At 39.7% G+C, this 121,896-nt stretch overlaps 6 protein-coding genes and 1 pseudogene across 13 annotated transcripts; 3 read left to right on the forward strand and 4 right to left on the reverse strand.

The window, feature by feature from the left end:
- The first annotated feature begins 8,390 nt into the window (after positions 1-8,390).
- Positions 8,391-13,677, forward strand: WNT8A (Wnt family member 8A). Of its 2 annotated transcripts, XM_043914012.1 has the most exons (7): positions 8,391-8,516; positions 8,613-8,646; positions 8,877-9,015; positions 10,244-10,369; positions 11,350-11,492; positions 12,694-13,222; positions 13,524-13,677. In XM_043914012.1, exons 1-7 carry the CDS (start codon positions 8,449-8,451, stop codon positions 13,532-13,534), a joined length of 1,050 nt encoding a protein of 349 aa, XP_043769947.1. In that variant the 5' UTR covers positions 8,391-8,448; the 3' UTR covers positions 13,535-13,677. The 2 variants fall into 2 exon arrangements, with proteins under 2 accessions (XP_043769947.1, XP_043769946.1); XM_043914011.1 differs by having other exon boundaries at positions 12,694-13,669.
- A 22,525-nt stretch (positions 13,678-36,202) lies between these two features.
- LOC122700793 lies at positions 36,203-36,733 on the forward strand (annotated as a pseudogene).
- Positions 36,734-37,600: 867 nt separating this feature from the next.
- NME5 (NME/NM23 family member 5) lies at positions 37,601-68,705 on the reverse strand. Its single transcript, XM_043912875.1, has 9 exons — positions 66,799-68,705; positions 66,607-66,700; positions 65,256-65,433; positions 64,378-64,713; positions 63,300-63,471; positions 56,832-57,037; positions 56,060-56,160; positions 49,389-49,507; positions 37,601-37,797 (listed from the first exon to the last, which is right to left on the reverse strand). The coding sequence occupies exons 5-9, from the start codon at positions 63,426-63,428 to the stop codon at positions 37,714-37,716; spliced, it is 639 nt and encodes a 212-aa protein (XP_043768810.1). The 5' UTR covers positions 63,429-63,471; positions 64,378-64,713; positions 65,256-65,433; positions 66,607-66,700; positions 66,799-68,705; the 3' UTR covers positions 37,601-37,713.
- Positions 65,247-71,809, reverse strand: LOC122700794 (bromodomain-containing protein 8-like). The gene is made up of 6 exons (XM_043913842.1): positions 71,168-71,809; positions 70,063-70,329; positions 69,281-69,438; positions 66,799-66,888; positions 66,632-66,700; positions 65,247-65,433 (listed from the first exon to the last, which is right to left on the reverse strand). Exons 1-6 carry the CDS (start codon positions 71,564-71,566, stop codon positions 65,247-65,249), a joined length of 1,170 nt encoding a protein of 389 aa, XP_043769777.1. The 5' UTR covers positions 71,567-71,809.
- A 2,239-nt stretch (positions 71,810-74,048) lies between these two features.
- On the reverse strand, positions 74,049-95,377 carry LOC122700176 (bromodomain-containing protein 8). Of its 6 annotated transcripts, XM_043912865.1 has the most exons (22): positions 95,022-95,375; positions 93,713-93,809; positions 88,841-88,910; positions 87,145-87,194; positions 86,785-86,907; positions 86,589-86,669; positions 86,084-86,148; positions 85,306-85,442; positions 84,549-84,767; positions 84,010-84,154; positions 82,961-83,170; positions 82,295-82,575; positions 81,513-81,965; positions 81,103-81,199; positions 80,851-80,897; positions 79,860-80,074; positions 79,592-79,684; positions 79,328-79,396; positions 78,756-78,933; positions 76,563-76,667; positions 76,042-76,086; positions 74,049-74,425 (listed from the first exon to the last, which is right to left on the reverse strand). In XM_043912865.1, exons 1-22 carry the CDS (start codon positions 95,038-95,040, stop codon positions 74,366-74,368), a joined length of 2,859 nt encoding a protein of 952 aa, XP_043768800.1. In that variant the 5' UTR covers positions 95,041-95,375; the 3' UTR covers positions 74,049-74,365. The 6 variants fall into 6 exon arrangements, with proteins under 6 accessions (XP_043768800.1, XP_043768802.1, XP_043768804.1 ...); XM_043912867.1 differs by lacking the exon at positions 88,841-88,910 and having other exon boundaries at positions 95,022-95,376; XM_043912869.1 differs by lacking the exon at positions 84,549-84,767 and having other exon boundaries at positions 95,022-95,376.
- A 97-nt stretch (positions 95,378-95,474) lies between these two features.
- KIF20A (kinesin family member 20A) lies at positions 95,475-104,480 on the forward strand. The gene is made up of 19 exons (XM_043912872.1): positions 95,475-95,612; positions 96,076-96,258; positions 97,590-97,679; positions 97,784-97,903; positions 99,231-99,369; positions 99,470-99,657; positions 99,743-99,872; positions 100,053-100,247; positions 100,358-100,469; positions 100,574-100,642; positions 100,859-101,002; positions 101,146-101,311; positions 101,424-101,588; positions 101,718-101,857; positions 102,000-102,102; positions 102,370-102,565; positions 102,795-102,886; positions 103,115-103,252; positions 103,880-104,480. The coding sequence occupies exons 2-19, from the start codon at positions 96,097-96,099 to the stop codon at positions 104,195-104,197; spliced, it is 2,667 nt and encodes an 888-aa protein (XP_043768807.1). The 5' UTR covers positions 95,475-95,612; positions 96,076-96,096; the 3' UTR covers positions 104,198-104,480.
- Positions 104,481-104,914: 434 nt separating this feature from the next.
- Positions 104,915-120,787, reverse strand: CDC23 (cell division cycle 23). Of its 2 annotated transcripts, XM_043912873.1 has the most exons (16): positions 120,592-120,787; positions 120,434-120,506; positions 118,391-118,528; positions 117,029-117,071; positions 116,428-116,533; positions 116,199-116,331; positions 114,246-114,423; positions 114,065-114,162; positions 113,843-113,924; positions 109,313-109,466; positions 108,939-109,058; positions 108,238-108,313; positions 107,756-107,817; positions 106,299-106,377; positions 106,102-106,221; positions 104,915-105,900 (listed from the first exon to the last, which is right to left on the reverse strand). In XM_043912873.1, the coding sequence occupies exons 1-16, from the start codon at positions 120,780-120,782 to the stop codon at positions 105,730-105,732; spliced, it is 1,824 nt and encodes a 607-aa protein (XP_043768808.1). In that variant the 5' UTR covers positions 120,783-120,787; the 3' UTR covers positions 104,915-105,729. The 2 variants fall into 2 exon arrangements, with proteins under 2 accessions (XP_043768808.1, XP_043768809.1); XM_043912874.1 differs by lacking the exon at positions 118,391-118,528.
- Positions 120,788-121,896: the final 1,109 nt, after the last annotated feature.

The raw sequence follows: 121,896 nt of genomic DNA on the forward strand, positions 1-121,896 counted from the left end.
ATTGAGGAATTACAGCACAATTCTATTTTAAAATTAGGTATGTCTTTATAAATATTTGTATATGCAGAGAAAAGAATCCATACTAAACTGTTGATAATGGTTACTCACAGAAAGTGGGACAGGGGAGACTCTCATTTTTTACATTACATATTTCCATTTTCTTTACCTTTTTGGTAACAAATATTAATCACTTATATATTGTTTAAAGTGTATTTGTTCATGTGTGTATATCAAGTGTTATACATGTATAAAAAATGTTACTTGGTTGACAACATTTTCAAATATACTTTATATCAACAAGCACAGTGAAAATTTCTTAAAGACCAATGTCATCTTAGAAGCAATATGCATATGTATATGCATCACACTGCCAACCATTGGGCTGGCTACCCATTAGGCAGGGGCTCAGTAAAGGCTGAATTTGAGGTCCTGAGTCCCTCATCAGAGCAGCAAGGCCATGTTATACCATTCATTGCCACCAGATGGCAGGTCTCTATCAGAAGTCCTTGTCTATGGCGTTAACTGATTACCCCTCCTGCTGCTGCTGCTGCTAAGTCGCTTCAGTCCTGTCCGACTCTGTGCGACCCCATAGACGGCAGCCCACCAGGCTCCCCCGTCCCTGGGATTCTCCAGGCAAGAACACTAGAGTGGGTTGCCATTTGCTTCTCCACTGCATGACAGTGAAAAGTGAAAGTGAAGTCGCTCAATCGTGTCCGACTCTTCGCGACACCATGGACTGCAGCCCACCAGGCTCCTCTGCCCATGGGATTTTCCAGGCGAGAGTACTGGAGTGGGGTGCCATTGCCTTCTCCGCTGATTATCCCTGCTCCCCCTCAAACCTTTCCAGAGTACTTTATCTCACTGTGTTAGTATGAATTGTTTAAGCTCCTCTCTCTCAGACCAAACTAAGAGCTCCCCCAGGATAAAAACAAGTAATGATAATTCATCTTAGACCATAACCGTGGAATACTAGCCAGAACTAAGTTGGCAGATATCTTTAGAATAAACAGATGGATGTATATTCTCTGAAAACTAATAAAATCCCCCAATCATCTCCATACTTTCTTCCCCAATAATCAATCAAGAAACTTTAACTGGGAATTTCTGTGTCTTATCCAATGTCCAGAGATGGGCATTTTGAACAGTGAGAGAATACAAGATATAATAAAGGAGTTTTAAGCCAACTGAAATCTCTCCTAGGATGAGCCCCTCCAATTTCAAAACTTTTCAGACTAATCACTGCAGATGGTGACTGCAGCCATGAAATTAAAAGAAAAAAGCAGAGACATTACTTTACCAACAAATGTCTGTCCAGTCAAAGCTATGGTTTTTCCAGGACTCATATATGGATGTGAAAGTTGGACTAAGCAGAAAGCTGAGTGCTGAAGAGCTGATGGTTTTGAACTGTGGTGTTGGAGAAGACTCTTGAGAGTCCCTTGGACTGCAAGGAGTTCCAACCAGTCCATCCTAAAGGAAATCAGTCCTGGGTGTTCATTGTAAGGACTGATGCTGAAGCTGAAACTCCAATACTTTGACCACGTGATGTGAAGAACCAACTCATTGGAAAAGACCCATATTCTAGAAAAGATTGAAGGTGGGAGGAGAAGGGGACGACAGAGGATGAGATGGTTGGATGGCATCACCAACTCCATGAGTTTGAGTAAGCTCTGGGAGTTGGTGACGGACAGGGAAGCCTGGCATGCTGCAGTCCATGGGGTCACAAAGAGTCAGACACAACTGAGCAACTGAACTGAACTGAGGCGATACAGCTTCTGCCATCTGGGCACCTCAGTTTGACAGGAGAATGTGCTACTATCCTTGAAGAGATTCCTATATGGTTGAGATTGACAATGCCAAGTCCTAAGGAGCTTCCCAAGTGATGAAAGAAATACACCTTCAGGCTAGAAACACCCAGTCACGGCTTGCAGATTTATCCTCTCTCACGTGTCCCAGCCCTCACAGGCCCATGTGTTCCAGCAACTGCTCCCATTTTCCACACAGGAAGGCCTGTTTTCTTCCCCACACCTGGAACCCGAGATCTCAAAGGGAAAATTGAAATATTCTCCTCTTTCTTCCCTGGGCATATTGTTGAGGAACTTTGCAAGTCATTGAGGCTAAACTGGGGGGTCAGGAGCTCAAAGGGAGGGTCAGGAGCGCAAGCAGCTGTGGCATTTGGACTGGGAGTCACCAGGGGGTGGGAAGAGGCGAGCTTCCAGGGAGAAGGGGAGGGGATCAGAGATTAAAAACTCCTGAGCTCTGCTCAGTGTCACTGCTCACAAGAATATGCATGGAGGCTCATTCTCTCCACCCCCCATCTCCGCCCCTTATCTAATTAGCAGAGGAGTGTTAAAAGTCAGAAATCCTATCTCTCTCTCTCTGGCATTCTCCAACCACCTCCGCCCTCTCACTCAACTCCCACACACACACCCCCCAACTTGCTCCACAGTCTAAACAGCCCCTCTAATCTCAGAGTCCTGGCAAAGGATCCTGGAAAAGAAATGAGGGGGAACTAGGGATTTGGGGAGTTTAGTGAGAAAGCACATTAAGAGGAAGTATTAACTTAGGATACATACTATAGTCACCAAAGGGTGAACAACCATCCTGGTTTACCCAAGATTGTTCTGGTTTAAACACTGAAAGTCCCACACCACTGCAAACACCTCAATCCTGGGCAAACCAGGATAGTACCCTCAAGGTCTCTTTGCCCCAATTCACTCTGTAACCCTGAGTAAATTCTCTCTCTTCCTCTGAGCCTCAGTTACATCCTTGTAAAAATGGGACCCTCTAGCTTGGACACTCTGTGGCTCTATAAATAGTCTCTAGATTTCCAGAAAGCTGGGCACAGCAAGGGTGACTCTGGCTTACTCCTCATTGATTACTGCCCCCAGTGCTCCCCTGAGACTCCTGGAATCTCAACATCCTGGAACACGAGGTGGAAGGGGCCTTCAGGATTATCCTGTCCTACTCATCCCTAGCTCTATGAATACCATTCCAGTGGAATACAGTGCATTTATTCATTGCATTCCACTTACCACTTGATGTTCTACAGTAGAGTTAGATATGGGCTTCCCTGGAGACTCAACGGTAATGAACTCACCAGTCAATGCAGAAGATGCAGTTTCAATCCCTGGTTGGGGAAGAGCTCCTGGAGAAGGAAATGCCAACCCACTCCAGTATTCTTGCCTGGGAAATACCATGGACAGAGGAACCTGGAGGGCCACAGTCCACGGGGTCACAAAGAGTCAGACACGACTTAGTGATTAAACAACAACACAGACCAGAATTTTGCAAACTGCTTGTTAAACACAGCTGTTAGAATACATGTAAATCCATGGCTGATTCATATCAATGTATGACAAAACCCACTGGAAAAAAAAAAAAAAAAAACACAGCTGTTATTAAAATTAAAGTATAAAAGTAAATAAATTAATTAAATTAAATTAAAGTATATAAACTTACAGTTAAGCTTATAAATAAATGGGCTTTCCTTGTGGCTCAGCTGGTAAAGAATCCGCCTGTAAGGAGGGAACCTGCGTTTGATCCCTGGGCTGGGAAGATCCCCTGGAGAAGGGAAAGGCTACTGACGTCAGCATTTTGGCTTGGAGAATTCTATGGACTGTACAGTCCATGGGGTGGCAAGGAGTCGGACACAACTGAGCAATTAATTTATTTATAAAATTATTTATATAATAATATATTTATAAATAAATAATATATATAATAAAACACATTAATTGTTTATAATTAATTTATAAATAAATTATATTAAAAGCAAAGGGGGAAAAGGGGAATTCACTGGTAGTCCGGTGATTAGGACTCAGTGCTCTCACTGCTGGGGCCCAAGGTTTGATCCCTGGTCAGGGAACTAAAATTCCATAAGTCACATTGCACAGCCAAAAAAACAAAAACAAAGATAAGTACTCAAAATTTAGCATCTCTATTATCTATACTGTTAAGGTTATTTACATCTATTATATCTATGGTAAAAATAACTGTATAATTATGTGCAGCTATCCATCTCTTTCCAAGTCCACATCGGCAGTTTGAAGTCAGCCATGGTAGGAGTGTGCACTCCATGCAAATCAGCAAACACTACCAATCACGGCTCCTGTCACATTGGAACTGGTTGCTGAATATCTACCAGCACACCACTAGTTCAGAGACACCACTATCCTGTTTGTTTGGTCATTGCTGTTCAGTCACTAAGTTGTGTCGGACTCTTTGAGATCCCATGGACTGCAGCACACCAGGCTTCCCTGTCCTTCACTATCTTCCGGACTTGGCTCAAACTCATGTCCATTGAGTCAGTGATGCCATCCAATCATCTCATCCTCTGTTGCCCCTTCTTCTCTTGCCCTCAATTTTCCCCAGCCTTAGGGTGTTTTCCAGTGAGTTGGCTCTTTGCATCAGTTGGCCAAAGTATTAGAGCTTCAGCATCAGTCCTTCCATTGAATATTCAGGGTTGATTTCCTCTAAGATTGACTGGTTTGATCTTCTTGCTGTCCAAGGGACTCTCGAGGGTCTTCTCCAGCACCTCAGATAAAAAGCATCAATTCTTTGGAACCTAGCCTTCTTTATGGTCAAACTCCCACATATGTACATGACTACTGGAAAAACCACAACTTTGACTATATGGACCTTTTTTGGCAAAGTGATGTTTCTGCTTTTTAATACGCTGTCTAGGCCTGTCAGAGCTTTCCTTCCAAGGAGCAAGTTTCTTTAAATCTCGTTGCTGCCATCACCATCCACAGTGATTTTGGAGCCCAAGAAAATAAAATCTGTCACTGTTTCCACTTTTTCAGTTCCTGATTTCCATTCCTAAGAGAGAAACCAAGAATTGAATCATCATTTAAAAGCTAACGAGGGTACTTCCCTGGTGGCTCAGTGGATAAGAATTGACCTGCCAATGCAAGGGATACAGGTTTGATCCCTGGTCCAGGAAGATTCCACATGCCACAGAGCAACTAAGCTCACGTGCCACAATTACTGAGCCCAAGAGCTACAACTGTGGAAGCTTGAATGCCTCGAGCCTGTGCTCTGCAACAAGAGAAGCCACTGCAATGAGAAGTCCACGTGCTGCAATGAAGAGTAGCCCCCACTCCCTGCAACTAGAAAAAAGCCCATGCAAAGCAACAAAGACCCAGTGCAGGCAATAACAAATAAATAAATAAAATATTAAAAAAGGAAAAAAAGAAAAACTAATGAGGGACTTCCCTGATGGTCCAGTGGTTAAGACTTTGCCTTTAAGTGCATGGGGTATGGGTTCAATCCCTGGTAGGGGAAGTAGAAGCAATGTTGTAACAAGTTCAATAAAGATTTTTTAAATGGTTCACATAAAAAAAAAAAGCCTAATGAGATAATAAAGCTGAGTTTAAGGAAATGGACTCACAGATTGGCTGTAAGTACTTGGCTGCAAGTAGACTTCAGTGTGGAGTGTCTATCTCTGGCTTTCTCTCCTTCCAGGAGAACCTCTACCACAGTGAATGACTATTGGTTAGTCTAGCACAGAGGTCTTATGTAGACAGGGTCCCAAAGGACTCTGAAGAAGGCATTGGTTGCCCTCTAGGTATCTATCTTACAGGGTTATCTAGCTGGCCAACCAAAGGATTTAAAGATATATGAGTACCATGTTGACAGAGAAGACAAGACTTTCCCAACTCTTTGTACAATCACCTCCAAGATTAATAAATCTCATAAATATTAAAACTAGGATAATAGCATGGAAGAGAGCTGGTAAAATCCTTAGAGGTCATGCAACATTCAACATCTTCCCAACTGCCTCATTTCACAGATGAAATAACTGAGTTCACGTGATAGTAAATGGCTTGCCCACATAACAAGCTAGTGGCCAATGTCCAAAGTTCCTAATACCTGAAGGAAAGACCTTTCTTTAACATCCTAAAGACCTAAACACCTTTCTTTAACATTCCTAACATTCCATTTAGGAATTCCACTTAGAGAAATTATATGATCTTCAGAAAATGTGAGCAGGGACAAGCACAAAGTTTACACACAAAAAGCTCACCACCACCTTCCTTCCTAGAAAATTAAAGAAGATCTTTACAGAGTACCAACCAAATGCCAAGTGCTATGAGAAGCACAGAAGAATAAGATCCAGTTACTCATACGCAGGAAGTGAATGTGGAATCACTCTTAAAACTCTTTCAAGGGGAATATGGGATTCCTCAGGTCTAATGTGACCCCTGTTCTGACCCCACAGACAGTGGCATGGAAATCAACCTCACTGTCTTAAGTGAGAGTTACACAATAGATTTTTTTTTTTTTTAAGTATCATTGACTTACAATAGTATATCAGTGTCAGGTATAAACATTAGTTTCTTGATTGGGAAAGGTAGAAAACAGAGAAGAGCCCACTGAGGCAAACTTGGTGAGCTTTTCCCAAGTGACCCAGTGTGGGACATCTCTTTCCCCAAGGAGAGAATCCTACAATCAAGCAAAGGAAGAGACCATGCTGGGTTAAGAGCCAGAACTTTAGTGCATTAAGAACATTTTGCATTTGAGATATTCACACTCATCCTCCTAGAGAAATGAAATAGAAAAAAAGACAGAATATAAGCCCATATTTCTTATTATTAGATTTCAACATATATAAAATCACCCTGTAAAATTGCTACAAAAATCTCTAAACATTCTCATTTCTACACTTATCTTATCACATAAAGATAACAGTTTGCAGACTGACACTAACCCCAGTCCATACTTTGAGTACACTGCACTAAAAAGGCCCTGGGACGTCTTGGCTCCTGGATCTCCTTTGGTGGGGGATCATTCTTTTTTCTGGTGGGTGATTTCTGACCTCCCTTTCTCATCCAAATCCAGTCCAGGGTGCTGTGAAGTGATTTGGATTATGGTCACAGAGTACTGAGCTAGGACAGTAACTTCCTGTTCGTACTTCTCTGCATCCCTTCAGCCTGCCTTCCCTCTGCCTCAGGAAAGAGTTTCACCAAGCAAGGAAGATCTCCATCCATTCATTGCAGTATCCAGCCCTACCTAATAATGCCTCAGGTTCTCCTAGGGGTCACAAGTTCTTTCATTTATTCATTTCTTCACTCATTTATTCATTCATCGAGGCATCTTCTTCAGTACTAAGAATACAAAGTGAACTTTAAAGACAGATTCCTGCCTAAGGCTGAGCTTCTGTCCTAGCAACAAAGTGTATCAGAAAGAAAGGCATCAAATATAGCCCTGGGTGGTCCAAAGGTTGATTCTTCATATACAGGCAGTTAACAAACGGGAAGACTCTTGTGTCCCTTGGACTGCAAAGAGAGCAAACCAGTCAATCCTAAAGGAAGTGAAATGAAAGTCGCTCAGTCGTGTCCGACTCTTTGTGAGCCCATGGACTATACAGTCCATGGCATTCTCCAGGCCAGAATACTGGAGTGGGTAGCTGTTCCCTTCTAAAGAAATCAACCCTGAATATCCATTGAAAGGACTGATGCTGAAGCTGAAGCTGCAATACTTTGACCACCAGAGGTGAAGAGGCAACTCATTAGAAAAGACCCTGATGCTGGGAAAGATTGAAGGCAGGAGGAGAAGGGGACAACAGAGGATGAGATGGTTGGATGGCATCACTGACTCAGTGGACGTGAGTTTGAGCAAGCTCCAGGAGATGGTGCAGGACAGGGAAGTCTGGTGAACTGCAGTCCATGGGGTCTTAAAGAGTCAGACACAACTGAGTGACTGAACAACAATAACAAACTGGAGTTCCAAAAAATACAAAATTGCAGACCTACTAGGAATGAAGGAAATCTACTTGAACTTATCCTGGTAGAATATAGTAGAAGGGACTGTTGCAGAGGTGTCTGCTCCAGTGTCCCACACCACTTTACAGTCACCAAGGGAGGAGGCAAGAATGGTGCACTTGTTTACTTGGGTAGAACGAGGAGAGAGCTCCAGATAGAGTTCTTCTATAATTGTTAACACCCTGAGGAGGAAGGCAGGGTAAGGAGTGGGGTCTCGTTAATGAGTGAGAACCCCATAACTCTGAGGGAGAGGTGACCTATCTTCAGAATTAGCAGAGTTAATTCGCAGAGACAAGAAAACTTGTCTTCTCTGGGCTATAAGATTCTGATTAATGAGCCCTCGAGCAGGAAGAGAAAGAAGTCCGACTTATAGAGGGTAGAAACCTCCTGAGCAGGGAAAGGTTTCAGCTCCTCTGTCAGCCTGGGAGGGAAGAAAGGTTGGCAGGGAGGGGCAGGGCGGGGTTTCCCTTGCAGGCTTTGGGCTGAATCCCTCCTCCCTGGTCCCTCATTGGGTTAGTGGCTCCTGCAGCCCTGCCAGTGAGGGACAAATGAGAAGAGCTGTTGATTTTTCACCCCTTGGCCATTCAGCATCTCCCTACATAAATACTGAGAAAGGCCTGCCCTCTCCTCACTTCTCTGGACTTGGCCCTGGGCTAGACTTGGTCTTCTGGGGGTGGGAAGGGCCATGGGGGACCTACTTATGCTCAGAGTGGCTGTGGGCATATGCTATGTAACCTTCAGTGCCTCCGCTTGGTAAGTCCTTCCCTCCCACTGTTCACTCCTCACCAAGGAAGCTTCCACTATCTCATCCCCATTCACCAACTGCCTCACTTTTTCTCTTTTTGGTAGGTCAGTGAACAATTTCCTGATAACAGGGCCCAAGGTAGGATGGTCTCCTGCTCCTGTTTTTATCCATTCATGTTCCTAAGGGAACTCTTCTAGGGAAAGAAAAGACGGGAGGGGAGACAGTGTCAGAAGTCAGCCACGCAGAGGAACCTATGACCAATCATTCCCTAATGGAGAGCTAACCCATTTGATTCCTGTCTGTACCTTCTGACCCAGACGACCTGATGAGAGCCAGGGCTGAAGCTCGCACCCTTTTCCCTTTGCCAGGCCTATCTGACCTATACCACCAGTGTGGCCCTGGGCGCCCAGAGTGGCATCGAGGAGTGCAAATTCCAATTTGCTTGGGAACGCTGGAACTGCCCTGAAAATGCTCTCCAGCTCTCCACTCACAACAGGCTAAGAAGTGGTAAGTTTGTGCAACCTGTACAAGGGGGTATATGTCCGTGAAGTTGGGTGTGCAGCATGTATGTATGTGTAGCATGTATGTGTGCAGTGAAATGAAAAAGTTATCATATACAGGCAGTGATCTGCCACTTCCTTATTGTGGGTTATTTCCCCTTCTCTGAACCTCAGTGTTATCCCTGGGGTCAATAAGGTCAGCTGTTTAGTCCACCGGAGTGTTGTAGGGGTTAAATGAGGTGAATCAAAGGTATCTATATACAAGGGTAATTACTCTATTTTTCAATTCATGTTGTATTTGTGTTTGTACACACTTACATTTGCATGAAATAAAAATGAGGAAAGGAGTCAGTGTTCGTAGCCCCGAGGGAATTTCAACTGTCATAAAATCCCAACAACAGAGAAGCCGAGAGATCACACTGAGCTATGCCTCATGTGGAGTGTGTGTGTGTGTGTGGTGTGTGTGTGTGTGCTGTGTGTGTGTGTGTGGTGTGTGTGTGTGGAGTGTGTGTGTGTGTGTGTGGTGTGTGTGTGTGTGTGGAGTGTGTGTGTGTGTGTGCATGATGTACCTGTGCAGCTGTTTATAACTATGCATAGTAGTTTGCAAGAAAGTATTTATGTAGAAATGATTAATGAAGAGTTTCCTGAGGAAAGTTGAGGGGAATGGGGTAAAGAAAATGAGGGGGAAAGTATTTTCCTGTGGGGTATATAACAAACAGGGTGAGAAACAACATGGGACAATATTTATAAGGACTTAGTAAGATACAAGCTCAGTAAGCAGTAGGTATTATCATTATAATTATTACATGGCTCCAGGTCCATCTCAGAAAGAAGAAAAATGCCCTTCTCTCTTTCATAAGCCAGCCTCATAGCCCTGAATCCTTACTGCCTGAGGACCAGAAGCAATGGCTAATGAGCAGAGGCCTAGGCTGGATTATCAGGGGAGCTGGGTCCTGGTCCCAGTGCCATAACTGGTGAGGAGAGTGGCCTCGGTTTCATCACTTTCTCTCTGGGTTTTACTTTCCCCATCTGTAGCATGGGGATGCTCATTCCTGCCTGTGTGAAGCAAGGATGCTGGGAAAGCATGTACTGCTCTCTCAAGCAGAATAACATCCTCTTAATAAACCCAAAGAGGGAGGAGGATAGGAGAGAGAAATGAAATGGTATTGCTTTTTGAAAGCCCCTGCTTTGGGTCATCAGGGTCCTAGTTTTCAGTTCCCTCTTTCTTTTCAAAGCTACCAGGGAGACTTCTTTCATTCACGCTATCAGCTCTGCTGGAGTCATGTACACCATCACAAAGAACTGTAGCATGGGTGACTTTGAAAACTGTGGCTGTGATGAGTCAAAAAACGGTAAAACAGGTGAGTTGTGCCCTCTGATGGGTGTGGGGAAAGGTAAGGGGTTTAGAGTTGAGCATAAGCTAAAGTCTTCCAGACAAAGCCTGAGAGACACAGCTTCTTCAAACCCCTAAACCCCAGCAGAAATCTCCTTGGTGGGTGCTCCTAGATCAAGACTCTAAGATGATTAGAGGATAAGCAAGTAGCACCAAGCTCTAAAATCAACAAGGCATCTAGGAAGGAGGAGACCAAAGAAAGTTTAAAGCTAACCCTCCTATTTCAGGCTTAGAATGGCTTGTCCATAATCCACAGCTATCAAATTATTTGCTGACAGCCTAAGAGACTTATAGGCCTTCCCTGATGGCTCAGACAGTAAAGAGTCTGTGTGCAATGTGGAAGACCTGGGTTTGATCCCTGGGTTGGGAAGATCCCCTAAAGAAAGAAATGGAAACCCACTCCAGGATTCTTGCCTGGAAGATCCTTATTCAGATTTGTCACTAATGAGGAAGGAGATAGCTCTAATAAGACTACTGTACAATAATGGTACAGAATTCTAGAATGAACATCAATGAACCTTTGAGATCATCTGGGCCAGCCCTAGCATCCTAATTTTACTTTGGGTATGGAGTTGAATTGTCTAGAGCTGGGGAGTACATGAAGGGTGGGCAGTTGACTTTAGAAATAAGACTGCCTCCTACCCCCATTCCCACCCTAAATACCTCCATTTCCCTGTCTCACTTTTCTTTTTTTTTTTTTTTACCATACTGTGCAGCTTGTGGGATCTTAATTCCCCAACCAGGGATTGAACCCAGGCCATGGCAGTGATAGCATGGAGTCCTAATCACTGGACTGCCAGGGAATTCCCTCCCTGTCTCACTTAGCTATAGCTTTACACACTTCTACAACTCTTGGGGATGGTTTGGCTATGTCAGCTAAAATGACCATGACTCTTCTAGGACTCAGCAGGAAGCTATAAAAAGAACTTACTCTTTCCTTATGTGCAGGAGGCCATGGCTGGATCTGGGGAGGTTGTAGTGACAATGTTGAATTTGGGGAAAGAATCTCCAAACTCTTTGTGGACAGCCTGGAGAAGGGGAAGGATGCCAGAGCCCTGATGAATCTTCATAACAACAGAGCAGGCAGGCTGGTATGTATAAGAGTTGACCAGTGAGCCAACAGGCTGAGCATTTACAACAGTCTCACATCTGTACAGACCTTCACAACTTATCAAGAGCTGTCTCAAACATGTTTCATCCCACACCACCCAGCAGGACTAGGATAGCTACCCCTATTTTTTGGATGACAAAACCAGTTAAGGCAGAGCTATCACTTGGCCAAGGCAATACAACCAATTAGCATCAGAACCAGGCAATGAAACAGACCTTCCAGTCTAGTCCTTTTATCACTAAACCTTATATGCTAACTCCTTCTACAGGCAGGTTTCTGAGAACATAAAACAATACAGATGCAAGGCCTTGCTTCCATGACTTAAAATTTTAACCATTTCAACTGCATGTTCTAGGAAATTAACAAGGGTTTATTATACAACTCATGTCCTAATGTCTTTCTGGGTCTGGAGAGGTTGGGACTGATCTAAGCTTCTCTGGAAGGTCAGCTGTCCCCCAAGACTTCTGGGGTACGTAGCAATCCTTGGAGTGTTCTGAACTCAAATCTGGATTCTAGTTGTATTTGGAGCTAAAAGCATAGAAATTTTGCTTTGAACCTGTACCTAGATGTCCTGGCTGCCCAGTGTAGAGAAGAGGTTTTCAAAGCAACAATAATGGGGATAAAGCAACCTTGGGGATAGGGCTTCAGACCCCAGGTTTCCTTCCCTCTGGAAGAGAGCCCAAAAGACAAATCCAAACACCCATAAACACTCTAGCCCCCAGCTGCAACACTTAGTAACAGTGCCAATTATCATATTTTTCATTTTTAGTTTACAGAGTACTTTCTTCTTCATCTTCTTTTTAACAAAGTGCTTTCTTGATCATTCTTAATCTTATGGGCAGAAAGAGAAACAAGCTCACAAGCGATATAGTTGGGCCTTAAGCCTAGGTTTCCTGTCTCCAGTCACCTTCTCAACACTTGCCTGGCTTTTTCCATAAGAATCATGCAGAAAAGCATTAAAATCACCAGTACCAAAGCCTTTAAACCCCTGAACTTCCTAATTGAGAAGATCTGAGGTAGGGCCCAGGAATAAATATTTTTCACAGGCCTCCCTTATAATTCTGATGTACTCTAAAGTTAAGAAACACAACTCTAAAATGTTCCATTAATTGCTAGCCTTTGATCTTCTCTACTCGGAGCCAATCTCCTTTTGTCCTCCCTCTCTCTTTCTTTCTCTGAAGGCAGTGAGAGCCACCATGAAGAGAACTTGCAAATGTCACGGCATCTCGGGCAGCTGTAGCATCCAGACATGCTGGCTACAGCTAGCTAACTTCAGGGAGCTGGGCAACTACCTAAAGGCCAAGTACGAACGGGCACTGAAAATTGAGATGGATAAACGGCAGCTAAGGGCTGGGAACAGTGCTGAGGGCCACTGGGTACCCACCGAGGCCTTCCTTCCTAGAGCAGAAGCTGAGCTGATCTTTTTAGAGGAATCGCCTGATTACTGTACCCGCAATTCCAGCTTGGGCATCTATGGCACAGAAGGTCGGGAGTGTCTGCAGAACAGCTGCAACACATCCAGATGGGAGCAATGCAGCTGTGGGCGCTTGTGCACAGAATGCGGCCTGCAGGTGGAAGAGAGAAGAACTGAGGCTATCAGCAGCTGTAACTGCAAATTCCAGTGGTGCTGCACGGTCAAGTGTGACCAGTGTAGGCATGTAGTGAGCAAATACTACTGCACGCGATCCCCAGGCAGTGCTTGGTCCCGGGGCAAGGGCAGTGCCTGACAGCACCTCACAGGAACTTACTGCTCAGTTGTATGACAGTGGAGGGGACACAGCTTCTCTCTTGGAGAGAAGAGGTAAGGAAAACAATTGGGAAACCACAGGGTTGATCTGTAGTCCTCTTGATATCTGCTGTACATGGGGAAGTGGAGGCCCAAGATGATACAGCATGTTCTTGACAGAGCTGAAATGGGAATCTGTGCCTCCTAACTTGGGTAGACCCCATTTCATCTTTTCTGCAAGTTACTTCCTGGTCTTTCTGTCTATAATACTATAGCTTGCTAAAGGGGAAGTTTGATTTGGGGTCTATATCCAGAAAGACCTTCAAAATACTTGCCCCTGGAGTTTCAGACCACATCCAGCCCAGCTGTATGGCTAAGAATCAGAGGGGATGGAAGCCAAAAATGGAAGTGTTCTGTCCAGACTCCTGAAGGAGTAACCGTCCCCTACTCTGGCTAGCTCCAGAAAGATCAGCTATAAGTTCATAGAGATAAGTGAGGCAGAGACTACACACCTGCCTATAGGGACGTATTTTTGGTGTTGGGTTTTTTAACTCAATGCACATTTTTGAAAAGTTCTCCCTACGCATTCCTGGGGAAACCAGTATCTCATATAACCTGACAACTTTTCTAACTCAGAAACCATTTCTGGAGCCATGGAGAAGGAATTGGCACAGTAAGTGGACAGGTGACTACAACTTATCCAGTCAAAGCCTCCCAAGAGGGATTTTTTCCCAAAAGAGCTGTAGAACAACTCTCTTTTGTTATTTTCCCAAATTGGGAACTCAACTTCATTTTGCAATAAATGCTTCTAGTATACACTTTTGAGACTTTTTGTTTCTCTCCTTGGAAGCCTTAGGATCAGAAAGGGAATTAGAGACTCCACTTCTATATCCCAGTGACGTACAAGTCTCAAAGAGAAACTGGAAATACCAACCCCTTGATATTAGTGTTAGATATCAGATAATAAAGTTCAGACTCAAGCACTGGCCTATAGGAAAATAATCCAGATTTCTTGATTTAGAAGGTATTATTTTAACGCAACCTAAGCAACTTGAGGAACAAGCAAGCCCTTTGAACTTGAACCATATTCAAAGTGTGTTTGCTCTCTCAACTTAGGCTTCCTGGGGTGTCTGTACACGGAGGAGCTGGGCTCCAAGGCAAGAGACTGGGAAAGTTGTGGATTCTCCCTTCCTCATTTGCACTTCTACGTGTTCCACTGGTAATCTGTGGGGGGAGGGTAGTTCCCATAAAGAGAGCCCTAGGGGCTCAGCCACTGGTCTCCTAAATCTGAGGATCTCAGCCTTTAGAGTCTCCCCTCTCTACAAAGGCCAAACACCCCACAGAGAAGAGATATTCAGCTATGTTAAATAAATAAGTAAAATGATTGATCACCAAGAGTAGGGAAACATTCCTAATGTTTTAAATTTAAAAAAATAATTTAAATGTTCAACATCAGGGCAAACTAATTAAGTCATGGCTGCACAATGGAATATTAGCCATTAAAATAATATTCTGGAAAAATATTTGGTAACATGAAAAACGTGCATGATACAATTAAGTGAATAAAGTTACAAAACAGCATGTTCAGGATGAATTCAATTTTGTTTTAAAAAGAGAAAAATATTAGCTATCATGTAATACCAAAATAGAGTGGTTAGTTTTCCTTTTTGTGTTTTTCTGTATTTTTATATTTGTCCACAATAAACAAATTTTTTGTCTTCAAAAAGAATTAATAGTACGTTAATTTTTAATGCCAACAGGGAATAACCAATCCATCACTTTTGTTTAAGTGAAAAAGAAGGTAAAATATTTATTAAGGGAAGTTGGCATCTCAAGAAAAACCATAAGCAGGTGCTTGGCAAGTCTACCCTTATCTCTGTTTTGTTGTTGTTGAGTTGCTAAGTCATGTCTGACTCTTTGTGACTCCATGGACTGCAGCACACCAGTCTTCCCCTGTCCTTTACTGTCTCCCGGAGTTTGCTCAAATTCATGTCCACTGAGTTGATGATGCTATCCATCCATCTCATCCTCTGTCATCCCCTTCTCCTCCTGCCCTCAATCATTTGTGCACTTAAAACTACCAACTATCACAGACGCCAGACACCAGAAACAAGGAGAAATCCATAAAAATGTAGCCTATGTCAAGGAAATGGAAGATTTCCTCTACCTCTCTTCAAGGAAGGTAAAACACACACACACACACACACACACACTACAGTTAGCAACAAAGAAATGTGTGTGTGTGTGTGTGAGAGAGAGAGAGAGAGAGAGGGAGGTGGTAGTAGAAGGGGGAATGTAAAAGATACCATCTAAGCACAAAAATTGTGGTGAAGTAATAGGCAACCAAAAGAAAAGATTATTTTCCTGGGGCTCAGAGGCAAAAAAGTTACCTGACTTTGAGGTTAAACCCTCAATAAATATAGATGCCAAATTACTCATCATGAAACCTGAGTTGTGAAACTGCTAAGGAATTGAACAAACTAGACTTTTCTCTTTATCCATAACTGAATCTCCATCCAAAGACCCCAGGTATCAGATGCTTTGACATTTTCCCCAGGACCTTGCTGACATTTCCAAATGATCTTAGGGGAGATTTTCAGAAATAAAACCATTCCTGATGCCTGGTGAAGTGAAAGTCAGTCATGTCCGACTCTTTGCAACCCCATGGATCATACAGTCCATGGAATTCTCCAGGCCAGAATACTGCAGTGGGTAGCCTTTCTTTTCTCCAGGGGATCTTCCCAACCCAGGGATCAAACCGAGGTCTCCTACACTGCAGGTGGATTCTTTACCAGCTGAACCACAAGGGAAGCCCAAGAATACTGAAGTGGGTAGCTTATCCCTTCTCCAGCAGATCTTCCCAACCCAACTATCAATCATGGAGAATATGCCTCATGTTTTCTAGGGGTTTATATCTGAGATTTTCACTAAGGAAACAGAATTCCATGAAGAGTTTGCCTACTTCCCCAAAAGCTCATAGTCCTAATCCTTCCAAGCTTCTTCCAATCTCATTCATTTTACCCTCATGGCAATCAACCAGTCTTCCCACATGGACCCTGAGCCACAAACTAAAGGAATTTGGATTTCTCTGCATCCATCACCCTCCTGTCAGGGAGTCATTCCTAGGCATTACAGTGGCATTCATATTCAATAGTTACAACCCTGTACTCCTTCTCTTTTGGCTCATCCTTAACAAGCTGGCTATCATTAAGGTGACAGAACAGTAAAAACTCATGTTTGATAGGTTCAGGGCCCAAGACAGGCAGGTTGCCGTCACAATCTGATAGTGAATCTTGAGAAACTGCTGAAAAAGGAATCAACTTGATGAGGGAAACCTGTCCATGAGCCAAGTCCCATATTTCAGTAAATCCGGGCACTGCTCCACATTGCCTGGAGAATAGAAGCTTCTGTTTTCTCAGTCTAGGCTTGCCAGGCCCTTACAAAGCTCTTTCTCCTCCTCCTCCCTCTTCACCTCCTCTTCTTTCTCCCTCTTCTCCCCATCTGTACCATGAGCAGAATTCATGACTCCTAAGAACTTGCGCAAACTCTGGGAGAGAGCGAAGGGCAGAGAAGCCTGACATGCTGCAGTCCACAGGGCAGCAAAGAGTCAGAGATGATTTAGCGACTGAACAACAAGAAGAAAACCCTAAGACCTATTCCCAGAGTTTCGCATGGTCTCCTGCCAATCTTCTTAGGGCTTGCTGGTGTGTGATCCTAAGGGTGGAAAGGAAATAACTGGGCATCTCCTAAGTGTCAGATGCTTAATATGTATCTCTAATCCTCAGAACAATCCAGTTAAAGAGTTACAAGTATTCCCCTTACTACTGCGGAAACTGGCTCAGAGAAGTTAAGCAACCAACCTTAAATTAAATACAAGGAGATAGATTTGAATTCAGACTTACTACCATATAAATTTATGTTCTTCCTTTACACCATTTACACTCTGGGACCCCAGGGATCTCTGGCGACATTCTTAACTGTCATGACAGCTTTGTAGAAGGACTCTATTTATATGCAGTAAAAGGTGTCCTTTTCCTCCCTCTTCTACAAGTAGGAGAGTCACATTTCTCAGCCCTTCTCCAGAGAGAAGAAACCTAACTTTTGACTTGCAAAGGCCTTCCTTGGAATGATAAAGCAGATAGCCTGGCTCCCGCTGACTAGGGAGGGCAGAATCCTGGTTCTCCAGGGGGTACTCAAAGAAAAAGGCTAACCATTGTGGTCTACAGTAGAGGTCAAAGTTTCAAAGGAAAGTCAAAAGAGGGGTGTTTATTTTAGAGGCTAGAGGAAAAAAACACAGGATCCAGAGAAAGACAAATTTCTAGCCCCAGATCACAAACTACTCATATCACTGATCTCAAAATAGTAATCAAGGGCCTAGATAAAGATGTTTGGTGGGTGGGAGGGGGATGAAAACAAAGATCAGAGCAAAGACTTCTAGAAGAAGTTAAAGACCTTTGTGTGAGACTAGTGCTCTACATCCTTCTAATTCTACTGCATTCCCTACCACAGGAAGAAGGGCCTCCCAGGTGACACAGTGGTAAAGAACCTGCCTGCCAATGTGGAGATGCAAGAAACACACGTTCTATCCTTGGGTCAGGAAGATTCCCTGGAGAAGGAAATGGGCCTGCTCCAGTATTCTTGCCTGCAAAATCCCATGGACAGAGAAGCCTGGCAGGCTGCAGTCTATGGGGTCACAAAGAGTCGATACAACTGAGTGAGCACACACACCCCACAGGAGGAAGGTTAGGTTTGGGGGAGGAAAGCTCCCCCTGCCCCCCAACCCCCTGTATCACCAAGTGAGATAGCTAAACATTAGATTCCAAGGCCCTGAACATTCTCCATGGCTGGTGCTCTGCCCACCCTGCCAGGCTGTCCTTTTTATCAGGAAATGAATGTATGATGACCAATGAAAGCATTGAGGAAACTAGGCCAAGGCTCTGGGAAGCCTCAGACTGCATTTGGTCAGGGATGGAGGAGGTAGGCAGAGGGTAAGTGAGGTGGAATATGGTAGGGGATGGGTGGGATGTGGGTAAGGGAAAGGTTCTCAGATTCCCCTCAGATTCTCAGGTACCAGAGTACACCTATGACAGGTTTAGGGGATGGTGAGATGGTCCCTTGCCATTTCTTGGCAATCTATAAGAGATCACTTGATTCAGCTACCTGCTTCTTAGCAAGAGAGCTCCCAGTCAAAGGCCTGGTGAAGAGGAGCACATCTTACACCCTGTTTTGAAAGACCATCAGGGAGAGAGGGAGAAGCTAATACTTCCTTACTAGGATAAAGTGCCTACCAGGACAGTTGCTGCATACCTAATCTGAATCAGCACTGCTGTGTTTTAAGTCTACCAAATCTTCTAGGACCCTCCATCATGGATTCGGGCCTTCAAACATTCCTTTTATCCAACCTGAATAACCCTAATTACTTCAGTTTTTCACTAGTTCTCTCTTACACTATTCTTTCCTTAACCTTATTCAAATGCATCAGCTTTGGGTTTTGGTGAGGAGTTAGGTAGGGTGTAAGCCAGATAGATACACTTCTTAAACCCCAACTGCCTTCACCTCTTGCCCTCAAGTATCTGAAGAATCTACCTATTCTTGGCTGTCACAGAATTTTGAATGTCTCATCAGGCCCCACTTGCGTTTCTCCATGGCTCAAGTTCATTTATAACCCCTCCACTTCAGCCAGAACCTCAGTCAACAGGATCGTCCTGTCCTAGGGGCCTGCAGGCAGTGCAGGGACAAGAACATGAAACTGACAGTCAAGACACACTTCCCTCTCTGTTCTTACCTGTGAAGTGTCTAGCTACTTTAAAATCCCAGTTTTATTTCTGTGCTGATGATTCCAAAATCTCCACTTCTGTGCAAGCTCCAGGCACCACAGCTCTAATATTCCACTGGCCATTTCTATTCGAGTGACAGAAATGATTCCTCTACTTCCATCAGTAACCTGACGACACTTTGAGTGACTAAGGCTTACTAATGCGTCATCCTCGACTTCTCCCTCTGCTCAACTTTTCATATTGCACCTGAATTTTGTGCTAACTCAATAACAGATATTTTGCTCCTCAACTCTCTACCTAACACAATGCTACCATACTTTCTTACTAAGACACTGCCTTCATCATAACCTGACTTAAAAAGAAAACCACCAATGTCCTAGAGCAGAGGTCTCCAACCTCTGGACTAAAGCCTGATGATCTGAGGTGGAGCTGATGTAATAATAACAAAGTACACAACAAATGTGATGTACTTGAATCACCCTGAAACCATCCACCCCACCCACAATCCATGGGAAAACTCTTCCACAAAACCAGTCCTTGTTGCCAGAAAGGTTGGGGACCACTATCCTAGTGAACACAGTCCTAATTCTCTGGCTTGACATCTCAAGTCTCCTAAATTTGACACAATCTTATTATAAATATTGAAAAAATGTTTTCCAGGAACATAATCTCATAAAAATCCAAAAAATTTAGAAATACACAGACCAAAAAGTGAATAATATTAATACCTTGACTCCCTTCTCCCACCAGCCTACCACCCTTCCCAGAGGTAACAACATCTATTTTGCTTTTTCAATTTTATCCCTTGTTTCCTCAGTTCCAGCTAGACCAGGTTATGACAATTCTTGTATACACCATTTCCATGCAACTTCCATATTTCATTTAAAACCATTTTCCTCCTTTCATTTAAAACCTTTCATTTAAAACCTTCCTTAAGGTCTATCTGCTCTTTGAAATTGCCCTTGCATTTGATACAAACTAAATTTTACCGCCTATGATATCTAGACATTATGTATTTTTCTATGCCTCAATGATAGAGCTGTGAAGTCTCCTCTTTGGAAATAGGGCCTTGTTACCCCTCTTGGTGCCTCTGCCAGCCTCTCATTACACTCTGCCTTTGGTAGGTGATTTGTACAGGACATGGAATTTCAGAGATCAAAGAGACCTTACCAGTCATCTCCTGTAAACCTCTCACTTCACAGAAGGGGAAAGAAATTTACCCAAGGTCATTTGCCTAGTTAAATGTCAAGCTGAGGATAGACCTCAGGTCTTCTAATTTCAAATGTAATCAATTTCTAGGTCCTCTGCTCTTAGAGTTGGGGTTAGTGGTCCAAACTACTCTCAGGACCAATCAGCTGGGCAGTAACTTTAGACAGGTTAACTGATGGGGGAGGGCTTGCATATAGTATGTGTGTGCTCAGTCACTCAGTCATGTATGACACTTGGTAGTTTCATGGAATAGCCTGCCAGGCTCCTCTGTCCATTATCCAGGCAAGAATACTGGAGTGTGTTGCCCCTACTCCAGAGGATCTTCCCGACCCAGGGGTTGAAACCGTTTCTCTTGTATTTCCTGCTTTGGCAGGCAGATTATCATTAGTGCCACCTAGGAAGCCCCTGTATATGGTATGTGATATTTAAAAAGAAAATTTTAAGTCTAAAGAGAATGAAAGAGAACATTTGAGGTTCTCAAACATACCATTATCACTTGAGCCAAGGAAAAGGAAAAGGTCAGCCTATTCTCCCAGCTACATTAACCTTCATGGCACGTACCCCTTCTCCCCTCCCTCATATTCACCTTAAATTGGCTTCACCTAAAAAAAAAATGTTGAAGGGCACAAAATCAGAGTTACCTTGAATGCTGACTTCTCTAGAAATCCAGTACTCTTTCTATTGTTTCATAGTTTATACCTGCTATTCCAAGTATAATTGTAATTGTGCCTCCTTTCATTCCAGAAAGTGTGCTGTTTGATGGCAATCACATAGTCCTCCTATTTATAACTCACTTCATGCATTCAATAAACATTTCTTGATCACATACGCTGCTATAAACACAGCATTAATGCGAGGGATGAAGAAGTCCATGACACTGACAAAGTCTCTGCCTTCATGGAACTAGCATTTTCATGGATGACACATACAATGAATAAGTTAAAAAAAAAAATAGGCTAGTACAGATTGAGATAAGTGTCATGATGGAAATTGTAGGGCTCTTACAATAAGGCAGCAACATCTTAAGAAAAATTGGTCAGAGCTCTGTGAAGTTGACATTTAAACTTAAGCCCAAAGGAATTAGTTGTAAGAGCTTCAAGAAAACATATTTCAGAGAGAAGCATTAACAAGTAACAAGGCCCAAAGCAGAAAAGAGCTTGGGAAATTCCAAGAACCGATAAAAAGTTTGATATGACTGGAGAATGCTTTGCATGTGGTGACATGAGATGAACTTAGAGAAGTAAGCAGGGTCCAGATCATTCAAGACCCAGCTGGTCACAGTAAAATGTTTGAATTTTGTTCCAAAGAAATTGAAAGCCATTGAAAGATTTTAAGTTAGGGAGTGATAGGCTCCTATTTACCTTGTAAGAAAACTCATGCTGGCTACTGTATGGAAAATGAACCAGAGACGGTCAAGGGTGGAAGCCTGAAGACAAGGAGGCAGTTGTATTAAGCCAGGCAAGAGCTGATAGTGAAGTAGACTAAGGTAGGGATAAAGTGAACAGAGGCAAAAGGAAACATGGACAGTACAGATAAAAGAGGTAGCACCAATAAAAGTTGCTGATGGGTGAGAGAAGCAGCATCTAGGATGACCTTCAGTTTCCTAGCTTTAGTAACTGAGTGGCAGGTGATGCTGTTTACAGATAAAGGCAAAATGAGGACCAGGTTAGGGATAATGGGAAGATGCAGATGAAGAGTCCATTTCAAACACATTAACTTTAAATTTTTCCTGAGACATTCAAGTGGAAATATTAAGCAGGCAATTGGCTATTAAGTCTGGGGGAAATGGCTAAATAAACTAGAGAAGAACCCTGAGAAGGAGATGCAAATTCTGGAATCACCAATACTGAAGCCACGGGGGTAAATGAGATTTCCTAAAAGGAGTAGGAAGTGAAGGGAAGAGGGCACAGGTCCAAGTCCAAAGAAACACCACACCTCTCCCATTGTTGTCTACATGTGCCCAATGAGTAACCTGAGCAACTGAACCTCTTTTTGATTTTAGGAATAGATAGGTACAGATTTGCTGGCAGGTAGGGAAATAGATGAGCTAATCTTTGTGGGGAGCCGCCATCAATCTGTTCATTCAGTGAATGTCTTCTATGGACTGTGCTAGGTGCCTGTCTAGGAGGTAAACAAGAAGGGACACAGTTCTTCCTGATCAAAAAGGAAAGCATACCTGTGCCCATAATAATATGGTGTGATAAACAGTCAAATAAAAGTGCATACTTTTATTTGGGGCAGTAGGAACATAGAGATGAAAGCAAGCCATCTCTGCCTGGCCCAGAACTGAAGCGAGCTCATCCAAGTAGTGAGAGGAACTGAACATTAAAAAGGTACTCTGAAGCCAGATAGACTTCCTCCCACCCTGGTTGTTGGCTTGTTTCTGTTTTGCCTTAAAACAAATCTTGTACTTCTTAGAATCAAGATAAAATCGTGACAGGTTGGTAGGGTTAAGAAAGGAAGTTTGGGTTGTCTGTCCTTTGACAACAGAGAGCAGTCCTTTCCAATGAGCCTTAATCAGGTGTGTTGTTGGGGGCAGGGGTTAGAGGAAAAAGTGGAGGGAGAGAGTGGTTTATGGCTGTTCACAGGAAAAAAAAAAAAAAGCAATAAAATACTTTACCCTGAGCTGCATAAGGGTCATAATCGGTATGATAAGCTATCACTTAACATGAGGAGGAAATTGAAGTTTCATTTCCTTGCTTTTGTGGCACCCCTTGAATTGGGCTGATGACACCATTCAGTCAGTCAGCGTGAGGCCTGCCTTACCAATTTTGTTTTGCAAAACAAAGCCAGTCACGGTCAAACTCAGTTGGTCAATTCCATAGATTAAGATGAGAGACCCCAGGAAAGCAAGACAGCTGGATTAGCTCTGGCTGGGAAACCACGGGTTAATCCTAGGCCAGCTTGGCAGGGAGCTCCATATGATCTTCCAGGCCCCTGGCACCCTCCCACCTCTTGCCCCTCAAGAGCTTCCCACATTCACCAGTGTCCTGGGGTTGACTCTCAACAATCTCCAGAGTTTGAAGGACAGGCCTGAGCTGAGGGTATGGATGCATTTCCCCCTTGTGTCATACGCTGACTGTCATCTTCTCATCCTGATTTCTCATACCCAGACTGGGTGGCATGGTGTGACAGGGAAAAAAAAAACAAACAAAAAAACAGGCAGGAATCTATAGGAGCACAAACTGGGAAGAATGAAATTTTCTTTAAAAATTAACAATAATACAAAATTTCTCTCAAATTCTGGGCTCCAATAGGTATACCTACTCACTCCACAACCTAAAGAAAACAGCAAGGATGAAATTTTTGTTTAAGTTCTAATGAACAGCCAGACATTTCTGTTGTTTCTAGGGCAAAGACGTTAGAAAGAACTGTTGATTCTCTTAGAGATGATTCCCATTCTGACTCCTCTCCATGTCCAGAATTTGCTGAAAAATTGAGGCCACTTCGGAATACATCACACCAGGAGACTTTCAAAGTTCCTGTTTAGCTGAAATAATTCCATTTTCTCTTTTTCTGAATTCTGATATTTCTGGTGAAAAATCAATTCTGCCAGTAACACATAAGGACTATCAAAAAGCCAAGAAAATCTGCACTTGTAATGAAATTGCCTGAATAATAATGGGGTCTGTGTACAAAAAGAGATTAAGGTAATGTTTAATTTTAGTTGCATGAAGGTTGTCTTACATTTTTCCAAAAGGATTTATTCCTGCAATTTTCTATGACAATCAACACAATTTAATTTTGAGGTAACCAAGAGAGGTAATTCAGTATTGTGAGAAAAGTGATGCTGATTTTGCCACAGATTTTACTGTAAAGCTATGCCACTTTCTCTGTTTCAAAATCTCTACTATAAAAAAGAAGGGAATTTTATTAGATTGCATTAGATATTCACAAATTTTTTATTTTTCAAATTCTAAAATTTTATTTCTAGCCTCTAAATTTCTCTATTCTGACAGTTCTGGCCTTCATAAGATGTACCATACCAACTGCCATACAGAATAAACTAGAATCCCTTCTGGTTTCTAGAAATAGCCCGTAAAATAGCAACAGTCAGATGTTCTTCATGAACATAGAGTCTTATGATTAGATTTTACTAAGTTGAATTCTATGCAGAAGGAATCTTCTTTGTACATTATATTTTACAAGGATTTACTATTAAATTACTACCACCAATAAGACAGCAGGTGGAGGTTTTAACTGCTTATGACGATAATATTTTCAAGTGGTTCTTCTCCAGAGGCTCTTGGTATAATGAATAGCACTCTGGGTATGAGCCAGGAACCTGGATCACCAGCCATTAGCTTCATGTGTGGCCTTGGGCAGGTCTCTTAGCTACTCTGAGCTTTCTTTGCTTCGATTATAAATAAAGGGATTGGATCAGGAAGTTGAAAATTAATTAGCAAAGGTTTTTGTTTTAAGCAGATAAGCAAGAGCATGCAGTGGTTAAGTGTAAATAAAGGTACTAGTGCCTTAAGTATTACAGAGAATGAAAAGGAATTTGGAAGCACTTTCTGAGTGAAGAAGGAAGAGAACATATGACTGTTGGCCACAAAAAGCAATAGCATAAATGGAGTACAACCCCAAGTTCCACTTCATATATTTATACACAATAAATCCATTAAATGAATGAACTTTTGTACACACACTTGGTTCACCCTGTGAGAAAAATAAGAAGTTTCCCATGTCTATGAGAAAGCACCATTAAGTAATAAAAAGGCTTTAGAGGCAAATATAATTAAGTTCAAAACCCTGGCTCTAATAATTCCCAGATATGGCCTATACATCAAATCACTTTAACCTCAAGATTGATGTAAAAATTGAATAGGATAATATAAGTGAAAGTGCTTAGCACAGTGCTTGGCAAATAATAGGTAACAATAGATAGTAATCCTTCCATTAATGATGGGAACATAGTCCATACATAAGTTAAAAAAAAAAAAAAGACAAGGTAAAAAATAATAGCTAACTTTGACTGAGTGCTTACTCAGTGTCATGAAGCATTGTTAGGTAATTTTACATATATTATCACATTTAATCCTTAAAACAATCCTGGTAAGGTAGGTACTGCATGCAGGAGAACCAGATTTGATCCCTGGATCAGGAAGATCCTCTGGAGAAGGGAATGAACCCACTCCAGTATTCTTGCCTGGAGAATCCCATGGACAGAGGAGCCTGGCAGGCTACAGTCCATGTGATCTCAGAGTCATACACGACTGAGCAACTAACATTTTCACTTTCAATGTTGGTATTATCATTAGCCCCAGAAGAGAGATGAGGAAGCAGACTCAGAGAGGTTAAACAATTTTTCCCACAATCACAGAGCTAGGAAGTCATGATGGAGTTATGATATAAAACTGCCTTGCTGTTTATAAAGAACAAATGCTAAACCATTTCACCATTATGTCCAGCACATTATATCAAAGTATATTATTACATGCCAGATAAGTCAGCAATTAAGCATGAGTAGTTCATATGCACATGAGACAAGCACACATTAGAGCAAAATAACAGGAAATTGTCTCCTAGGCTAGGAATTGTACAAGCATAAAAGAACAGGAGACTCTCCAGTATTGTGATATAGGAGAGCAGAGTAAAGGAAGAGAATGGCTTTAGCAAGTGAACAAAGTGAGTAATGAGCAATGTGAGCAGATGACTGTAGCTAGGGCAGCAACCATAAGGCAGGTTCTGGGGAGATACGTTTTGAAAGATAAACACTGACCAGTCTGTGGGAGCCCTGAATGCCAGATTAACAACTATAAAATATTTTTATAGTATATTATATATACACTAGATACTCAGTATTTTCTGTCACAAGCAGTGAAATTTAATTTCAAACAACTACTCATGGAGTAGGAAACCTGTTTTCTATATGGGCAATGAGTACATCCAACTCAGTTTCCCCTGATCAATTAGAATAGGAAGAAAACACGTTGGCACACTGTTTCTAACTCTTACTCTGTGATGTGTTTCAGAATTTCAAAATCTTTTTTTACAAAAATTGTATCAAGATATAACTGGCATATCAAAATCTTTATAGCAGCTTATGTAGAAGTCAGGAATACCGAACTCACTGATAAAGGTAAACGATCAAGAAAAGGCTAGTTAAAAAAATGGATCTTAAAAAGGAAGAAAAGTATTCTAAGAAGATACAAGGGCATGGAATCCAGTGAAAAGGCCAGCTCAGATGGCATAGGAGATCCCAGGGTCAGGCCTCGGACCTAGGTAACTACTGAAGAGCCAAGGACAGGTTGAGGGCATCCAGACCTACAGGAAGCTAGACAGAGGGTCTGGCTTCCTACATATAATACGGTGTTCAGATTGGGACCTACGATATGCGTAACAGAAAGAGGAATATAATAATGTGATTTCATTAATGTGCCTAACAGCCTAACATTTTTATTTAATTTAGTGTATTATGTTTCTCACCACAAAGACTACAGTGGCTTCAAATATTCCATTTTCTCAAACCATCTCTGAGAGGCATGAAGGAACTCATAATGGTGTGCTACTTATGTGTAGCACATAAGTGCTGATCTTGTATCTCTGAAAGGTGCAAACAAGTTAGACGAGAACTAGGGGGTCCTAGTAGATATAGTATTTTATTTTAATTGAAACTTTGAAAGAAAGACTAAAGCTTTAAAATCTAAAAATTTTCATTTGGGATGTTTATTCTGTAGCTAGTCATCAGATGGTTAGAAGTTTGGCATGACTAATTCTTCACAGTCTATTTGCTAAATGACACTATAAAGGCAAGTACCACTGAAAAGGATGTGATGTTTCCAAAGCTTCAACCTCATTGTAGACTGACTGTTTTATATGGGTCCGTGGCTAACCATTTTATGGTGCAAGAGGCTCTAATCACATATATATGTTAAAGACACCTTGAAATGTTCTCACATTGTCAAGGACTAGGAACACTATATAAAGACCAGCAAGGTTGTCATCCTGGCTCTAACATAAAGGCCACCCAGAAGGATTAGAATTTTATAATCCTGATTAAAATAAGATTTATTAACCCCTGAGATGTTTATTTTTATAAAACAGCTTTACCTCTCTCACCTTGAAACGTTCTCACATTGTTAAGGACTAGGAACACTATATAAAGACCAGCAAGGTTGTCATTCTGGCTCTAACATAAAGGCCACCCAGAAGGATCAGAACTTTATAATCCTGATTAAAATAAGATTAATCCCTGAGATGTTCTTATAAAATAAAAAATTTAAAATTTTATTCTAATAATATAGCTTTACCCTCTCTATCCCCAAAATAGAAAACTTGTGGTGAAAGCAACTGGATCTTAGTAGAACAGTTGAGAATGCTTATTAAGTAAGTTCAGTAGGGCTGCTTCTAAACTAAAGTTGAACACTGAGATATCCAAACAATGATGACAGAAAGTTTAAAGAAGGATCCAGAAATTCTCACTTAGAGTGAGACACTGTTGGTAGCTGTGTCTTTTAAGGACTTTATCTAATTTGTCAATCTCATCGGCATAAAGTTGTTTCTACTATTGCCTCATTGTTCTTTTACTACCTATAAGGTCTGTAGTGGTTTGACAATACTAGGCTAACTAAGCAGAATTGTTTGAGAAAGAAAAAAGGGGGAAATTTGAGGTTGCTTGATAGACCATGTGAAACCATAACTTTCCCAAGGAGCATTCCATCACCACCTCAGCCAAGAAATGCAGATGAGGTAAGTGGGGGGGGGGGGGGGGGGGGAAGGAATTTTTTTTATGGTTCTAGTGATGGGCTGTTGGTCGGATTAGCTGCCCATTTGTCTGCAAGCTGCTTTCTCCTCCCATTCCGAGCTCCCTGCCATCACAGTGCAGCTGCTGGCCAGGAAGCCTGAGGAAGGGGCTCCCTCTGGAGCTGATGGCAGTGGCACTTTGGGAAGTGCTGGCAGGGGGTGGGCTATAAAAAACAGTTTGGTCTGGGAACAAAAGGCATCAGTCTCAGCAGTGTCATCAACCCTTGAATGAGGGGAGAGAACTTTCTGGGTCACTTTGGATGCAGGAATGGAACAGACATCATATTACTTAGTCATCTCCCCTTTCCAATGGACTAAAGAATCTAGTTAATAGGAAAGCTATGCAGAACTGCTCCACAATGATTTTTTTTCTTTAGTCACATCCTTCAGTGAGGTGAAAGCTATCTTCCTTACAGTCTTTGTCTGAAATTGCCAGAAATCAGTGGACTCTACCTTTAGAAGTAAATTTCTCTATTAAAGGCTCTCATAAGCCAGGGGGTTTCTAAGATTTAATTAACTTTTATAAAGCAATTATAGATCTTAAATGAAAGACACAAAGTTAGTTCAGTTGCTCAGTCATGTCTGACTCTTTGTGACCCCACGGGCTGCAGCACGCCAGGCTTCCCTGTCCTTCACCACGCCAGGCTTCCCTGTCCTTCACCAACTCCCAGAGCTTGCTCAAACTCATGTCCATCAAATCAGTGATGCCATCCAACCATCTCGTCCTCTGTTGTCTCCTTCTCCTTCTGCCGTCTATCTTTCCCATCATCAGGGTCTTTTCCAATGAGTCAGTTCTTCACATCAGGTGGCCAAAGTATTGGAGTATCAGCTTCAGCATCAGTCCTTCCAAAGGTTAGTATAGTGAATGTTATTAGAAAGCAGACTAACAAAAATAAAAGTGAAACTGCTCAGATGTATCCAACTCTTTGCTACCCTGTGGACTGTAGCCTACCAGACTCCTCCATCCATGGGATTTTCCAGGCAAGAGTACTGGAGTGGGTTGCCATTTCCTTCTCCAGGGGATCTTCCTGACCCAGGGATCGAAGCTGGGTCTCCCTCATTGTAGGTAGACACTTTACCATCTGAGCCACCAGGGAAACTTAACAAAAATAAGGAACTCAAGAAAAAGCACTTAAAGTCAAAGTAGCAGCAAACAAGGAAGAATTGAGCCATCTCTGAATGAAAAATCAAAGCTTAATCTAAATACTCTTATATAGAGGTAACTACAAGAGAGAAGTGGCAGTATTTCCGAGATGGGAAAATACTTCTTGAGAGTAACTGTTCACAGTTCACAGACTTCCCTTGTGGTACAGTGGATAAGAATCTGTCTGCCAATGCAGGGAAAGTGGGTTTTATCCTTGGTCCCAGAAGATTCCATATGCCTCGCCACAACTACTGAGCCAGCATGCTACAACTACTGAAGCCTGTGTGCCTACAGCCTGTCCTCCATAACAAGAGAAACCACCACAAAGAGAAGCCTTTGCACCACAATGAAGAGTAGCCCCCACTCACTGCATACAGAAAGCCCAAGCAAAGCAATAAAGAGCCAACACAGCCATAAATAAATAAAGAAAATTATATACGAAAAGTGAAAGTGTTGCGCCTGACTCTTTGCAACCCCGTGGACTATAGCCCACCAGGTTCCTCTGTCCATGGAATTCTCCAGGCAAGAATACCTGAATGGATAGCCACTCCCATCTCCAGGGATCTTCCTGACCTAGGGATCAAAACTGAGTCTGCTGTACTGCAAGCAGCTTCCTAACTAGCTGAGCCACCAGGGAAGCCCAGAATTATATATATATTCAAATCAAGTTGAACTGTGTCACCCTTAAGCTAGGGCAGATAAACTATTGCCCTGGGTTTTCCAAGCATTAATTTACTTTTCAAAACCCTTCACAAAGAAGCTGAGGTTGGTATACCCAGGTTAGACATGTACCATATTTCTTGGCAAAGTTTAAGAAAACCGTGAGCGGTGTGTGTGTGTGTGTGCGTGTGTGTGTGTGTTGGCAGCGGGGGTGGGGTAGGCTGGGGGGAGGCACTTCTAGATGCCATCCCAGATCTAAACTGCTATTTAATCTCAAGTCATAAGAAAACTGCATGCTTGCTTGCTTGCTTGCTTTTATGGTCTGAGTCCTAGAAAAAGGAACTAAATGAAGTGGTGTATCTTGATTAATAAGAATATCACACTTTCATGATAAATGCATTAAATCACCATTGCTTAGTAACAAATGTATACACAGGACTTCGGTATTACCTCGCAGGTTATGTCAGAAGGCAGTCTTCTCATTTTTCTTATTCACTCTATGCTACACTTTCCAGTTCTGGTCTATGAAATAATGACCTCAAATGTGTTCAAAATTTTAAAATCCTATGGCAAACTACATTGTTTTCCATCTGTATGTATTTCTGTTTTCTCCCAAAACATGTCTCAAATTAAGTTTGTCTTCTCTATTTTTTTCTTCCACTTAAAAAACAAAACAAATGACAGGTCTAGGGACTGAAGCTGACTTCCAGTATAGAATTTTTCTGCCATATATAATGCAGCCACTTTTTGGCACAAGAGGAGGCTCTTGTGGGGGAAATAACCTCCTGAAGCTGGAATCTCATTGTTAACAAATTATTTGCTTTTTCCTATATGCTCTTGGCCATTGGTCAAAATATAGCCATCCACTATTTATCTGTATTTTTAAGATTTTTAGCTTGTCTTTCCAACATGAATGTTAAAGGTATTTTGAAATACAGTGGACAAACCAGTTGCAGGAGGAATATGTCCCCAAACTCATATAAACATCAGGACCTAGAACTTGTAAAGCATCTTGGTTGTACATATACCTTGAAGATAGTCTATTAATAAGGAAGTGTTGCTAACCCTTCAATGTTGCAACCAGTGAGACACTTATCTTTCTGAACCTTTTAAAAAAATGGCAAAAGCAGTAATATGAACATTGTAGAAAAATTTAAATATAGCTAAGCAAAAATAAGAAAAAAACCAGTATATTACCACAATCCAGAGATTATACAGTAACATTTGAGTGGGCATCCTTCTACAACTTAATCCACACATATGTGCATATATGTATTTCTTTATCAAAGTGAGACTACTCTGTACATACTGCTTTGCAATATGTTTCTTCAGTTAACAGTCTTTACCTTTGAACACATTTTCATTTTATCTAATACTTAGTCAAGATTCAAATCTTCCAGTTGTCTCAAAAATGTCCTTTGGCACTTGTCTGCCTAAATGAGGGTTCAATCTAGAAACAAGTGTTGATTCTGATTATGTATCTTACATCTCTGTTAATTGAAAAGAGTCCCATTTCTCCTAATACCAATTTGTTGGAAGACCAGGGCAGCTGTCCTACAGAACATCCCATCTTGTAAAGTTTTGCTTCTTTATGGTATTCTTTAGATGACCACATTATCTCCTACTACTGTAAGAAAGGAAGGTTGACCTAAAGGCTAGATAATTTTAAGGTACATGTTTGGCTAGAATATATCATAAATGATTAGTATATTTCATTTTTGTATCTAATCAAGAGCTATATAGGATCTGAATGTTTCCCTATCAAGAATGTGAAAAACTGACCACTAGATTTTGATAATAGATCTTTCCCCTTCAACTTCATTTGTGAATAGTTTTAAAGCACAGAAAAATGAAAAGAATAGTAAACTAGGATGCCCACCAACTATACTGAATAATTGTTAATATTTTTGCTAACTTTGCTTTATCTTTACATGTATAAAAATAATTCATGCTGAATCATGTCAAAATAAGTTGCAAATATAACACAATTCACCCCTAAATATTTCAGAATGCATTCAACCTAAAGATAATGACTTTCTCTTTTCATGGTCATATAATTTTGACTCTTTGAAATTTGGCAATTATTTCCTAACATCACCTAACATTTCCAAACCTAAACCTCCTTAATTGTCCCCTAAAGGTCTTTTATTGATTTTTAAAACCAGTATCCAGCCAAGATATACTAACTGCTTTTGGTTAAGGTGTCTCTTCGGTCGCCCTCATTTCCATCTTCAGTTTTATAATGACATTAGCTTTTAGAAGGAGGCCAATTTAATTATTTACTCTTAGTAACTGAGAATATTTCATTTTTTGCAAACTAGTATCTTATCACAAAAATATAATTGAGAAATATTGAAGACTTTGGTAGAAGGATCAATCATTTCATTTTTCATAGGATTAAGGGGCCTCCCAGGCTGCAGGATTTTCAGTGATACAAACAGAAATGAGTTGTCACTCTACCGTCTGGTCACCCGTGGAGGGCACTTACTAACATTGAGGAAATAGTTATATATGACTGGTTAAAACTGTAATGGAGCTCTAACCCTTTTCATTACAATAAATATAGGTATCCCCCTCTTTTGGAAAGTTTGCGTTCTTTTGTAACTCTGCTGTTAAAAAAGTCCTACACACATCTGTTTTCACTAATCAAAATAAATCTAAAGAGGATTTTTGCTTTTATGAAGAAACGCCAAAAGGGAAAACAGAACTCAGTATTTGTTTTTCAGTGAGCAAATTCAGAAACTCCCTTATACAGTGGAAGTGAGAAATAGATTTAAGGGACTAAATCTGATAGACAGAGTGCCTGATGAACTATGGACGGAGGTTCGTGACATTGTACAGGTGACAGGAATCAAGACCATACCCAAGAAAAAGAAATGCAAAAAAGCAAAATGGCTGTCTGAGGAGGCCTTACAAATAGCTGTGAAAAGAAGAGAAGCGAAAACAAAAGATATACCCATTTGAATGCAGAGTTGCAAAGAATAGCAAAGAGAGAAAAGAAAGCCTTCCTCAGTGATCAATGCAAAGAAATAGAGGAAAACAATAGAATGGGAAAGACTAGAGATCTCTTCAAGAAACTTAAGAGATACCAAGGGAACATTTCATGCAAAGATGGGCTCAATAAAGGACAAAAATGGTACAAACCTAACAGAAGCAGAAGATATTAAGAAGAGGTGGCAAGAATACACAGAAGAACTGTACAAAAAAGATCTTCATGACCCAGATAATCTCAATGGTGTGATCACTCACACTCACCTAGAGCCAGATCCTGGAAAGTGAAGTAAAGTGCACCTTAGGAAGCATCACTACTAACAAAGCTAGTGGAGGTGATGGAATTCAAGTTGAGCTATTTCAAATCCTAAAAGATGATGCTGTGAAAGTGCTGCACTCAATATGCCAGCAAATTTGGAAAAGTCAGCAGTGGACACAGGACTGGAAAAGGTCAGTTTTCATTCCAATCCCAAAGAAAGGCAATGCCAAAGAATGCTCAAACTACTGCACAATTGCACTCATCTCACACGCTAGTAAAGTAATGCTCAAAATTATCCAAGCCAGGCTTCAGCAATACGTGAACCGTGAACTTCCAGATGTTCAAGCTGGTTTTAGAAAAGGCAGAGGAACCAGAGATCAAATTGCCAACATCCACTGGATCATCGAAAAAGCAAGAGAGTTACAGAAAAACATCTATTTCTGCTTTATTGACTATGCCAAAACCTTTGACCGTGTGGATCACCACAAACTGTGGAAAATTCTGAAAGAGATGGGAATACCAGACCACCTTACCTGCCTCTTGAGAAGTCTGTATGCACGTTAGAACTGGACATGGAACAACAGTTAGAACTGGACATGGAACAACAGACTGGTTCCAAATAGGGAAAGGAGTACATCAAGGCTATGTATTGTCACCCTGCTTATTTAACTTATATGCAGAGTACATCATGAGAAACGCTGGGCTGGACGAAGCACAAGCTGGAATCAAGACTGCCGGGAGAAACACCAATAACCTCAGATATGCAGATGACAGCACCCTTATGGCAGAAAGTGAAGAGAAACTAAAAAGCCTCTTGATGAAAGTGAAAGAGGAGAGTGAAAAAGTTGGCTTAAAGCTCAACATTCAGAAAACTAAGATCATGGCATCTGGTCCCATCACTTCATGGCAAATAGATGGGGAAACAGTGGAAACAGTGTCAGACTTTATTTTTGAGGGGGCTCCAAAATCACTGCAGATGGTGACTGCAGCCATGAAATTAAAAGATGCTTACTCCTTGGAAGAAAAGTTATGATCAACCTAGACAGCATATTAAAAAACAGAGACATTACTTTGTCAACAAAGGTCCATCTAGTCAAGGTTACGGTTTTTCCAGTAGTCATGTATGGATGTGAGAGTTGGACTATAAAGAAAGCTGAGCGCCGAAAAATTGATGCTTTTGAAATGTGGTGTTGGAGAAGGCTCTTGAGAGTCCCTTGGACTGTAAGGAGATCCAACCAGTCCATCCTAATGGTGATCAGTCCTGGGTGTTCATTGGAAGGACTGATGCTGAAGCTGAAACTCCAATACTTTGGCCACCTGATGCAAAGAGCTCATTTGAAGAGACCTTGATGAGGGAAAGATTGAGGGCAGGAGGAGAAGGGGACAACAGAGGATGAGATGGATAGATGGCATCACCAACTCAATGGACATGGGTTTGGGTAGACTCCGGGAGTTGGTGATGGACAGGGAGGCCTGGCATGCTGCGGTTCATGGGGTTGCAAAGAGTCGGACACAACTGAGTGACTGAACTGAACTGAACTGAATTCAGAAGCAGTGTGCACACTGAGCAACAAGAGTAGCCCCACCGAATGCAAACTAGTACAGCCACTATGGAGAACAGTGTGGAGATTCCTTAAAAAACTGGAAATAGAACTGCCATATGACCCAGCAATCTCACTCCTGGGCATACACACCGAGGAAACCAGATCTGAAAGAGACACGTGTACCCCAATGTTCATTGCAGCACTGTTTATTATAGCCAGAACATGGAAGCAGAAGCCCATCAGCAGACGAATGGATAAGAAAGCTGTGGTACATATATACCATGGAATATTACTCAGCCATTAAAAAGAATACATTTGAATCAGCTCTAATGAGATGGATAAAACTGGAGCACATTATACAGAGTGAATTAAGCCAGAAAGATAAACACCAATACAGTATACTAACGCATATATATGGAATTTAGAAAGATAGTAACGATAACCCTATATACAAGACAGAAAAAGAGACACAGATGTATAGAACAGACTTTTGGACTCTATGGGAGAAGGCGAGGGTGGGATGATCTGAGAGAACAGCATCGAAACATGTATATTATCAAGTGTGAAACAGATCGCCAGTCCAGGTTCGATGCATGGGACAAGTGCTCGGGGCTGGTGCGCTGGGATGACCCAGAGGGATGGGATGCGGAGGGAGGTGGGAGAGGGGTTCAGGATGGGGAACACATGTAAATCCATGGCTGATTCTTGTCAATGTATGGCAAAAACCACTACAATATTGTAAAGTAGTTAGCCTCCAACTAATAAAAATAATTGCGAAATAAAAAGTAGCCCCACCAAGTTCCTTCCTAAGGAACTACACTCAGCATCCCAGCATCAAACAGCATAGCTTTGAACTGTCAGTGAGCATCTGGGCTTTATCTCAATTTACTTTGTGCTTCTGTTAGCAAGATGTGAATTAACTAAGGTAATTGTGTCTTCACTTTATATTCTTTCTGCTTATGAGAGATTTCCTAGGAACACTCTACTATTGGATAGTAGAAAGTGAAGGTTGCTCAGTTGTGTCTGACTCTGCGACCCCATGGACTATAGAGTCTATGGAATTCTTCAGGCCAGAATACTGGAGTGGGTAGCTTTTCCCTTCTCCAGGGGATCTTCCCAACCCAGGGATCGAACCCAGGTCTCCTGCATTGCAGGCGGACTCTTCACCAGCTGAGCCACCAGGGACGCCCATGAATACTGGAGTAGGTAGCCTATCCGTTCTCCAGTGGATCTTCCCAACCCAGAAATAAAAGTTGGGTCTCCTGCATTGCAGGTGGATTCTTTACCAACTGAGCTATCAGGGATGCCCATAGGATAGCAAAAGAAAACTGTAATTATTTATATACTTAACATTTTTTAAACTAAGCTTTCTGAACTATGCATTAATTATGCATGTAGATCCAGAATATAAGCTAGGGAAAATATAACTAAAATGCCACATCTTCTCAAAATTAAAAAATAATAAGCAATATCTTACATCAGCCTTCTGTTACTTAATGCTACATCACTGTTAAAATCATATCCTAATTGACAGCCATTGCAACACAATGACCTCATAAAGACAGCATGAGGGCAAGGGAGAGCCAGATGGGTGTTGGATGACTTTGAGACTCATGGACGAAAAATAACTAAACATGGGAAAGGATGCCCTAAGAGACTACAAAGCATCATCATGTGCATTCTTTGGGGAAACTTGCCAGAATGAGTACAAGTACCCAGTCACCTTCTCAGAGTTTTCCAAAAAGTGCTGAGAGATAGAAGACCATGTCAGTTGAAAAAGAAAAATTTGAAGGCATATTAGAGGTAGACAAGGCCTTTATATCAGAGAAATGAAAACCTACATTCCTCCTAAAGGAGAAACAAAAAAGAAGCTCAAGGATCGCAATGCATACAAGAGGCTGCCTTCAGTTTTTCTCCTGTTCTTCTTCCAAATCAAAAGAGAATAGCCCAGCATACCCATTGGCAATGTTGCGAACGAACTGGGAGAAACGTGGAACGGCATTCCAGCAGATGACAAGCAGCTTTGTGAAAAGAAGGCTGCTAAGATGAAGAGAAAATATGGAGCAAAAAAGATAGTCATCAGGGCTGAAAAGAAGGAAGAGGAAGAGAAGGAAGTTGAAGATGATAATAACAAGTACGTTGATTCTAGTTTCCTGCTTGTCTAAAAGCGTTTAACCTCCCTGTGCACTACTCACTCCTTCTAAAGAAAAAAGAACTGTAAAGCTGTACAAGACTTGTTTTTAAACTGTATAGTGCTTTTTTCTATATAGTTAACATACTACCAAATGTGTCTTTAGCTAGCCTTGCCCTGGTGGTATTTTCAATAGATACTAATTTTGCCTCATGTATTATGTGTGTTGTATTAATAAACTGGCAAAGAAATGTAAAGTAGGTTCTTGTTGGTGCACAGCAAATATCAGTTTTATATAGGGATGGTAGTTCTACCATCTTCAGTTGTCTCTGATGCATCGTATATGAATTATTGTTCTCTTAACTGAACACCACTTTGTAACTGCAAAAATAAAAAATTGCAATTGCTTTGCTGACATTCTAAGTGCTTCTCATATTAACACCATTTTCATATTAGAAAAAAATAGTACCCCAAACTAATGTTTTATCTTAGATAATGTTATCTGCTGCACAAAATAGATGTTCTTTTAAAATTTATTTTTAATAAATTTTGGTAATGATAACCCTATATGCAAAACAGAAAAAGAGACACAGATGTACAGAACAGACTTTTGGACTCTGGGAGAAGGCGAGGGTGGGATGTTTCGAAAGAACAGCATCGAAACATGTATATTATCTATAGTGAAACAGATCACCAGCCCAGGTTGGATGCATGAGACAGGTGCTCGGGCCTGGTGCACTGGGAAGACCCAGAGGGATCGGGTGGAGAGGGAGGTGGGAGGGGGGATCGGGATGGGGAATACGTGTAACTCCATGGCTGATTCATGTCAATGTATGACAAAACCCACTACAATATTGTAAAATAATTAGCCTCCAACTAATAAAAATTAAAAAAAAAAAAAAAGAAATAAGTTCACATGTAGTTACATAAACCCTTAGGAGTTACTTTTTTCTTAAGTAGAAGCATGCCTTTTATAGTAAGACAGCTCATGATTTGTTCTTTGAGGGTTTTATTTTAATAAGATTCTTCCGCAACTGGATGATGACACAGTTTAGGTTTGTTGGGATTATTTTTCAGCAGCCAATCAGCTAGCCAAATCTATGGAAAAGGAAAAAAACCTTTATGTTAATTAATGTTCACATACTTTCTTCAATATATACTCTACCAATTTAAAAGTTTCCAAACTCACTTTAAGAATAATAAGAAAATGACCACTAAAAATTGAAGCAATAAGTATTACATTAGACAATATTGTCAAGCATAGATCCAAATTGGAAAGGAAGGTAAAACGATGTTCACAGATAACATGACCCTTGTATATACAGGTATAATATTCCTCCATCAGTTTATTGTACTTTGCAGATACAGCTTTTTTTTTTCTTTACAAATTGAAGGTTTTTGAGCCCTCTGCATTGAGCAAGATTATCAGCACCATTTTTCCAAGAGCAATTGCTCACTTTGTGTCTCCAAGTCTCTGTGTCTGCTAATTCTAATAATATTTCAAATATTTTCATTATTATTAGATTTGTTATAGTGGTCTAGGGCTTCCCAAGTGGAGTGGTGGTAAAGAACACACCTGCCAATGCAGGAGACATAAGAGATGTGGGTTCCATTCCTGGGTCAGGAAGATCCCCCGGAGGAGGAAACAGCAACCCACTCCAGTATTCTTGCCTGGAGAATCCCATGGGCAAGAGGACAAAGGAGCCTGGAGGTCTACAGTCCACAGAGTCACAAAGAATCGGACACAACAGAAGCGACTTAACACAAACATAGTGGTCTATTATCAGTGATCTTACTGCAAAAAAAAATCATGATTCACTGAAGGCTAAGATGATGGTTAACATTTTTTTAGATTAAGTTATACACATTGTGATTTTTAAGATATAATATTGCACACTTAACAGACTACAGAATAGTGTAACCCTTTTATATATGCATGGGGAAACAAAAAACTTGTATGACTTGCTTTACTGCAATACTTGCTTAACTGTTGTGGTCTGGAACCTAACTTGCAACATCTCCATCGTATGCCTGTATAAAAATTCCAAAGAATCTAAGAAAGCTACTAGAGCCAATAAATGAATATGGCAAAGTTGCAGGTTACAAGATCAATACAGAAAATCAGTTGTGTTTCTACATATCAATAATGAATGATTCAAAAAGGAAATTAAGAAATCACTTTCATTTATAATAGCCTTGAAAAAATATCTAGGATAAATTAACCAACCTATGTTCTGAAAATCATAAAACATTGCTGAAAGAAACTGAAAGATCTAAATAAGTGAAAAGACATCTCATGTTCATGGATAGAAAGATTTAATAATGTTAAGATGCTAAGATGTCAATGCTACTCACAGTGATCTACATATTCAACACAATTCCCATCAAATTTCCAACTGCTGTTTTTGCAGAAATGGAAAAGTCAATCCTTAAATTCATACAGAATTTCAAGGAGCTCCAAATAGCTAAAAAAGTCATGAAAGAAAAGCAAGTTGGACAATTTTCCAATTTTGTTCTTCCCAATTTCAAAATCTTCTATAAAGGTACAGGGATCAAGACAATGAGGTATATAGATATACATATAGATCAATGGAATAGAATTGAGTCAGAAATAAACCTATATATATGACCAACAGATTTTTGACAATGGTTCCAAGCCCATTCAATGGAGAAGATACAGTATCCTGAACAGATGGTATTTAGAAACTGGATTTCCACATGCAAAAAATGAAGTTGATCCTTATCTCACTTAATATAAAAAATTAATTCAAAGTTTATCAATAACATAAATATAAGAGTTAAACTCATTAAAATCTTAGAAGAAAATAATGGAGTAAATCTTTATGACCTTGAATTTGGAAATAGATTCTTAGATATGACACCATAAGCATAAGCAACAAAAAAAATAGGTAAATTAGACTTTATCAAATATTCAAAACTTTCATGTATCAAAGGACATCATCAACAAAGTGAAAGGACATGGGGCTTCCCCTAGTGGCTCAAAGGTGAAGAACCTGCCTGCCAATGCAGGAGACATGGGTTCCATCCCTGACCTGGGAGGATGCCACATGCTGTGAAATAACTAAGCCTGTGTGCCACAACTACTGAGCCTGTGCTCCAGAGCCTGGGAACTGCAACTACTAAGTCCATGTGCCACAACTACTGAAGCCCGAGCACCCTAGGGCATGGTGCTCCCAACAAGGTAAGTCACCGTAATGAGAAGCCCTTGTACTGCAACTAGAGAGTAGTCCCCTCTTGCTGCAACTAGAAAAAAGCCCACACAGCCAAGAAGATCAAAAAGTAAGTTAATAAATAAAATTATTATTTTTTAAAGTGAAAGGATAACCTATAGAAAGGGAACATATATTTGCAAATCATATAAAGATTTAAAATCTACAACACATAATAACTCATACAACTCAACAACAAAAACAATTAAAAATGAGCAAAGAACATGAATATGAACAGACCTTTCTCTGAAGAAAATATACAAATGGCCAGTAAACACGTGAAAAGAGGATCAACATCATTTGTTGTTAGGGAAATGCAAACCAAAGCCACAATGATAGGCCATTTCACATCTAATAAGATGGTTACAATTATTAAAAAAAAAAACAAAAACAAAAATGGAAAAGAACAAGTGTTGGTCAGGACATGGAGAAACTGGAACACTCATACATTGCTAGTGGGAATGTAAATGGGTGCAGCTACTGTGAGAAATAACTTAGTGGTTACTCAATAAGCTAAACTCAGAATGATCATATGACCCAGAAAATTCACTCTTAAGTACATACTTCAAAGAAATGAGAACAGGTACTCAAACAGATACTTATATACCAGTGTTCACTGCAACATTATGTACAATAGCCAGAAGGGAGAAACAATCTAAGTATCTATCAACAGATGAATGGATAAACTATATATATATATATATATACACACACACACATAATCAAATATTATTCAACTATAAAAAGGATAAAAGTCTAGTACATGCTACTATATGAATGAACTTCGAAAGCATTATGACAAGTGACGTAAGTCAGACACACAAAAAACCAAATATTATATAATTCTTATATGTAATTTATGTAAAATACCTAGAATAGACAAATTCATGGAGACAGAAAACAGACTAGCGGTTACCAAAGGGTGGCAGAAGGAGATAATGGGGAGTTACCACTTAATGGTTACAGAGTTTCTGTTTAGGGTGATGAAAAAGTCTTGGAAATAGGCAGTCATGATGGCTATACAACACTGTGATTGTAATTAATGTCACTGAACTCTACACTTGAAAATGGTTAAAATGACAAAGTTGATCTTATATTTACCACCAAAAAACAAAAAAAAAATTGTTAAGTATATACAAAAGTACTGAAAATAATGTTAAAAACAATTGTTTATTGTGTTATCAGAACATACAGCTCAACATAATGGAATACATGCTCACATATAGAATTCTATATGTGATAAATGTGGCCTCATAAATCAATGTACAAGAACAACTGGTCAGAAAAAAATCAGTTTAGATCTTCATTGTGTGATATATATAAAAGTAAATTCAGAGACATAGGAAAGTTAAAAATGAAAAAAAACTATTAATAGAAGAAAACAAAAGTGAATATTTAGCAAATATTCACTATTTCCAATGGAATAGAACTTTCTAAACTTAGATGATAAAGTAAAACTCACAATAAGAAAAAAAATTAAGGTCTGACTTATTGAATATTATTTAAAAGGCAAAATTAGAAGTTAAACAAAAAGGGAAATATTTTTGGAGCTAATACAACAAGCTTGATGTAACCAATACATAAAGAATTCTTACACCTATCTTTCTTAAACTACTCCAAAAAACTGAAGAGGAAAAAAATGCTTCCAAGCTCTTTCTATGAGGCCAAGATTACCCTGACACCAAAACTAGACAAAACACCACAAGAAAAGAAAATTATAGGTCAGTATCACTGATAAGCATAGCAGCAAAAATTCTCAAAGAAAACTGAATTCTATACATTAAAAGAATCATTCACCATGATCAAGTAGGACTTATTCCAGGGCTGCAAGGATGGTTCAGTTTCTGCAAATCAATGTAATACATCACATTCTGAAGAATAAAAATCATACAATCATCTTAACAGATGAAGAAAAAGCTTTTGACAAAATGCAACATCCATTTACAACAAAAATTCTTAGCAAAGTGAGTATAGAGGGATGATACCTCAGCATAATAAAGATCATATATGACTATCCCACAGTAATATCATACAAGAATGCCCACTTTTTCCACTTTTATTCAGCATAGTGTTAAAAGTCCTAGCCACAGCAATCAGAAAAAATTAATTAAAAAAATAAAAGAAATCTGAACAGGAAAGGAATAAGTAAAACTGTCACAATTTGAAGATGACATGATATTATACAGAGAAAACCTTAAAGACACCACCAAAAAACTGTTAGAACTAATAAACTCAGTGAAGCTGCACAGTACAAACTTAATACAGAAATGTGTTGTTTCTGTACACTACCAACAAAAAGAGAAATTAAGAAATCAATCACATTTACAATTGCATTAAAAAATACCTAAGAATAAATCTAAGGAAGTAAAAGACCTGTCCTAAGAACACTGTTATCACACTGATGAAACTGGAAACACAAACAAATGGGAAAATATGTTACATCCATGAATTAGAAGAATTACTATTATTAAAATAACCATACTCACCACAACAAGATTTAATGCAATCCCTATCAAAATACCCATGGCATTTGCCACAGAACTAGAACAAATAATTCCAAAACTTGTATGGAAACACAAAAGACATTCGATAGCCAAAATGATCCTGAGAAACAAGAACAAAGCTAGAGGTATCACATGCCCTGATTTTAAATTATACTACAGAGCTATATAATTTCAGAAAAATAAATGACACAATCAAAAAATGGGCCAAAGATCTAAACAGACATTTCTCCAAAGAAGACATACAGATGGCTAACATGAAAAGATGCTCAACATCACTCATTATCACAGAAATGCAAATCAAAACCTCAGTGAGGTACCATTACACGCCAGTCAGAATGGCTGCTATCCAAAAGTCTACAAGCAATAAATGCTGGAGAGGGTGTGGAGAAAAGGGAACCCTCTTACACTGTTAGTGGGAATGCAAACTAGTTCAGCCACTATGGAGAACAGTGTGGAGATTCCTTGAAAAACTGGAAATAGAACTGCCATATGACCCAGCAATCTCACTCCTGGGCATACACACCGAGGAAACCAGATCTGAAAGAGACATGTGCACCCCAATGTTCATTGCAGCACTGTTTATAATGGCCAGGACATGGAAGCAACCTAGATGCCCATCAGCAGACGAATGGATAAGGAAGCTGTGGTACATATACACAATGGAATATTACTCAGCCATTAAAAAGAATTCATTTGAATCAGTCCTAATGAGATGGATGAAACTGGAGCCCATTATACAGAGTGAATTAAGCCAGAAAGATAAAGACCAATACAGTATACTAATGCATATATATGAAATTTAAAAAGATGGTAATAATAACCCTATATGCAAAACAGGAAAAGAGACACAGATGTACAGAACAGACTTTTAGACTCTGTGGGAGAAGGTGAGGGTGGGATGTTCTGAGAGAACAGCATTGAAACAAGTATACTATCAATGGTGAAACAGATCACCAGCCCAGGTTGGATGCATGAGACAAGTGCTCAGGGTTGGTGCACTGGGAAGACCCAGAAGGATGGAATGGAGAGGGAGGTGGGAGGGGGGATCGGGAGGGGGAACACGTGTAAATCCATGGCTGATTCATGTCAATGCGTGGCAAAAACCACTACAATACTGTAAAGTAATTAACCTCCAACTAATAAATGGAAAAAAAAAGAAAATTAAAAAAAATAAGGAATGTGGAAGACTATATGATAGCCTTGTGAGGTCAGGCAACTACAACAATAAAAGCTAAAGCAAACTGAAAAAAAAAATAATAATAAAAAAAAACAAAACTATACTACAGAGCTATAGTAGCCAAAGCAGTATGGTACTGGCATAAAAACAGACACACCGATCAACAGCAGAGAACAGAGAACCAGAAATGAAACCACGTTTACATGGGCAATTAACGTATGCTAAAGAAGACAGGGAACACAGTAGGGAAAAGACAATCTCTTCAATAAACGGTTTTGGGAAAACTGAATAGCTACATGCAAAAGAATTAAACTGAACTACTCTCTCACAGCACATACAAAAATAAGTGAAAGGTGGATAAAGACTTAACTGCAGAGAGGAAACCATAAAATTCCTAGAAGAAACACATGCAGTATGCAACTTTGAAATTAGTCTTAGTAATATATTTTTTAAAATATTCATTGAAATATAGTTGATTCACAATATTGTATTACTAGCAATATATTTTTGGATGTATTTTTCCTCAGGCAAGGGAAGCAAAAGCAAAAAAATCCAAATGGGACCACATAAAACAAAAAGCTTTTGCACAGCGAAGGAAACTATCAATGAAATGAAAAGGCAGCCTACTGAATGGGAGAAGATATTTGCAAATAATATATCTGATAAGAAATTAATATTCAATATATACAAAGAACTCATACACCTCAACATCATAAAAACAAAAACTGAATTTAAAAATGGGCAGAGAACCTGAATAGATATTTTTCCAAAGAAGACAAACAGACGGCCAACAGACACAACATCACTAACCATCTGCTGCTGCTGCTGCTAAGTTGCTTCAGTCGTGTCCGACTCTGTGCAACCCCACAGACGGCAGCCAACCAGGCTCGTCCATCCCCGGGATTCTCCAGGCAAGAATACTGGAGTGGGTTGCCATTTCATTCTCCAATGCATGCATGCTAAGTCGCATCAGGGAAATGCAAATCAAAACTACAATGAGTTATCACCTCACATCAATCAGAATGGCTATCATCACAAAGAACACAAATAGGATGTGCCAGGTGGTCCAGTGGTTAAGAATTCACCTGCTATCAGGGTTTCATACATAGCATCGCAGCTCCCTCGCTGTTATCTACTGAAAATCAGCCCTCAACTCAAGGGTTTGAAAAAAATTAATTGAAAAGATTTTTTAAAAAATGAGAAAAACAAAACAAAAAATAACAGTGGGGAAAAAAAGAAACAAAACAAACAAAAAAATGGAGAAAAAAAGAATTCACCTGCCAATGCAGGGGACACCCATTCAATCCCTGGTCCAGGAAGATTCCACATGTCCTGGAGCAACTCAACCCATGAGTCACAACTACTGAACCCATTCTCTAGGGCCCACTTGCTGCAACTACTGAGGCCCTGAGCTACTGAGCTCTCTAGAGTCCATGCTCTAAAACAAAAGAAGCCACTGCCACGAGAAGCCTGCACAGTGCAATGAAGAGTAGCCCCCATTCACTGCAACTAGAGAAAGCCCACGAACAGCAATGAAGATCAAAACAATTAATAAATTAATTAAAAAAAAACACAAATAACAAATGTTGGCAAGGATGTGAAAAAAGGGAACCCTTGTGCACTGCTGGTTGTAATTTAAGTTGATATAGCCAGCAAAGAAAGTAATAGGGTCCTTAAAAAATTAAAATCAGGAGAAGGAAATGGTAACCCACTCCAGTATTCTTGCCTGGAAAAGTCCATGGACAGAGGAGCCTGGCGGGCTGCAGCCCATGGGGTTACATGACCGAGCACGCGTGCATGAGGGTGGAGGGAGATGGGTTGTAGCAATAACCTGGTAGAACTAAAAAAAAAAAAAAAAAAATTAAAATCAGAACTACCATATGATCCAGCAATTCTGCTTCTTGGTCTTTTTTCTGAAGAAAACAAATACACTAATTTGAAAAGATATATGCACCCTTACGTTCACTGAGCATCATTTACAATAGCCAAGATATGGAAGCAACCTAAGTCAACAGATGAACAGGTTAAAAAGATGTGACATATACACAGACATACACATACATACTGGAATATTACTCAATAAAAAAGAAAATTCTCCATTTGCAACAACATGGATAAATCTAGAAGGTATTGTGCTGTGTGAAGTAAGTCAGAGAAAGACAAATACCATATGATTTCACTTATAAGTGGAATATAAACACTAAAACAAATGAATAAACAAAACAGAAACAGAGTCACAGATACAGAAAACAAATAGGCAGTTGCCAGAGGGAAGGTGGGTTGGGAATGAGTGAAAGACGTAAGGGATATTAAGAGGTACAAACTTCCAGGTACAAAATAAACGAATCACAGGAATTAAATGTACAGAAGAATGGGGAATATAGTAAATAATAATAACAACACAATAAATTGTATGGTGAAAGGTGGCAACTAGATTTATCATATTGATCATTTTGCAATATTAAGAAGTATTAAATTACTATGTCATGCACCTGGAACTAACACAGTATTGTAGATTAGTTATAATTTAGTTATGGAAAAAGGAATTCTTACAAAACTCCAACAGATAAGTGGATCTAAAGAAAAAGAGATAATTCACAAAGGAGGAAATACAATTAAACATAGGGGAAAATGTTTAATTTTACCAGTATATATATATATATATATATATACACGAAGTTAAAGCAGTTGAATTATCATCTTTCATTTATTTTGTTTCTTATCAAGTCAGTCCCATCCCCACCCCAGTGTTTTTAACTTACATCTAAGACTTACATGGATGAAGTGAAATGAAAAATATACATTGGTGATCACAGTGTACCTTGGGACTGCCCTTTAAGGAAGCAATACGACAGTATGTATTCTGACTGAAAATATTCATATTAGAAATAATAATGCAAAAAAAATCAAGAAAATTCTAAAAAAGAACAGTAATTGAAAGGTTTATAACTATCTGATTTTGAAATATATTATAAACCTATAATACTTAAAGCAGTATGGTACTTACAAATGAACAGACATAGATAAATGAAATAAACCAACTCCCCAAAATAGAAATAAACCCACAAAATGCATGCAAGAACTTAGTATATATTAATAGCAGATTCTTAAATCTACAAGAAAAAAAAAACAACAATAAAAAAAACAAACCATCTTAAATCTACAAGGAAAACAAACCATCAATAAATGGTTTTGGTCAACTGAGTAACCAAATGGAAAATTAAATAAAATGTGGCATCTACCTCACTTCCTATAACAACAACAACAAAAATTCCAGATGATCAAAGACATATCCATGGGGGGGGTGGAAGGAAATATAATATTACAATGTATTAGAAAGGGACTTTCCTGGCAGTCCACTGGTTAAGATTTTGCCTTTCAGTGCAAGGGATGTGGGTTCAATCCCGTCGGGGAGCTAAGATCCCATATGACACATGGACCAAAAAAAACATAAAAAACAGAAGTGGGCTTCCTTGGTGGCTCAGTGGTAAAGAATATGCTGCCAATGCAGGAGACATGGGTTTGATCCCTGGTCCAGGAAGAACTGTGTCACAACTACTGAGCCTGTGCTCTAGAGTCCGGGAACCACAACTACTGCAGTTCACGCACCCTAGAGCCTGTGCTCTGCAACAAGAGAAGCCACTGCAATGAGAAACCCATGCACTGCAACTAGAGAGTAGCCCCTGGCCACCACAACTAAAGAAAGCCCGTGTGCATCAATGAAAAACCAGTACAGCCAAAAATAAATAAATAAGTAAAAATATTTTTTAAAAAGCTTTCCCTTAAAGAAGCAACATTATAACAAATTCAGTCCTAAATATTCATTGGAAAGGCTTGATGCTGAAGCTGAAACTCCAATACTTTGGCCACCTGATGCAAAGAACTGACTCATTTGAAAAGACCCTGAAGCTGGGAAAGATTGAAGGCAGGAGGAGAAGGGGAGAGAGGATGAGATGGTTGGATGGCATCACTGACATGAGTTTGAGCAAGCTCTGGGAGATGGTGAAGGACAGGAAACTGGCGTGCTGCAGTTCATTGGACTGCAAACATTCACAACTGAGTGACTGAACAACAAAAAGGTCTGTCATAGCTCTTCTTCCAAGGAGCATCTTTCAATTGCAAGATTGCAGTTATGATCTACAGTGATTTTGGAGCCCAAGAAAATAAAATCTGTCACTGTTTCCATTTTTTCCATCTATTTGCCGTGAAGTGATGGGACCAGATGCCATGATCTTCATTTTTTGAATGTTGAGTTTTAAGCCAGCTCTTTCACTCTTCTCTTTCATCTATATCTTACTAATGCGAATAAAGAGACTCAGGGAGAGATTAGGTGTCTGGAATCAGAGCTGAGTCCAGGCAAGATGACTTCAAGACCATGTTTAGGAAATGGAACCATGAGTATCTTTTTCTTCTCTTCTTTACGTTTTTCAGTAGTTTCAGGTTTCTTACTAAATAAAAAAAGTACTATTTTCACAATGAAAAAGAATTATTAGAGAAATAATGTGTCGATGTTTTTCTTTTTTGTAAAAGTAGTAATGTTAACATGTGGGAAAGATTAAATCTTTTGTCTTCCAAAGAGCATTCCTTTTGAGAATTCTAACAAAGGCCAGACATATTATTTTGGTAGGGCTAATATTAAAATAACCTTCCTTGATTATCTTTAAGACTCTTCAGATGGGTGGGAGTATCTATAAGGAAGGATCCAGACTGACAGTTGGCCCTGGATGATCATCCTACGTCCTCATACTCAACAGTTCTTCCACCTGAATGAGCAATGTTGAGGCATTGAGCATGTGAATAAATACAAATCTTCTATTCAGAAAATTTAGATATCATGAGAAATAAAAATGTTGAACAAAATTCAAGTATATATCTAATTTTATCATTTGATTATATAAATTATACACAAAAGCAATGCTGAGAAATTAAAGGGTGCAATGATTGAAAACTTACTTAGAATTTTTTTTTTTTTTTAATGATTTTTTTTTTCACTTTTTTTTTTTTTTTATTAGTTGGAGGCTAATTACTTCACAACATTTCAGTGGGTTTTGTCATACACTGATATGAATCAGCCATAGATTTACACGTATTCCCCATCCCGATCCCCCCTCCCACCTCCCTCTCCACCCGATTCCTCTGGGTCTTCCCAGTGTACCAGGCCCGAGCACTCGTCTCATGCATCCCACCTGGGCTGGTGATCTGTTTCACCATAGATAGTATACATGCTGTTCTTTTGAAATATCCCACCCTCACCTTCTCCCACAGAGTTCAAAAAAACTTACTTAGAATGTTTTTTAAGAGTCAAAACACAGCAAGAAAATAAGCACAATTGACCCTGGAGCAACAGAGACTTGAACTGTGGGGATCCAACTTACGTGGAGATTTTTTCCAATAGTAAATATGACAGTACTACACAATCCACAACTGGCTGAACCCAGGATGCAGAAATCATAGATATAGAGGAACTGAGGATACGAGGTCCTACTATAAATTATATGCCAGATTTTTTTAAAGTATTTATTTATTTTGGCTGCACTGGGTCTTAGTTATTGCACATGGGAGCTCTTAGTCTGCCAGACTTTTGACTGTGCAAAGGGTCAGTGCCCCTAAGTCCTACTCTTACTCAAGGGTCAACTATAATCAAATGTCATACAAAAGGAATTATCTAAAATGCATATAAAGTAGCTTTTTTAAATGACTCTCTATATGTTTCAAGGAATATTTTAATTATGAAAGATATAGACAGTATTCTTTAGTATGAATAAAAAGATATCTTACAAAAGGATCTGCTGGTTTTTGCTTACAAAGTTCTGTGAGTCCTTTAAGCAGAGTTGGCGTTACATACAAATTTAAATAGTCCTTAGCAGCTTGTCCAACTGGAATGGGCTCAACAATCACTGCAAATACAAATGTATTCCCATTAAAGCTAATATAAATGATGAAATATTATACAGTCATTAAAAAGGGCACATTCAAAGAAATTTTAATGACATGAGAAATACTTAGTTTTTCTTTCTTAAAAGTAAACAAAAATACATAGCAAATAGTTTGTTCAAAAACACACAATCACACATACACGAAAATAAGACTCATACAAATAGCAAAACATACATCAATATATTGATGGTGCTCACACATAAGATTCTGATTATGTTTTCAACAATCTCCTTTTTTGTATTTACATTTCCATTTTCTAACAGTAAATACATAATGGACAATGTTATGAAAAGCTGAAAGAATACATATAATCTAGGTTAATTCATCACAAAAATTAACTCCTGTCAACAAAATGGGGGCAGTTTGCACAGTGGCACAGATGTAAGAGTGAATAACACATGCTTCCTGCTCTCTTAGAAACTATTGAATATACACATAAATCCTACTTCTATGATAGTATATATTAATATTGCTGCTTATTTTTTAGTTGTTAAAATAAATTATCTAAGATTTAAGGAAATTTTAGTCTTTTCAGCTTTGTTTGAACACTATAGGTGACCCAGACTTGCAATACAACAAAAACATATTTCAACCAGAAACAAAAAGGGTCCCAGTATCTCTATATCCTTGCCATTGATTATAGCTATTCTAGTGGGTAAGCAAAGGTATCTCATGGTGCTTTCGATTTGCATTTTCTCAGTGATTATGCTGAGAACTTTTTCATGTACTTATTAGCCTGTTATCCTCTTTTGCAAAATGCCTATTCAAATCTTTTGCACAGTTTTTAATTCAGTTGTTTGTATTGAGTTGTAAAAATTCTTTATATTAATATTCTAGATACAAGTGCTTTATCTGATATATGATTTGCAAATATTTTCTCCCAGTCTATGATTTATCTTTTCATATGTTTAATGACAACTTTTAAAGAAAAGCTTTGAATTTTGATGCAATCCAATGTATCAATATTTTATTTTACTGATCATATTTGTGATGTCATATATAAGAACTCTTTGTCCAACTCAAGGTAATAAAGATTTTCTATATTTTCTTCCAGTTAGAAGAGTTTGTGATATGAGCTCCCTTTTGCTTAGCAGTCAGTCAGGAATGATATACAAAACCCTGTATGATGAGTCACTAAAGCAAGTTATAAAGATGTTCTAGGACATATTCCTAATCCTTGAAAAAGCTTGTGCTCTTCCTAAAAACCAAAGCTAGTTTTTAGCTCTTGTGTCTAGGTCTATTTGTGTGTGGTGTGAAGTAAGGGTCTATGCTGGTTTTTGTTTTCGCATGTGGATACCCAGTTGTCTCTGCACCATTTGTTGAAGAGATCACCCTCTCCCCATCAAATTGTCTAGGCACTTTCATGGAAAATCAATTGGCCATAAAAGTAAGAATCTACTTATAGATTATCAATTCTGCTTCATTGATCTTTATGTCTATCCTTAAGTCAGGACCATATAGCCTTAATTACTCTGGTTTCATAATAGGTTGAAATCAGGTTAGTGGAAGTCTTCCAATTTTGTTCTTCGCTTTCAAAATTGCCTTAGCTCTTCTAGATCCTTTGCAATTCCATATACATTTTAGAATTGACTTGTTAATTTCTACATAAAAGAATGCATAGACTTTGATAGGGACTGCATTAAATTTATCCATCAATTTGGAGTGAACTGTCATCTTGACAATATTGACTCTTCTGATCCAGGAAAGTGTTAGTTGCTCGGTCATGTCCCACTCTGCAAATACACGGATTGTAGCCCGTCAGGCTCCTGTGTTCATGGAATTCTCCAGGCAAGAAAACTGGAGTGGATTGCCACTTCCTTTTCCAAGAGACCTTCCTGACCCAGGGATGGAACCCAGGTCTCCCACATCGCAGGCAGATTCTTTGCCACCTGAGCCAGCAGGGAAGCCCCTAAAAGGGGATGTCTATTTATTTAGATATTCTTTCATAGCAGCATTTTGTTTTGTACTCTTCAGTGCACAAGAATTGCACTTCTTTTGTTAAATTGATTCTTAAATATCTTATTGTTTTTGATGCTATTGTGAATAAAATTGTTTATCTTCATTTTTGGATTGTTTCTCTATTTTTGAAAATCATTTATTATTTGTCTCTGGCTATTTAATATTTGAATTTTGGAGAATTTCCGCTAACCTGATTTCAAAACCTTTAATGAGGAACAACTGACACTTGGCTGCCTGGGAAGGGAGGCCAAGCCTGGCTGGTACCCTGAGGCTTGGGAGACTTGGATTTTCAGATAATATCAGAATTCCTCCTGGGAACATTGACTCTACATATGCTTGGTACCTCTGAGATGAACTGATGTTTCTCTGAGATGAACTGATGAACTGGAGCTCTGGTACAAAAGAAGTCCTGTCCTTGGTTACTTGACTACTTAATGACTGAAGGGGTCAGGCACCCAAGCAGTAACAGTGTGGCCCAGATTCTGGAACTGCTACTTGATGAGTACTGTATGCAACAGCTAAAGAAGTTTGAGGGCGAGACCTTAGTGTCAGTCATTGAAGAGGGCCTGGAACTTCCAGAAGACGAGGAGAAAAAGAAATAGGAAGAGGGTCTCCCTAGTGGCTCAGTGGTAAAGAATTCATCTGCCAATGCAGGAGACAAGGGTTTGATCCCTGGTCCAGGAGGATCCCACATGCTGTAGAGCAACTAAGCCCATGTGCCATACTGAGCCTGTGCTCTGGAGCCTGGGAACTCCAACTACTGAGTTCACACGCAGAAACTACTGAAGCCTGTGCACCACAGAGCCCATACTCTGCAACAAGAGAAGCCACTACAATAAGAAGCCCATGCACTGCAACTAGAGAGCAGCCCCGCTTGCATCAAGTAAAGAAAAGCCTACACAATAACAAAGACTCAGCACAGCCCAAAATAAATAAGAAACAGGAAAAGAAAACGTTTCAAACCCTCTGCAAAAAAGATGGTTGTATCATACCTACTGGTGACATCTCTGTGCTGCATTGTCATGAGCACGTACAGCTGCATCGCAAACATTGAAAGAATCAAGAAGGCTCAAGCCCTAAGAGACAATTCAACAATGGGTTACATGGCAGCAAAGAAGCAACTGGAGGTAAACCCCAGACCATTTCATCATCAAGACCCTGAAGCAAAAGGCTGATAATAATGATAAGTCTTTGAACAACCAGGTCATCCTACTGTATGAAGTGGCTCTCCTAGCTTGACTTTGGTCTGGAGGATCCCCAGACCCAAGCTAACAGGGTCTAGAGGATGATCAAATTTGGCCTTGGTATCCATGAGAATGACCCCACTACTGACAACAGCAACGCTGCCATAATTGAGGAGATGTTGCCCTTGGAAGGAGATGATGACCATTCTCATATGGAAGAAGTAGACTAAGCTCTGCCTGAGGATTACGTGGTTACGTGTTCAACACTCTGTCTCCATTTCTTCTGATAACATGTTTTCAAGTATTTATTTTTTATTAGCATTTAAAAATATGTATGGCATGACAACTGCTTTAGGGGAAAGTTAAGATTTCTATTAAGTGTGATACTTTAGGCACTGAAGTAGAACTAGCTTTTTTTCCTAGTTTCAGTTTGGCTTATTTTAACAGACAGAAGTAGTGTTTGTTATAAGGTGTATGTAACCTATGTAAACTTCTCAGTCTGAAGTGTTTAGCTATCAAGCAGATTCTTTAGTGGACAAAATCTCATCACTAAAGTGTTCTGAAGTATATACCTTGATGTTTAAAAGAAAAGTACTCATTAAAGCAACTTTCATTTTCTGGGATCTACTTTTTAAACCTTCCAAGCCCTACAATCATAGTACTGCATGTGCCAGGACCCTAGAAATTAGTATGTTAAACTGAACCAACTTGATGGGAGTCACTATCCATATATAGGAATTGTTTTATAAAGGAAAATAATATTTAGAATAGCAAAATTATAAGCCTACCTAGGCATCTTGCAAAGCCATTTGAAAAATAACTCAGAACAAGTTTTGTGAGTGGAAATGTAGTGTTCTAGCCACACACTTGAGTTGGAACAAATACAGATATATAAAAAAGAAAAAAATGCTATTATGAAACCACAATATTAAGACTGTATGGTACTGACATAAGAACAAACAATAAAGATCAGTGAAGCAGAACTGAGACTCTAAAAGTAGATACTTACATATATGGCCAACTGATTTTTGACAACAGAGTTGGATGAATTAATGAGAAACTAAAATGTGTTTTCGTGTTTCTCACATAAACAAATTTTCACTGTACTTTTAAAGGCTTTTTCATGGCAGAAGTTATACATTGCATTGTACATTTATTTTTCTGGCCTTTTAAAACAAAACCATCCTGAGAGAACAGGGATATCTTATTCATTTTTTTATTTCTGGCACAACTCAATAACTCAATAAACTTGCTGAATGAATGGAATGTAGTAAAGCTTTGAATCAGCAATCCCTATTAAAAAGGAAGAGCATTAGCTTTTTCAAGAATTTAGGAATATGTCTTAAGAATATCTTTGTAATTTGCTTTAGTGACTTATTGTATAGGGTTCTGTACATAGCTCCTCATTGCTAAGCAAGAAGAAGCTCATATCACAAACTCCAAAAACTTTCTCTCAAAGACTTCACATTCTCATAGGAAGAGATCTGCAGTATAGTAGGTAATCATTTATATCTGTCCTACAACTGTTGCTTCTCAAATGTCTAACTGTATGCAGAGGATTAATTAATTAGTAATATCAAAGGCAATACAAAGTCTAAGGATATAACCCTATGAGTAAGACGGGCTTCTAAAAAATTTGTTCCACTTAAGATAAATGAGTTTTTAACTCTATTTTAGTTAAAAGCTAAGGAGAAAAAGTCTAATTCACTAGTAGGACAAAATCTAAACATCTACCATATCAAAAAGACATCTCATGTTAAAGATGTGCCCCAAAATAATACAGAAGCAGGAAAAATACAAGCAGGAGTGACAGATGAAACAAGACTGGTCTAAATCAACTATACTTCAATTTTTTTTTTAAAAAAAGCAGACAGACCAAAATCATCGAAACTGAATGATGGGTTCATTAGTGGTTTATTATACTATGTGATCTTTGTTGTTGTTGTTCACTCAGTCATGTCTGACTCATTGCAACCCCATGGACTGCAGCACGCCAGGCTTCCCTGTCCTTCACCATCTCCCCAAGTCTGCTCAAACTCATGTCCATTGAGTTAGTGATGCCATCCAACCATCTCGTCCTCTGTCATCCCCTTCTCCTCCTATTTTCCCAGCATCAGGGTCTTTTCTAATGAGTCAGCTCTTCCCAACAGATGGCCAAAGTATTGCAGCTTCAGCTTCAGCTTCAGTCCTTTCAATGAATATTCAGGACTGATTTCCTTCAGGATGGACTGGTTTGATCTTCTTGCAGTCCAAGGAACTCTCAAGAGTCTTCTCCAACACCACAGTTCAAAAGCATCAATTCATCAGCACTCAACCTTCTTTATGGTCCAACTCTCACATTCATACACGACTACTGGAAAATCCACAGCTTTGACTAGACAGACCTTTGTTGGTAAAGTAATGTCCCTGCTTTTTAATATGCTGTCTAGGTTGGTCATAGCTTTTCTTCCAAAGAGCAAGCATCTTTTAATTTCATGGCTGCTATGCTATCTCCTTTTGTGTAAATATTCCGAAATAAAAACAGCTCCAAAGAAAAAGATACCTTAAGGGGATAGATACGACAGAAATTTCTGTCACAGTAAGAATTAAGCATGTAGTAAGCAAATCCTTTTGTGTATAGATATCTTTAATTAAAAGGTTTTGTTTGTTCAAAAATCCAAACTTCTAAATCTCCAAGAAAATTTTCAGTTTTCTTTGAATAAATCTTTAGCAGAAAAATACTGAGGAATAAGGTCTAAATTACTGAGAGGAAAAAAAAGGCCAAAGAAATTTTCAAAACTGCCCAATGCTTTGACTTTTTTCTATATAATGAAAATCACCAAATTTCTTTTCTGCTCTAAAAATATTATTGAAAATAAGAACATCAGTGTTGTTCCTCATTATACCCACTTCTAAAAGGTTTATAACTTCACAGGATAGAAACAAAAAAGGGGGATGGAGAACTACAAATTTCATAAAAGCATGAGTATTTGTTAAACATTAAACTGTTATTAGAGGATATGGCAAATCCATCAAAAGTGCCAAAGAAGAGTCTCTTTTCATTTGTAACAAATTCAACTAATGCATTTAGGGATAACTAAAAGGAGTAAATAACACAGAAGAAGAAAAACCCTTGATATGCCCAGTCCAAAACAAAGGAAAGAAAGGTAAACTCTTCTCAAAAGATTCCCTAGAGGTCACAATTTCATTCTGAGAAAAACATTAAGTTTTCTATTCTTGACTTGAAATTGTTAAGTAACTACAACTTGAAAATATGACAGAATATACTGGAGATAAACCCTGTTATCTTCCTTCCCAGCTACATCTCCAAAATTAAGAGACAAAGCAAACAAGTAAATGCAATTAACTAATTACTCATTTGTAACTCACCTGCAGGAAACATGAATCGAATTTCTCTTTCTGCTGCAGCAAAATCATTACTTCCATGAAGTGCATTTCTTAGCTCATCTGTGCCATAAATCGCCCTCAGACTGAAAGCAAGTTAGAAATGATGACCACCCAATCTGACATTCTTTCCTTACTTTTTACATATGTATTCTACTTAGAAATTTTACAGAAGCATCCCCACTTCTCACATATGGAGGTTTTAATCTATTTTGATTTTAAGCATAAATCTATCTACATGAGGGCCAAATATAATTAAATCTGCAGGAGAGATATACTGGAAAAATAGTTATCTGGGTGAAAAAGAGGTGCTATCTTGTGACAATTGAAAAAACAATGGTATTTTCAAAAGTGTCAAGAACTCAATGTCCTCTGGTTTCTAAACATTAAAGATAATGCTGAAAATCTGAGTTTCTAATCTCTATTACCACCATTCTACAAAATACCATCCCAATTTTCCCATGAAAATTCCTAAACCAGTGGCAGTTTAATTCAAGAATGAGAGAAAAATAAGCTAGTACCATAAATCAAACGTTCTCTGAGACCTTTTGTGGTATTTGATATTAAAGTACACATTTAAGTAGTTAAAACACAGAATGGACCTTCCCCACCCAACCCTGCATCACCACCACCAAAAAAAAAAAAAAAAATCAGGTTATTCAGGAAAACTTTCAAATTAAAGGAAATTCCTATTATAATGAAATCAGATTTTTTTCATTTTCATAGTTGGATTCCATTTCTCCCCTAGGAAAGTTACCTGTCTGGGTGTGTCTCCTTAGCTACTAAGCTATTACTTGGTCCCAAGAGTTCTTTCCAGTAAGAGATGGCGTTATATCTAGCTAATATCATGGCAACAAGTGGTCCAGAACTCATGTAAGCTGTTAAATTGGGGAAAAACATTTTCCCGTATTGTTCCACATAAAAGTTACTACAGTGCTCAGGGCTGAGATGCAGTTTTCTTCTCTAAAAGAGAAACAAAGTCAACAAAAGCATTATTGACAGTTCAATAATACCTCATTAAGTCCTTAATGGGCTTCCCTTATGGCTCAGCTGGTAAAGAATCCATCTGCAATGCAGGAGACCTGGGTTCAGTCCCTGGGTTGGGAAGATCCCCTGGACAAGGGAAAGGCTACCCACTCCAGTATTCTGGCCTAGAGAATTCCATGGACTGGATGTATAGTCCATGTGATAGCAAAGAGTTGGACACACCTGAGCGACTTTCACAAGTCACTAATAACTTGAAATAGTACCAATCTGACCACAAATTTGAGATTTATTTTTGTATTATGAACAGTAGGCAAGATAAAAATGTTAAATGTAGGCTGTATAGTCAGAATAGCTGCTATCAAAAAGTCTACAGACAATAAATGCTGGAGAGGATGCAGAGAAAAGGGAACCCTCTTACACTGTTGGTGGGAATGCAAACTAGTACAGCCACTATGGAGAACAGTGTGGAGATTCCTTAAAAAACTGAAAATAGAACTACCATGTTGCAGCTGCTGCTGCTGCTAAGTCGCTTCAGTCGTGTCCGATTCTGTGCGACCCCACAGACGGCAGCCCACCAGGGTCTGCCGTCCCTGGGATTCTCCAGGCAAGAACACTGGAGTGGGTTGCCATTTCCTTCTCCAAGTGAAAGTGAGGTCACTCAGTCATGTCTGACTCTTCGCGACCCCATGGACTGCAGCCCACCAGGCTCCTCCATCCATGGGATTTTCCAGGCAAGAGTACTGGATACAATCCAGCAATCCCACTGCTAGGCATACACACCGAGGAAACCAGAATTGAAAGACACACGTGTACCCCAATGTTCATCACAGCACGGTTTACAATAGCCAGGACATGCAAGCAACCTAGATGTCCATCAGCAGACAAATGGATAAGAAAGCTGTGGTACATATACACAATGGAATATTATTCAGCTATTAAAAAGAATGCATTTGAATCAGTTCTAACGAGGTGGATGAAACTGGAGCCTATTATACACAGTGAAGTAAGTCAGAAAGAAAACCACCAATACGGTAAATTAACGCATATATATGGAATTTAGAAAGATGGTAATGATGTCCCTATATATGAGACAGCAAAAGAGACACAGATGTAAAGAACACACTTTTGGACTATGTGGGAGAAGGCAAGCGTGGGATGATCTGAGAGAATAGCATTGAAACATGTATATTACCATATGTGAAACAGATCGCCAGTCCAGGTTTGATGCATGAGACACGGCACTCAGGGCTGGTGCACTGGGATGACCCTAAGGGATGGGATGGGAAGGGAGGTGGGAGGAGGGTTCAGGATGGGGAACACATGTACACCCATGGCTGATTTATGTCAATGTATGGCAAAAACCACTACAATATTGTAAAGTAATTAGCCTCCAATTAAATAAATTTTTTAAAAATGTAGGCTGTAAATAAGAATTATTACTTAAGAAAAGTACTTTTCTTTGGCAGCCTCCTTCAACCTATGGTATATTAATGGTGGCTCAGCAGTAAAGAATCCACTTGCCAATGCAGAAGAAACAGGTTCGGTCCCTGGGTCAGGAAGATCCCCTGGAGAAGGAAATGGCAATCCACTCCTGTATTCTTGTATGGGAAATCACATGGACGGAGGACCCTGGTGGACTACAGGCCTTGGGGGTCACAAAAAAGAGTCAGACACAACTTAATGACTAAAAAACAACATTAATGACAAAATAATCTTATCTCCTTAAAGTAAAAACATGCCAATCTTCAATATCTTGTTAATACATACTTCGTATAAAGTAAAAAATACTTTAGAATATTCCAAATTCATCTTTCCCTATCTATTTGTGAAATTTTCCTACATTATTTAAGAGAACTGGTCTCATTATGGTACTTTGAAGTAATATGCAACATGATGCAGTAAATAAGTTTTTCACTTGTTTCCTTATTCTGGTTCTGCCATAAATACGTTGATTCAGTAAGAGCTTAAGATAAGTAGTTAGCATTAAGCTTGTGAATTTGAAAGAAAATGAAATGTTTGAGACAAATAAATATTAATTTTTTCACAAATGAGAAGCTACATGAATTATTAAATTTGAAAAAATCATAGAAGCCAAGTCAGTCATTCTTCCAATTTTTCTATTTTAACTCCATTCACAAGTCACTTCCTGCTTACTCAATTGCTGTTCTAAATTGCTGTTTAGAGAAACCAAATCTAATCACAGGCAGAAATGACAAATCTACCATCATTCAGCTATATAAGATTCACATTTAAATTCACATTTAAAGCTATCTAAAGATTCACTTTAAACACCTGGAATAAAAGAATTTATATTTCAAAAAAAAAAAACCCACAAAACTATCCTGTGTCTTCAGGTTTCAGAAACTTGATAAAATTGCTTGGTTTGTAGAGAGGGATCTAAACTGCCCCAGTTCAAGAAGCCTGGAAAGATGCTTACTAGGTAGTTCAGCACTGCTATGAACAGGCTCTACTGGACAAAAACTAACATTCTCACAGTCAAGGATCAGTTATGGAAGCCTGCTAAGTCACTTTAGTCATGTCAACTCTTTGCAACCCTATGGGCTGTAGTCCTCCAGGCTCCACTGTCCATGGGATTCTCCAGGCAAGAACACTAGAGTGGGTTGCAACTTCCTTCTCCAGGGATCGTCCTGAACCAGGGATCGAACCCAAGTCTCTTACGTCTCCTGCAGTCAGGTTCTTTACCACTGGCACCACCTGGGAAGCTCTAGTACTATTAAAAAAAAAAAAGGTGCTGACATGTTTTCATATTAAAATTTATATAGTCAAGAAATAGAAGAAATCTGAGAAGTGATAACAGCACTTGATTTAGTATAATCGTTGATTCTATTATTTTAAAATTAAGACACGCCTGTATTTGTGATTCCTATGCTTATTGGTTTGAGTAATTTTGTTGTTGCTGGGTTAAAAATCTCATCTGTTGCACTGTAAGCACCTAACTTCCACATATCCCTTAACAAGCAAGGCAAACTATCTTTTGCAGGTATGCCAGCTAATGCAGCATAATTTTAAAAACTGAGGGCTCATTCTAAAATAAAGTTGATACTGAAGCAACGATTCCATCAATTGCTTCAAAATTAGATCAGATGAACTTTTTTGTAATTTAGATTAGTATTTTCACAACAAGATAATTCTCCGGCAGTCCAGTGGTTAGGATGCTGTGCTTTCATTGTAGAGGGCATGGATTCAATCCCTGGTCAGGGAACTAAGATCCTGCAAGCCATGGCCAAAAGATAAGTAAATAAACAAAAAACAAAACAAAGTATTTTCACAAAGAGAAGTGAACTTAATATCAGAAAAGGAGGTTGGTCCAGTAGGTAAGACTCTGTGCTCCCAATTCAGGGGGCCCTGGTTCAATCCCTGGTCAAGGAACTAGATCCCACATGCCACAAAAAGAGTTTGCTGTGGCCCCCACCAAAAAAACCCAAAAAACAAAAAAAAAAAGGTCCTGCATGCAGCAACTAAAGATCCTGAGTTCTACAACTAAGACCCAGCAGAGCCAAATAAATAAATATTAAAAAAAAAAAAAAAGGAACCAATAGTTTGTTGTAACACAGGAAAGACTTCAACCTACTAAATGAACACATCATTTTTTAGAAGGTTTTTTTCTAGATGGGAAAAGAAAGTCTCAAGTTCAATGAACTCTCAAATACAATAAAGCCTATTTTAAAGCATATAATACATAGGACAAAAATGATTCCACTGACAAGAGATACCTGGAACAGCAAAGTCATAGAGACAGAAAGTAGAATAGTGTTACCAAGGACTGGGGAGAGGGCTAAGCAGAGAGCTAATGTTTAATGGGTACAGAGTGTCAGTTTGAGATGATGAAAAAGTTCTAGAGATGGTCAGTGGTGACGGTTGCACAACAATGTGAAGGTACTCTAATGCCCTTGAACTGAAACAGTTAAGGTAAATTTTATGTTGTATATATTTTATCACAATTAAACCAAAAAGAAGCATACTACATACCAAGATGTTCTTTGGTTTAAAATTTATTGCTGACTAGAGAAAGTGTTAAATATTAACATTTACACTAAGTTTTGTTTTTTTTAATAAGAAGTTTTAATTTCTAACTATCACTTGCTGTTTAATTACCTTTTCACTAATTCTTTTCAAACTTTAAAAAATCAAATTGGAAACTTTATCTTATTTATAAGTTTTGTCTTTCTTCTAAAATTAATGAGTAACATACTTTGGGGATTAAAAAATTCAAAGCAATATAAAAAGGTTCATACTGAAAAATTTCATTCCCATTCCTGTCCTAATTCAGCCTGTTCTTCCTTACCCTCTATATGCAACCATTTTTTAACGCTTATTTATCTTCTAAATTCATTTTGTAAGTACTGGCAACCATGAATATATATTACTTTTTCTCTTTCTATCATAGAAAAAAAGCTACACATAGTTCTGCATCTTGCTTTTTTCCCTAACAGGACACTGAGAGGTTCTTCATTGCTCTTTTTATAATTAGTTTCATAGTATTCTTTTTGGCGGATTCGTCAGGGTGAATTTAGCCAATTTCCTAATGTGGTGTTGTTTTCAATTTTTTGCTTGTAAATAAACAATGCTACAAAAAATTACCTAGATATATGTCACTGCATATTAATACACAAGTTACAGGAGAGATTCCCAGAAGTAGTACTGCTGGGTCAAAGGGAAGATCCATCTGTAAATACTGATAGATAATTGCCAGATTCCCTCCCTTATGTCATTTACTTTTGTAGTCTTGCCAGATGGTAGTTCAGTGTTGTTTTAATTTGCTTTTTTCCTGCTTAGAAAATTGGGCATCTTTTACCATGTTTTAGAAGCACTTTTATTTCTTTTTCTGTGACCATCCACATGTACCGCCCATTTTCAACTGAATTTTTATCCTGTTTTAGGAGCTTTTTATACATTTGGGAGATTAGTCTTTATGAGTTACAAATATTTTTTCCAAGTTTGTCACCTGTGTTTTGACTTTGCTTATTAGGCTTATTTGGCCATGCTCAAGTTTTTTATGTTTATATTTTTATCAATCTTTTATTTTACAGTACCCAGTAAACAGGTTGTCCCCTTCCAAAAATAAAAAGAAATTCAGTCATTTTTCTTCTAGAGTTTATACGGTTTAATTTTTTAATATTTAAATGTCAAATCCATTTGGAATTTATCCTGGTATATATAGTGTAATATTTGAATCCAGGTTTTTTTTTTTTTTAAGTGGCTACCCAGTTTCCTAACAACAATTATTTAAAAGCTCATCTTTACCTGAATCTTTTAATTATATTAAATATTTCTTTATACTTTCCTGCATTACTACTCCCTTAAACTTTCTTGTAACATCTCATCCTCAGCCTCCATGTATCCTTCTAAGTTCATTCAAAAACCCATCTTTCTGAAGACTGAAGTTATCCTTTTTATTTTTTAAAAGACTCAACAAGCAATATGACACTGAATAAATATAATTAAAAAGTGAAATTTCAAATAAGAATGGTACAAAAAAAGGAAGATTAAAAATACTCCATTCTATTTGATAGTCTTTATATATTCATTTTCAAACTACTAACTGCAGAACAAGGAAAAGGCTTAAAACATTAAATTAAAAAAAAACAACAACTCAAGAGTCTAAAAATTCATCAAGAGAAGATCAAGTAAATAGACTGTGGTTTATTAGGACAGAAGAGTATTTACACAGAAGTTAGATTCAGATGTAATGATCTGGCATGCTAGCTGAGGGAGGGTAAAGAGGGTCCAGGGAGGGTGACTGTCCTACTTTACAGTAGGACATATTTGGGGAAACATATTTGTAAATGCATACAAAAATTCTGGAAGAAAAGAAAGTGTTAAGCAGTTGTCTCTGCAGAGTGAGACTTGAGTTGGGAGAGGAGAGATGGGAAAAAGAAGTTTTACTTCTCATTTTATATATTTTTAAAGTGTGAAATACTTTTTGGAAAATTATCACATATAACCTTTATACTCAGAAGAGTAAACCTAAATTTCATGCTAAATACTAAGGATCAAACTGGGCTAACACATATACATAAACATTTTTAAAAGGTAAAATCAAAGGTATTCTAAAAAACAAGTTTAGGGATATAACTCTATGAGTAAGAAGAGCTTTCAAACATATCTTTTACTTAAGATAAAGTGAGTTTTTAATTCTATTTTAGCTAAAAGCTAAGGCAGAAAAATCTAATGCAGTAGAGAGGAAAAAAGCATGATCATACTGCCCAGAAGTTACCTGAACAATGGTGAATCCAGATCTGAGAATAATATCTTGTATCTCCTCCTCTTTGTCAACAATATCTGGTTTGATAATAGCCAGAGTCTTTTCTACGTAGATCTGAGGTGGGGGCATTGATAGCTCCATTCTGGCTTTTCAGCTACAATTTAAGATTCTTCACGTGTATCAACTGCAATGACATGCACCCCCACCCCCAACTTAATGTAACTGTGACTAAACAGCATTATCAGGTGCTTGATTTTTATTAATTTATAAAGCTGGAAACTGTCATAGTTTTTTCCACAAGCAGTGTCTCAGTAATACGATTTTTACCTTATCTCCTGCCATGGGTTTTCCTAGGTGCTTTCATTAAGTTAGGAGAGCCCAAGGAGCAAGGCAAAGCCGAGGACCCCGGGTGCCCAGGAGGAGACTAGGTCTGCAACTCTCCACGCCACTCAGCACCATCCTCCACAGTGCACACACACACCCCCTCTCCCCATCCCCTCCTGCCACCAGGACGCTTAGGGTAAGGCCCAGCTGGAAAGCAGAATTCCTGGGTCCCCTGAATCTCTGTGGGCTGCACTCCCAGATTCCTTCAGAGTCCAGCCCTCATCTGGGCGCTCACCTTAGCCTGGGCTTCTTTAGTATCACAGACTGTTGCTAGGAGACCAGAAACCCAGCTTAGAGACGGTGGCTGCAGAGGGCCAATTTCAGTAGAGCACTTCACAGTCTTTGGCTAGCTCCTTTTAGCCAAGAAAGGGAACCCGCCACAGGGATTTTTATCCCCTTGCAAATCTTAAAAGCAACAGATGTTTTCTAACGTTTTCCTCATAATTTATTTCATCCTCCTAGTCATTCGAAGGACACTTGTATTATCTCCACTTTACAAATGATGAGATAAATCATATGTGCTCTCCCTCATCCTACCCCCAGCACCTTCCAGTGTATGTAAGAAAATCCGTGTCAGATACCTTCCATATTTCACCAGACAATGTTATCCCCTCTACTGCCAGCTTTTATAATCATTAAAAGGTAATTTTCGACTTGTGAAATAACATTTATTTAAAGAGCAGTAAAAGAAGTTTAATCTATTTACCTCTAAATTAACCTTACGGAACAAAGATGTGGGCAACATATATGGCATAACCCCAAATCTGTTTTCTGTGTTTTCTTTATATCATGTCCACAAGCACCTTAAACTCTTTGGTTGTTAGTTAAGGTGTAATTCTTATTAGAAAAGACAACAGAGAAATGGTAAACAAGTATTGGGATCTTCAGTAAGTCAGAGTCTCAGTGAAAGGTCCAAAATCCAGAAAAGTTCAGGGAAGCAGCTCCAAGTTAGCAAAACAGGTTTTCCATCATCCATAGGGTTGGTTAGTTTTCATTCCAGACTATTTAAGTCTCTTCTTTTGTCTAACCAAATACTCAGCACCTACAGGGTCAAGGCAGATAGCAGCTATGAATCTTTATGGAGGTTTGAATGCAATTTTATTTCTTTCTCTGCAGAGATTCAACCATGTTTTTTTTTTTTTTAAAGTATCAATAAGACACTGCCCAAAAAAGAAACCCTCAAATGTCTTCTTCTGGCTACCATATCTTATCTCCTATAGATGGGACAAAGTGGACATATATTAATACCAACATAGCGTCAAAAAATGGACAGTGACTCCAGCCTCAGGTATTCATGTTTAGCCCTCTGACTTGAGGCTCTGGAAGTAGATGCACCCATTACTCACTTATCTATCTCCAGGTACTGCTGCCTGCCTTCCTAGAGTATTTTACTTCACCATCTATTAAAGCTGGTTCCACAGAGGAGCAGTTACAATGTCAACCCTTCAGGTCCTTGAATCACCTCTAAACATAAACTCTGGGAGCACAAGGTCACTTCAACATCACCCTTATTCTCACAAGACTTTCTAAAATCAGATTCCAGAAACTACACTCCTTTTTCTTGCAGCTGTCTACCTACAGTACCTGAATCTGCTCCAAGACTTCTCGCTGCATCTCCACAGCCATATGGTATACATGATGATCAGAGTCATTGTACATCACAGCATTTTGGAACATCAGCATCAGGTCCCGCTGGAACTGAGCCATGGTGCGAATCCGTCCCTTGGACAGATTCCTTTTCAGGCTAGTTAAGTCCATGGGTCTACAGGTGGCCAAGAGAAACCAGAGGAAATCAAGGAACATGTGGTGACCTAACATGCTTTCTTGAAAAACTAACCAGCTCTTAATGAAAACAGTAGTAAAGATAACAATCCCCATTAGATAATAAAATAGCAAAAGCAGCTAACATAATGACTGCTTACAATAAGTCAAGTGCTATGCTAGGTATTTTCTATATTAACTCACTTGATCCTCTCAATAAACCTATATGGTAAGTACCATGATCACAACTGGCAATGAGAAAATTGAGATCAAAGAAATTAGGTACTTTCCCAAAGTCACACAGCTTAGATTCTAATTCAGAAACAGCCTGACTCCAGAGCCCATAGGACCAGCCATTACATTTTACAGTTGGTGCTATCAAAGTTGTAAAGAGCTCCAATTTGTCACATGGGAGTTATTGACGGTTTCAATGTGTAGTCATACACTAGGTATTTAATCAACAGTTTTTACTATATAATCAAAATCTCAGAGTTTTTTCTTTTCGTGAAGATAAAATGAATATTAAGATAAATATTATATAGTGGGACATAATAGAGAGTGGGTGTATAAGAGAAGGCACAGCAGAGTAGAAAGAGGACTGAACTAGGAGGTAGGTAAGACTCCAGTTTAGTTTTAGCTCTGCTGTTTCACTTTTGATCACAGACAAGTCATGATCACCTCTGAGTCTTAGTTTTCCCATCTACAGAATTAAGGAGTCTGTCTCCAAAGGTTCTTTCATGATCTTTTATACATTAACACACTAGTTTATGATAGCATTTTAGATGAACTATGATATAAAAATCCAAAATACTGCAATCAACCAGTGTTTGTAAAATCCATTTGAATTACCATCTTTGCCTTGCATACTTATAACTGCCTGAAGGAATACAGCTTTCCTTTCAAAGTTTTCCTCCAAAATAAGTGTCAAAAACTACCAAAGGCTAATGTAAGATTATAACAAATGGATCATATTACTGAAAAGTCAATAATGAAAAAAAGCCTCTTTATCTTGTTGTTCCTTACATTCTCAAATAAGGACTGAGCTTATCATAACTTTATGATAACTTATTCAGCTATAAAATATATCTTGAGCTTAAGTAATGTAAATGAAATAAGGAAATAATCTAACAGATGCAAAATAAAGTATGAAAAGACAGATATAAAAGCAACCAACCTTTCTTGACCCCTTTTCCACTGACCTTTTCACCACATCCTTGTATCCTGGGGCCTGCCTTTCTGACACAGGCTTCAGAAACGGACTGCTGAACCTGATAAAGGACAAATCCAGAGAGAATGAAGAAACTCCAGGAAGTCACCCTAAATGAGAAGAGTGGCTGTGAATATCCAGAGTGGCTTGGAGTCCTACCTGTGACTGGCTATCATCTTCCAGACTGGCAGGAGAGTCTTCTTAAATAGCAAGTGATCCTGAACAGGATCACCATGGCATCGATCAGACCTATGGCATAAAATAGGACAGCAAAGAAACAGTAATTTCACATATGGTATTCTGTTCCCCCAGATGAGCAATGAGTTTTCCCCAACACACAGTGCCCCTAGCTAACATCTGAAGGAAATAACATCACAGGAATGAAAACATATTTAAGGCTTCCATAAAGGACCCCAGACTATAAGTATTCTCTACTGATCACTATTATCAAATGAAGTTGTTACATTCTTACAAGCAACTGCCTCTGCCTTTTGCAATCTTGCAATTCAGCACCTATGACTCTAAACAACCGGTCTATGAGGGTAGTCTTTGTTTACTGATGTCTCCCAAGTTCCTGGCACATATTAAGTGCTCAAATGAGTATCTGATAAATGAATCTGGTCCTCTTTTTATACAGAAATATGCCACATTAATAAGTACTTCTCCCATATTTCCAGAGCGGGGGGGGGGGGGGAAACTTGGTTTCATATCCCAAGGAATTCTCTCACACTTCACCTGAATGCTATACAATTTAAATATTTTTCTTTTTCATTCTCTTCTGTATAGTAACCTTTAAAACACCAAGACAAATTCATTTCTCCTCATGGTCCTTCCTTCTCTGGGCTAAACTGCCTAATTTATTTAGTTTTTTCTTTAGAGGTACAACTGCTCAACATTTTATTTCATTTTATGATTTTCCCAATTGGCAAGTTTTCTATTTACTCCAAAGTTAAGTATCATGTTACACTTCATACTTTATACACTGCCTTATTCTCTCTAAACAGACTCTCTTTACACCTAAGGTTTCACACCCTCGTTTTGCTTTATGTACCATATTGTGTGCATCCATTTGAACACAACTCATATTTCATCTTTCTCCAGTTTGAACAACTCCATATAACAACTCATTTTCATGATGTAATAGCTCACTTGTATCTAAATTATATACCATAAAAATCAATTTATCCTTGTAAGAACAAGACATTTAAAGCCCAAAGCAAACCTCTTCCTTTGTTTCTGGTCAGTCAGCCAGAATAAACAACAAGTCCCTAGTTCTGATACAATTTTGTTCATATATCCACAAAAGAGATATTAAGTTACCATTATGTAAAATGTACTGCCATGTTTGGTAACTTCATAATCAATCACCTTTTGCAATATTTTAAGAAACAACCCCTTGCTTATCTTTATTTCCATCTATTTGGGAATGCACACCAAGCAACTACAAGTAAAACTGTGGGAGTAAAAAGGACCTGCAGACTTAACAGTGGTACTCCAAAACTTCTGCTTTACCCCGAGAGTCAGTACAGACTAAAGATGAAGCCAGAAGAGAGGGACCAAAGGAATGTCTATCTTTCAAAGTAGTTTTAAGCTTCCGTAATGATAACACCGAACTCAAACACCTGTTTCCCCTTAAGTTATCTAGTCAAGCAGACTTAATTACTAATATCTACTGCTTTCTAATAAAGATTTCATGTTTAACCTAAATTCTAAGATAAGAGTGTGGAGTTTGCATTTCAAGATGCTGAAATGTCATGAGAAAAAATGTCCCAGATTAGCAATTTCCTGTTTGGGGTTTAGTCATCATATGCCATCCGCTCATACTTACAAAGGGAATTAAAGAAAAGCAAAGGAAGTAATTCTTCAACAAGCTAGGTTTTTAGCTGTATTCTATTTGTGTAACAAAAATTTAAAATCTACTATTTACAAAAACATATATGCATGGTTCAGTGGTAGACCTTAGGCTACAATAATTATTGGTTTGCCTTACCACAGATAATGTGGATGGATCTAGGATGTAGTGAAGAAGAAAAAACAGTTCGTGCTGTCTTCTCTCAATACATAAACACCAGACTAGGTCCAAAAGAGGAACTATTCGTTACAAAAACTAGAAATACCTTGCTTTTCTGATTTAAAAAGACATTCACATTCACTTTACTGAAAATAAATTAACATTCTAAAACGTGCCCTGTGGCCTTAGAGTTATTTACGCTAAAAAAAAAAAACTATGAACAATTTCCCAAGACCTGTGAAAAAAGCAACAAGGGACATAACATCTTAGAAATAATTTTTAACTTCAAGTTAATAGGAGATGTTTTAGTATTTTTAAAAGTACAGTTTATATATTAGACCTGAGTAACAAGTTGACTCATCAACATTTCCTGAATAAACATAGAGACAAGCGTTACTTATGAAAGAGATTCTTAATATTGATGAAACAGTCCTGTTTTATAAGGTGAAAGCATAGAGGCTACTATTTATATAGTAGAATTGTATTTAATTCTATTTCTAGTGTTTTCCAACTCTAATTCTATTTTTCAATTTACAGAAGTAATGAATGCTCATGGCAACAAATTCAAATAGGCATAAACACAAGTAAAAGTAAGAATCCTAACAATCTTGAATAAAAATCTATACTTACAGCTTTGAGGAGGCAGCACGACTGAAAAGGATATCCACCAGAGGAGTCTCCTGGATGCTGCAGCCATCATCACACTCACCTGAAGAACACTGGTCCTCCATTTCTGATACATACCCTTCACCCTGGTCCTCCTCTTTGGATTCTTGCTGAACTCCCCGCTGGGAATGCCAAGAAACAAAAGGAAAGTTTAGAAAGGTATTTGCTATCTTCAAGGTAATTTTTCTTACATGGGGTAAAAGAAGGCTGATCTTAAGGTAAGAAGAGGTCAGTTAAATAAGTTATAGAATAAGTTAGAAAATGGTGGTTTAACTAGACCTAAGGCAATGGAGAACTCTTGGAGAACTCTGACTCTATAGCCCCCCAAGAAATGAAAAAGCAATATACTCAAGTCTAGATAGATGCTGTTTTCTTTTAAAACTCTCACTACTTGTTGCCCCGGAGCTAACCACTCTAGCTGGCCAGATTATATTAATGATAATGGCATTCTGAATTTTACTGATGGCTTACTATGAGCCAGGTACTGTGCCAAGTGCTGCACACGAATTATTCATCTAATCCTCGCAGCACACCTGAGACAGAACACTGTTACTTCATTTCAGCAGAGAAAACTGAGGTTGTAAAATATTCACTAACATGCCTAAGCCTACACAGCTGATGCTAAAACCAGGATTTAAGACTCAAGTAATTGAACTCTGGAGTCAGCCTATGTGCTCTAACCATTCTGCTCTGCCTGTCTGTGCACAGGACTGATCAGACAGCTGGTTTAAGTTATTCACTTATACCTCTTTGCTCTCTATGGATTGTTCCTGAAGTGCCGAAATATCTGAGGGAGGTCGAGTCACCTCTGTCCTTCCATTTTCTCCCAGTGATGACTTCTCAGCGACTAAGGGGTCTTCCTTGGCTGAAAGTTCTTCAGGTTCTCTGTAGGGCTCCCCCTCTCCTTCAGTAGCTTCAATTTCCCTTGCCTCTTGTCTGGTACCAGATGAAGGGCAACAGCCTTCACTTGATTCTTTGCTGCTAATGCACAACGGCTCCATTAAATAAGCTACCTGCAACCATAGTTTATTGTTAGATGTATAAGAACATCAGTGGAAATGATCATCTACATATTAATAATGCCACATCATTACACGGCCACTGTGACTAAATCTGAGATAGTAGGGTTAATTGATTCATTCAGTCTTTTTAAATTTATCAAGTATCTTATATACATAGGCACTGGGCTAGTTGGTAGGGACTTAACAATAAACAAGATAGACATGATTCTTGCCTCAAGAAGCTTAAGTTCTAATTTTCCATCTCAAGTGTCAACTCTAATCAACTGGTAACGACTATCTAAAAAACTGCTGAAAACTCTGCCACAAACTGGATTTTTACTGATCGTGACCTAGGTTCTCCTGAATGTGTATAGCTGCCACATAAACTCTCTGTCCAGTTCTGTTTATTTCTGGTCCTCAGCCCTTAACCAGGGAAATAAAAACACTGCCCAGAAGTCTTAACATTATAAACTTACAGGGGAGTCTGGGCAAGTGTCACCTCACAGGAGTATGAAAGAATGAATTGCAAGGATCCTCCTAAGACAGTCATACATACAGAAATTCATATGAAATTCATACATACAGAAATTCAAATTCCTTCCTACATACAGAAATTCATATGATTCAGGCTCGTAATGACTGGGCTCTTAGAACACTCAGTCAAAAAGTACATATTTGGGACATGTTTTGTATCAGCACCAAGTGCTGGAGACACAGCAATCAACTCAATACCTGCCAACGCAGACCTTATTTTCAGTAAACAACATAGAGTGGTAGAAATATGTATGGGTAAGCATTCTCTTAAGAAGTTGAGCCTCTTCCACCTTTGGAAATAATGGCTTCCCATTACCTCAGAGAGAAAGAGGAGGTTCTGGCGGCTGACTTGCTCTGCCTCTTCCTGAGATTCCTCACTGCCTCCGTCCCTCACAAGCAGCTCACTAGCTTCTCTCCCTGGGCTGCTTTCCTCTAGTTCCTCATCCCCTGGCTCCTCAGGTTCCCTCCAGCTGCCCACATCAAGATCAAAACTGGAGTCCCATGAGCTGAAGAGGGACCTGCAGTCATTGCTCAACTCAGAGTCATTGGGATAGTCTTGTTCAGAATCCAACCAACCCCAGTCATGCCCCATCTGTAAATAAATACACAGAAAAAAAAATGCATTAAATACACTCAAATCAGTATTTCTATGGCATTTCCATCTCCCAACTTTGGTAGAAAGGTAACGGGTCAGAAAAGTTTTTCTACTCATCATTAGGAAGAGCAGTATCTAGCTGAAGGGAGACATCAGGAGAAAAAGTGATCTGTTATCGGGAATAAAGAAAAAGCCCTATGTCAAACAGTACAATAGAAATATTTCCCAATAAGTATTTGTTCTTAGACTTCCTCATACTCTGAAAGAAGAGAAAAAACTGGAGCATAGCTAGCTGAACTCCTCTATCCCAAATCACCCTTAAACTCAATTGCAAGGCAACAAATAAGATGCACATTGGGTATTTTCCTCAGCATATAGACATTTTTAACCTATCAACCATTACATCCTCAAAGCATGCTTTACAATTACCTGCAGCATCCTTCTAGTGATATTCAGCTTTCACTTCTCAGAAAGAGAACTGCAACATCAAGTTTTTAAAATATCTTTCCTTGCTTTCATTACACTGCACTCCTGGTTTTCTTACCACTTTGTCCTGTCCTTTACAACTTTCTACTTTCTCGTTTGGGCCTCTGCTTCCTTACTGTGTCTTTAAAAAAAAGAAGAAGAAATGTAGCTATTTTGAGGTTTCAACTTTGATCTTTATTAAGGTGGCTTCCAAATCTCTCCACTTTTACTTTTTATATGCATTCTTGCCTCATTTTTCCATGTACCCAAAGGCCATTCCCTTAAGGTGCCCTACCCATCTCCTTCAACTCTTCTAAAACACTAAAATCACTTTTCTGAACATCTCACAAACCATTTGAAAGTGAAAGTCATTCAATCATGTCCGACTGTGAGCCCATGGACTATACAGTCCATGAATTCTCCAGGTCAGTATAATGGAGTGGGCAGCCTATCCCTTTCTCCATGGGAGCTTCCCGACCCAGGAATCGAACCGGGGTCTCCTGTATTGAAGGTGGATTCTCTACCAACTGAGCTATCAAGGAAGCCCCCCAAACCATTTGCTCTCCTGAAATTCTTTATGCCTACCATCACTATTTTCTTAGTCCTGTTTTGAGTCTTCTCTCATATTCATTAAACAAGTCCACTTCCAAATTCTCTTCCACGGTTAATTGTTCTCACTGCCCATCCTTTATTCCTGAATAAATGTGATAGTCTCCTGGTCAGCTTCTCTATTTTTAATCCAACCTGCTCTGAACAAATACAGTCTCCCTATTTAATGCTTTACAATAGATACCTCAAAGATAAACGTCTCAGTCTGTCAAAGTCCTCCATAAATCAAGCCCAATTTTGTCCCTTTATCCTAGTTCCTGTAATTCACTATTCCTTAATACAATCCTTAATCAGTCTTCTTACTGTTCCCACCTCAGATGCCTCTACCTTAATTTAGCTTGCTTAAGCTTATGAATCACATTCTCTACCAACCCAAAATCTGTGTCCTTTAATGGACCTCCTCCTCCACAAACTTCTCCAACTTTTAGGACTCCACTGCTTAGATTATATACATGTTTGTATATTGCTTTGGGAATATACTGTAATTAAAGTTTTCTAACTCCTGGATTGACTGAACTTTCTATCACTCACAAAGATGTATATCTTCTATGTCCTTAGCATTCTAACCAGCTTTATATTTTTATTTAAGCCAAAGAAAGATCTATGATTTCCAATCATAAAGTTCCATATCTTCCTCAAGAATGCTCAAAATACTAGATAATACCCTATTAATCTCCAACTCTTTTTAATAAAAAGTTTACAAATACTTCATTTCACTAATCTAATTTTTACTTAGCAACAAAAGTTGGAATAAACTCAGGTGATAAATTTGATAACTGAGTTAAATCTTCAAATAGTAATGTTATGAATTCTAAATATACAAGAACCCTATACATAGAAATATATAGAAAGGAAATAACAATATACTATTCAAGAAATACCACCTACAGGACTTCCCTGGAGGCACAGTGGATAAAAATGCACCTGCCAGTGCAGGGGACATAGGTTTGATCCCTGAGTCCAGGAAGATCCCACATGCCATGGAGCAATTGAGTTTGTGCGCCACAACTACTGAGCCTGCGCTCTGGAACCCTCAAGCCACAACTACTGAAGCCCGCACGCCTAGAACAAGGCGAAGCCACCAAAATGAGAAGCCCCAACTCTCTGCAATTAGAGAAAACCCACACAAAGCAACAATGACCCAGTGCAGCCGAAACTAAATAAAAGAAATACCACCTGCAAAGATAGTCATAAATAGAACAAATGCTGAGGATAAAAATGGTATCTGTATTCATGCTTAACTCTTTAAACAATGCCATGAACAGAACACTGAAGACCTTAAGTTTTCCCAATCATTCAAGAAAAGCTGAATAAGACAGTCGTGACTGCATAATGCAATACTCTTAAATATTATAAACTCAATCTTGGTTACTTACATTCTCTGACCTGTAGTAGAACAGTTCATATTATAAGACCACTTTCCTGCTCTAACAATCTCATTCCACAAATTATTAAAGTTACCATGCAGAACAAACTGCAAGTTTCACACACACACTCACATACTCTAAGAACACACCAAAGGCTAGAGTTTTCTTATCTTTCAGAGTTTATTGTGTACATACACATTTCACAGGTTTTTGCTTTTAAAGTCTGTACACTTCACAAGACAGTACAAACTAGCTACAATCTGCTAGCAAAACATCAGGACATTAACACAGCCCATGATTTTTGCCCTAAAACAGGCAATTGTGCTACTCCAACTCTCTGAGAGAGACTTTCCCAGCTTATATCATGTGGCCCAGGCACCTCCTCTTCTGTAACTTCAACTTCTGAAACTGGGCCACAAGCCCAAGCGTTATCTTTACTTCTGTTTCAGGTTCAGCTCAGTGCAGATACTCTGAGGCTTCACTTTTTCATCTTCATATCTGCTTCAATGGCACAGCGGCGCCCCCTGGTTCCCCCATCCTAGATGACAGGCAGATAAAGAAAGGGAGCGTGAATGAGTTACCTATGACGTAAGGGAGAAGGTGCAACAAGAATGCTGGGGATTTGGTTTTAGGGGGAAAGACGGGGGGAGAATCAACAGAAAAATCCAGGGAATGAGGGGCATTTAATGGTCCTCCCACAGAGTGGGCTAAAAAGCACCTTTGAGTAGTGTGTGAGAAGAAATAACAGGACAGAGTAACTTGCTCCTGCCCTGGGGTCCCACAGAACGACTGAGTCATCCCACCCAGGCCCCAAACAATGTGCAAAGGAACAAGAAGAGTAAAAGATGGGTGTGAGAGCCAGAAAGGGCAGTGGATAGTGAGATTCTTGGCTAACATACCTGTCCAGCTGTTGATCCCTATAAGAAAGGCCTTTCCTGCAGACTGACCCTGGCACTAGTTCCCTAGCACCTCCTGAGTTGTTTTCCATGAGATCAGGACAATCAGAAAGCTTCTTTCCATCTGCTGCTCTCTCCCTGCAGCCCAGCTCCTTCCTCTTGTGCAATACTTTGCTGTCTTCAATAGATAAAAGATTCTATTAACCAGCCTTGCAACAACCAGTCAATTGCTTCGGGATACACAGTCACTGTTGCAGGCCAGTAAGAAAGAATGGAGACTACAGTGTTCTGTCTGTTGTACAGGCTGAGACCTGTAGATAAGATGAGCTAGTGAACACTTTAGCTGGGCCAGGCCACTTTCACATTTCTAGTATGCAAGGACTTCTTAGAGCTCATGAACACAAGTTGCCTCTGAGACAACATTAAGTATAAAAATAACACCCTTGCATTTGTATAACACTTTAATTTTTTTTCCAAGCCAGTTTCACACCTATTATTTCATTTTATCCTCACAACATCCCTGTGAGGTAGGCTGGACAGGTACCTCATTATATTATCTCCATCACACAGATGAGGAAAACAAGGCTCAAGGAGAAAATCCAGTGAGTTTTAAAATCAGATGGTTTTCTAGGCTGATATCCCTTCATTATATCATGAATTAGTGCCTCATAATGAACACAGTCAAAAGTTTGTTCAAATCAGAGAGGAAAAGAAAGAAGTCTTTAGGTTAGCTTTATTAAGCTTATCTCTAATTCCACCAGCCACTACTAAAGGTAGGGGTCATTGTTACTGAGATCTTTACCTTAAATTTTTCTGGATGTTTATGTATCAGGCATCACTCTTGCAACTTATTATTAGAGGAAAAGGAAAACAAACAAACAAAAAAAAAAACCCATGCGCAAAGTATCTTTTTAAATGCCAGTTAGCAGCTGCTGCTCTGAGCAATCTTCTATTTGTAAAAAAAGAACTGTCAAAAGGTGAAGTCAAGAAATGAGGAGCAGGTGCATCCTAGATCCTTACCAAGAATACCTCATTTCAGTTTAGTGAAGTCTTGAAACAGTCCCTACCCAACCCACACACACACACATGCAGAAAGACAGGAATGCAGAAGAGGCAGTTTCTTATTTGATGACTTGAATAAACAGAAGTTTGAGACATTGCCACAGTCTGCACGTTGGATTTCCCTCTGCCACCCACCCCCAGCAAGAGCTGAATATCTTTGTGGCAACACCACCCCTTGCAGCCATTCAATACTTACAAAGAGAGAGAGAAGGAAGGCAGGAGAGCCCATGGGGACACTGTCCTGTTAGAGGACAAACAAACACTGATCAGGTTCCACAGAAACTCTCAGCTGCAAGCACCCCAAACCTTAGGACAGAGACACAAGCACCACGCACACAAAGACAAAATTTTAAAACTCAAGAATAAGAGGAAAGAGATCCAAAAGCAATCTGGCCATTATGCCTCTGGATTAGGAACTGATGGTCCCCATATGCTACAAGCTAAGTCATTTCTCCCAACTTGTGAATATTCTTCCAGAGGAGATAATAATTCATTCACTCAACTCACAATTTCTCCCATATGACTGAGTTTTTCAGTCACAGCAGGTTTCTTCAATGTCTGATGGGAGCAAACAACTACCATTTTAAGATCTTGATGTCTGTATACCACTGGAATGTAGAAGCCTGGCAGTACCAAGTAATAACATAAGGTTCCTTGGATGCTTCAGACTTCTATCACTGGAACACTGGCACACATGCTCTTCCTTGGTCTCCTCACCTTCTCTGAAGCATCCTGTTTGCGGGTAGAATCTCTGCCTCGAAGACTTTTAGCACTGATCCCAGACTCAGAGGTTTGCATAATCAACTGTGTGGCCAGGAATTGCTGTAGGGAGAAGAAACAGAGTTGGCCCTAGAGACCTGATCCATCAAGGAAGAACGAAGACACCTGAGCTCTTTGTAAATAGGACTATGGTACCCTTCTGCAAACACCATGCAAATACATCTACTAATTAGAAGTTTAGCACATTAGGTTTTAATTCTTCTTGGGTATGATAAACAATCAGAAAATACCAAATGGCTCTAAGCTTTTGTTGTTGCTAGAATACAGCATCAAAATCTCTATGCTCTAACTGTATAAAACATGGAACTATACTCAGTTATCTTACAGTAACCTATAATGGAAAAGAATTTGAAAAAGAACATATATATTAGGTTGGTGCAAACGTAATTGTGGTTTCAGACCATGAATTTTAAACCATTATAACCAGGCTCAAACATATCTTTATTGATCAAAATAGGAACCATTACAATCAACACATTTTTGCCAATGAGAAATAAAGTTTATTTCTGTAGTGTAAAAACTCGTGCTTTGGGATTCAACAAACTCTTGGAGAGCATTTTCTGCCTCCTACTGAATGTGGAAGCATCTTCCCTACGAAAAGTTGTTGAGATGCTTGAAGAAGTGGTAGTCAGTTGGCGAGAGGTCAGGAGAACATGGCAGATGAGGCAAAACTTCATAACCCAATTCGTTCAACTTTTGAAGTGGTGGTTGTGTGATTTGCAGTTCGGCATTGTCATGGATAAGAACTGGGCCCTTTCTATTGACCAATGCCGGCTGCAGGAGTTACAATTTTTGGTGCATCTCATCGATGTGCTGAGCATACTTCTCAGATGTAATGGTTTCACAGGGATTCAGAAAGCTATAGTGGATTAGACCACCAAACAGTGACCATGACCGGATTTTGGTGCAAGTTCAGCTTTGAGAGGTGCTTTGGAGCTTCTTCTTAGTCCAGCCACTGAGCTGGTTGTCGCCTGCTGTTGGATAAAATCCATTTTTCGTTGCATGCCACAATCCAATCAAGAAATGGCCTGTTGTTGCGTGGAGTAAGAGAAGACAACACTTCAAAACGGCTTTTTTGATTTGCAGTCAGCTCAGGAGGCACCCACTTATCAAGCTTTTTCACCTTTCCAATTTGCTTCAAATTCTGAACAACCATAGAATGGTCGATGTTGAGTTCTTTGGCAACTTCTCATATAGTTGTAAGAGAATCAGCTTCAATGATGGATCTCAATTGATCATTATCAACTTTCAATGGCCAGCCACTAAGCTCATCTTCAAGGCTCTCATCTCCTTTGCAAAACTTCTTGAACCACCACCGCACTGTATGTTTGTTAGCAATTCTTGGGGCAAACGTGTTGTTGAGGTTGTATATTGTCTCTGCGCCTTATGACCTATTTTGAACTCGAGTAAGAAAATCGCTTGAATTTGCTTTTTGTCTAACATCATTTCCATAGTCTAAAATAAATATAAAACACACGGCAAGTAGTGTCATTAACAAAAAAAAAAAAGAAACGTGCATTAAAATGATGTATAACATAATCACATTTATTTAACAAATTTAAGAATGTATTCCAATATCAAATGGCAAAGTTCAATAATGCAAAACTGCAATTACTTTTGCACCAAACTAATATATATATAAAAAAACTGAATCAATCTGCTGTCCACTTGAGACTAACACAACACTGTAAATTAACTATATACTTCAATTAAACTAGATGAACTGAAGCAACTTAAGTAATCACTAGGTACTAATCACTATCTCTCTGTAGAGACAGACAACATCCCTCTAAGTTCAATACCCAAAGGGTGCCTGGTAATGCAACTACATGATAGAAGTAGGTTCCCTGCAATGAAAAGGGCTGTCTACCATGTACAAACTTTATGTCACTTAAAAATATACATTCACCGTTTTATAAAAATTTTATTGACATATGCCCAAGAAAGGTAGAATATTTCCTCACAACTCGTTTAGCAAACCAACATGAGAAAACCAACATAAATGCAGCGAGAAGAAAATTGTAGTGTGTTCCTGATGGCTATTCCAAGTACAAATCCCAGCACCCCTTCCTAATATCAACACAAATCCTTCTCTTGAATAATTTAAAACACTCAGGATACTCAAAGTACCTGGATCTGCTCCAAAACATCTCGCTGCATTTCTACTGCCATATGATAGACATCGTGGTCTGAGCTATTATACATCACAGCATTCTGGAACATCAGCATAATATCACGCTGAAATTCAGCTGTGCTGCGGATCAGTCCGTTTTCAATGTTTTTCTTAATAGTTGACAAATCCATAGGCCTAAAAAACAGAGCAGGGGAAAAATGGGAGCAGAGAGGGAAAGAGGACTCAACAGGATCTTTGAATATATTACTACCACATACACTTCCTAATATATACTTTCAGTCCCAGCTGCCAAGACTCAAATATAAAGCCCTAAAATAAGTACTTAACCCCCAAACAAGTACTTAACATAAAAACAAAAAGTCAGTCCAGTAAGTATTGAGAAAGGTAATAAAGGGGGTTAATTCTTTTTAGACTCAATGATCTAGTCAATGAAATAATTAGTTTAGTATTCTGTCATCCTTACATCAAATAAAATTTGCTTTAAATTTCCTTTCTATAGAAAAGTCCCCTAAGACTGGAAAGCTTACAATTCAGGCCAAGTTAGCAGGCTGAATGGGTCATGGCTTACCTCTGTACAATGCTGTGGTAGCCAGGTGCTATGTCATCTGTAACAGGCTGCAGGAAGACATTGGCATACCTGTCCAAAAAGAATTTGGTGCCAATTACTGACTTTTCCTCCAAGAAGCACAAGTAATGGAACTTGATCTAAAGGGCTGAAGGTTTTAAGAGCCAATGCTACCAGTCATATATAAGCCTATTTAGAGTTTTCTAGTTACCAACAATGAGGAAGAGCAGGAGAAAATGTTCCTATTAACTGGTAAAGCCCACTCACCTATGATTAGCTGCAGCTCTCCATACAAGCATGATGGCTTTCTTCCAGATTTTCTGTGCCTGAATAGCTTCCTGATCCTCACTACAGACAGAGCTGAAATAAAATAGGAGAGTCCCACTTGGTATAAGTCCAAAAAAAAAGGTATAACTATTTATCAAATGTTTGTTCAGGCCAAGAAAGTGAAAATGAAAAAGTAAGACTAAAAAGATCCTCTCCTACTTCTCACCTTCACTGCCTTGACCTCAAAGAAAAAATCGCTAATACTCACAACTGTGAAGAAGCAGGGCTGCTGGGGATGGAGTCTGCCAGTGTGTGGGACTGCAGTGTAGCATTGTGAATGCTAAAGCCATCGTCACTCTCACTCACAGGGGGTTCGTTATCCATTTCTGACAAATAGCCTTCTCCTTGATCTTCTTCCTTAGGCTCCTCTAGGCTTGCCGCTTCACTGACTCCATCCTCCTCCTCATCCTCACCTGGGGCATCCTTAGACATAGTGTGTTCCAGTCAACAAATTGAAAGGAGAACAAAACTATCTAGCAAAGCACATTAAACATGATCTGTCTTTTGGGTTAGATCAGTTCTAGAAAATGGCCTCACACTATTTCCTGACTGAGCCCTCTATCACTTATACTACCATCTACTTACAGATACTGATTGATCAAGTAATTTAGAACCTGGACAAAGAATAAGACCCAGGATCTTTTTAAAAGGAAGAAAAAAAAAGCTACTTACTTAAGACTAAGCTAAGAGGCGTTCCTTCTTTCCCCTTGCTCTTGAGAGGAACTCTGACCCTGGGTACAAATTATCAAAAATAGTTTTTATTTTGTGTCTCATCTGATGGAGCAAGCTCACATCGCATTACTTTAAGTCTGTTTGTTACTACTGCTTTAGTAATTCTAAAAAGAAAACTTTGGATGACTTTCTCTGCATAGTAATAATTAATAATCTGATTTCCTATATGCTCTCCCTGGCTCTGTTATCACTACTCACTCCAAATCTTCTGAATATATCAAAGCTTCTCTGTGCATTATATGCAAAGAAGGGTCTGTGTGATAGCCATAAACTTTCAGATAGGAAGCACATGTTGCCACAGTATTCCTACTATGCCTAACTGTCCACTGCAGCTTTTCCCCATGCAACTCCTTAACCAGTCTCATCTCAGAGAATAAAGACGTGAATTTACTGAAATTCATTAAAAAGGTAGTGCTATAGGGAAATCTAGTCACACAGCAAGAGGAATAAAGAAAAGTCTGAAATACCTTTATCTGGCTTCCAAAAATAGTCCCTGATTCTTCTTTCAATGAGTCTGCAGAGGAGAGAAAGACTACCTGAAGATTTTTCCACCTTAGCCCTCCCCTTCCTATGGACAATAATCCCCTGCAGCTCTCCTTTCCATGCTGACCTACTCTATCTCCTCTACTTGCCCACAACCCACAATCCCTCAGAAGCCAAAGCAAATGATTTAAAGTTAGTTACAGAGTACATATTTCCTGGCTTTATTATTTATTTACCTGACATTTCAAACTTGTGCTGAGTCTCTGCCTCTAACGGATCTTCAATGGGATTTGAGACAACATGTGATGGAGACAACATGCTTTCAGGGGATGCCTGAAGACCAAAAAAGAACAAGTACCTTAAGTCCTGGTAAATCGCTATAGCTTCTACTTTATTCTTCAATGATAATAAAACTATACAAGAAATTCTAAGTCTTATCCACGAAATATGATTCTAATGGTCACCTTAAAAGGAACAGGGTTAAGTAAATATATATAGCACTGATCATACCTATGGGCTTTGGACACCAACATGTCAAAACTCAGGAATACCACAGGAAAACCAAAGGCCCAAACTGTCACTTCTTACATAAAGTATAACCCTCTACCCTCTCCCAACCCCCTGCCAAGCCCCTGGTCTTAAATACCTCTGTCTTCACTGCTGTAAGTGGAATCTCATCACCTTTCCTACTGGAAACATCTGCTTCAGTAATTTCTCCCGTTGCTATACTTCTGGGTTCCTCGTCTAAGTCCTGACTCCTGAGTTCTGGTGGCTCCATATTTGTGGTTGGAACAACTCCAGATACGATTTCAGCCCCTGAAATGCCTTGCTCTGGTTCTGCAGGTTCCATTTTGATTTCAACACTGGGCTCCCTGATGTCCACCAGTTCATGGATTCCTTTGCTTTCTGTGTCTTCAAAGTCCAGCCTCTCTTGCTTGACTGTCATCTCTGGTGCAGGGAGAGGTACTGGCTTATCCCGTTCCTGCTGGATAGAGTGCTCCCAGGGGCCAGGCAGTGACTGGGGATCATCATTCTCTTCACAGAATGACAGTGCTGCTTCCACTGCTGCCACATCCAGCACTTCGGGATGATCATCTACCTGTCCCATAATACATACACTGTTGAAGTCACAAAAAGAAGCCCAAGTCCCTCAATTCATTAGCACCCATTGAGATGATCTGAATCTGAGCTTCTCTCTCCATCTCCTCCAGGTAGAAGAAGCAACCAATGTACAGGTACCTGTCTGGTGCAAACCAGTAGGTTGGGCAGATGACTAGTATGTCAGCATCAAAGGGCTTTGGGACTACAGAGATGGAGATGGGAAGAAGCAGGAGAGCTGTTTATGTAATTCTTACTGCAAGGAGAAGCTTAGAGAGAAGTCTATGTAGGACCCATGAGACATTCCTTGGGGCTTTGCTGAATAGTTACCTTGTCCTCAATGATGGCAATGATGTCCCCAACAGTCTCAAAATCCAGCTCTTCACCTGTGTAAGACACCGCAATATCCATCTTCTCAGCCAGATCTAAATCTTCCTTCCCATCAATGCTGGGAGCCTTTGATCCTCCAGGGGCCTCTGCTACCCCTGATCGGAAACACTCTTCTTTGATAGAATTGATGATCATGGAGATTTCACTGCTATCCATGGAAACAGTCACGGTGTGTGGATCCCCCACAGCCTCCATGGGAACACAGGTGTCAGGCTGACTCACTGAATAACAGGAAAGGAAAACCATCTCAGAAGCTTGTTACCAACTGTGCAACTGGAGATCACAGCAAAGTTTAGACAGATGTCAAGTACCCATACACTTAAGCTCAGTAGAAGTTATCTTACATCTGCCTATGTTTTCTTCTCCTCAGTTTTATCTAGAAAGGTGAGAACACATTCTCAAGCCCACTTGTATGTGTACACTTAGTCCTTTTCACCAATGAATAAATGCCACCCACTTCTTCTCATATCCTTGTTTTTGTAAGGATAAAGATAGTACATATCTACAGAGAACAGAAGCTAATGCTCTTGGTCACCTTTCTCTAAATGAAGCTCAGAATGAAATTTTGGATCTAGCTGCTGCTCAGGGCGTGGGTCAAGGACGCACCTGGAGCTACACTCTCAGGAGTGGAGACAGCCGGAGCAGAGGATGGTGCTGGCAGCGCAGGCATCATGACAATGGTAGCCTGGGATACAGATTCTACAGGGGGTGCCACAAGTTTAACTGGAGGTTCACTGGCAACAGTAGTGAAGGAAGCAAGAGGTGTGGTGAACTGTGTAGGACCAGCTTCTAAAAGCCGGGAAAGAGTGGGAGTACCTAACAAAGAGGCACACAAACGAGGTAAGAAGAAAGCACATGAACAAAAAGCAAATAATAGCCACTTTAAGACTCAACCAAGAAAATTTTTAGTCTCAAAGGATGAAAGCAACTCCTCTGTTAAATAAGCTCATTATCTATATCCTTACTTTTCCAAATCTTAAGTAAGATCTTCTGCCAAGTTTGGAATTACTCAAAGCACTAGAATTCACAACTCATATGAAAAATGAGGAGCAATTTAAAAACAAACAAAAACAGTATGAGTAAATCTGTCACTTCCACTGAAGTTAAGCATGCTATAAACCACTCAAATGTAACATCACTCAAACACCAAAATCTAATGTTTGGCATTTTATAAAACTCTTTTTTGCTTTACATTTTCTGCCTCATTTAATTATTACTACATCCTTGAGAAGTATGTATATTGCAGCTTACAAAAGAGAAAATTGAGACTCAAGAGTTAAAGTTATCTATCCAAAGTCACAAACTCAGGGCATAGCAGGCCTGAAACTCGTTAAGTCTAGCATTTTAGTTCCAAATCTTGTTTCCCTATACTATAGTCTCAGGTATCACCCTTCTGTGATCTTGCACCTTGACCATTAAGTTCACTATTCCTAATACAACCTATACCATGTTCATCTAAGATATTCCATATTTTGAAGATGAAATGGATTTATAATTTTGAGCTCCAAGTGGCTTAAGAGGTAATGCAGCTCCAAGGTTGGGCTTTAAATCTAGGATTCACAGCTGCTTAATAACAAAGGCTAGAAACCAAGGGCAATCAATGCCATGTTCAACACTGCTAAAACAAAGTAGATAACAGAAAAGTAGTGACTTACCTGAGGCAGCAGGGGAGGCTGCAACAGTGCTGGGTGTTTGCTGCATCTCCCCACCATGTATCATGGGAAGGACCCCGCCTACCTCCAGGAGGACACCTGTACTGTTCAGGTGGCCAGAAGCCACAGCCATTTCACTCTCATTGACCTACCAGGGAAGAACAGAGGTGAAGGCTACACTCAAGCTTTCCTTTACTACCACTTCCCAAAAAAAGCTCCAGCAGTTGGCCAAACTTCATGAAACTAAAAGTTAATATCCAAAGAAAATAATTGCAGACCCAGGGGAAACTCTGATTTTCAAATCTTATGGATAAGAGTTCTCTGGAGAAGAGAACCAAAATAATTATGGTTTCAGATACCTCAGGACCCAAGGATACTATCAACTACTTGTTTTGTTGTTAAATTAACGTTTAACTAGGAGATCTCTTCCTCTTTTGAACTTTTTTTCCATGTATATTTTAGGTTATATTTTAGGTCCCGGGCACTCCCTTCCAAGTTACTAAATCACCACAGCTCTCAAACACCCACAGAAGTCTCCATACCAGTCTGGGGCTAGTAGGCAGGAGGCTGCCCTTCTTCAAGAGCTCTGACAGCAGAGGGGAAGGGGGTGGAGTTGCTTTCTGTCCAAGCATCTTTTTCTGGGGTGAATCATCTGTTACTGGGGTCATGGGGGCTTCTAAGGGTGCAGAGCCTGGAGGAAGGGTGTCAGGAATTCCAGGAAACGAGGTGACTGGGGTACTCGGCAAAGTCCCAGGGGTTACCTAAGAGACAACAGAGAACCTTTATCTGACTTCTCAAACTCAGGAAGGTTCCCTACTAATCTGGATGGGTTAGTGTATCGAACTATTACTTTATTAGTCCTGAGTGGAACTGCCTAGAAACCCTCAACCCCTCTTGCTCTTAATCACACCTTTCTCCCCCCCAAATTTTTCTCTTCCACCCACTCAAACCCAAAGTGACTCAATGTTTCCACCCAACTTGCCTTTTTATAAACTCCTTACCCACTACCAATATTGTATTTACAAATAAGTCATCCTATATTTCAGCAAGAATTTCATAAGACCAGTACACTTACAAGTAATTCCTTAACTTAGTCTTTTACCTATTTCTAAAAATGCTTCAAAAGGCTCAATGTTTTTAGGTCCATTCTTATCCTAAAGCACAGAACATGATGAGTCTTCAGCATTCAGACCAAGAGGGGAACTTGTCTCTAAGCCAAAAGTGGTTTCCTCATTACTCAGCTCTCAGCTGGCTTATTGCCCCTTGCTGATCAATTCCTGTGGATGGAAATATACTCACCCCAGAGGTGGCCTCTTCCATAGTGGTTGCAGTCAAGTCCGCAAGTGGATAATCACCTCCAGGGGAGGCAGAATCTATAGGAGAGCGGACCATCACAGTAGGTAACCTCCGAGGGGGTGTTTTTACTGCTTGACGGGCTAGAACATAAAAAAGAATGATTTCTGTCTCAAGATTAAAAAAATAAAACTAGACTCTACTCTGCTATTATACAACAAAAGACAAATAGAGATGTTGTATTACTAAAGCAGTGTTAAGAATATGAATTAGAAAGCTTTCTTTGCATGTTTTTGGCCTAATTTTTCCTATGAGCAAATTCGTATACCCCAAAGTTTCCTACAGTAGGAAAGTAGTTTAAACATCCCTCAGTATCCTCTACAACAACTTGAGATTCTGCTTTAAACAAGGAAAGACCTTATTGGTTCAGAGCATGCATTCCTAGAGTTATAAATGCTTAAGTTCCTCCCCTTATCCAGTGACTGAGCTATTCGCAATCCTCTTACAGAATCTGACTTCTAAAACCTTGTTTATGTTCAGTAGGTTATTATCAGGTTTTTGTACTTAAAAGAACACAAGGTCTAGTGAGATCTGAATAGAGCTCACTTTCTAAGAGCTTCTTCCTGGACACAAAGGGACACTTTTATTCTGATGAAAGAGAAGATGACAGAGGAAAGTGTGCAAGTAAATTGGAATTAGTGGATTCTGTGTTAACAAATATTTTTCGACTGCCATCAACATGAAGTAATGTACAGTCAACTGCTAATCATTAGGTTCACCTTACCCTGATATGCCGCATCTGTAGCCTTCCTCTTTACTTCAGCCTCCTCTTCCTCCAATTTCTTTTTCCTAAAGAGAAAATTAAGGGTTAGGTCCTAGCTGACTCTAGCTCCTCCACAGTTCATAGTGCCCTCACAAGGAAATTTTTTTTTGCCAGGCTAGCTCTTTTTAGAGGAAAAGCCTAAAAAAAAAAAAAAAAAAAAAAACCCCAAAAAACCTACAAACTTTATCAGCAAAATACTACCTAACTACCAGTTCTTTACCCCAGCAAACTAGAGCCACTTTTAAGTTAGAACTAAGCTATGTTCTCACAGTGAAATGTTCTATCACATTACCTTCTAAGACTCACCACCCCCCTCCCAGCTTCCAGGCCACTCTGCAGCTGTCCCTTTCCAAAAATCTCTCAAGTCTAAAGGGGTGGCAGATGTAGGAAATAAGCCAGATTACTTAAGGAGTAAAAAGGGCAAAAAGAGAAGAAGGAGTATAGATGGAAAAATAATATAACCCACATCGCAATGTCATTGCAAAGTTCATCCAGCCTGCTGTCCATGTGCCCAGCTTGAATTAGCTCTGCATCTCTTTTCAGTCGTCTGTAGGATGAGAGGGGGGTAGACTAGGTTTGTTAATCTATTTAAAAATTTCTGACTAGAGTAAGTTAGCCCCACTTGTCTCTCCCAACCATTTTGCATTATCTCTGATAAGTACCTATATTTTTCCTGGGTTTCTTTTATCACTTTCTTTAGTTCCTCAACTCGCTCAGCAGTCAGTTTCCGAACAATGACATCTTCAACAGTTTCTACCACTTCTCCCTTTTCACCCCGTTTCCGTCTATGGAAAATTTAAAAAAAACAAACACACACAGACTTGAATAAGAAGAACATTATTTCTAGTCTCACCTGCTTTCTTTGAGGCTTCTCCACCACCTAACCAAAGATTATTACTATAGTATTTTTACAATTTTACCATACCATAATATAAATAACTTTTTTTTAAAAAAAAGCAGACTTCTACAGTAAATATTCTTCACCAAAGAGATCTGGTTCAAATGCCTGGCTCTGTACTCACTTTGGAGTCTCAGTGGTCTCTAGAAGCTCTGAGTACTGGGAAGCACAATGCTGTGAAAAAAAGTGAAAACATGATGACCAAGCCTAAAAATGGACGACTTTTAAAATTTTCAACATATTACACTAAGGTTTAGACAGGAGAGCTATGTTTAAGGTATGAGTAGCTTCCAGGAGGACAAATTACTTTGCAATCAAATCAGTTCAAAATAATCAATACCATACTACAAATATGTATTTGTATAATACATAATATAAATTCTGGCATGGAATTTGTGTATTTGGGGGAGAGACAAGCTAACAGCCAATATTTATATCTAATATCTACTGAGTAGTTACCATATACATGGCACTGTGCTAAATGTTTTCTAGGTATTATCTCAACAAAATCTTTTAAACAAGCTTGAATCAACTTTTATCTCTATTCTACAAATCAGAAAACTAAGGATCATGGTTCAAAGTTTTAAGTAAAATCATATTAAACCCAGATCTATCTAATGTACAAGACTGGGCTTTTCATTTTTTCACTCTTATGCTACACTGAAAAGGACAGTTTGTAATAGTGTGAGCATACATGGATGGATTGGCAAATACTGAGTAAAAGGAAAAGTATTCTCAACTACTCTTCATGGTTCAAAAGCCTTGTGATTTAAAAGGGCAGGACCTGGTCACGGTGGTCAAAAAGATCATCACAAAAAGTTTACAAATAATAAATGTTGGAGAGGGTATGGAGAAAAGAGAACCCTTTAACACTACTGTTGGAAATGTAAATATAGAAAACAGTACAGAAGTTCCACAAAATATAAAAAATAGAACTACCATGTGATCCAGTAATTCCACTCTGGGGCATATATCTGGACGAAACTATAATTTGAAAATATATATGCACCTCTATGTTCATAGTAGCACTATTTACAGCAGTCAAGACGTGAAGACAACCTAAATGTCCATCGACAGATGCATGGCTAAAGAAAATGATGTACGTGTGTGTGTGTGTGTGTGTGTGTGTGTGTGTGTATGCACATAATGTAATATTACTCAGTCATAAAAAAGAATGAAATAATGCCATTTGCAGCAACAAGGACAGAATCAGAGATCATACTAAGCAAAATAAGTCAGAAAGAGAAAGACAAATACCATATGATATCATTTATATGTAGACTCTAAACTACAATACAAATGAACATATGTATGAAACAGAAACAGAAACAGATTTCCAGATACAGAGAACAGACTTGTGGTTATTAGGGGGAGGGTGTGGAGGGGAGAAATTAACACACTGTAAATCAAGCTATACTTCAATAAAATTTAAAAAAGAAACAAACATACGAACAAATAAATAGCAAGATGTTGCTGTCATTTAGTTACCAGGTTGTGTCAAACTCTTTTGCGACCTGATGAACTGTAGCCCGTCCAGGCTCCTCTGTCCATGGGATTTCCCAGGCAAGAATACTGGAGAGGGTTGCCATTTCCTTCTCCAGGGGTCTTCCCGACCGGGGGTCCAACCCATATCTCCTACATTGGCAGGACGATTCTTTACCGCAGAGCAACCAGGGAAGCCCAAATGAGCAAGATACTTAAAGACAAGAAAATGGGAGTGGTGGAAGGGTTGGGGCGGGGTGGGGGCAGGCAGGACATGGAAGGGAACCCACTTTACATCTCAAAAAGTGCTCCAAAAGAACATGTACTTGGGAACTTACTTTTTGAGAGAACCAGTCTGGAGGGCGGCCAGGTTCTGCAAAGGGCTTGATTGCTCTGCTAACTGATACCCTACAAAATGAGAAAAGCATCACACACTAAATTGAAAAAAAAAAGAAAGAGAGAGAGAAGGTATACATCCACGGTTCGAGGTTTAGAGTACAAAATCTGGGGGAAAATACTGCTACTGGGAAACATTCTGGAATACATGACTATGGCAAAGGACACAGCTACTGAAAAGTCATTTTGGAGGGAAAGCATCACTGATAAACAGTTTCCCTACATGATGTATTTCCTGAGTGAAGTGAAGGTATTAGGACCTACACTAAGTTATCATTTCTGTTCATTTGGGAAATTTCTTCTTTGGTTCTTTTAGAAAATATCTGTCTTTTGAGAAGCAATATTCCAGACTCCCAAAAGTTATCTTTTGATCTACTAATACAGTTCCTAAGAAAGTAATATAAGAAACTAATTTCACAAAAGCAGCACCAGGAAGAAGGCATGGACATCCTCCCCCCAATAACCACAAGCGTGCTGATCAGACTGATGAACAGTTAGGTTTTTCCTAAGTCCTGTAACAGCACATTTAACTTATGGAACTTTCCCTCAAGAAAATATTAAACCCATAAAATAACTATGAAATATATGTGGTGATACAGAACATATTTATAACAATATTTACTGAAAAAAAAGACACAAGTTTCTGCTATGATGCACTTATACGATCTTTTAAAAAGCTAAGAGATATAAAGAAAAAGGAAAAGGCGAAAATGAAAACAGACTGAAATGGCTTGAAGCAAGAATGTGAAGGGGCTTCAACGGTGTCTATTTCTTTAAAAAGATCTGAAGGAAACACGACAAAACATTAGGATTTGTTAAATCCAAGTACCAGATACATGGGCAGTCTATATTATTCTGCCTACTTCTCTATGAGGTTGAAGTATCTCACAACTTTAAAAAGAAAACTTTTAAACTCTGTGTTGGGATGATGGTTTCACAGAGTTCTTTTATAAAAAAATTCACTTTAACATTGTTATGTAGACAGCTATCAGCAAAAAATAAAGTTTGATCCATAACAAACTTTCTTTAAATCAAAAAAAGCCTCCAAATCAAGATTTAAATATTTTTTTAAATGTACACAAAAGTACTAGGGGAAAAAAAAGGAAAAGTATTTTATAATCTTGGACTAGGGAAGAACTTTCTAATTCAGTCACAAAATCCAGGAGCTATAAGAGAAAATTTTTAATAAATAAACTATATTTTAAGACCCTTAATGTAAAAATACTACATCAAATAAAGCCAAATAGCACACCAGTTTTTAAAAAATGTACCCCAAGATGTGGATAAATGACTAATCTCCCTAATATATAAGGAGCCACCTTCACCCTCCCCACCCCACCAGTAAAATTAAAGAGAAAGACTAATAGTCAAATAGAAAAAGTGGAAGACAGTTTACAGAAAAGGAAATGCAGGTGCCTTTTTAACAGAAGATATTTAACTTCACTCATCATAGGACAGATGCAAGTGAAAGATACGAGAACTATTTCAAAGTTTTGATCTTATACTGTCAATGATCAAAAATACCTAACAACACATTCTATGAGCCAAGGCATAGAAAAACAGGTATGACATATCACCAATGGGAGTATAAATTGAAACAAATCTCTGAGTAGGGCAATTGAAATGCTTAACAAATTTTTTTTAACTTACATGTTCTTTGAATCAATAACTCTACTTTCAGTTTGTCTAAGATACAAATCCACACATAACTATACAATGCTATATTTCTATTAGCATATGTCCATCAACAGAGTGCTCGTTAAATAAATTATGGTATATCCATAAAACAGTATCATGCAGCTGTTTAAAAAAGAGCTAGATATTCGTATAAGGATGTACAATGATCTATAAGGTATAATACTAAGTAGAAGGGAAAAAAAAGGCAGCAGTGCCAAAGTAAAGTAAAATGTGCATAGCGTATAACCAATTGTATTTATTTTGAGAAAGATCTTTATTTTATTTGCTTTACATAGCAGTAAAAATTACATGTTATACACTGCATGGGTGCATGAGTGCTCAGTTGTGTCCAACTCCTTGAGACCCCATGGACTGTAGCTCATTAGGCTCCTCCATCCATGTAATTTTCCAGGCAAGAATACTGGAGAGGGTAGCCATTTCCTACTCCAGGGCCACTTGTGTTTAAAGAGGAGAGAAAAGGTGGTCCAACAGTTAAGAATCTGTCTGCAAATTCAAAGGACACAGGTTCAATTCCCACTCTGCAAAGATTCCACATGTCATGGGGCAAAGAAGGCCCTGCCTTCAGAGCCCAGACTGCAACAAGAGAAGTCACCACAACGCACACTGCAAGGAAGAGTAGCCTCTGCTCGCAGCAACTAGAGAAAGCCCGGGCACAGCAACTAAGACCCAGCGCAGCCAAAAATAAATAAAGTATTTTTTTTTTTTAAAAAGGAGAGGGAAAAAGAAAATATTTATTTGTTCAAGTATAAAATTTAATGGCAAAAAAAAAAAAAAAATTTAATGGCAGAAGAAACACACAAGGAACTGCTAATCCTGGGAGATAAGATACAGACATGTACCATTTTGAATTTTGAACTTTATGTCTTAAGAACCTCCTCAAAACATAAATACAATTTAAAATTTCAAACTTTTACTTAGTGTTCTTAAACTTTTTAAAGAAAAATGTAATAAAATATACATATTGGATTCTGTTTCAATCCAGTTTACCTGATATTTGTATAAAAATGAGTTCAGTTTATATTTGAGTTATATTTAAGTTCAATCTGAGATTCGTCAAATTACCATGCTTTGTTTTGTCGGGGTTTATCAGCTCAAGAATAGCTGCTACCTAGAGTATTCCTCTTTGAAAAGTTATTTGAGAAATACATAGAATTGTAGAAGTGTTACATGTGATCAATACTGGTGCTTTCGTAAACTCATTTGAATGGTTATAGTAGAGATAAACCCTACAAGTGCAAATGTTTATTAAGCAATTTGAACACTTAAGAAAATTAAAAGGTATCTTTAGATACTGAGAGAAAAAAAGGGGAGGAGGGTGGAGAACAAATGTTAAAAATGAGAGTATGTCCTGGTATACAAAAAGATTGGAAAACACACACAGTCCTACTTCCTTGTACTTAAAAGAAATATTCAGTGCCAAGACAAATTCTACAGGGAAAGAATGATCTTTTCAACAAATACTGAATTCTGGGATAGCTGCGTACCTACATGCAAAAGGGTATTCTGCCTTACAATCTACACAAAAATCAGCTCAAAATTGATCAAAGACCTAAATGTGGAGAGTTAAAAGCTCTTTGAATAAAATATAGATGTAAACAGTTTCTTAGCTATGACACCAAAAGCACAAGCAACAGAAGAAAAAAATAAATGTATCAAAACTAAAAACGTCTGTGCTGTAGACAATATTGAGAGATGTCAACCAAAGAAAGACAATACACAAAACAGGTGAAATGTTTACAAACAATTTGTCTAACAAGGGATTTGTGACCAGAATAAAGAATTCTTGAAACTCAATATAAAAATAATCCAAGAGATCTGAGCAGACATTTCTACAAAAAAAGACACACAAATGACTAAAAAGAACATGCAAAGATGCTCACCAACAATGGTCATCAGAGAAAGACAAATTAAAACCACAATACGATACCATTTCACACTCCGAAGTATAGCTATAAACAAAAAGACTAAATGTTTGCCAAGAATGCAGAAAAACTGGGTCCCTACTTATTGCTGGTAGGAATGTAAAACGGTGAGGCCACTTTTTAGTTTGAAAACAGTTACTCAAAAAGGTAAATATAAGAATTATAATATGATCCATTGAGAGTCCCTTGGACTGCAAGGAGATCCAACCAGCCCATCCTAAAGGAAATCAGTCCTGAATATTCATTGGAAGGACTGATGTTGAAACTGAAACTCCAATATTTTGGCCACCTGATGTGAAGAGCTGACTCGTTTGAAAAAGACCTAATGCTGGGAAAGATTGAAGGCAGGAGGAGAAGGGGACGACAGAGGATGAGATGGTTGGATGGCATCACCAACTCAACGGACATGAGTTTGAGTAAACTCTGGGAATTGGTAATGGGCAGGGAAGCCTGGCGTGCTGCAGTCCATGGGATCGCAAAGTCGGACATGACTGAGCGACTGAACTGAACTATGATCCAGCAATTCCACTATTTCAAGAGAAATTAAAACATGCCTGCACAAAATCTTGTACACAAATGTCCACAGCAGCATTAATTATAATATTCAGAAAAGTAAAACAACCCAAATGTTCATCAACAAATGAACAAAATGTGGTAAACCCATACAAGGAACTACAATTTCATCAAAACAAAGAATAAAGTACCGATACATACGCCAGCATGAACCTTGAAAGCATTATGCTAAGTGAAAGCCAGCCCCAGAGTACCGCAAAGTATATGATTCCATCTATATGACATGATCAGAATAAGCTATAGAGAGACAGAAAGTAGATGAGTGTTTGGTGAGGGAGGCAGAAATGTTAGATACGTAAAGAGATTTGTAGAGTGATTGCTTAAGGGGTAGATGTTTCTTTCAAGTGTATTTAAAATGTAAAATTAGACTCTAGTGTTGATCCTATTACAGATATACATTAAATTCTGTGAATTTAATAAATTATATTAATAAGTTTTAATAATTTTAATAAATTAAATTGTGAATATAATTTTATGATATGTGAACTGCATCTCAAGAAGGCTGCTAAACAAATACTGCTTAAAGGTTAACTACTGGAATCCACCAGTATTTACATGAAGAAAAAAAAAAAAACCAACGGTTTCTAATACCCAAGGACGCAGACATCCTAGATACCTTACCAATTTTGATCTCCACTCCTCATGACAGAAGACGCTAAACACAGCTTCTCTCGGATGGACCATGGCTCTGTAGGGCCAGTACTCAACAGCTTATGTTCTGAAAGGAAAGAAGATTTAGAGACAACCACTGAGACACTAACTCTAAGCCCCAAAGGGAGGATTAAAAGTCTAATACAAAAATGTCCTAACCTGTAAGGACAAAGTGAGCCACTATCACCAAATCTTGATTTTCACCTCTCTAGTAAACACCACCACTAGGATGGTGCCTATTCATTGCATGAGAACTGCACTTGATTATCTAGGAAAACATTTTTCTTTAAATGCCCTGGTTACTCTACCATTTAAAAAAAAAAAAAAGTCAAGTTAATTTAGGGCAGTTCTTCCAAAAAACCCAGTTTTAAGAATGCTTTATTCCAGGAACTTCCCTGGTGGTCCAGTGGTTAAGTCTGTCTTTTATTTCACTAGAAGGGACGTGGGTTCCATGATCCTGCCTACCACCAACCTCCCCGCCCCCCCCCCGGCCCCCCCCCAAAAAAAAAAAAAAAAAGAATGCTTTATTCCAAAGTGGACCCCAGGCCTTATTTCCCAGGATTCCGAGCGGCCAACCCCCCCCCCCCACTGCCCCGCCTCCTTCTTAGCATAAACTTGTTTACTTCTCTGTTATACCCATTCCCCTCAAGCTGTTAGGCCTTAAAGATCTTCTCAGTCCCTGAAACGGGGGGAAATGGCTGAGATACACGAAATGCGTTTTTTCCCTAGTGGCAGAAAAAGCTCACGATTAACATGCCCCACTTCTCTGTGAGTGCAGGCCTCAAAAATGTTCGTCAGAAAATGACTCCTTGGGACCCCGGCCATTCCACATGGCTCACAGTATCTCTGTCCGCACGCCGGAGCCTCTAAGGCACCTTTTTCCCCCTCTCACCCCGCAGAGCCGACAAACATACAAGAATTCTCTTGGGCTGCTTCTCTTAAAGCTCCGCCGCCTTGCACACCACAACTAGACAGGAGCACTCCTCGCGGCAACTAGAGAATAGTCCACGGGAAGCGACGAAGACCCAGCGCAGCCAATAAATAAAGTAAAAATTTACAAACAAAAAAAGTCCGCGGCCTTACTAAAAATGTAAGACTTCACGCTTCTGGGGCCTCAACCCCCAACCACTGGCCTTAACAGCGCCGCTAGAGCCCAAGTCTCTGACAGCTGTGGGTTCTCAGGTAAATCATTGCTTCTACTCCCTGAGAGTGTGACAAATCTGTTGCCTGGCCTTGGTTCTACAAACACCTTCCACGCAAGAGCAAGGCGAATACTTACTGCCCGTTCCCGTCGCCATCTTGGCCCCGATGTCTCCAACCCCCGAAGGAAGATTTCTGGCAGAATTGAAGCCCAAGGAACTCTGGGAAATAGAGTTCCAGCGTTTATTCGCGGTGCGTCCTGGGAAATGTAGTCCCCTCTCCCTACTCTAGGATGAACTAGCGCCCAAAATCAGGTATTCTTGTGAGTTCCTGGGAAGGAATGTGCGAAAGAACAGAGAATGGTGGCTGAAGCCTTACGATTTCCTTCAGGCTTCTTAGAAAATAAATGCCTAGGATTTAAGAAAAACTGATAAACCGAAGTTCCAGTTGACCCAGCTCCAAAATCCGACAGTTGGTAACCCGTCCCACATTTGAGCAGAGAGGTCAAGCCGAAGAAAACCGTTTCCGGGTTTCGCCCGCCCCCTTGCACTGATTGGTAGGTGCAAGCTTCACTATCTGATTGGCCGAACGAACGCAGCGCGCAATTTAAAACATTGTATCAGTAACAAAGGTGTGCTTCGTGGGTGGAGTTGTGCTCTCAAGCTGTGAAAGCCCAGTTTCGGCTGTGGGGTGTGAGTGAGCCGGTACCGTAGAAGTGTGGCGTCTTTGGGTGAGTGTGCGGCTGTACTTGAGCCAAGTTGGGGCACCTTTGCTCTGGCGGAGTAGGAGTGTAGAAAGCGGAACTGCCGCCATTTCTGTTTTTCTTAATTCTGTCCTCAACCGTGGGCCTAGGGGCGAGGTTGGAGAATGAACCTAGGGCTACTGACACGGCTGAGGGAGGCTCCCTACTTGGAACTTGGCCTTATGTTTTCGGAGTTGGATATCTGTTCATTCCTGTTCGCGGTCCGAAATGCTGCCTCAGATTGGATTAAATGATTAACTCTTACTCTCATTCCTTTCCCGTTTGCTGGTAGTTGAAAGGGAAAGGGAGTAGGAATTCAGGCAGCGAGACTACGTTGTCCTGGGGCCAGGGAATTGTTTCTTACCTAGAAAAGAGGCTGAATTCTTCAGAATTCTTCAGCCCCTTTTATCCCTTAAGGTTGTCCTCCCTACCCACTCTTGTCTCCTTTTAGACCTAAACTGCCCCTGCTGACATGTCGCAAGGGATCCTTTCTCCACCAGCTGGCTTGCTGTCGGATGAGGAGGTCGTAGTCTCCCCCATGTTTGAGTCCACAGCTGCAGATTTGGGATGTGTGATACGCAAGGACCTGCTGTCAGACTGCTCTGTCATCTCCACCTCCCTGGAAGACAAGCAGGTAAAGGAGTTGAAGAGTGGCTTGGGGACTGACAGTGATATAATCAGCCTACTAGTTGTCCATACAGAGAAGCATGAGGTAAAAAACCCAGCAATTCTAGATTTTGACAGGTCAACTCAAAATTAAGAGCATGATAAGTAAAAAATGTACAGTTGTGTGTCCATAAGAAAGCTATTAATTGCGTTGCATTAATGAAACTGAACGCTTACTCTCAGTTTATTCTATGAGGAAAGGCAGTCATTGTCTCTCCTTCACCTTGAGGCCCAGACGTTTTAGTTATTTGCACAAGGTCATATCACCATTAAGTAGGTGAAGTGTACATTCAGGTTTTAATATCAACCATAGCTTCCATTTAAGGAAACTTTCTGCTGAGCTGAGGTTTCTCAGGTGCAGCATTATGGATATTTGGAGCCAGATAATTCTTTGTTACAGGGGGCTATCCTGTGCAATTTAAGATGTTAAGCAACATTCCTGGCCTCTACCCACTAGATGTCAGTAGCTCTTTCCCATTTGTGACAACCAGGAAACCTGTCCTAATATTAAATGTCTCTTGAAAGGGAAATGGCCATAGTTGAGAACAGCTCCACTCAGAAGTCTTCTCTTCTGTAGAAGTTTCATGAGAGCAGAAGCCTTGGTAATATTCTTCACTGTGGGCTACCAGAGCCTCTTAGAATATCTAGGCCAGAGTAGATGTCTATAAATATTTGTTAAATGAACGTGGTGGGTGTGATTATTTAAGATCTCATAGTTACTAAATGATGAAATTGGGACTCAAATTCAGGGATGTCTGCCTCCAAAGTGCTTAACTGGGCCTTCCTAGGTGGCACTAGTGGTAAAGAACCCATCTGCCAATGCAAGAGACATAAGAGACATGGGTTCAATCCCTGGGTCGGGAAGATCCCCTGGAGGAGAGCATGGCAAACCACTCCAGTATTCTTGCCTTGAAAATTCCATGAACAGAGGAACCTGGTGGGCTATGGTTCATAGTGTCACGGAGTTGGACACAAGCGGCTTAGCACACACGCAAAGTGCTTAACTACTGTGTTTTGCTATAATATCACACACTGATTTTCATACCAGTCAGCCCCTTCTGATGCAGATAATCTTGGTAAGCCAAGTTTGCAGGATACTGAAGAGACAAGGAATGGCGATTAAGTACTGAAAAACTCCATGTGGGTTGGAATGATTATGGAACCAGAGTAACAGCACAGAGTCATCTGAGGTTAATTGGGATGGTGTTAGCATGATTCCCAGGAACTATGTTGTGTTTGCTCATCTGCTCAGAAGTAACTGAGATTAATCTGTGATTCTGACTGGGAATTCTACTACAGGTTCCATCTGAAGATGGTACAGAGAAGGTGAAAGTATACCTGAGGGTCAGGCCCTTGTTACCTTCAGAGTTAGAACGACAGGAGGATCAGGTAAGTTTCTGAGGAGGGAGGATTTAAAAGAAGGAATGATACAGTACAGCAGAGGTTCCCAGGAATGTTTCCTTCTGTGACAACTATGTTTTCCCCCATCTCAGGGTTGTGTTTGTATTGAGAATATGGAGACACTTACTCTTCAGGCACCCAAGGACTCTTTTGCCCAGAAGAGCAACGAGCGAGGAATTGGACAGGCCACCCACAGATTCACCTTTTCCCAGGTATGGAGTTACTGATATGTGAACAAGGGACCAACATGTAGGGGCAACTTTATTCCCTCTTCAGAAGGAAAGCATTTTACTTGACTGAGTTCATTATATATGCATGTCTACGATTTGGGGGACCCTAGGGCTTCCCTGGAGAAGGCAAGGCAACCCATTCCAGTACTCTTGCCTGGAAAATCTCATGGATGGAGGAGCCCGGTAGGCTGTAGTCCATGGGGTCGCTAAGAGTCGGACATGACTGAGCGACTTCATTTTCATGCATTGGAGAAGGAAATGGCAACCCACTCCAGTGTTCTTGCCTGGAGAATCCCACAGACGGGGGAGCCTGGTGGGCTGCCGTCTATGGGGTCGCACAGAGTTGGACACGACTGAAGCGACTTAGCAGCAGCAGCAGCAGCAGCAGGGCTTCCCTGGTGGCTCAGAGGTTAAAACATCTGCCTGCAATGCAGGAGACCCAGGTTCGATCCCTGAGTCAGGAAGATCCCCTGGAGAAGGAAATGGCAACCCATTCCAGTATTCTTGCCTGGAGAATCCCATGGAGGGAGGAGCCTGGTAGGCTATAGTCCATGGGGTTGCAAAGAGTCGGACACAACTGAGCGACTTCACTTCACTATGTGTTGTCAGCTTGTCATGTACTTTATATACATTAATTCCCAACAACTCTTGTTACTATCATCACTGTCCCTATTTTCCTGGTAAGGATATTGTGACTCATTGAATATAATGTTCCTGAGCTAGTCATTGGTAGAGTTAGGACTTGAATCTAGATTCATCTATCTACCAAACCCATGCTTGTGACCATTATGTTGCTCCATTTTATGTGCAGCATTGGACTTAGCAGATAGCATTCTGTAAATATTTGTTGATTTGGATGAAAGATGGACTGGCAGAGAGTATTTAGGCAGCAACTGGCAGCACTGCAGGAAGAAGCTGCTTGAGTAGTCTCCAGAGCCAACCACTCAGGAAGGGATGTATTTTCTGGCTCGGCACAGGTAAAAGTGAGAGATGAAGGATGCTGCTGCTAAGTCGCTTCAGTTGTGTCCGACTCTGTGCGACCCCATAGACGGCAGCCCACCAGGCTCCCCCGTCCCTGGGATTCTCCAGGCAAGAATACTGGAGTGGGTTGCCATTTCCTTCTCCAATGCAAGAAAGTGAAAAGTGAAAGTGAAGCTGCTCAGTCATGTCTGACTCCTAGTGACCCCATGGACTGCAGCCTACCAGGCTCCTCCATCCATGAGATTTTCCAGGCAAGAGTACTGGAGTGGGTTGCCATTGCCTTCTCCAGGTGAAGGATGGGCCTCTGAGAAATTGGGTCTGTCCCTAGATCTTTGGACCAGAAGTGGGACAGGCATCTTTCTTCAACCTGACTGTGAAGGAGATGGTGAAGGATGTACTTAAAGGACAGAACTGGCTCATCTATACATACGGAGTCACCAACTCGGGGAAAACCTACACAATCCAAGGTGAGTAGTGGGCCTCACGGAACTGCTGATTGTCTTTGGCTTCTGATGCTCTGAGTTGAACAGTGCTTGCTGCAACTGTCCCTCTTTCGCATACCTCCAGGAACCATCAAGGATGGTGGGATCCTGCCCAGGTCCCTGGCTCTGATCTTCAATAGCCTCCAAGGCCAGCTTCATCTAACACCTAATCTGAAGCCCTTGTTCTCCAATGAGGTAATGTGGCTAGACAGCAAGCAGATCCGGCAGGAGGAATTAAAGAAACTGGCTCTACTAAATGGAGGCCTCCAAGAGGTAAAGTGTTGGTGTTCACACAGGCAGGGATAGGGGACAGACCTCCAGAAAGTTTTGTGCTTATCTTATCCCTGGACCCCTCCAGGAGGAACTGTCCACCTCCTTGAAGAAAAGTGTCTACATTGACAGCCGGATGGGTACCAGCACCAGTTTTGACAGTGGCATTGCAGGGCTCTCCTCCAGTAGCCAGTTTCCCAGCAGTAGCCAGCTGGATGGTATGTACTATGACTGGGCTCTGTGCCAGTTAACAGTAGGAACCCATTTTCTGCTCCCCAAAACTCCAGGGGTACAGATCAGAGGTTGCAACCTGAGTCCCACTTTCTGAGGCCCCTGCAGGCCAAAGGAGAGGTGGACTACCCTTGAGTTGATGCTCTGGACATTGGCTTTTTCCCCAGAAATGAGTCACCGATGGGCACAGCCAGACACTGCCCCTGTAAGTGTCCCTGCAGATCTTCGCTTCTCTATCTGGATCTCCTTCTTTGAGATCTACAATGAACTGCTTTATGACCTGTTAGAACCACCTAGCCAGCAGCGCAAGAGGCAGACTCTGCGGCTGTGTGAGGATCAGAATGGCAATCCCTACGTAAAAGGTATGGGAAAGCAGGGTGGCTGGCATAAACCCTGGAGGGGACCTTCAGAGAGACTTGGAAAAGAGTAAGGTGCTCCCATCTTATGTATGCCCTTCTTTCCTTCACATCAGATCTCAATTGGATTCATGTTCAGGATGCTGAGGAGGCCTGGAAACTCCTGAAAGTGGGTCGTAAAAACCAGAGCTTTGCCAGCACCCACCTGAACCAGAACTCCAGCCGTAGGTTAGTAGGTTAATGAGTCAGCCTTTCACTGTGTTTCAGGAAACATTAGTCCTCCACCTGGTCATAGAAGATACGCAGTGACTTTTATTTTTTTTAACTTCTAGTCATAGCATTTTCTCAATCCGGATCCTGCACCTTCAGGGGGAAGGAGATATAATCCCCAAGATTAGCGAGTAAGTTTTTCCATTTAGAAATTTGGGCTTTGGGGCCATAAATGGTGGTTGGGGGAGGGGACAAGAAAGTCCTCAGAGGAATTACTTCCATTAGATTCATGTTCTCTTTCCTTGGGTAGTTTCTTCACAGTTCCTCCCCTCCCTAGAATGATATGAAGGGGCTAAAAAGCATGTAACATGTGGGGTCCTAATGTCAGATCCTGTTCATCACTCAAGGTTATCACTCTGTGATCTTGCTGGCTCAGAGCGCTGCAAAGATCAAAAGAGTGGTGAGCGGCTGAAGGAAGCAGGAAACATTAACACTTCTCTGCACACCCTGGGCCGCTGTATTGCTGCCCTGCGCCAAAACCAGCAGAACCGGTAAGCTTTTCACTGCAAGCCAGGATGGCCTGGCACTCTGCAGTTTGCTAAGAAACTTCCTGATCATCACTGCAGCTAGTGCTAGTATCTCCTGAGGGGCTAGAGCTCTGCTCACAGCACTATTCTCTTTAATTCCCTGCCAGGTCAAAGCAGAACCTGGTTCCCTTCCGTGACAGCAAGCTGACTCGAGTGTTCCAAGGCTTTTTCACAGGCCGAGGCCGCTCCTGCATGATTGTCAATGTGAATCCCTGTGCGTCTACCTATGATGAGACCCTTCATGTGGCCAAGTTCTCAGCCATTGCTAGCCAGGTGTGAAGCTATAGGTGTGATGATTGTGCTCACTTTGGGCTGGTACCTGTACTTCAGAAGGCTGCTAAGGGACTAGTAATGGATTCGATTAAGATTTTTTTCCCCTCACTAGCTTGTGCATGCTCCACCTGTGCAACTGGGATTTCCATCGATACATTCATTCCTCAAGGAACACAGTCTGCGTGCTTCTCCCAGCTTGGAGACTGGAGCTAAGACTGACCCAGGCCTTGGTGATGACATTGAAAATGAAGTTGACATCTCTACATACGGGAAGGAGGTAAGAATGCAAGAAAACTTTGGCGCAGAAGCTTGACGGCTATACATTTTCCATGCTGTGTTCCAAGTGGGCCTGTACGTTTTTAGGGCATGGACTTCTGATGACCTCTGACCTGTGTGTCCCTCCTAGGAGCTCCTACAGGTGGTAGAAGCCATGAAAGCACTGCTTTTGAAAGAACGGCAGGATAAATTGCGACTGGAGATGCACCTCCGTGATGAAATTTGCAATGAGATGGTGGAGCAGATGCAACAACGAGAACAGTGGTGCAGGTACCAGCTGAGTAACCCCTCTTGTTCTATCACCGAGACCGTAGGGTAGGAAGTAGAGATGAGGATGGAGTAATGCCTCAAGATCTGCTTTCCAAGCTCACTCCTCAGAATCTGCACTGACTTCTCTTTTCTCCTCCGACAGTGAGCATTTGGACACACAAAAGGAACTACTAGAGGAACTGTATGAAGACAAACTAACAATCCTCAAGGAGTCACTCACAAGTTTTTACCAAGAAGAACTTCAGGTGAGTTGCCCTGAATCAGTCCCAAGTAGCTGCTCAGATTCCCATCGCTAGCTTGCCTGAGATAAAGTAGGGGCGGAATGTGTAATTCACCTTTCTCTCCTTAGTGCTTTATGTCAATCTGTGTTTGATGAACTGATTTAGAGTTTGACTGGCCAAGAAATGGTGTAAATGCTAATTAACAGGGCAATTTTTGTTCATTCTTCAGTCACCTATACCTGCGGGATTCGTCTGACTCTGAACAGAATTGTGTTCTCTGTTTCCCTTTAGGAGCGAGATGAGAAGATTGAAGAGCTAGAAGCTCTCCTGCAGGAAGCCAAACAGCAGCAAGTGGCCCATCAACCCTCAGGGTCTGAACTGTCCCTACGGCGGTCACAAAGATTGGCTTCTGTTTCCACCCAGCAGTTCCAGGAGATTAAAGCTAAACTGGAACAATGCAAAGCAGAGCTAAACTCCACCACTGAAGGTGAAGAGGGAGAGAGGGCAGGAAGCAGAAGTTCTTCAAACTTGGGCCTTCTGGGGCCAACTCCAACATAATTTCCTTGACCGCCAAACTACATCCCCCTGACCTTTCATTCTAGGATGCACATGGCCTCACTTATTATGTTTTTTGCAAACTACTGTTAATTCAGTTAAAGAGGTAAGTCCAAGGCTAGAAAGCCTATACATGTGAGTTTATTGCTTCTTTCCCTCAGAGCTGCAGAAGTATCAGAAAATGTTAGAACCCCCACCCTCAGCCAAGCCTTTCATCGTTGATGTGGACAAGAAGTTAGAGGAGGGCCAGAAGGTAACTAGCTTTCTCTGTTACCAAAGCTTTCACCTAAGACAGTTCCCAGCACTGTATCCCTGGTTTACGTGAGGACAAGATGCTTTCTGTGCCATCCTGGAAAGTGGCTACTGCATTCTTATGGCTAGCCTTTCTAATTTTACTTCTCTTCAGATGGTTCTCTGACTCCTGTAAATCACTTAGCGTGACATCTTGGCCACAATTTGGTTCCTACTCTTCCTTTTTCAGAATATAAGGCTACTGCGGACAGAGCTTCAGAAACTTGGTGAGTCTCTCCAGTCAGCAGAAAGAGCCTGTTGCCACAACACTGGAGCAGGAAAACTTCGCCAAGCCTTGGCCACTTGTGATGACATCTTAATCAAACAGGTTGGGGCAGCCTATATATCACTTTCTCCCATCAGCCCATGTCAGAATATATACGATGAAGATAAAAAAGATTTTTAGGCTAATGTTTTAGTGAGGGGAGTTTCTCTTCGTTGCAAAGTAACCATTCACTAAGTACAAGACGTTATGCTAAGTAATTGTAGGCTTTTTCTGTTATAACTATCCTTGGGGGGGAGATACTCTCATATTTCATTCAAGATGCGTAAACTGTAAGAAACCGTAGTAAAACGAAACACTAACAATTAAGCTATGACACTGTCATCAATAAATGCACCCTGATTCCATCCAGATACATGGAAATGTAAAAAAATACATCCTAATTTGATACCCACCCAGGAACTGAGGCTCTTGGAGGTTAAGTGAAATTATTCAGGCTCATACCACCTGATGTGTTAGAAAAGGTCCTTCTATTCAATGCTATTTGTTTGGGTCTTAAATACCAACACCCACCCACCTCCACACACAGCATTCAATTAAAGCTCTCACCATACAGAGCTAATCTTTGTAAAAAGAAGTTTTATTAACTATAGTGTGTATTACCTTGCCCTCTAGAGTTCCTTTAATAGATCAGATAGAAATGTTTTCTATAACTTTGTTCATCTTCCTTAGGATCAGACCCTGGCTGAGTTGCAAAATAACATGACGCTAGTAAAACTGGACCTTCGGAAGAAGGCAGCATGCATCGCGGAGCAGTATCATACTGTGCTGAAACTTCAAGGCCAGGCTTCTACCAAAAAGCGCCTCGGTGCCAACCAGGAAAACCAGCAACCAAACCAACAGCCCCCAGGGAAGAAACCATTTCTTCGTAACTTACTTCCCCGAACACCCACCTGCCAAAGTTCAACAGACTGCAGCCCTTATGCCCGAATTCTGCGCTCACGGCGTTCCCCTTTACTCAAATCTGGGCCTTTCGGCAAAAAATACTAAGGTTGTGAGGAGAGAGCACTCCCCTCAGGTGGGTTTGCTGCTCAGTTTAAGAAATAGGTTTCTTTAAAGCTTTACCATATATATACCTAAAACTCTATCTAAAATGCAATATTCAGACACTAGTAGTTTTTCTCCCTTTTGTAATATAATCACCTATGTAATCTTACACTTTTTTACTTATATGGTTTCTATGCACACAAGTTATATTAAAATAAAGATATCATTCACATTTTAAATCTGAATTACAAATCTAGCATTATCATTGAAGTAAATTATAAAAGGGGCAGAAAAACTGAAAATCAAATACCATCCAGGCCCCTGGGAACCTTGCACAAGAATGGCAGTGGAAACCAGCAACTGGTGTACAGCTAACCCAAGAAATCTCTGTGAGAAACAAATGCAAGGGACATTAGATATGCTAAACCTCCCTTAAAAAGGAAGCATCATATATTAGGAGATGAATGGGTAACAAACTTGTTCTGGAAAAAGAATCAAGGAAGGCTGGGCCCTGAGCTCAGAAGAACCCATAGTATCCACTGTCCAAATCAATCACAGCAGACATAATCACAGCATATTACCTCCTACGGAACACACAAGCACAGGCCTGAAACTCTCCAAGAATACAGCAAAAATGATTCCTTTTACCTTGTCTAACAGGTGAAGGTTAGGAAAAAATCATTCTGCTGGAGATGGGGTGGGGGGAAGAGACACAAACAATTATGTCAAAAATATTTATTAAAACAGACTGACTTGAAGAGTTTATTCTTATCTGTATAGTCACAAAAGTTATCACACCCAAATATCTGTGAAACTCTGTAATCCTGTCTCCTTGCTCTGCTTTAGTAGGGGTATAGCTAACTCTAGACATCTTTTCCCCGTAGTAGGGGCCATCAGTTCCACACTCAGTGAGTCCTTTTGCCCCTTTGTTCAACTCTACTTGTTACTTCCAATTTGAAAGTTTCTAGGAGACACCCCAAAGTCATGTTTTGGAAGAATGTCTTCCTAGTGAGAACAAAAGTACAGCTTGACTCCATTAAAACTAATCTCTGATATCAGAGTAGTCATGCTTAGCACATCAAAGAATGATGAGTCATGTCTATCCAGTGCCCTGACCTTCCTAGGGTATCCAGTGCCCTACTGTCAGCAGAGGGTAACGTGGCAGGCTTTCTTCCTTGCCTTTCTAAAGAAATCTCTCACTCCCAGCAGCATTTAAACTTTGTTCCTGTAGACTTGCCTGTGCTAAAGTGCTGTTAAAGGCATGTTTTGTGGGGTGCTAAAAGACCTGGGAAAAAGGCCAAGATCTGTAGCCACTCTGAACAGAAGGGAGACAGAAGTGCTTCAAACTGGCAAAAGACAGTATCTGTTCCTGCCAGGATTCTTCTGTCAGTCTACTCTGAAGGTGATTCTATAAACTGTCCCCAAGGAGTTGTACAAACAAAAATAAGGTCCTTGGAAAAATAGATGTGGCTGTTTTTTACATGGAGATAAGGCTTAATATGGGTCTGGCAATTTTCTGGTTTGAAAGAAGCCAACTATGGTGTGACTGAAGACAGGTTGAGTGGAGAAACTCTGCGTGTGGGAGTGTTGTTAGCAGACAGTGAAGCAGGAAGGAAAAAGGGTGCAGGTATCTCAGTGGAGGGAGTCTCGCCTTGGTTCCGAAGCTGTAGGATTTGCCTGAGCAAGGCCTTACCTTCTTCCCGGGTCTGAAACAAGGTCAAGCAAATGTATCAAAATATATCCAAAGTTATTGTCAAAAACAAGCTCTAAAATACTGACTTATAAAGTTTCTCAGAACAAGGTAGCCTCTCCACTCACCCTTTTAACCGCCTTCCACCCCCAGATCACAGTAAAGTCATGTCCTCAAACTTAAAATCCAAGTCTTTCACTAAAGTACTGATACTTACATCATTGAATGCACAACACTTCTGAGCACAAGCTGAAGCTTCATCCCACAGCTTACACTTAAAATAGTATTGGGCCAGATAGCGGAAAGCAGTGCTCTCCTCCAAGTGTTCCACTATTTCCTAGATAAGGAGAGCAGGGATGACTGAGGTGATGATAATAAGATCAGCAACCCAATTCTCATGCTAATGACACATACCCCACATGAATAGATATCTTGGATATACTTGATGTAACACTGGGCTGCCTGTTCTGACTCGGTCAACTGTTCATGAAGCCTACAAAAGAAATTGGTCGTTAGGTACAAATCATATTGCAAAGCAAGCTAGCAATAAAAAAAAGTAAAAGCACACAAGTAACATCACAAAATGACAATATGTAGACAAGTACAAATTTTGACATAAATGACACAGTGGGACCCAGAATAATATTAGTGCCCAGAAGTGACAGTTTCTTCATCAAAGCTTCAAATCATTCTGCTTCTGGTGAGGGAGGGAAAGTTAGTAAATACTTAAGCTGGATAACATACCATTGCTAAAATTGCCTGGTAATACCGAGTAAGGTCAAAAAGATAGCAAGCAATTCAGATTTTTTGTAAGAATCCAGAAAATAACTAGTAGGAATGAAATTGCATTTAAGAACCTCTTTCCCTATCATTTCTGAGTTATTCTGTCTTTTCCTGGGGGTTAGAAGGAGATTGATACCTAAATTAGTTTCTCTAGACTGCTCTCACATAAAATTTCCATTTCTTTCAATTAGTTCTTGAATTTTCCAAATGGGAAAACAATTCCCCTTCAAAAAGTACTAGCATTCTCTTGAGTCAAGATGACTAAGTTTCCAGATCAGTATTCATACTGATCTATACTGTATGATACTGTATTACATCCCTGAGTTTGGCTTAAAACTCACATTCAGAAAACTAAGATCATGGCACCTGATCCCATCACTTCATGGCAAATAGATGGGGAAACAGTGGAAACAGTGACAGACTTTATTTTTGGGGGCTCCAAAATCACTGCAGATGGTGACTGCAGCCATGAAATTAAAAGATGCTTGCTCCTTGGAAGAAGTTATGACCAACCTAGACAGCATATTAAAAAGCAGAGACATTACTTTGCCAACAACGTCTAGTCAGAGCTATGGTTTTTCCAGTAGTCATGTATGGATGTGAGAGTTGGACCATAAGGAAAGTTGAGCGCCAAAGAATTGATGCTTTTGAACTGTAGTGTTGGAGAAGACTCTTGAGAGTCCCTTGGACAGCAAGGAGATCCAGCCAGTCAATCCTAAAGGAAAGCAGTCCTGAATATTCATTGGAAGAACTGATGCTGAAGCTGAAACTCCAATACTTTGGCCACCTGATGAGAAGAACTGACACATTTGAAAAGACCCTGATGCTGGGAAAGATTAACGGTGGGATGAGAAGGGGACGACAGAGGATGAGATGGTTTGATGGCACCACCGACTCGATGGACATGAGTTTGAGGAAACTCCGGGAGTTGGTGATGGACAGGGAGGAAAGATTCGGACACGACTGAGCAACTGAACTGAACATCCCCTCATTCATGTAGATGATGGATAAGAGGCTCGAGAACATGCAGGATCCACCTACCAGAGAAGCCAACAGAAATATAACTAACATTTCACTCTTTCACTCACTTTGCCAGTTTCACCAGAGCCATCTTTTCCACATCTCCCACAGCATAAGCTCTCCAATAGCACTGTCAATAAAGAAATAAATAAACCAGTCACTTCAACCATTGCCCCATGTGCCATGACTCACTCAGGTCCTGCAATCCTCCCAGAAATTCAGACTTACAGAATACAAAGCATTTTCACTAGACCTGAGGTCTAGGCTATATACTAACATTCCCACTATGTCAGTCCTGCTTCGCTTTATACACACTGCTGCTGCTACTGCTGCTAAGTCGCTTCAGTCGTGTCCGACTCTGTGCAACCCCACAGACGGCAGCCCACCAGGCTCCCCCGTCCCTGGGATTCTCCAGGCAAATGAGCCTATAAATATTCAGACTTCCCTATGTAGACAGATACGAATGAAGGAAAATTAAGCACCAATAGCTCAACCCCTCATCCAAACATTAGGTTTCCACATAAATTCTCCAGAACCCAATTTCAGGTACCTTTTTGGCTTCCACTAGTTGATTAAGTTTCTCATAACATTCTCCCAAAGCAACCAACATACGAGAATCATTGGGCCTGTAAGGAACGAGAAATAGGAAACCTGAGCAAAGACTTTAAAGATAACTGAAGTTAAAAAAAAAAGATAACTGAAGTCTTCCCTTAAGGAACCACTACCACAACTGTTTCAAATCCATGAAAGGAATGGGCTTTAATCCAATACTTCGTATAATTATATTATTTTATGTTCACAATTATACTATTTTTTAAATTAATTAATTAATTTGGCTGCCTTGGGTCTTAGTTGCGGCATGGGGGGGGGTCTTCGTCGCATCACGCAGGATCTCTCATGGCAGTGCAGGGACTCTAGTTGTAATGCACAGGCTCAGTAGTTGTGGCACTTGGGCTTAGCTGCTCCGCAGCATGTGGGATCTTAGTTCTCCAACCACAGATCTAACCCACATTCCCTGCATTACAAGGCGGATTCTTGACCACCAGACCACCAGGGAAGTCCCCACAGTTATGCTATTAACATATTAGTAGAATACACTACATAAAAATGACCAAACAACATATGGCATGTTTAAACTTAGGTCTCCAAAAGTTAAAACTATTCACTGTGATTCTTCAGTAGCTATCCAAAGAGAAAGAAAAGTGTCAGCCCTTCCCACAACAAACATCATCAGGTGGTAGTCAGACTTACCGAAGCTGGTGGGCCCGTCTATAATAATAAAGGCAATAAAATGGCATCTTAAGGATTTCATAGGTCTGCCCAAGGCCATACCAGGCTCTGTAGTCCCGCTTATTTACCTCAATAGCATGCCTAAGAAATGGAAGAGAAAACTGGTAAGAAGGCAGAATCGAAGTTAGCGACTTGCAGACTCAATAAAGTAAAAGTGTTAGTTGCTCAGATGTGTCTGACTCTCTTTGGACCCCACAGACTATAGCCTGTCAGGCTCCTCTATCCATGGGCAAGAAAACTAAAGTGGGAAGCCATTCCCTTCTCCAGGTGATCTTCCCAGAAGTTCCTAAAATCACAACAATCTGCTCCACCTCACCCTCCAACTAAAACCTTACCTATAAGCCTGAATAGCAGCAGACGTATTCTTCATTTCCATGTACTCATGTCCCATCAGCGTCCAGGCCCCAAGATACCGAGGATTCAATTTCAAGGCTCTCTGGAAATACAAGGCTGCTTTCTCATGTTGAGAACGCAAACTATAATAATTGCCTGATTGGAAAAAAAAGTATGTGAACAACTAGAAAGATTAAAATAAGTCACTAAAATAGGCAGCATTTCACAGGGTAGGCATGAACTCATTCCCCCAAAGTCCTTGCAGAAAAACCAAATTGTATAGGCAATATCATCATTTCCTTGGAAAATATATTTGATCTATCATACATTCTGTTTTTTTTTAAAAAAGTGTTTCATAACACCACAAAGGTTTTCTTCAGTTTATTTCCTCTGGATAGCAGCATTTATACATATATTTTCTTAATAAAGGGTAAGGTATTCCTAGAGTATGCTTCAGATTGGTAGTTTTCCAACTATCTTACTAGGTTGCTAAGAAAGTACCTGAAAGGTTAAAAATGTAGAACTCTGAACTCCTCTCTTCCACAAGAATCAAGGAAGTTCTATTATCACTGGCCTTTAAAAGAGTGTATGAAAGATTTTAGGATTCTATTAAAAATTTTATTTGAAGAAAGGGAATAAAGGCCATCTGACTTATCTCAACTAGTAAACGCATAAATGATATGTGGTGTATATCCAGACAATGAAATACTTCTCGGCAGTAAAAAAAAAAAAAGAACTACTGACCTATGCTATAACATGGACAAACCTCAAAAAACAGCTCTGTGAAAAAAGCCACATAATAAGACTAAATATTCCAAGATTCCATTTAAAATTTCTAGTAAAGGCAAAACTGCACACTCAGAAGGCAGATCTGCTGGGAATGGGAGCAGGACTGACTGCAAGGAGACTCAGGGAAACTCTGGGGTTTGATAGAATTTTCTAAACTGGATTGTGACTATGGTTACACAACTGAGTAAGTCAGCAAAAGCTCAATGAACTGTAAACTTAAAATGGGTATATTTTATGGTATACAAATTATCCCTCAATAAAGTTATCTTTAATATATACCAATAAAATGGACAACCTAGAAGAAATGGACATATTCCTAGAAATATATAATCTCCAAAAATTAAAACAGGAATAGAAAACATAAACAGACCAATTACCAGTAATAAAACTGAATCAGTAATAAAAAAAAAACTCCCAACAAACAAAAGTCTGGGACCAGATGGCTTCACAGATGAATTTTATCAAACATTTAGAAAAAAGCTAACAATTATTTTTTTCAAATTATTCCCAAAAATTACAGAGGAAGGAACATTTCCAAACTCATTCCACAAAGCCAGCATGACCTTTGATACCAAAACCAAAGACATCTCAAAAAAAAAGAAAATTACAGGCCAATATCACTAATGATCATAGACGAAAAAGTCCTCAAAGTATTTGCAAACTGAACTCAATAATACATTAAAAGGATCATACATCATGATCAAGTGGGATTCACCCCAGGGATGCATGGATGGTTCAATACCTGCAAATTAATCAATGTGATATATATCACATTAACAAAATGAAAAATAAAAATTATATGACCATCTGTACAGAAAAGATACAGACTCGCTAAGTTGTATACCTGAAACCAATAAAATATTGTAAATCAACTATACCTCAATTATTTTAAAAAGAAGAAAAAAATGAGAGATATACCAAGACTTCTGAATGATTTTTCACGAGATATTGTTGAATGAGAAAAGTAAAATGCAGAGAAATGGGTACAATATGATCCTATTTTTGTAAGCAAACAGCCCATTAAACCCTGCGTTGTCACTGTTTAGTCACTAAGTCGCGTTCGACTCTTTTACAACCCATTGGACAGTAGCCCGCCAGGCTCCCCTATCCTTGGGACTTCCCAGGCAAAAATACTGGAGTGGATTGTCGTTTCCTTCTCCAGGGAATCTTCCTCACACAAGGATTGAACCTGCCTCTTCAGCACTGGCGGGCAGATTCTTTACCACTGTGCCACCAGGGAAGCCCAAACCCCACATATATGTGTATGTATATGATGCAGATCATTTTTTGAAATAATTTAATGGAACTAGTTCAAGAACAATGGGTATGTGGTACCAGAACATGCTAACACAAGTATTTTAATGGATGAAGGGTGCAGTGAGGGGGGAAAAAAAATCTCCTTTATGTAAAAAGTGTATGTGCATAAACTAAATAAAAGGATGTATTTAGATATATACATATACTAATTTACAGAGACCATGATAAACTGTCAAATGGAAAAAGCAAATTGCGAGAAACTTTATGATTCCACTCTAGTGAAAAACAAGTAATACTATTTCTATATATGTTTGTCTTTTTTTAAAAAAATTTGTCTAGATTCAGCTGTCAGTTTGATGCAGGAGAAATCATTTATAACAACTGTCTGTATCACATAAGATTATTCAAGTTGATATCACCTAGGAAAAAAGATGAGAGGTCTTTAATATATACAAAGATACCTTTGCTTCTGCCACTGACTCAGACTCAGATACAGAAAAATAATCAAACTTTAAGCAGACTGTCCAAGGGTTAACTTCTGTAATAGAACAGAAGTGAAGCAGTGGTAGCAGGAGTATAAGCTTTAGCTACTAAAGCAGTGGGGATGACAAAAGAGATGCTAAGTAAGTCAGAATAGGCAAGTTCTGTGCAAAGACTAAGTAGATGAGCTTTTCTGACCAGTTGGAACAGCTACAATGTATTGTATAATTACAATGTGCTGGGCAACTTAACATTGTTATAAGTGCTTTGTATGTATTAATTTACTTAATCCTTAAAACAAACACATAGAAAAAGGTTCTACTGATAAATCCCTTTATGGATGAGGAGAATTTAAATCCACTGTCACACAGCTAGTGAGTAGCAAAACCAAGAGTTAAACTTGGGTAGTTTGGTTCCAGAGTCCAAATCTTAACCATGCTACACAGTAATATATATATATATATGTATGTGTGTGTGTGTATTTGTGTGTGTGTGTGTGTGTATAAAGCTGCCTGTCAGAGACTAGAACTCCAGAAAAGATGCAAAAGGAAGCATTCAACTCACATCAAGACATAAAATCAGAAGCAAGAAATAAATAAGTAGAGGTTTCTTGCCATCACTCTATTATATAATCACTCTATTGTTTCATTCTCTTTCAGGTCCTCAAGTTTCTTCTCTCTCTAACCTTTTTACTCCTTTCACTTCCTCTGAATTGGCTATAATATGGAAGCTGAAATATACTTTTTATCTTATCTAATGTTCCTTATTCTTAAAATAGGTGGCTGAATTCAACAAACATTTATTGACCATATGTTAGGAACTTTGTCAGGCATTACAGATATACTGGGGGCAAAGGACAGGATGGCTCAGCAGTAAAGCATCTATCTGCAATGCAGGAGATGCCGGTTTGATCCCTGAGTCAGGAAGATTCCCTGGAGGAGGAAATGGCAACCCACTCCAGTATTCTTGCTGAGAGAATACAATGGATGAAGGAGCCTGGTGGGCCACAGTTCAAGAGTTTGCAAAGAGTCAAACACAACTGAGAATGCACGCATGCACAGATATACTGAAGAGAAAACAAAAACAGTTCATTAAGAAGTTTACCAAAAATAAAAATAAATTTTTAAAAAAAGCTTACCAACCAAATAATTATTTTAAAAAACAGACGGGAATTTCCTGGTAGTCCAGTGGTTAGGACTCCTTGCTCTCACTGCCAAAGGCCTGGCTTTAAACCCTGCTAGGGGAACTAAGATCCCATAAACTGTGTGGCACGGCCAAACAATAAATAAATAAAATAAAAATCCAGAAACTCCTAAAGCATTACTCTTCATATGTATGTCTCCTTTGATTTTAACTGGTTTTAAGTTCAGCTCAGTTCAGTTCAGTTCAGACGCTCAGTCGTGTCCGACTCTTTGCAAACCCATGAATTGCAGCACTCCAGGCCTCCCTGTCCATCACCAACTCCCAGAGTTTCCTCAAACTCATGTCCACAACTTATACAATAGAAAATAATTAAATTTTAAAATGGCACATCTATATAATAAAATACTACATAGCCATCATAAATAATACAACTCTAGATGTAATAGCATGAAAAGATGGAAAAAGATATATTTTAGGTTAAAAGAAAAAAGCTCATTACAAAGTAGTTAATATGATGACACAATTTTTGTAAATAACCATACTTACACATATACTGTTTTTAGTATTTACACAGAAAAATATTCTGGAGTTGCATCCACCAAACAGTCTTGTGAGTGGGATTACAGTGATCCTTCACATTCTACTGTATATAATTTTTTTACCTTTGACACTTTTTTTTTGGCAGGATCCCAATTCTTTAACCAGGGGTTGAATCCATGCCCCCTGCAGTGGAATCTCAGGGTCCTAATCACTGGACTGCCAGAGAACTGCCCCCTCCTATTTTTTGACATTTTTATATTGTTGTTATTTGGATTACTTACACTAAAGATAAATCTTGAAAGAAAAAAAATAGTGACTCTTACCAATTACACAGCATGTTTCTACACGATATTTATCAATCTCACAGAGGTTGTGAGCCAGATAACTCAACTCAGATTTCATGCTCTGAAAGAAAAGAAAGATGATCTAAGCATGAAAAAGGAACCCTTATTTTTCTTGTATCTAACGCTACGAGGTGACAGTCCAACCCAGGAGATCAAAGCACAAAAGAGCTTAATCAGGTCTAAGCAATGTAAGCAGCTCACCCTGACATAAAGAAGGTTGGAGAATGTGTCCATGTTTTCAATTCTGTAAGGGTCTTGTTTCCTTAGCTCATTAAAAATAGAGAGGGCTTTGTCAATATCTGCAGAAATAAGACAGAGTTCAGAAAACAATACAGTGCTACCTTCAGGATTTGATGGTACTTCGTTATCCTTATTTACTCACCTCTGATATTGTGATAGGCAACTGCAATTTGGGAAACAATATATGAGCTCTTAGAGAAGCCCACATCAATGAGATTCTGATACTTTTGCAGAGCCTCCTCTATCAATTGCAACTCTGTGTATATATGGGCCAGAAAAAACTCTTTCATCCAGGTGTCTGGCAAAGACAGGAACTTCAGCTGGCAGCAGGAGAGAGAGGGACATACTTAATATACTTTGACCTCTCTCCCAAATGAACATCAAGGAACTATCTTTATTTTCTAAAAGAATTTATCACCAAAATTTTATTAGAGCACCTAATAATGAACAGGTGTGTGTGTATATTCAGTTGCTTCAGTTGAGTTGAAGTCTGCAACCCTATGGTTTGCAGCCTACCAGGCTCCTTTGTCCATGGGATTCTCCAGACAAGAAAACTGGAGTGGGTTGCCATTTCCTCCTCCAGGGGATCTTCCCAACCCAGGGATCAAACCCACATCTCTTATGTCTCCTGCATTGATAGGCAGATTCCTTAGCACTAGCACCACCTAAGATGCTGTTCAATTAAGTGAATAGGACTCACAAACATAATAGGAGGAATAGGCAAGAATGGTCTAGCTTCAAAAAGATAGGATTTGAGGTGAGTCTTGGAGGATGGGTAGAAACTGAGTAGAAAAGGGGTGAGGAAGAAAAAAAGACAACATTCTAGATAAGGGTAACAACAGAGGAAAAAGTCGTGAGTGTAGGTAAACAGTATGAGGCAACTAGTTCAGTTTGAGGGGAGGCTATGTGTTGGGAAGCTGTAGGAAAAAAAAGACTGAACTAAGAGTGGGTGCTATGCTACAACCAGAAATGGGATGCAACGGGAAAATACTGCAATTTTTCTTAAGAGAGTGACATGATGACATGAGTGCTTTAAGAATAAGTTTGGAAACAATATGTAGGATAGCTTGGAAATGGAAGTACAAAAATAGGAAAGCTAGATAGAAAGTATTTATTACTTTTAAGTAATCTAGCTGTGAGATGATAACCAAGATGGCAAAGGGAACCAAGAGAAAAAGATGCAGACAAGAAGAAAACCATGGCAATGTCTGGTGACTGACTAAAGGGAGATGAGAAAAAGGGAAGAGACAAAATATGACTTTGAGGCATCAAGACAGTACATTCTGAGAAGTAGTGATATAACTGAGAGTCCATCAGGTTGAGAGGAAGAAAGAGAACTGAGGAGGCAAGATGAGAAATGTGGTTTTACATATTTTAAGTTCAGAGCTAAACAAACTTTCATTGAAAGTCTGGTAGGTAGTTAGAGATAAGTGAATAGAGGTAAACCAAGATTAAGATTTCAGACTCAAATTTAGTAGCATGTGCCATTATTGAGGGAAATCAACCAGCCCTTGGTCCCTCAGAGTCAACAAAAGGAAGTATGTTGTTGCTTCTATTAACTACTGAAGAACAGCAAAATAAACTCTGTAGACAACTCTGTAGACATTGTTCTCTAACAATGGCTAATAAAACAATTACAGTTAAGAAAGCAATTTCATATACATTATTTCATTAATTAACACATTTCTAAATCTTAACAGAGACCTATGACAGTTCAGAAGAGACATTAAACATGTTTTCAATACAATTCTTGATTTAAGAGAAATCACTCCTATAGCATCTTTGGAATTAGGAAACTATAGTAGCATTTAGTCTGTAAAACAAGTTACAGTAAAACTTGAATCTGAAAGCATGAATATAAAGACAGTCTTAACACAACTGGATGCAAATCCAACAGCATCTACCAAACAAAAGCTAGACATTAGTCTTTCAAATAAAGACCTAAATCCCAACAGTGAAAGAGACCATAGGAGAGAGAGCAAAGAGGCAGCTATAATGAAAGGTTTAGCAAAATTTTTCTCCCCCTACTGGACTATTAAAGAATTACATAAGACTTGAAGCAAAAGATTTTTCATATAGCTCATCTCAAATTTACCATCTCTTTGTCAGTAATCAAGTTACAGAGTTCTAGCCAGGCTCCCCAGTGCAAAGGCAAAACATGAGTAGCTTCCACAAACACATCAATGGCCTCTTTCACTAAGTCCAGCTTTCGAAGCACCACACCATACCTAGAAAAGAAGGGAATGATCACAGAAGTTAATAACATCTCCCCTCTACTCAGAAGAATATCTCTCAGAAGTTCCAAATTATACTGTAACACTTACAGATAAAGGCCAAAGCCATCAAGTTCCCGAGCCTGGTGTTTTTTGCTGAGTTCCACTCTCAATTCTCTAAGAGCCTCATTTTTCACTTGACCTTTCTCCAGAGGGCCTAGGAAAGAAACAGAGTTCCTGACCGAAGGGTAGACTGCTGCTTTTTATTTCAGACTCAGATACTCCCTCTGGCGTCAACCAAAGTTACAACTGGAACTTCCAGCCAACATTCACCAACGGCCGATGACATCTTACACAGTCCATTTATTTTATTATAGAAACTGCAACTGATAATGGGTCTGCAGTCATACTCTGTTAGGTCCACATAGGTTTTTAAAATTTTAATTATCAATATTTAAATATCAGAAGCCTCACCTAAAAATCTAAATTTCCAGGTTCAGGTTGCAGGGAACAGGGTAAGGCCAAGGGAGGAAAGCCTCTGACACAACCAAGCCCACATCCCCACAAGGGAGCCCTCAGCGGCAGCTGTGCTCTCCAGCCTGCAGACTTCTCCTCAGTCTACTTCCCACACTTATATTACCTGCCTGGATCCTACAGGGATTAGTCTGCAACTTCTGCTTTAGTCCAAAAGATAAGAGAAAGAAATTCATACCTAAGCTATCCACTGTTTCATCATCCTTCTTCTTTTCTCCAGACTGTAAGAGAAAATCAGTTAAGTAGGTCTTTTTTTTCAGTTTATTCTGAAACCTGTTCTAAAACTAGCAGCCTGAATTGACCTAAAGGGTCCAAGTTCAAAATGAAAGCTACTGTTGGTCACTAATTTTAAACAACTATTTAGGCGCTCACACTGCTAAATCTGGAATAATTTGAGTACCAAAATGATAAAGTACAATAATGAATTATAAACAATTAAAAAAAAATAGGTATCCTTGAGTTCATACTGTCACTAGATAAATACATAAATAAGTGAAGGGAAAAATATGCTCTTTAAAAAAAATAGTAAGTATTTATGTATTTGGCTACAGCAGGTCTTAGTTGCAGCATGCAGGATCTTTTTTTAGCTGTGGCATGTGTGATTTTAGCTGCAGCATGCAAACCCTTAGTTGTAGCATGAGGGATCTAGTTCCTTGACCAGGGATCGAACCCAGGCCCCCTGCATGGGGAACAGGGAGTCTTAGCCACTGGACCAGCAGGGAAATCCCAGGGCCTTGCTTAGAGTAGAATTTACTTCTCAAGAGAGTTCTGGAGTAGAATATCGTCATTTCACAACATTATTATAAAGAAAACTTCAGGCAAAAATTAACAATGAATTTGACTAATGGTTATTTAGGTTCTTAATTTTTTTGCCTACTACGTAAAATACTTCAATGAACAGCTCTGTACATACATCCCTGTACACATACTGAGTATTTCTATTGGACAAGTGAAGTTTGAAGTTTCTTCAAGAATTATTTGGACATAGTATTTCAAACTGACATAACCTGCCCAGAGCAGCAGGAGACATGAGTTCAATCCCTGGGTCAGGAAGATCCCCTAGAGGAGGAAATGGCAACCCACTGCAGTATTCTTGCCTGGGTAATCCCATGGACAGAGGGGCCTAGCAGGCTACAGTTCATGGGGTCGCAGTCAGACACAACAGCATGTGAACACACAGCATGCACACACGCCCAGAGCAGCAGTCTACACATGTCATGGTCTGGGTTTCACCTCCCCACAACCAAAGCCACAGGTGATTTTCAACCAATGTCAAAACTATATAAACTTTTACTCCTGAAATAGACGGTCTACTGCCCCCTGCCTTTATCAATAATGAATACGGTCAATATTTTTATATTTTCTTTCATACCATTATTCTTTTTACTTTTCTTTTGATGTCTTCTTTATTAAGTATTTATAAAGTCTATTCACCAAGTAGACTACTGCTAAACTATTAAAGATGAAATTTTTTCTACTGAGACTTCTAAACATGGATGCTTCACTGATAACAGAATGACATCTTAAAACGGGCCCTCACCAGATATCTAGAATACATGTACAGAAAATAGGCTTTCTTGCTATTGCAGCCATGCAAGAAATGTGCTGCCCGATCATACTCTTTAACATCAAAGTAGGCCTTGGCCAGGGTGTAAGCATCCATATCCTGGGCATCTTCCTAAAAAAGAGACAAGCTTATGTTGGTGATTAAGAACAGGATAACAAAAGTTCAAATCCAAGAAGCATATTTATTAAATTCAAGATTTAAGAAACAATAATTATTTTCCTCCTCCCCAAAACCCAATACTTATTTATTAGTTTATAAAGTAAGGTAACAGTACATTCTTTCAAAAGAAAAAGTTGGGGAAAGAACTTTAGCACTCAGAAATTTGTATTGTTTCTGCAAATGTAGTGGGAAGTAGCATATGCTTTAGTGTTAGGCACCCAGATTTAAATTCTGACTCCTTGACTTCCTGGATTCAAGATGTTAGTAGGGAACTTACTTAGCTTCTCTGAGTATTCACTTCTTCATCTGTAAAACGGGGCCAATAATACACATATGATATGAGGAAAAAGTAAAAAAGTCATGAAAAATGTCTAGTATTAATATCTGACATTCCTTTCCTTCTCCAGACTTTTAAATGTCCACATGAATGCAATATATTGTGGAATTAGTTGTATTTTTTGTTCTTTAAGTTTTGACACATTAGTACTGTAAAAGCAAAAGACACAGCTATTGGGTGGAGAGGGAGGTGGGAGGGGGGATCGGGATGGGGAATACGTGTAAATCTATGGCTGATTCATATCAATGTATGACAAAACCCACTGAAATGTTGTGAAGTAATTAGCCTCCAACTAATAAAAAAAAAAAAAGACACAGCTATATTCTCTATGTAAAAAAATTGAATGATACATGCTTGAGGTAAAAACATACAATCTCCTCAAATTCTAGGGATAGGTTGATTAAAACTTTTAATAATTTCATTCTCTTCATCCCTCCTGCCCAAATACTGCCAGCACAAAACTGGAACCAAAATTATATTCATGTTTTCTTCATTGGATGAACATGTCCTAAATGTGGCCATTCAAGCTTAGGATTCTGGTGGCCCTTTTCACATACATTCATCATTTGCTTATTTTTCCTTCCACCTCTCTCACTTGCATTATACATTTTTTGTGTGACTTGTATTTTTTTTTTTTACTGGAATATAATTACTTTATAATTTTGTGTTAGTTTCTGTTGTACAACATCAGTGAATCAGCCGTAAGTATACATATATCCCCTCCCTCTGAGTCTCCTTCCCACTCTCCCATACCATCCCTCTATTTATCAGAGTGCTGAGTGGAGCTCCCTGTGTTATACAGCGTCTTCCTGTTAGCTATATATTTTACACATGGTAGTGTATATATGTCATGCACTGTACCTTTTGGATTAATGAATATTTACTGTTTTTTTTAAGAGAGAGAGAGAGAGTGTGTGTGTGTGTGGTTGGAGGAAGAGTGGAATCAAATGGCATCTTCAGGAAAAACAAAATGGATTATGACAAAAATCTCTCAGACTACAGACTATGTAAACATATGTACTATAGCTCATACACAAAATGTATTCAATCTCATTTAACTCTCTCAGTATCCCCATAAAGTAAATACTATTATCTGCATTTCACTGACGAGGAAACTGTGGCTCAGGAGGTTAGTTAAGTAAAAATTGTCAAAACTCACTAGTATGGCTGAGATTTGAACCCAGAACCGTCTGGATCCAAAATCGGTTTCACACTGTTGTAAAAACCTTTGATGCTTCTCCTCTTTATGAATACTGTCGAGGTTGAACTGTAAAATCTAAAAGGCTGAAATCTTAAGCAAGCATTATTTACTAATCCCTCCAAAAGCTTAAGTTGGAGCACCAAGTCTTTCCAAGCTTAGCAAACACATACAGATAAAATTGCTTAAAATATCCATCTCTGTGAATGGCTTGAACTCCCTCTACAAACATCCCTGATAAAACACTGTGCTCCCCTCTGGTGACAGGGCACTCAGCATCTCTTCTGATGCTGGGGAGCACTCGCTGTGAATACGTCGTTACCTCTGTAATAGGCGGCGGCGGCTGCAGTTCAGACAGAAGCAATGCCGGGAGGGAGAAGGCCAACTCCGCAGACCTGGAACAGCCACACAAACTGAATCAGCCCAAGCCCCCCAAGGCCGAGGATCCAACCCTGGTACCCTCGGATCCCGACATCGTACCACTTGCTACTGTGCAGGAGGCCCCGCTCCCGGGTGAGGCCCGCGATAAGTAGCAGCTGCTTTTTAATTTCCCGCAAATTTGAGAAATCGCAGCTGGATGGCAGGACCGGCACCGAGGAAGCCGTCGCGGCCACCGACACTATAGAGGAGCTCGCAGCCATTTTCCTGTCTCGGCCACCCCAACCAATCATCAGCGACAATACTGCCTGACCCTCTGAACCAAAAAAGTCTGTCTGTTATTGGCGGGTTCTTGCTACAGAAAAACCAATCAGAAACCTTCCTTCTCGTAAAGTCACTAAGAGGTCGGGAGAAAAGAGACAATTACGTCTCCGATTGGCGAAGAACTACTGGCCCCGGGAAAGTTAGAACAAGAAAGAGTGGGCACAGCCACGATTTCTGGGCGGGGCAGAGAGGAATGAGTGAATGGAAAGGTGAACTGAAAACTAGGTTTGGGAGGGCAAGAGTGTGCAGAAGGGAGAGAGCCCTGCCCTGCACCTTAAGGATGATGTGATTGGACTAAAGACAGAGTGTACTTCCTGGGCAGATTCTCTGCCGCTGAATGACAGTGAGGTATGGTGTCTAGCAAGGATGTCTGATATACGCTAGATTTTTTTTTTTTTTAAGAAGCAAGATGTATGGCCACAGGTGAGTTCTTCCTCTTTCAATTCAGTTCAGTCCCTCAATCGTGTCCAACTCTTTGCGACCCCATGGACTGCAGCATGCCAGACTTCCCTGTCCACCAACTCCCTGGAGCTTGCTCAAACTCATGTCCTTCAAGTGGGTGATACCATCCAATCATCTCATCCTCTGTCCTCCCCTTCTACCTCTGCCTTCAATCTTTCCTACCATCAGAATCTTTTCCAGTGACTCAGTTCTCCACATCGGGTGGCCAAAATAGCGTTTCAGTTTCAACATCACTCCTTCCAATGAATATTCAGGACTGATTTCCTTCAGGATGGACTGGTTTGATCCCTTTGCAGTCCAAGGGACTCTCAAGAGTCTTCTCCAACACCACGGTTCAAAAGTATCAATTCTTTGGCGCTCAGCTTTCTTCATATTCCAACTCTCTCATCCATACATGACTACTGGAAAAACCATAGCTTTGACTAGATGGACCTTTGTTGGCAAAGTAATGTCTCTGCTTTTTAATATGCTGTTTGGGTTGGTCATGGAGAAGGAAATGGCAACCCACTCCAGTATTCTTTCCTAGAGAATCCTGTGGACAGAGGAGCCTGGTGGGCTGCTGTCCATAGGGTCGCATAGAGTTGGACACGACTGAAGCAACTTAGCATGCATGTATGCTTT

Source organism: Cervus elaphus, chromosome 9 (assembly GCF_910594005.1).
Source record: "Cervus elaphus chromosome 9, mCerEla1.1, whole genome shotgun sequence".
NCBI classification, from domain to species: Eukaryota; Metazoa; Chordata; class Mammalia; order Artiodactyla; family Cervidae; genus Cervus; species Cervus elaphus.

Bases quoted from the DNA above. Each gene is read 5' to 3' on its own strand.
- CDC23 (XM_043912873.1), bottom strand. From the start codon at position 120,782: ATGATTGGTTGGGGTGGCCGAGACAGGAAAATGGCTGCGAGCTCCTCT. The intron at 109,467-113,842 runs GTAAGAGTCACT...TTTTCCAATCAG, and splicing joins AGAAACATGCTGTGTAATTG to GCAATTATTATAGTTTGCGT. The intron at 108,314-108,938 runs GTAAGTCTGACT...CGTTCCTTACAG, and splicing joins AGACGGGCCCACCAGCTTCG to GCCCAATGATTCTCGTATGT.
- KIF20A (XM_043912872.1), top strand. From the start codon at position 96,097: ATGTCGCAAGGGATCCTTTCTCCACCAGCTGGCTTGCTGTCGGATGAG. The intron at 99,370-99,469 runs GTGAGTAGTGGG...GCATACCTCCAG, and splicing joins GAAAACCTACACAATCCAAG to GAACCATCAAGGATGGTGGG. The intron at 100,248-100,357 runs GTATGGGAAAGC...CCTTCACATCAG, and splicing joins TGGCAATCCCTACGTAAAAG to ATCTCAATTGGATTCATGTT.
- WNT8A (XM_043914011.1), top strand. From the start codon at position 8,449: ATGGGGGACCTACTTATGCTCAGAGTGGCTGTGGGCATATGCTATGTA. The intron at 8,517-8,612 runs GTAAGTCCTTCC...TCTTTTTGGTAG, and splicing joins ACCTTCAGTGCCTCCGCTTG to GTCAGTGAACAATTTCCTGA. The intron at 9,016-10,243 runs GTAAGTTTGTGC...TTCTTTTCAAAG, and splicing joins TCACAACAGGCTAAGAAGTG to CTACCAGGGAGACTTCTTTC.
- NME5 (XM_043912875.1), bottom strand. From the start codon at position 63,428: ATGGAGCTATCAATGCCCCCACCTCAGATCTACGTAGAAAAGACTCTG. The intron at 56,161-56,831 runs GTAACTTTCCTA...ACTTGCTTTCAG, and splicing joins AAGGAGACACACCCAGACAG to TCTGAGGGCGATTTATGGCA. The intron at 49,508-56,059 runs GTGAGTTACAAA...TTGTATTTGCAG, and splicing joins TCGATTCATGTTTCCTGCAG to TGATTGTTGAGCCCATTCCA.
- LOC122700794 (XM_043913842.1), bottom strand. From the start codon at position 71,566: ATGATGAGTAGAAAAACTTTTCTGACCCGTTACCTTTCTACCAAAGTT. The intron at 70,330-71,167 runs GTAATGGGAAGC...CTATGGTTGCAG, and splicing joins ACCTCCTCTTTCTCTCTGAG to GTAGCTTATTTAATGGAGCC. The intron at 65,434-66,631 runs GTCAGTGGAAAA...GGCCACCTGTAG, and splicing joins TACAAGGATGTGGTGAAAAG to ACCCATGGACTTAACTAGCC.
- LOC122700176 (XM_043912865.1), bottom strand. The intron at 86,908-87,144 runs GTGAGTACAGAG...AATTTTCCATAG, and splicing joins GAGACCACTGAGACTCCAAA to ACGGAAACGGGGTGAAAAGG. The intron at 78,934-79,327 runs GTAAGCCATGAC...TCTGTTTTTTAG, and splicing joins TACCACAGCATTGTACAGAG to GCCTATGGATTTGTCAACTA.